General features: G+C 38.5%; 4 protein-coding genes across 5 annotated transcripts in view; 2 read left to right on the top strand and 2 right to left on the bottom strand.

Moving 5' to 3' along the window:
- LOC145992738 (tectonic-2-like) overlaps positions 1 to 2,398 on the bottom strand; it is a 619,016-nt gene extending 616,618 nt beyond the window's left edge. Inside the window, exon 1 of the mRNA XM_083129123.1 lies at positions 2,270 to 2,398. Within this exon, the coding sequence (XP_082985249.1) occupies positions 2,270 to 2,315 (46 nt within the window). The 5' untranslated portion in view covers positions 2,316 to 2,398. The remainder of the gene's footprint in view (positions 1 to 2,269) is intronic.
- A 7,571-nt stretch (positions 2,399 to 9,969) lies between these two features.
- Positions 9,970 to 45,763, top strand: LOC145992483 (multicopper oxidase 3-like). Its single transcript, XM_083128865.1, has 10 exons — positions 9,970 to 10,069; positions 14,317 to 14,485; positions 25,142 to 25,262; positions 27,735 to 27,942; positions 28,870 to 29,090; positions 35,413 to 35,626; positions 36,041 to 36,106; positions 41,332 to 41,559; positions 43,571 to 43,780; positions 45,600 to 45,763. Exons 1-10 carry the CDS (start codon positions 9,970 to 9,972, stop codon positions 45,761 to 45,763), a joined length of 1,701 nt encoding a protein of 566 aa, XP_082984991.1.
- A 25,599-nt stretch (positions 45,764 to 71,362) lies between these two features.
- Positions 71,363 to 112,921, top strand: LOC145992735 (multicopper oxidase 3-like). The gene is made up of 10 exons (XM_083129119.1): positions 71,363 to 71,485; positions 73,582 to 73,702; positions 74,019 to 74,229; positions 75,231 to 75,451; positions 81,060 to 81,264; positions 81,977 to 82,164; positions 83,920 to 84,118; positions 97,287 to 97,511; positions 102,908 to 103,117; positions 112,746 to 112,921. Exons 1-10 carry the CDS (start codon positions 71,460 to 71,462, stop codon positions 112,877 to 112,879), a joined length of 1,740 nt encoding a protein of 579 aa, XP_082985245.1. The 5' UTR covers positions 71,363 to 71,459; the 3' UTR covers positions 112,880 to 112,921.
- Positions 112,922 to 113,765: 844 nt separating this feature from the next.
- TpnC41C (Troponin C at 41C) lies at positions 113,766 to 142,359 on the bottom strand. Of its 2 annotated transcripts, none has more exons than XM_083128420.1 (6): positions 142,202 to 142,359; positions 135,766 to 135,793; positions 135,114 to 135,257; positions 131,827 to 131,946; positions 129,981 to 130,112; positions 113,766 to 114,225 (listed from the first exon to the last, which is right to left on the bottom strand). In XM_083128420.1, the coding sequence occupies exons 1-6, from the start codon at positions 142,202 to 142,204 to the stop codon at positions 114,197 to 114,199; spliced, it is 456 nt and encodes a 151-aa protein (XP_082984546.1). In that variant the 5' UTR covers positions 142,205 to 142,359; the 3' UTR covers positions 113,766 to 114,196. The 2 variants fall into 2 exon arrangements, with proteins under 2 accessions (XP_082984546.1, XP_082984545.1); XM_083128419.1 differs by lacking the exon at positions 113,766 to 114,225 and adding an exon at positions 122,977 to 123,347.
- Positions 142,360 to 144,179: the final 1,820 nt, after the last annotated feature.

The following is a 144,179-nucleotide window of genomic DNA, read 5'->3' as shown; positions in this document are numbered from 1 at the left end:
AAATTATAAATTAATTTAAGTGTGAAAAATAAAATAGTAGACATTGCATTCATAAGATACAAATGTCAGAAATTTTTGTAAAAAGTCACTAAAAATCTAGCTAATATTATGTGGGCAAATGTAAGATTTTTTGCTACTCGAATAATATTCATCTAAAGTTTACGCCAACGTAGGAACAATATCAATATTTCATATTAGACTAATCTGTCGTCCACTTACATTACAAATAACTTCAATTTAACAACTGCTAATGTGTTTGTGTTACAACTACAAATAATCCTACTCTCTCCTAATGCATGCTACATTGAATATAGAACATGCCTATTACTTTAACAAGTCACAAGTAGACTTTAAGAAAATGTTGGATTTTTTCAGTCTGATGAATATGATAGGCAGAATGGTTCTTAAACTTTTCAGCAATCTTACACTAATGAAAATGCACAATCCAGTATATTTATAGAATTTATAAATATATCTTTACTATTTTTAATGAGAGCATATAGTTTTATGGAAGCACAACAATGCAAAGAACAATTACGTTTTGTGTATGCTTAATGAAGATAACCATTGTAAACTTTCCATGAAGCAGACCTCTTCTGGTGTTCCTGAATAAAAAAGGAATGATTATACACATGTAATCATTTTTAAGATGGATAAAGGTTAAGGGTAAATGTCTGTTATACCGGAGACCCATTAAAATAGGATATTTTGTGTTTTGGATGGTTCGCACTTACCAATTGTGTATTGCGGAACATAGTTGAAGGTGCCATTATGCTTTTTACATGAAAATAACTTCGATTTTTCACATTATGAGTAATTCTTTTGGTTCCTTTCTTCCGTTGCGGAACATACAATATGGCACACACAGCTGTGGATCATCGCACATCATGCTTGTGTATTGTCGATATGGAGTGGGTATGCAGTGTTTCCAAACTTCTTAAGCGAAAAATACCTACTTTTGTGTTCATTGTCATCACAAACCATTGACGGATAGCCACAAAAAACATTCACGATAGCCCCACAAACCATTGACGGATAGCCCCAAAAACCATTCACGATAGCTCCCCGGATGGCCCAAGTTCCTTTTGTTTTATTGCGATTTCATCATGCTACGAATGCAATTTTTACATGGTTCGATTTCGATGTACATCTGTTAACACATACTGCAGAGTTTTAGCGATTACTTAAGGTTTTGTTCAAAATATGCTTTCGTGCTTAGGTTAGGCAGGTTAGGTTTGGTTCCCTTAGCATTAAAATAAAGTCCCTAAATGCTTTCTACTAAGGTTCCGATTTACTTCTACATTCATTCTCACGCTTCTACGATATTTGCTGTCCCTTGTCGATGGAGAGTATCCTGTCCATGAGAAGTGCGTAAGGTTATTTTCAAGTTGTTTTTTTTCAATATAAACAACTTTTTTCGAGTCCAAACAGTGCTCATTACTTTAAGGAAGGTTCAAATTTCGTGTTACAATGATTTCCAAAATTCTACGATAATTAGTCTTTGTTCTAGGAGAAATCATAAAACAATTGGAATCGTTACTCCACAGACCATTTCCGACAAGGTTAGGTTAGGTAAGCATAGTTAAAAAGAAATTCTCGTAAAAAAAAGGCACGTTTGGAAACACTGACGAGACCGCGTGATTTCCGACGCTCGCGCCATCTGCAGGTACATAATGGAAACAATGGCATAATGTTGTAGCTTTGCACAAAATGTAAGTTTATTATATCAAAAGTGCTCATTTCTTGTTGTGCAGCATTCTACGGTGAGAAAATACCTCCACGAACTTTCAAAATGCTACAGGAACTCATTTCCGTAAGTAGTTTCTTTTGTAAAAATGAAGAAATGTGCCTCTGATATAACATTTACCAGGTTAAGTACCGGTATGCTCACATCATGTGTGCAATACGGAGTATCGCTCAACTGCAAATTATTACTTTAAACATTAAAAAAAATCATGGAGGGAAAAGTCTGAAATAATTCCAATGGAACTGAATTGTAATTTTATCGAAAATAATCTATGACGTAATGCGCAATGGATCTGAATTACTTGCCAATCAGTATCAAAATAACTCTAGAAAGTGAAATTAACAACGTAACTTCTCTAACCTAAAATTCAAACAAATTGGAGAAATTCCCTGTATTGTTAAATTATACCATAAGAGCATTTACACATATGTAGATCTAAAACTGGAACTAGTTTCTTTCTTTCAGATACTTATTATTTCTGCCTTATTACATTGTCGCATCACTTCTACAAATTTCACTTACCTACGAAAACAGCAGTTATTGTAATTTCAAGCAATAACTGGAACATAGTTTTTTGTTTTAAGAAATACAATAAAATTACACAAATGTGCGTCTTTCGAAAGGTGTCCGCGACCGCGAATCCATCCAAAAATGTTTGTAAACAACGTGAAACAGATGAATCGGTGAAAGCGCATTCAAGTGTTGCCAGTACATTATCTAAATATCCACGATATTCTAAACAATTCACTGCAATACAAAACTAAAAGAGACGTACATAAAGATATTTATGTACAATCAAAAGAGTTCTATAATGTTTCATGTCCTAAAAATCCAAACTTGTAGAAATTCTATTTGAGACAACTAATAGATTACACATACGGCGTTGGAACCTTAGTATTTTGTCTATGGTTGGAACTGGAGCGACAGAAAACACATTACCGATAACATTCTAAAAAAGTAGTTCCATATATTCTGTAACTGTGCCCAATTTCACATGATGCGAATTAACGGATTCTGCATCCTGCACCCTGGGTTGTGTCGGATTAATATGTTGGAGAATGTCGGGTCAGCCCGTGAGCTATGTGGGCCATCTTTATTGCACAACGCGAGGCGAACTTCGTGTTAAATTCATCTGTGTTTGTGTTCTGACGTCATATGAAGTTAGGGTGTGCCCACAAGGGGGTTTCATGACGCGCTTACGTCATGGGAAATTTGGGGGTGGGGGCAAAATTTTATACCAATTCTATATACGATTCTGTATTCTCGTATCTTCACACAAAAATGGGGGGGGGGTCGTATCGTTTGATTGACTTGTTATTGATTTTATTTTTGGTTATTATGTATAGTTTTTCTACCTACCTGTGGGCGATCGCGGCGATAGGGTTGAAATGAAACACCACCTCTTATGCCTTTAGAATCGGTTTGGATGTATGGGAGGGGAATGCTATTCGCATTAATACAAGGTTAGTCGAGCAGACAAACTGTGCAGAATTAGGTTGACACTAACAATGGCAGAGAGCCTAAAGTACGTATCTAAAGTAAACATATATTGCTTAAATATGTCTGTATTATAGTGACGCAACCACAAGGGGGCAGGGGGTCATTGCCCCCCCCCCCAACCTTTGACGGAAGTAAATTCTAGGGGGCAAATGGGGACAAGACATTCATGGCCAAGGGCACCTGCAGTGGGCACAGAAAAGCAATTATTCACATCGATTTAAAATTTTATGCAAATAAAAATGAGTTTTTTTAAAATTTTCTTGCTTCCTTCGCTCGCATTATCTGCTTTTCTCGTTTTCGTCAAGTTCAGAGCTGTAGCTATGGGCGCCGAACGATCTAAAAAAAAGTTGTAAAAGAGAGAATGCCATGGCGTCCAGTGAAATTATTTGCGCCTTATTAAATCAATATTTGTTTCATTTGCAAAAATTGGTTCTAAAAATTTTCTTGCGAGCGAAATGTATTTAAATAATATGTGTTGTATATTTGTAATGAATAAACTTTGAATAGGTACACAATTTAGTGTTAGCTTCTTGCATATGTATTTTTGTATTTTATGTCGCTCCATGTTGCATATGTGCAAAACATATGTTGTACATGAAAGTTACATACGTATGTATCTTCAGAATGTATTTATCATTCATTTTCTGCCATTCAAAAATACAGTTTGTGTGCTTGATTTCCAATATTAGCCAATGTGAAATTGACAGTGTTGAAACAATATTTCAAATAGTTTGCTCCAAACAAATGCTTTAGCACAGACTGCTACCCCCTTTTTGCGTAATTTATGAGGATAATAAGGTCTTTGATAGTAGTAGTAGTAGTAGTAGTAGTAATAATAATAATAATAATAATAATAATAATAATAAAATCATTATTAATGTTATTATTATTATTATTGGTACGTTTATCCTAGTACTTGCCCCCGCAGACAAAAATTCGTGGTTGCACCTCTGGTATTATATTTTTCTCCAAATTTTGTCCAACAAAAATAATTTGAGTGATTAATTCGGCATAAACGGGTGGATGTTCTATCTCTTGGGGGGGAGCGCGTCATGGGCCTTAAGGGGGGGATGGGCACCCCTGGTTGTTAGGTTTGATTCTCTTAGCATAAATACACAGCAAGTATATTATTTATGTTAAGAGAACAAAACCTAACAAGCCTAATCTAACAATTTAGCGTAACAATGACGGCATTTCAATGTGACGTCAGAACGCAAGGTTGCTCTCACGTTGTGCTATAACACAGACAGAGCTATACCTCCACTCTACATTGGTCGAGTGCGCGGTAGAGTTACTGGGACGAGTTACTGGCCTGTCTACTCGACTCGACCCTTCTATGGCGAGTAGCTGTTTACACACTTTCTACTCGCCTCCAGCAAAGTGGGATAGTAGCTGCAGCTGTTTGGTGCTCTTTTCACAGAATAAACCAATCGACGTCGTTGTCGATTTAAAAAAAAAAAAACGTTCTGAAACGGTTTACATACTTTTTTATTCACGAGAAATGAATAATGCACAAGGACATGTCTGGTAAAAAAAAACTAATTTCTTTGATTTTCTTTCGGTCATTCTTGGTTGAACGTAAATTCCTTATTTTTAATATTATTTATCCTACGTCAAATACAATCAAGTCTCATCTCTTCTACTTCATACACCCGTAGTTTATTTTGTTTGTTCCTATAATCGACACAAATTCCATGGACACTCACAGACACAACACAACACAGACTCTATACTGTCCTCAGAAAGCGTTTACTCGGTCGAGTCGCTGTCCTCCGTGAACAACCACTCGAGTGTTCTGACTACTGGAGCGAGTACTGGCTCCAGTGCTCTCCGCAGTTGTTTACACGGGGAGAGTAGCTCGCTTTACCCTACTTGCTCCAGCTACTCTCCCGTCTACCCAACCAATGTAAACCAGGCTTTACGCGTACTGCGTAGTGTTATGAAGGTAGGAAGGTGACTGAGGAGAGTAATCCGTAATGTCTGCAAGGTGAAGTGCCTCAAAATATAAATGTAAGATCTGAGAAATGCGTGTATAATGTTTTAAAATCCCTTGAAAACAATGGCAATGATGATAACAAAGCACGTTGATGAGATATTTTGTTAATTAATTGATTTGGTTTATTTTACTTTGCTTTTCTGCCACTTTTGGCTAATCGCGAAGATAAAATGATAAAATTTATGAATGTAGGGACACTCGCAAAGAACATACATTCCTGGATTCGAACCCTGGACCTCTGGCGTCGTAGCACGCGTAGTGATAACCATTAAACACTAGCCATGGAGACCGAGTAGATATTTGAAGTAACAATACCGATGATGTTCGAGAATATACTACGCTACGCATGTTTTATTCTAGGGCTATCTGAATTGGAATTGTTTATTTTGAGAATCTCCCACACATAATGCAACTTGCCACCACAATCGCAACTCCAGGATATGGAGTAACGAATTAGGCAACACCCTGCTCCTTCCTCCGGCTGGTCAGTTGGAAGCACGAGTTCTCACCCAGGGATCGCATCCACATTCCTCCCGAAAGGTATCCACCGAATTGCGACATGTGACAGAAAATAAAATCAAATAATTTTAAATTTAAAACGTCCAGAAACTTTAATTCCGAATCGCGCGCATTACATACTTATTCGCACAAATAAAACAAGTTGGGTCCTGCTCGCTCGAAGGCAGTGATAAGTAAAATTTGTCACGACAGAGTCCGCGCACCGTCTTTACCGTTAACAGCAAGACCTCAACTGCTTAGAGTCTGATTATTTTCAAAACAACTCCAGCTGATAGCGCGATTCCAGTTAGTGAGCCTACCAACAGTCCAGAGCGCGTGCAACAGGGATAGCGATAGGTGCTGGGTAGAGATGACGCCAGCGGCTCGTTTGTTGATTGGCTGCTCCGGGACTTATGACTCGCTCCAAAGCTGCAAATGCAAAACAGCCAGAGATGTTACGAAAGTAATCTCACTCTACCTCATGCGCGAAGCACATCATAACAGTTTGTTCTTTCTTACAATGCTACGAACCCATACCATAAAAATAACACAAGAAAAGCTGATAATGTATATGTCAGATTAATGCAAATTAGCGATAGTAAGCTTTGGTTAAGGTTGGCAACAACTAAAAATGTCAACGTGGAACTTTTGACGTCGCAATTTACACGTAGCATCATTCCCCACTCCTAAAATAAACAACCAATAGGAAATCGTTATATTATTGAAAGCAAGGGAGAAATGCTGTGCTTTAACGTTATAATATTTAACTAGGAAAACAAATAACGAAATTGATTTTATAAAATAATTCATATTTGCCCTTGCTCAAAAATGATTCAATAAAGATTTAGCTTACGTACTTTTACCGAAGACTAAATTACTTCAATCTTGTTCATTGTTGAACAAAAATCTATATTATTTAGGATAATTGTTAGCCTATAAAATCTGAATTAGATGTTGCAAAAATATGCGAATAATATATAATAAAACAAATATATATATATATATATATATAAATTATTAAAACAATTAAGTATAAATAATTTAAATGCAAATCATTAACTTGAATGTATACGAATAACATAAATTCAAAGGTATCACTGAAATTTGGATAACATGGCGGTCGTTACAACAATATAGCGATACAAGTACAGACTTTTACGAGAAATAAGTTTAGTTTCTATCTTCCATAACTTGTTTGAGTTTGAGTTTTAAGTCCACTTTATGCACAGAAAGGCCAATCGGGACATAACCTACAGTTTAAAGTGGGATATGAACGACGGGCGGCGCCAGAAAATTTCGACTGGATGTATATTGATAAGTTAGGGTGGGCAGTATTAATGTAAGACCCCATGTGAGTTTTACATATTATGCAAAAAATACAAGGCACGTACTCCATTTTATATATTCGGCCAAGACGGAATGTGTGATTGGTAGGCAATGGTGAAGAAGTTAATTAGTTTTTCATAATTAAACTGAGCATGGCGTTTTCATCACATTAATTTTTAACTGAAAGAAGCGTAGCTTTCTCGTTGGGAGTTAATGATCACTTTCTTGGCTTACAAGGTTTTTTACAACTGGCAAATGCATATGAATGTTTGGATTAAAAATAATTTCTTATTAGGAAGTTTTAAAACACACGGAAAAACAAATTCTTCGATCATTCTTTCTAAAGTTTTCCTAGGCTAAAGAAAGTCATTATCACAAAATAGCACTGAAAATACAAATAGCATTGAAAATCTGTTCAGAATTGAAGAGATTATTTCCTAAGCTGTTATTTGATTTCTGAAGTCAGTCTTGGTCTCTTTGATGCGGGAGAAGGAATAAACGTACAGTTAGATGAACACATTCATTTCGGTAACAGTTTTCTGTTGTGGAAATCGATTTTGGCAACAAGGAATTTATCAAAGTTGATCATCGCATCCCGTAATTCATCTCTTTTTTACAGATTTCCTGGGCTTCAAGAGATGACTCTTTCAAACTCAAATGTCATAATATACCCTGCAAACTTAATTTATGTACAGAAAGGCTAATCAGGAGTGGACTTAGATTAAAGTGGGATCCGAACCACTAGGTGCCCCCACAGGGTATGGAACCCGGGACGTTATCACTAAAACAACGAGGAGGCCCCGTTTATGAGTTTTGCTTTGTGTGCCTGTGTGTGTGCTTGTGTTCGCCCCTTCATCACTTTTATCTAATCATCATTCAACCTCTCGTCGTCATGAGCTACAACTAACAGAAAAGTGGCTTAAAATAAAACAATCAGTCGAATGAGCCACAGCATACTCTTCCACAAATGAAGATTTATTAGTTCTCAGCTCTTCGAAAGCTGAGTTAGGGGTTTCAATTCCACAGTGACAACAAGACTGTAAACAAATGGAAAAAAAAAGTATCTTATATGTTTCTTTTCAGCACCGTAGCAAAGTAATGTCGGTCCACAGCCGGCATCCACTTCATCATATAAGTGAGATCTGACACTTTTCTTTACTTTATTGCTTCCTCTCTACGTTGGAGGTTCCAATAGATGGATCATAGGAGATGAACGTTGTGCCAGTTGGACATCAGTGTGCAATGCAACAATACGCTATGCACTGAACACAAAGACCGGAAACAAAGCAGATAGAACTTTTTTTACCACAACTTAAAACCTCAATTGCAGATAGTACTTTTTTGCCCCGTTGATTTCTTCGAAACTAATATACTTCGAAACATGATTTTTACGGAGTACATAGAATGTAAACCAATGGTCTGCTTAAGGTCACAAACTCATTTTCGCACAATAGTACAGATAGAACCTTTTTACTTTAAGGTCGCGATATGGCTATTTGAAGATGACAAGTATATAAAAATTGCGATGAAATAAGGAAAGGGACACATCAAATTGTCCATGTCTTTTCTGGTATTTCAATGTAGACCTAATTAAAAAGACGAAATTATTTGTGTGTTGCTGGAGGAAGCAACGCGAAGAAGAGGGTTTTATTTGTGTATTTATAGATTACTTTCATACCCAGGTCGGAATTTATATATGTGTAGGTCCGGACCTGTCATCAAGAACTCCCACTCCTCTACGCAGTTTCAATTAGAACTTTTTAGTTAAGTTATGTCAGATAGTTAGTTATATTTCTATATTTTTACCACATTCAAAGTATCTATTTTTTTCATTATGTTGCACTTTTCAAAGCAATTTTTACCCCAGTGCAGGTGCGGAGCTCAGACCTCACACCCCCTCCCCCAGAATCCTGATCTAATCTTTATTATACCTCGCATAATTTTGTGCCTCCCACAAATATCCTCGTAAGCCTACTGGCTGCTTCTAATCATATAAGTGTTCATTGGACCACAATTTTTGTTTCAAGAGCTCTGGTAATTCGTTTCGATTTACAATGACAAAATTAAGTTGAAAGAAAATTTAATTAACTTCATTGAACTTCCTAAACTTATTCAATAGATCAATGTTTCCACAAAAGGCAGTAAAGCTTTTCTGGGGTGATAATATGTGAACATTTCTAGTGCATATAATATTCACAAGTAAAATATACATGGAATGATCATCAGAATATACTGCTATATCGAACATCATTCATATTTCCCATATTTGTTGAATTTGATTAGTTGGCCAGTCGGGTGGGCGCTTTCCCACCCGTGCCCACCCTGTCGCCGTCCCTGAGTGCCTGCACCGACCGGGTATCAAATCCGGGACCCCTTGATTACAAGGCGACGACGTTACACTACGCCTGTATCAAATAAGAGAAAACAAAGAAAGGAGGTGTTCCATCTACTGACGGGAAGGAAGCGTGATCATTGACATTGACTTTTCTTTTGTTTTTTTTTATTTTCTCGAAAGTGGTACGAAACCCCAGTATATTTTATTTCCCTTGTGCTAGAACTTTTTTTCAAAATAGACCTGACAAATATAATTCAGAGGGGTTGGCGTCCCCGACCCCTCATTCCATTCGAATTGTTCAGACTTTTACAAATAGTATAAACAATTATAATAGAAGATCAACGTTACTTGTATGCACTACTTTTCTTTGCCACTGTGCAAATTAATTACGTTCGTCTAGATTCTTGCTGGTGTACGCTCTATGAAAATTATGTCACATGCCTCGAGAATGATACATTGTGAAATGCTTAAACACTTCGATATGCAATCTTCGCATACTCATACTCCAAGATCACAGATGTACGCTGTTTTTTGGTTCATTAATAGTAAAGTGGTGATTGTACGAACATGGGGCGTTCTCTGTGTACTATTTTATTGTTTCTTATACATGATCAGTGGCTGAAACAGTGTGATGCAGTGGTAAGCCCCCAGTGTGGTGCTTCAACAGGTAAGATTACATAAACTCTATACTTGGCATTTTTCGGATTGTTTTACGTCGCTGTTGTGCTACTTATAGCTGATCGCGACGATGAGGATGAATAATGATTAGATAAATAAATCAATAAATAAATAAATGAAGCGACAATCATGGACGAACACACAGCATAACCTTCCACAGAGTGCCAGAGTCCACTCTAAATACATGCAGGTGAGCAAAAACTCAATATGCTGACCAAGGCAGAAATTTATTTTATTCTAAAACATAAACTAATAATAATAATAATAATAATAATAATAATAATAATAATAATAATAAATTTTCTTTATTCAGCGGGCGAGGTTCAGCCAAGGGCTGCTCTGCCACCTAACCCTTGTCAATATGATAATACATATGAGATGATATAAACTTATGGAGCAGTAAGCTAAACGTAAAAAAAAGAATAATAATAATAATAATAATAATAATATTAATAATACAAATTTAAAAAAAAATTAAAAAAAAAATAAAGAAAGAAAAAAATACATAGGAATTAGTTGCTTACAACAAAAAAAAAGTGTAACTAGAAATACAAAAGACAATAGTAATAATAATACAATAATACAATTCCTTTTAGTGAGTGACTTGACTCGTTACGTTTCAACCTTCTAGCAAGGTCTTCTTCAGACTCTGTACCAAATACAGAGGGTTTTTTATATTTATTTATTTGGTACAGCGTCTGAAGAAGGCCTTGGTAGAAAGTTGAAACGTAACGTTTAGTTTTGGTCAGCATATTGAGTTTTTGGTTATCATGTAAACAAGACTTAATGGTGTTATCAATGCAGGTAAGTTGCCACCAAATGTGTAACACTCTAATTGGTGTAACACAACACCTAATGGGGTGTTAAAGGCCTCCATACTAGGTGTGGTCTGTTAGCAAATGGTGTAACCACACACCAGAGATGGTGCTAAACAATTCTACATTAACACTGTGTCCTGTTTCCACCACATTTTCCTAGAGTGCACGCTTGTCTGGTGTAATATAGTTTTCAGAGTAAAACAACAGTAAAACAATAAAATGCTGACAAGGCAAAATTTGTGTGAATTTATTGTGAATCTTTTGTCTGAGGAAGACCCTGTTAGAGGGTGGAAACGTTACGATTAAGTGTCTTATTTTACAATAAATATTGCCTTGGTCAGCATTTCAGTATTTTATTAAACATGGAAACAATGCTTAATATCAGTGTATATCAGATATACATATATATACTATATCGTGGGAGAAATGCAGTGGCGGATCCAGAAGTTTTAGTTGAGAGGGGCGAATTTCACTATGGTACCGCACCTCACCGAGAATCAATACTAACACACACTTACATTGTTAAATATAAACAATGTAGTACTTCAAACGGGAACCAAGCTGACTTCTATGTTCTTCTTTTGCAAAAATAGGCGATTAGGGGGGCCATTGACCCCACTTTTTGATCCCATACTATGGCCTCTTAATGCCAAGCGTTGCCTACCATGAAAAAGTAAACTGTCCTCCCCCTCCTCCAACACCCAAAATGTCTATTTTTGCATATCGTTATCATAATTCTGATACGGTCAACTGAATGATGAGATGAGGAGTGAACTGAATAAACAGATATGCAAATCAAATTTCAAGGGTTTCGTGTTTGATCCCCTTTTGAGGCTTATTTCAAAGTGGTTCGGATCCAAATTTAAACTGTAGGCACAATTCCGATCAACTTGTCATGAAGATAAAATGAACTTTAATCAAACTTAAAAAAAATATTTATTCTCGAGTCTGTTAAACTTGTTGATAAAGACAACATTTTGAGTCTTCAAAAATATTAGTAATAATAATATATCCAAAAACGTGGCAGTTGGGAGGGGCGATCGACTCTATTGCCCTCCCCGTGGATCCTGGAGGGATGTTGATATCTTAGTGTCTTTTGAAAGGTCACCCCCTTATACAGCTTTCTTCTTGTATTACTTTCCATTTTGGAGCAGCTTTGGTTTGTCTCTCCAAATACTTTATGGAAAATTAATCCCCTTTAGAAAAACGGCTATAGCAGTCCTGAAAAATTCCTTCTAGAGCATTCAAGTGGCGTGGTTCGCTGTTGTCTGGATATCTGCAACAGTTTCGTTACACAGCAAACCTATTTTCTATCACGAACGTCTAGACAACAGCAAGAGCAAACGACATATATATTAACTTTAATGCTCTAGAATCTAGAGTCTAGAGAGAAGGAAATCTAAACAAATGTAAATTTTTCATAATACTGTCGAAACGAGATAAATTTTCGAAAAAGCGTTTTGAGAGACAGACCAAAATTGTAGTGCACTGTAACGGTTTTATAGTTAACCCATGAGGACAATTGTGATTAGAGAATCGTTCTACAAATTTCACCTGATTTTAAAATCTCTGTAATCGTTTCTTTTTCAATTTTTCGTCAAATTGTGTTTAAATCTGGCTCTTCCCTTGTAAGTTCCAGTGCTAAAGACTCTCTCTTTATCTCAAAGAGATAATGCCGACCCCTGTGGCGGAGTGGTTAGCACATCGCGCTACGACGCTAGGGGTCCCGGGTTCGAATCCTGGCCTGGGCATGGATGTTTCTGAGTGTCCATTCATCAATTTCAACATATTATCCCTCATTCTCATCTTCGCAAATTAGCCAAAAGTGGCACAAAAAGCGAAGTAAAATAAAGCAAATAATAATAAAGAAAGAGATAATATTGCGATTCTGTTGGTCAACCTTGAAAAGGTTGACTCACGAAGCCAACGAACCAATTACTAAGAATCGAAGGAAACCAGAGCTCGAAATGGATTGGAGCGGACAAGAAAGATGTTCCGGTTCGTGAATATTATTTTCTTTATTATTTATATCATTCAAGTTTTTTCAATGATCTGAATCTCCTTACCAAAATATCAGGCGACACCAGGCGTTGCCTGGGTATTTATTTATCTCACTCTTCTATTAGCTAGGAAAATAATGAATTCTAACTATAGTGTAAAATGTAACTAATTTTATTTCATCGTGAATGTCACCAATTAGCTTAGAGACTCCGAAAACTATGGATTCGACACTAATGTAGGTCATTTATGGCATTTTATTTTTCACCCCCTCTCAGCCCCCCCCCCCCCCCATGCCGATAGGTGATGAACTTTGAGTTGAACCGCATTGGGAGTGTCACGAAAACTATGGATTCCATTCTCAACACAGGCTGAATGTTAGACAACCCGAGAAACACTATCGTTGTGCGGACTGCATAGAGTCACGGATGTCTGTTTGTGCGGAATTTAATATCGGTCGATCTCGATTATTTTTGCACGTCACCCCTTCCCACCCCACCCCTAGGAGTGTCAGGGGTGTCTTATCCCAATTTTTTCCCCCAGATTGCAAGTGATACGTGTACAAAGTTTGGTTAAAATTGCTCCAGGCGTTCGAGAGTTATGCCGGAACAAACAAATATACGTTCAATCACGGATGATCACATGCAGAAATAAATGCCACTGAATAACACAACACATCACCAAATTAGCAATCATCTGGCGAAGGTATAGAGTGTCTGACATTAACAATAGTATGCACTATGCCCTCCTCAAGCAGATATGCCGATTACTGACTGATATATCCAGAACAAGATTGTTGAGTAGTCTGCAGCTGAGCTCCCCATTCCTCCTTGTGGTCTTTGGATCTCAGTAATTGCCCCTGGTGGCGCATACCTTTGAGTTAGATCTCTTCCCAAAGAATGCTCAAATGGATTTGGAAAGTATCGGTTTTTACCGATACCGGCGGATATTGGTTTTTCACGAGCTCCGAAAAAATGCCGTGCGACACTTGCGCAGCGTCTAACTATACTGGAAATTACGCAAAATTCGAACTTCATTTTTCTTTTGCACCAGTTTTGCGTGAAAAAAAAAAAACAACAGAAATTGTGATAACATAACATGTAACTAATGTAATTCTTGAATACTTGTAAAGCAAAAATCTTGATAAATTGATGCATATATTAATTACACTAATCATCTCTAATTAATCAATATTTTTTATAACTTTTAACTATTACGATTATCAAGCATCGGTATCGTTGAGAATCGGTGAGACTCTCTCCTCAGTCCTAGTTCTAATGCAAATGTTGGTGTTGGTTAATATTGATTAAATTATTATTATTTATAAATGAGCGAAACACATTAAAGACAGTCCAAGGAGCCGAAAGTTTGTTCGTTGAATATTGAATTCGCTCGGTATTACGATAAATTCTCTTTCCAGGAAGCTGTTCTGCTTTTGGGGTGACGAATACCAATGAATGCGTCAACCTTATGACCTGCAACTCCAACTTACCGACAGTTCCAGGGGCTGAATGCAAGAGGCCTTGCACTGGGGGCCCCAGGAATTGCTACTTCGAGTTCTTCATTGAGAATTACGCAACATACACTGGGTAAGAACAGCAACTTATATGTTTTTCTTATCTTTGTTTTGTTTATTATTAACAAGATATTATTTTATGAATAGAACTTTCACGAGCGAATATCATTGTCTTCTACTACCACTTAGCTGAAGCGAGCAACAGGTTACGCTAGATTTTAAAAACCAAGCAGGGGCTCCAGTTACGATATCACGAGAATGATAATTACAAGCTTCTATGATATCAATTAGTCCGTTTTTAAGACGATCCCCAAAGAGCCTACATGCTACGTGCCAGTACAAGGTTTGTAACATTTTGGCTAAATCGGCTCCGTATTGGACACAGCCGTCTCACCCATGGTCTCTTGCTGCAAGGGCTGGACCATTCAATGTGTCACGTCCTTTGTGTTGTATTAAGTGTTCGGCATATCCTTATTCAATGTGTTGATTTTGCTTTCATCGCACAAACTTTTAGTCTTCCCAACTGTTTATGATGGAAAATAATGACAAGGGTTTAACCAGGTGCGTCGCCTGATAATGTTCGCATGAGCACATGAACACTCATGTACGTATATGTCTTAAATTCGTACATATTAAATGCACACACACATAGGCCTACGTATATTTATTCGAAAAAAAATACTGTTTGATGTACGAGTATATACCCACAATTTCTCTAGATAGTTGGTAACACTGACTCCCACGGTGTTCCACGGAGGGCGTTGAACACAATTGCTGTGCGTGTTGCATAGAGCTTACAGCTAAGGGTCTGTTGGCCACTATACCCAGAAGATGTTCACTTCGCTGTGCGAGCACTGATGCAAGCGGAAATACTTCTTACATTCGGCACCAGAGTGCAGCATATACAAGGCATGTCTAGGGGGACTCGAAAAGGTCTGTGCTACATTGGTCGATTTCGTTCAAATGCAAAACCTCTGAGATATCTTCACTGCTGTGGCGTTTTTATCTGAAGAAAAAAATATTAGGTCTCCTATCTCAATTTCGACTAGTTCAGCTTTCGTCAAATCAGGTCATACGGTTGTTTTCTAATTTATCTGCAGTACGTATTCGTTAGGCCCGAATTTATCATTTAGTGACCTATTCCACTATTTAAGACCTTGCCTTGTGTTATCTGTTTACTTGTTATCATATCGTAGGTCTAATAGTGCTTAATTAATTGCTAATAAATAATATTTCTACAACGCACGAAAATCTAGATTGCAGTCTGCCACTTTCCTTGTATCTAAAAGCATTAAAAACAATTTTTGAAAAAGACTAAATATACATATGTGAATCCATTCTACTGTACATTATTTTCTACTGTACTGTGCATTATTTTCCATTATTCTGAAAGTATTTTACCTTCTATGCTATTTTTTTCATTTTTTTAAAAATTATTTTTGCCGTTCAATACTATATAAAGGCTATGTTCTGAACTATGAATATATTTGTATATGGTTGGATATATGTCCTGTAGTACTTTACTTATTATCTTGTCTGTATAAATGCGTTTGTGTGTGTATGTGTTTATATGTAATCTACACTCTTATATGTTTATTATTTGAATTTATGTAAGCTTTCCTGTAATTGGAGATTCTCTCTGTAGGAAGCAAACGAATAAATAAATTAGAATTATTGCCACACTTCAATCCAAGGCCTTAAAAACGTTCAAATACCCTAGTTCCCAGCATATTAGATTCCTTGACATCAAAAAACATTCATTTAGAATGTTACATACTTCTATCATAAATGCTTCATTATATATCAATTGTAACTCATAATCCTGAACCATTAAATATATAAAAGGATATCGTAATTAACTGGGAGCCTCCCCGATGGCGTAGTGGTAACGTCGTCGCTTTGTAATCAAAGGGTCCCGGGTTCGAAACCCGGTGGAGGCACATAGTGGTTCGGATTCCACTAAAAACTGCAAGTCCATTCCCGATTAGCCTTTCTGTGCATAAATGGACTTAAAACAACAATTCAATTTAATTCAATTCGTGATTAACTGTACGATGTGCTCAAGAATAACTGCTACAACATCATATCCTCACCTCTGGCCTAACTTGATAATATCCCAATGCTTGATAATATTTACAATGCCCATACCTTCCACTTTCGTTTAATTTTTTAAATTAATGTAATTTGACCATTGCTCCACTGAGCTTATTACGGTCGAATACTTCTGGTTTCACGTGATCGGGAACATAATGTTGCGAATTCACACCAATTGATCAGTTTAAGCCTTAGATATATGTGAAGATGTGGCTGAAAAACCACCATGTTGCAAATGACGATAATTAAAGTGTTGTGCAAACGTTGTTGTAGTTACAAATGTGGCGACGTATCAAAAGTGGTACTTCGGAGTGTTTTTGTGTATGCTCGTAGAAATAGTCCAGATATAGACTTTATTGAACAATGTAAACTTCTAAGTATTATTTTTTCAAGTTTTCATTTCTGGAGTTATTAGAAGAATTAAATTTAGTTATTAACAGTATACCAACTGATTATTTACAAAAGCAATATCAACAAGAACATAAAATATAATAACATGCTGTGCTGTAGCACAGATAAAGGAAGATCTGCTTATATATATATATGTTTATCTGTGGCTGTAGCCTATAAAAGCACTATATTTAGCTACTTTCATTAAGATACACATTTCATATTTGTTTTTATTATTAAAATGCCTTTCCCATTGTGTCAATTGTTGGAATATCATCATTATCAGTATTCTACCAAAAATTAAATTTCCTGAAGAAGTTAAATGAATTCAGCAATACATTAAATGGAAAGGTACATCAAATCCAAAGTTAGTGGAAGCATGGTCACCCACCACTAAACATTTCACGAAACTTGGGGTATAGCCTCTGAAAACTATACGAGTACAGTAACCTACTGCCTATCTGCCTTTGATGTTCGGATAGTTTCTGATATAAGGTAGGTGAACAAAAAATGGCCTTAGTTAAGCTTCTAGGGCAATTTACAAATCCCTAATGAGAGATTAATTTCTGAAATTAAAAGAGATAACTCTTATAACTAACTAGCTGGTTACCCGGCGTTAGGAAAATAATGAATTCTAACTATACTGTAAAATGTAACTAATTTTAAATGTGATCGTTAATGTCACCAATTAGCTTAGCGACTCCGAAAACTATGGATTCGACGCTAATGTAGGCCATTTGTGGCATTTTATTTTTCACCCCTCTCACCCCCCATGCCGATAGGTGATGAACTTGATGTCGAACCACATTGGGAGTGTCAGGAAAACTATGGATTCCACTCACAACACAGCCTGAATGTTAGACAAGCCGAGAAACACTATCGTTGTGCGGATTTCATAGAGTCACGGATGTCTGTTCGTGCGGAATTTAATATCGGTCGTTCGCGATTCATTTTACATGTCACCCCTTCCCATCCCACCCCTAATAGTGCCAGGGGTGTCTTGACCCCAAAAATATTATTTCCAGATTGCAAGTGATACGTGTACCAAGTTTGGTTGAAATTGCTCCAGACGTTCGAGAGTTATGCCGGAACAAACATATATACACACCCACACACACATATACATCCATTTTTATATACGAGAGATAGAGATTAACAACGTGTAAGAAATGGATATTTTTTGTAACTTTTTAAAAAGAAAGAGAATTACAAAACCGTTACATCTGTTCCCAAGGTGATCCATGGGTCGCAAAGGTGGCTCATGGCTTATAGTTGTCTTAGAAATGATGCTTGTGCTCAAGAAAACCCATTTATTCATGTATATTGACGTTTATACATATTATTAGAGAAAATTGTTGGTGTCAAACTTTCTATTGTTCATATTCATTATATACAGTACCGAAGAATAGCTGACCTCCGTGGAGGAGTGGTCTGCACAGTCATGGCCGTATTTAGAGGGGGGTTTCTATGGTTCAAACCCCCCCGAAACTTCTGACATGTTGGATTAATGGAAGTTCAGAAACCAAAATCTGTAAGTCATTTTCAAAATTTTTTTTCGAAGTATCACAAAAATACAAGGAGACAATGTTGAAACGATCGAGCTAGAATTTCCATACATTTGGAATTCTGTAACTTGAGTGAAACAGGATTTAATCTCGGAATCTCAGCCCACCCGCGACCCCTCCATTTTCACTTGATCACTTCTGATGTCCTCTTTCCAGTGTTGTTCCTGCGTCACAAGGAATATACACTGAAAATTCGCTTATGATTGTTCCAAAATTCTCTTTCCAACTTTTAAATTCCCTGTCCAATAAAGTTAAAAATCCCCCTTGATAGGAGTTTAAACCTAGGATCTCCAGTTTCGTAGCGCATTACGTTCGTGATTGAGGTTACAATCCATGCACCAGACTAAGTTCTTAAGAAAAATAACTGGTTCCACACTTTTCAAAATTCCAAAATATAAGTTTTAAGATCAAACAAGAAAAACGTTACGACTAAAATTTTCATCTAACTTTTAAAGCTTTTCCTTGAAGGTATCTAAAATTTAATAACGAAGTACAATAATTGTGCACACTGTATGAAACGTAAAAGAAAAAAAACCTTGTACTGGATATTCACTCATCTGCTGAATTCAGTAAGCTCCTTCAAGGATATAATAATAATAATAATAATAATAATAATTATTATTATTATTATTATTATTATTATTATTATGGAATAACTTTTTTATTATGAAATTTTAATTATCATTGTATAATTATTGTTATTATTATTATTAATTCAATTATTATTACTATTAATTCAATTATGATTAACCCCCCCCCGAAAAAATTTCCTGCCTACGGCCATGTGCACAGTCCCTACGATGCCAGGGGGTCCACAATAACTTAAACAAAATGGCTGCTGGCAGCTCGAGACAGTTTGTTTTCTGCATGGTGCACCTGAAGGGGACTGGGTATATTAATGTAGTGCCATTTGTTAGCTGTGTTAGATACTAATATGATTTTCGTAATGTGGGCCACCTTGGGAACACGGGCTGCCATTGGTTCACCTACCTTACAGATACTTGTCACGGGCAGGAGAGACAGACGGATACGATCATTGTCTATTTGTAGTTTTTCTCAACTTTGCTAAGTTTAACCAGAATTTAAAACGAATTTGCGAAATTTCATAACTTGCTTTGATTGATTTGGTTAATTTTACTTCGCTCTTCTCCCACTTTTGGTTGACCGCGAAGACGGGTTGATTGATGATGTCATGAAATTGATGAAGGGACACTCACAAAGAATGCTCAGGCTGGGATTCGAACGCGGGACCCCTGGTACAGTAGCGCAACATAAACTTTCATTTTCGTAGCTGTCACAAATATTCGGCTAGAATCACACAATACCACTCTTTCTTTCAATTTGAAGATCAACTCAGAAGGCAGAGAATACTTCCTGAAATTTCTCACGACTCAGCTCAACTCCACGACCTGTTGTTATAACAGTCAAGAATGTGCAAACGCAACTCCTTCCTGATGAACACTCCTACATGTGCCAAACGAAGTGGATTACTAGGTCATGAAACATCTTGAATATTTACATGACGGGCTGTTTACACTGGAAATTCTGTTACCGATTTGTTATGACTGGATAAGGAATTTAGAGCAAATGTCCACATTGTTTCTTTACGAGGAAGTGAAAATGAGTTTTAGATGTTCATAAGTTCATATTGGGAGGATTTTTATGGTGCCCGAAATCTGCGGAACAAGGCCGCCCGCGGCAGAGGAGGAGGCGAGTGAGCAGAGCGAAGCAGTAGATGCAGCTGCGTTTGCTGGTAGCTGTAGTAGCTTTCTCCCTCATTTCCCTGTTTCTGCGTGGCTCTGAGGGCCACCCAGCATCATACATGTGGGGTAACGGCGTAATGCTAATCACATCATCTCAACTATGGCCGAGATCAAGAATATGTGTGGAGCTCTGTGCCTACACATCACCCCAAATGTCTTCATGGCATGTGTGCACACGCACGATACCACCTTTACCTTATCTTTTTACGATTAATTGAAAAGCGATTAACTTTAATTCAGTTTAGAGTGCAGGGAAAACTTTCTACCTCCTCCGACAGGGATGTGTGAAAGCCAACCCCTTGTTGAGTATTATGGGCGTATTTAAGTGGGGTTTAACGGGTCCTACCCCCCCCCCTTTAGGTTAAGTAAAATTACCAGATTACCTGTTCTATCCGCTATGCGCAGAGACTTGTTCGTAAAAATTTCTTCAGACTTTTTGTTCTCATAAATTAAAAGCGTATAGAACGGTATACGGATGGGAAAGAAATTAATTCCACACACCAGATGGGACTGTAAAGCAAATGTCTGCAATTTCCTGAAAGTTTCGGAATTTCTCTGGAAAATAATCAGAAAGCTCCTGATATTTTCACATTCTATAATGCCACATGTAATTTCTGCCCGAAGCAGCTACTTGTGAACTTATAGCACAAATAATATAATTTCATTAGAAGTTCCCAATATGGTTTGTTACCATTCAAGATTTTAGTAGTCCTGAGGTTCTAATTTTTTGATAATTTGAAATTTTCCAACTGTTTGATGGAAAATTTCAAATTTGATAATCCCGAAAGTCGATAAACAATTTTCCAAACTCTAGATCGGAATGGGAAACATGTCCCTATTGGAGATTGTAACTGCATCTGGGTTAGCTTCATCTATTAGTACTTCTACTCTCTCTGGGTTGAGTGGGTGTGGATTTAGAAACAAAATAGTTGGTGAAGAATATGAAGGTGCTGATGTAATGAGTGGTAGAATTAAGGGGCCGAGATAGATAGATAATTTCAGAGAAGTGACCAAAAGCAATTTTTGTACATTTTTCAGCACATATTTTAACCCTGGCTATTGCCCATTTCTGTGGATTTTCTGCGATATTGAGACTCTCAAATCAGTTATAATTTTTCCCCTGGAGTCTTCTCAAAGAAGTAGCCCCCTGTGGTTAGCACATCGTGGGTCCCGGGTTCGAAACCCGGAATGATGGGCGTTTGTGGGTGTCTATTCATCAATTTCATCAATTTCATCATGTCATCACTCATCTTTGGAAATTAGCCACAAGTGGCACAAAAAGCGAAGTAAAATAATGCAAATAAATCAATCAATCTTCTCAAAGTAATTTTGTTGTAAGAACTGCAGTGCAAGATAGCTTGGGAAGTACTGTAACGTTTTCAGGTTGTTCGACACATGATGGACAGAGAGGTATCAATACTCAGTAGGGTGGCTTGCGAAATCGTATACACTAATAGTAGAAACTTTACTGTTGTCCATTTTTGGACCATTTTGTAGTAGAAATGAACCCGAGTTTCTCTGATCCCAGTCAATACATTGAAAAATTGCAACAACTTATTCCAATATGAAATGCCTATTCCTCATTCATTGGAACAGTGTGTCAAAATGTTGGATGGCCTGGTTGATATTTTTTACATTTTCAAATCTGAATGAAAAATGTGCCAAATAGTAATTGAAAAGACATGGCCAGGGTCTGCATTGTAGGCAGTAGAAAATTGTGACAAGCTCTTGTACTCAAAATGCACAAATTGTTGGTGATCTTGGCTACACTGCCAGTTTCATCTTCAACGCGCGAGAGAATGTGTTTAACATTAAGGAGGTTGCAATAATGTCCTCGCAATTCAACGGGAGATCCTCGACTAATGGACTCTGCACTCTTAAGTGTACATACATACGAATATTAAAATAACACCGATGACGTTATTTTCAATTTTGTAGCAAGGAGGAAAATACTAATTCTAACATTGTAATTCTTTTTTAAAGAGAAGCTGGGATTAGCTTTTTCAAACCATTTTCTGCTCATTTTATGTAGAAAAGTTAGAAGTTTGTAGATAGACTTAATTTAATAATTGTGTAACCTTTCATTTGGTGGCAGAGTGGATTTTGATAGCCAGATCATACCTAGGGACGACATACGTCCCGGATTTCCAGGGACAATCCTGGAAGGGTATCATTTGTCACGGTGTCCTGAATAGTTTCTTCGGGGTGCACAAATGTTCTGGATTCGGGTGGGAAAGAAGACATGATTAAGACTATACTTTTCCGAACTTTATTTATATTTTAAAATTTTACGTAAAAATGGACGTAATTTTAAAATGCTCATTTTACAAAACAATCTAACTCTACATTGAACCATTCCCTCTCCATAATACAAGAGTTAACGAGATACAGACTGTACTGCAAACATCTTTGACTTCACGATGGCGCCGTCGTCTGCTAGCAGTGCTGAATTTCAGTTACCATTCTCTTCCATTGCTTATTATAAAGAGTCAGTGCTTGGGTGCCTATCTGTTCTGTCCGCAGTTTTCAAATAACGTTCCTGCAAAATGTGGATGTATATTGTCCATACATACAACTTTATCGCCCCCCCCCCCCCGCTCCCTAACAAGCTACCGGTCGGTAGTCTTCCGGATTTTCACTTATGAAATAGTATAGAAACCCTAATTGAACCAAAAGTTGAACCCTCTCCCTCTTACGTGAGCTATATATGAGTCATTCCATGCCAAATCAACACAGATAAGCGCAATTTCCAACCTGACCATCTCAGATTTTCATGAAATTTGGGGAGTTGAAACTATGCATGGAACTTAGTAACCATGAAAATTTTTAGTCTCGTGCGTCTTGTAATTGTTAAATTATTCAAGGTCAAAGTTAGCAGAAATTGCCCTTTTTGAGCCCGCTTAGCTATACTAAATGTGCTGTAACTCCGCCACTATTTCGCCTATGACGAGTCAAAAGTCCTTTAACACCCCCTACAAAATGTAAAGGAGTTATCCTGGTCATGAAAGAAATAGGTTAGGCACAGGGAGATCTCTAGCTGTGTGTGTCACGCGCAGGTCCGGCATATTGTTGACCGCCATATTGAATTCAACGCAAACATTTCAAAGAAAAGTGGGTGATATGAAATATCAAATCAGGTTAGAATTCCAAGAGAAATGAAGCGGCGAAGGTTTTTCCAAAGTATATTTAACCAGCAAAAAATTATTACTGCATGCTTGTAATCATTTTCTCTTTTCGAGGTGTTAAAAACAAAGTATTAAGAATGCTCCTAACGTGTCAGGAACTCGGCAAGATCACGCTGACATCTTGGGACAGAAAGAAGTATACGCACCATTGCATATGATTTTAATCAGAAACATTCACCAAATACTTGAACAGTGGAGAATATTGGGAAAAGTATCTCAAACAATTACGTGACACTTCCTTTGGAATGAAAAATTCTTCAGTGACGATGCTAATTTTTATGTTCCTGGTAAAGTTAATAAAAATTATACGCAATACCTGTGATTTGTTATTCTACAGAAGACAGATCCCAGCCGAATGGATATTGCTGGTAAGCTAATGATGTGGTATAGTGTATGGAGAACTGAAATGGTTGGTCCATATTCAACAACGGAACCTTAAATGGTGAGGGCTTCTTAGATGTGTTATGTTAAGTGAACAGGTTTTTCATCCTTGCTTACGGGGTATGGCACTTTTCCAGAGTTTTGAAACAGGACAGTGTGTGACAACACTATGTGAACATTCTTCATGGTAAATTTCTAGGTAGATTGATGGGCAGATGGGGATCTATTAAAAGGCCTGCACATTCCCCAGATCTAACATCTTAGGAGGACTTTTACCTTCAGAAACATTTGAAGAGAATGGTGCATGCACTAAAAGTCCCTGATATTGACCATCTGAGAGAAGGCATAGTTGCTGGTTGCGATGTTGTTGCACCTGCTACATTGCCAAATGTTGTACGTGAGTGTGAGAGTCGTCAACAAGTGTGCTCACAGGAATATTGACAACACTATAATGTGCATATATCGTAAGTGAAAGATATGCGTATAACGTTTTGCTGCTTGGGAAATCCTTCGCTGCTTCATTTCTCGTGAAATTCTTGCCTGATTTGATATTTCACATCACCCACTTTCCTTTGAAATGTTTGCGTTGAATTCAATATGGCGGTCAACAATATGCCGGACCTGCGCTTGACACACACAGCTAGAGATCTCCCTGTGCCTAACCTATTTCTTTCATGACCAGGATAACTCCTTTACATTTTGTAGGGGGTGTTAAAGGACTTTTGACTCGTCGTAGTTCATGTAATGAGGCTTTTATCAGTCACACAGTTACACATATTATTTTGTATCTTCTGGCCCCATGGCAGTCCCAGAATGATTTTTTGATATGTTTTATAGTATGGCATGAGGGACAAAATACATTTTTTTGACGATTTTTGGTGATGACATGTTTTGAGATATTCAAGGTCAAAAGTCAAGGTCACGTGACAAAATTATATTTTTATCGAAAGGTGGGCTTGTTATAAATCACTGGAAAGCTTGTTCAATTCCCTGTACAATAAGCTTTATTTGAGCTTTCTAGGTTAAATAGTGGCGGAGTTACAGCACATTTAGTATAGCTAAGCGGGCTCAAAAAGGGCAATTTCTGCTAACTTTGACCTTGAATAATTTAACAATTACAAGACGCACGAGACTAAAACTTTTCATAGTTACTAAGTTCCATGCATAGTTTCAACTCCCCAAATTTCATGAAAATCTGAGATGGTCAGGTTGGAGGCTGTGTTGATTTCGCATGGAATGACTCATATACGCCCATGAGTAGATTACAACTTTTTATGACGTAATCAGTTATTTAGTGCGTACACTGTCCAAAACTATTACTTATCCAATTGTTTACTATTATTTTTTCCAGTGCCTGCCAAAACTGTTCCTTTGTACCCGAAGACTGTTTTTCCCCTCAGTGCATAACGGCAGATGGATTCGAGAGATCTTTGAAGAGCGTGAACAGGATGATGCCAGGGCCGGACATACAAGTACGTTGCACACACACACACACACACTTGGAGACAAGACCCTGCTTACCCTTTTAATTGTTATATTTTCAAAGATAGACGACCTCCGTGGTGTAGTGGTTAACAGAGTGTTCTACAATGCCAGGGTTCCCAGGTACGAATCCTTATCTGGGCATGGGTTCTCTTATTGAGTGTTCCTTCATCAATTTTTTCATATCATCACTCATCCTTCTCGTCGCGATTAGTCAAAAATGGAAGGAAAGCGACGATAAATAACAAAAAGTCAATAAACTATTCTTTTATGTTATATATATATTATTATATTCTTGAGGAGCGACTTCTGCTCTATACACCAGAACCAGTGAGATGTTACGGAGGGCTGGGCCCTCTGAAACTTTCACATGCCCAATCAAAATTATTCGTACCTTACAGGAAATTTTACTTAAACATTAATCAAACCAACCAAATTGTTTACAAAACTTACATGCACATCACACATTTTAATTTTTTAAGCTGCTGTGCTTATGGGGATATACAATATGTAATATATACAGGGTTTGTCCGGAAAGACTGTACAGCGCCGAGCGGTGTACCGGTGAAAACGAGTGGGAGGGACATAAAGCTTTCCAGCGGTACCGGGGTTAGTCGCCTCAGTGCTCTCGGCGAGTCAGGACGTGCTGCGGTGTGAACCTCTGTGCAGTGACCTCGTCGTACTTACGATGGAGAAAACGTTAGAGCAACGTTACGCGTTGAAATTTTGTGTCAGGCTGAACGAGACGCCAAAGGAATCGTACGACATGCTGAAGGAAGCCTTTGGGGATGACTGCATGTCCTATTCGCAGGCAAAGAAGTGGCACAAGGCGTTCCGAGAAGGTCGGGAAGACGTCAACGACGAGGCACGTTCCGGACGCCCCTCAACATCGCTAACGGAGGAAAATGTCACCCGTGTGCGCGAATTGCTCAACACAGATCTTCCAATGAGTGTTCGTATGATGGCTGAACAGTTAAACCTGCCGAAAACCGTTGTCCATGAGATTGTATCGGAAAAATTGGGCATGCGGAAAATTTGTGCTAAACTTGTGCCGAAAGTGTTGACCGACGCGCAAAAAGCGAATCGCGGGGAAACGTGTCAGGAACTGAAACAACTTTGTGAGGATGATCCTAGTTTCCTGGACAACGTTATCACTGGTGATGAATCATGGATTTTTGAATACAGTCCCGACCTAGCCCACTTCTTTTTGTTTCCTCGATTGAAACGGGTGCTTAAAGGACATCATCTGGCCACTGTGGAGAACGTCCAAGCAACCACGACGGCTCTTCTCAAGGACATCCCCCCCGAGGAGTTTCAAAAGGCCTATAGAGCATGGACATCGCGCTGGCAAAAGTGTATTGATGCACAAGGAATGTACTTTGAGGAATATTAACTTTTTGTATGTGTACGATCAATAAATTGTGTTAAAAAATATGAGGCTCGTTACTTTCCGGACAAACCCTGTATATATAGCTCACATAATTGTATATTATTTGTCCCCAGACAAACACGGCACTGACTACAACGATTTTCTTTTCTCTTTATTCATTTGCATTTCATATAGTTAATGCACTGAAATACAGAGTTATTCTGTTTTGTAAATTTTTACACAGTTCATTCAAAACTTTAAAGCTTGCTGGAAAATTTCAGACATTAAGTAAATTTGTGTGACTTCTAAAATCTGAAAAATAATTTATTTTTTTGAATTTTGAAATCTCGTGGTAACCATTTTGTATTGAATGCTACTTTCTCTTATCCTGTCTTTCGCTCTATTTATATCCCTATGTTTGTTCGTGATTCTTGCTTTACTATAAATTATTGAAAATTTCTTATGGAGGCTATTTCTGGTGGCAAAAAGGTGATGTAGAACTATTTTCAACTGGAACTATTATAGGCTTAATATTCAATCATACTTAGGATATGTCCGAATCGGTAGCTACTGTCACCGAAAGCACATATGCACCATTGCAATCCCCCAACCGTTATATAACGCTTAATTTCAACATGCATACAATTGAAAATAAATATTTCATGCTTGTGAGTGTAGATTACAGTCACGGTGTTTCTGGCGATTTCGCTAAATAAAGGAACACATACATCATATTTTATGATGAGTAGGATGTAAATACAAGTAGGTAGATCTCCTAATTGGCATTATTTGTCAATTTAGCTTAATTTCAGTGCCAAGTTATCGATTATCCTTGTAATTTTTGTTACAAGGTGCATAGTGATTCTTGTAGCTAACTAACTAACTCTCTAGCCTTCTTAAACCCGAATGTTTATGGCTGCAGCAACACAAGCTTTCCATCTGTCCCTATCCTGGTCAAGATCACTCCAATCTTTTCCATCCTTAACGATTTCCATTAGGTACATCTCAACTTTATCCTCCCCCCAATCTTCGTCTTGGCCTTCTTGCAGAAGGATTTTTGTAGCATGTAATTGTTATTACACATTATTTTCAGGTTTGCAATGGCGACACCATCATTGTTGAAGTCCACAACATGATGTTTGGGGAATCAACAGCCATCCATTGGCACGGTATGCTCCATAAGGGGACGCAGTGGATGGACGGAGTTTCCAGTGTGACGCAGTGCGAGATCCAGGAGGGGCAGTCCTTCAGATACGTGTTCACCCCTCGGCCAGGAACTCACTACTGGCACTCGCACACAGGTAAGATAAGCCGATGTCCAAAATGTAAGCACCGCCAAGGGTTGATTTTAAGCCTACTTTATGGATAGTTGGGGGACCTACAGTTTAAAGTGGGATCGGAACCACTGTGTGCCTCTGACGAGTATTTCATACACACTTTAAGGGCATGTAGGAAGGGTTTCCGCGAGGTTCTTCCCTCCGCGGCGGCTGCGAAGCACGGTTGCCAACGTAGCTCTTTTAGAGCCGGGTCTGGCTCTTTGGTGCACTCGTCTGGATATGAACTGGAGCGCTCGCCCTCGTGCCCCCCCTATGGTGCCATCACTGGCTCAGGTCCATATAGACCAACTTTGCCATGAGCATACATTTTGAATGTGATATTGTTATATTTGCTGCGTCGAAGCACATAAAGTGTTCCTCGGTTTCCTCTGTACGAAGAGGAAATGTCTCCCCAAACCAACCCAACCATTCTCTATTGGGTTCAGATCAGGCAAGCTTGCTGGCCAATACTTTCTTTCGCAAGGAAGTCAGACATAGCCACTGAACGATGGGATACCAGCTTGCAATGTTAATTGAACATTACCCTTCTTTTAACTATCATTACGTTTTGAGAGACCACAACTTCTTTCGTCTTCAGGTGAACACATTAATTTTTGCTGCTGGTTCGGTTGAAATTTATTTTTGTATACTGTTTATCTACGACATTCTCTGTATAGGAGAGTCAAAATTGAATTTTATTTTTGAATTTTGTGGTTCCTTTGCTACGATTTTTAAATTTTTTAGTTGTATTGCGACTCCAAGAAAGAGTGATGAACTATGAAAGAGATCATGGGAAGTTAACGATGCGCTACATGACAAATATTGTCATGGACTTCTTGCAAGGCACAATCGCAATTGTATCCCGAGGACAATATGAACAATTTTAATGACAAATTTCTGCTCTTTTTCCAGAATATCAGAAACTTGACGGCGTTACTGGTGCACTGATCGTCAGAGAATGTAAGTGCGACGATCCTTCTGGGGATTTGTACGACTACGACCTTTGCGAACACTACATCTTAATTCAAGATTGGATGCACGTTCCCGCTGCGAATGCTATCCCAAGTACGCACCCTCCAGAGGATGGATATTACCCCAGAACCTTCCTTATCAATGGATACGGGAGGTATCTGGTGAGTATGCTGTAAACATTTACGCACGGGCGTGGGAGTCCAAGGGATCATGCATTCATGCATATATATACAGGGTGTCCTGAAAGTCCGGTCTCATAAGGAAAGTCGGAAAAATTGAAAAATTTAAGTAATGATAATTTCTTACAGGTAAGCGAATAGAGATAAAATGGATGCCAGGGATGGAACGTACACTATGCAAGAGCAAGCCGAAATTGTGATTCTGCATGCCTCCCAACGGCAAGGGAATGGCCCCCATGGTTCCCAGATCTCCCACCCCTAGATTTTTTCTATGGGGACACCTTTAAACTGTTGTGTACAACCCATTCCATGTTCAATTGATGCTGCATGCCACGGTATCACACCAACAATGTTAAGCAATATACAAAGAGCTTACCATTCTCCAATCCAAACCTAAAGGGCTCAAAAAGGGTATCACTTTGAACATTTGTTGCCATATATATATATATATATATAATATATATATATATATATATATATATATATATATATATATATATATATATATATATATATATATATATGTGTGTGTGTGTGTGTGTGTGTATGTGTATCGGCTTACAAGATATGATGTGTGCCCCCTCCCATTTTTTCTAGATCCCCACCCGAAAGAGTAACTAAAAGTAAAGTTCTCCCCTGGTTTGCACCACGCCATGACTGTGGAGTTAGGTTCCACACTTTCTTGATCACGGCCGAAGGTGGGGGGATGATGGGATCAGGACCGCGCCCCTGGCTGCCTATACCCCAGAGAGTTTCCTCCAGGTACCCACTTTATACGACGCTGGGTGGGATTGAACAGGTGGGAAAAAATCCCGCCAGGGATCGAACCCATGTCCCTCGCATGGTAGTCAGACGCCCGAAAGACTAACCTAGTTAAAAATTTTATAAAGCAAGATAATTGTTCATGTTTAATACGAAGTTCATTTATTTCTGCAGAACATACAGAGGCAAGCATTAGTTTGTGAATATCAAAAAGTTTTAATTATCCCCATGAAATAATTGAGACAGAAAGTTGAGTTTTATATCCTTTTATTGTGACTTCTCTACATAGTCACCATGCAGAGTTACACATTTCTCCCAGCGTTTTTTGATCTGTCGAAGATCATCATTGTAGAACTCTGCAGATTGCATGGCAAACCAGCGCTCCACCTCCAATATGACATCGTTAGTGTTGTCAAAATGGCGACCCTGAAGTGGATTCTTCATATGTGGGAAAAGAAAAAAGTCACTTGGTGCTAGATTGGGAGAATAGGGCGGGTGCGGTAATATTTCATAGCCACAACGGTGAGCTTCAAGAACCGCTGCTTGCGATGAATGAGCGGGTGCATTGTCCGCAAGGAGACGGATCCCTTTGGAGAGCATGCCGCGACGTTTTTCCTTCACAGCATCTCGTAACTTCCTCAGAAGTGAGCAGTAATAGTTTCTCCCTTCCGAAGGTAGTCTGTAAGGATGACCCCATGACAATCCCAAAACACTGAGAGCATGACCTTCCCAGCAGACTTTTGCACCTTTGCTTTTTGGGGGGAAGGGACGAGGGGTGCTTCCATTGTTTGCTCATCTCTTTTGTCTCAGGATCATATAGGTAGATCCAATATTCATCCATAGTTATCATACGGGCAAAAAAATCTTCCTCGTTTTGTTCCAAAATGTTCAACATCTGACTCGACATGTCACGCCGTGTTTGTCTCTGAAGAGGAGTGAGCAAACGCGGAACCCAGCGGGCCGACACCTTAGACATATGCAATTCCTTATGAATAATATTCCAAACACTACCATAACTGAGTCCACTTTGTCGCATGATGTTTTGGATAGTATGCGTCGATCTTCCAGTATCAGATCCTCGATTTTCTTCACTGTGGCGGAGTCATCCGTGGATGATGGGCGTCCAGATCTAGGTTCATCTGTAACAGACATGTGACCTGTTTGGAAATGTCTCTTCCACCTCACAATAGTGTCATAGGATGGGCAATCACCACCATACACAACTTTCATTTCTTCATGAATTTGGCGGGCGTTGTGACCCTTCAAATGCAGAAACTTAATAACGCTGCGAGCTTCAATCTTCTCCATTTTGCACTTTACTGACAACTAGCGCCACCTATAAAGAACAGAAATAACACACATTAATAATTTTCACTACAGAACACATAGAAGGTCTAATGACTACAGAAGCAAAGTTTCTTCGAAATCACTCAATAAATTCTGGGGGATAATTAAAACTTTTTGATATCCCCTAGTATAGCTTTACGTTAACGGCCCCTGTGAAAATGTATTCGTACCACTACTACTACTAATAATAAACATAGCTAATAATAATGATCAGTGAATTTGCTTTTCATCAGCTGGGACTAGTGGCGGCGATAAAGGGGGGTGGGGGAGCAACTGCCCCAACAAATTTTCGCCACTTTTGCCCCCACACTATGTTAAACTTTATATGGGCGTGTTAAAGTTACAATGGTGTAAGTCACTTTTTTTAAAAAAAATAAAAAGAAGACTTAGACACAGAACCAGATCGAGATAAGTCAATCTGTTAACAGAAAACGTGAAGTAAATCAGAGATTCATTCAACTGCTGTGTTGATCAGCAAAGTGCTGTAAATCTGACTTTTGCACTTTGCGCCCCCACCCCCACCCCCACCCACCGGGTTTGGAACCCAACCGCCGCCACTGCCTGGGGCTGATGATTGATGCTCGTGTTTCCATCTTTGAAACGTTTTACCCATCTTCTAACACTGGTGGCACCCATGCACGCATCTTTTAACCCGGCTTTAAACGAAAGCATTTCCTTTAACATTTTTGCTAGCATAAATGTTATGTAAATACTTCCAAAAGTCATATAGCAGATTGCACTTTACACGAAAGCATTTTATGGAACATTTCGGTTAGCCGTTGAGATTACATTGTATGATACATACAGCACGATAGGCACATCGAGTTACACCGTATATGGCGAGTGCACGGTGTTCACAATTGAAAAACTAAAATATTCTTCCATACGTATACAGTAAATGTTGTAAATATATATATTTAATCAGCGCCATGCTTCTCTACCATTTAACACGAAGCGAAATTCCTCTCGGTTGAATAATTATCTTGTTTTAAAAATGTGATTGACTTCGTTTGCATATTGATGGATTGTGATTTTTTTAAAATTGTTGCTCATTACTTTTAGTATGTCCCTCGTAGATTATGCATAAAATAAACTGGAGGAAAAATGTATCTGTAATTGATGCTGTTCTGCATAGCGGCAAACAGTGGCCGTGTCCGAAAGGTGCAAGACCGTAATTGAAGCGACCTTAGGCCTACTCCGAGAATGGTCTCGCAGTTCGGTCTTGAAGTTGTCGACTGCAGCCCCAAATACGATCAGTAGATATAACCCAGGATACGTTGGTTTTCCACGTTTTAAACACTTGTAATTCACCACAGAAATCACATAGCATTTGCAAATGTCCTTATACATATGTACATTTCAACACATTAGAAGAACTACAACAAACAACTTGCTGGCTTTCTACCTCCGCGATTTCAAACAAATGAACAACAAGACCACTTGTCACGTGACCGAGCCTGTAACCTTGGCGTGCCCTGCAATGTGAACTTGACGCTTTCGAACTGTACTAGGTGACGTCACTTTCGCCAAGACCATACTCCAAGTATGTACTTTGTAGCTTTCGGACAGAGTCAGTGTCTCGCACTGCGAGTGTACAGGGATTCGGGGCGAATAGAAGTCGATCAAGAACCAGAAGAGAATGACGGCGATCTTAGGGCATCTCTTCGCTTTCGAAGTAGGACTGATTCCGCGTTAACTTGTAGTGCCAGAAATGCTCAATACGTAAGGCCTAGAATACAGTATGAAATAATTGAAGCGCACAACGACGTGATTGTTCGAGACAACGAGAAATTATGCAAAATTCGAAGTTCCCATTTATTTTGCACCAATACTGTGGGAAGAAACTGTATTTTGTGATTATATAACAGGTATTTTAAAATTATGATGCAATTCTTGAAGCAATACCCTGATAAATTTAGGCTTATAGTTGAAATGCAACACTCATTAATAATAATCAATAGGGAAAGGATTTTAAGGTACAAAATTATGCTCGGGAATGTGAAAAAAAGTTATGAAAATGTTTTCAAAAATGTGCTGATAAAATGTCTTTGTTCAATGCTCTCTTTCTCTGCACCTTCTGTATATAATGCGCGCGGACCGCATAGAGCGCGGACCGTACAGAGCGCGGACCGCATAGAGAACAGTGGATCTGCCGAATAGATTTTGTTGAAGTTTGTGTTTTCCCTCGCGGGTTTTGCTACATTATCTTGGGAACTATTGGGGCTGCAATTATTATATTACACCATTTTAAAGCTCTCGTTTTGCTCTACAAAATGAGACTACAGGATTTTATGTAGCTGCTCAAGAAGAATGAAAATCATTTACTTTTCTGTCAATTTTTTTTTTAACAAAACATGAAAGAAAAGGAAGGGGAAAGGTGCTGAATCATCCAAGAGGGAGTAAAAAGGGGATACATGGACTAATCTCATGAAAAAGTGCAAAAATGTGTAACAAAGTGTGTTCATTTTACTTGATTTCATGTCCTACAACACATATTTCAAACGATCGATATGAAAACACCTATAATTTTTAAAGTTGCTGCACCTTAAAATTCGTTCCCTACCAACCAATATTTTGAACAACTTTTAATTATTACAATTTTCAAGTATCGGTATGGCTGGGTATCGGTGAGAGTATCGGCATCGGTATCGGTTCAAAGTGGTATCAACTCAGCCATAGTTATTATTAGGGCCTGTGACTTTATGTCCTACAAAACTGTAAAATATGTATGAAATTATGTCATGTAAATTGGAAAATATGTCATGAAAAATTACAAATATGTCAGAAAAATGCAGAAATATTCCCAGTAAAGTCAAAAATATGTACAACAGTGCTCTCGAATTTCTCCCATACCCGATAGAGTATGTAGAGTAGGGGTTGTAATGTACCGAATGTTATTTTTACTTTTGACTGATTTTTGTGAAAAGCGAAAAAGGCAAAGAAATGAGAACGAAACTTCTTCACTTCCCGTGCAACAACGAGAGAGAACATTTTTCCTCAATAATGATTGCATGGCTATCAATTGTCGGCGGGATAAAAAAAAAAAGTGGGGTATTATTGTTCTGTACTAAGAAAAGACGGCACTTTTCTTCCTCCGTAATTTCCAGATCCAGCCATCGACAATATGAACTATCCGTTGCATAGGCGTAGCTACGGGGTGTGCCGGGTGTGCCTAGGCACACCCTAATGGGGTGCTTTATGGAAGAGAATTAAAGACAGATATTTCAATATGAGAGAAAATAAGCGACAGTTTGTAAGAAGTTGAAAATATCATTGCTTGGTACAAACGTGTGCATTATCGCTGATGAAACTGGTGTCTATAGTTTTTCGATTTTTTGATGTCATTGGAGAAAGAAGATATTTACTGCATTCTACTCTGTACTACAGCGCTTTTCATCAATACCTGTCACAAGCTGCACGTGTGAGAGAGAGCTTTCTCCAAGCTTACACAAGTTAAAACTAAATTAAGAGCAACTCAGAAGCAGGATAGATTGGAAGCCCTGCTCTTGCTATTTGTGGAACAGGAAAAAGCTTAGTCTATTGATGTAAATGAAGTTATTGATGAGTTTAAGAACATTGTACATTTTGACAGACGTCTCTTGTTATAGATGACGTGTATTTTGATGTATTCGTTTGCATTTATGAACATTTTGTGTGTGTGTGTGTGTAATTTCTATGCAATTTGATTTTTTTCTACTCATATATTCAGAAATTTTCAACACTTTCATTTAGTGAATTTATATTCCTTTACAAACATCAGTGCAATTAAAGAGCCAAGTGATTGTGTTGCAAAATATGCTATTAAAAAGGTACAAGATATCATTGTTTTTCTTTGTGCACACCCAAATATAAAGTTCTAGCTACGCCTATGATCCGTTGTGCTAAAGCTACGACGAAAAAAATATGAAATGACCGATTATGTGCGAGAGAATTACGAAATTATACCGAAATATGTCTTATTACAACAAAATTGAAGAAATATGTTGTAAAAACGCGAAATTGGTGAAATATGTCAAAATATGCTTTGTCAAGTTTGTCTATTTCGGCTGATTTTCATCAGATATGTAAAGATCTCACCCCAATATTAGATCCGAAGCCAAATGAAAAATATGTTATAACGTAAAGTCCCGGGCCCTAGTCATCATGTATATTTTTAGCGACTTCGCCAACTCTAAATGTATAATTTGTCATTCAGGGCCCACGCGATGATGCGTGTGGAGAATATAACGAGTCTCCCTTGGCTGTGTTCAACGTGAAGAAGGACAGAAGATATCGCTTTCGAGTAATCAATGCGGGATCTCTCAGCTGCCCTCACCAGCTCGTGATCCAGCAGCACCAGATGACAATTATCGCTGCAGACGGCGAACCCGTGAAACCGCTCACTGTGGTCTACATCCTAACACAACCAGGTAAGCTCTCGTTTACCATCTATAGATCTATCGCCAGCCTCTTGCTCAGGCTTTGCAATGTAGGTAGGCTCGTTAACCGGGCAACTTGGGACGTTCCGAAAATTCTCGGACTGCAGCACAGACAATTACAAAGAATTGTTGTCATTTCTCAGTTTGATGTGAGCTTATTGCACCAACAATAAGCTTCAGAAGAATCAGTTACTGTTTGCTTCAGAAGAATCAGATAACAATCAGTTTTGAGTTGAGTTTGAGTTGGTGTTTAAGCCAACTATATGCACAGTAAGGCTAATCGGGACTGGACCTACAGTTTAAAGTGGGATCCGAACCACTATGTGCCTCCACCGGGTATCGAACCCGAGACCCCTTGATTACAAGGCGAATAATCAGTTATTATTTACTTCTTTTATCATTCAGGTGAACGGTACGACTTCGTGCTAGATGCCGATCAACCACCAGGTATTTATTGGATCATGGTTGTTGGTACTGAAGAATGTGGGGAAGTGCCTCCGTACCAATTGGCTTTGCTGGTATACAATGGTGTAGACTTCCAAGAACCACCATTACCCAATTTTAACATTCCGGACGGAGTGGTGAGTATGGCTAAGAGCATTTTAGAAAGAAAATTAATTGTCGCATTGTTAATACGCATAATGAAGACCTCAATACATTATTTTTTTTTGTATGTACGCATTGCTTGCATTGTAGAATTATTTTCCTGTAGTTTACGGTTACAAGTCAAAATGAAAATAAATGTCTGGTGAACGGAGCGTATGTTCTCCTGAAACGTCACACCGAAAAACTGTTTTCTTATGCTTGTAATAACCCTAAACTACAGGAAAATAATTATTTTTTGATAAGTATATATATTATTTATCACATGTACAGTGGGATGCACAAGTATTGCTTGGCAAATTGTCCATGACTATCTTCATTTATTTTTTTCTCTTCCATCCTACATGTTTTTAGAACTGGCTCTTTACATATGCTACTGAAGAAGTTGTCAGCAACTTGTTTGCCGTTTTGTTTCAATGCTTGAAGCTCTCAGTGCCTCAAACAAAGAAAATAAACACCGTCGTGGACAATTTGCTTCGGAATAATTATGCATCCCAATGTACTCAATTTTTATTATGTAGTGAGCATAATATCTCTTAGGCTTGCTTTTAAACTGGCCACCTCTGCTGCATCTGGAATTTTCTCAATAAATAAATAGACGGTAACATTTTTGCTAGCATAGACGCTACGTTGCATTTTTTTTATAGCAGAGAGTACTTTCCACGGAACATACCGTTTAGCATTTATGATTGCGGCCCGATGCGTGCAGAAAAAATTAAATAATATATACAGCACGAAAGGCTTTCAAAGTTACGCGCTTTTCATTTAATAAGTAATAAATTTATAGAGGAAGATATAGCAATTTAATATAGAATGGTTACTTAATTAATGGTCTGTAAAATTTTATTTTTTGGTCTGTAAAACGTAAAAAAAATCAATAAATTTTGTTTTTACAAATTTGTGGACACTCTGTTCATCGTGTTACCATAAAACATGGATATTTTTATTCTTTCTAGTCACTGAACGGAGCTGGAGCCCAATGCACTGGCGGTGATAATTTCTGCACCACAGATCTAAGGTATGCAGGGACATGTTACCCAGATCTAGGGTGCAGAAAACCTGATGTGAAGCTGGTTATTCCCATCGGAATTCATTTTTACCAAAATGAGGAGTTATTTCAAGAAGGAAAATACATACGTTACGTTCGTAAGTACTATATGTTTACATCCCGTTTTCTTGTCTCGACATATTTTCACAAATAATGTAACGAACCTGAGAGTTTAAGATTTTATATTTGTAAGAAGTTAAGATTTTTAAAATGTTTGTTACTTCAAATAATGTGCAAGTTGTCACAGATAATTATAGTTAGACTGATACAGTTGTAGTTGGAACTTTTATATATGTTTATAATTACGTCAAAATCTGTTCGTGTTGACGTCACTTTCTAATCTCAGCCGAGGAAGTGAACCCACCTAAATGTTCCTCACCTGACGACAGTCGGTGTTTGAAAAAACAGGTGAAGGTGAGGAATCAACAAGAACTTGGTAACAGTTAATGGAATGCCGGAATGATGTAATTGGTAACTATTTTAGTTTCATTCTGGCTATACTCGAAATAATAATTAAGTACAGAAACTTTCGTGTATTTATGTTTGTCTCGTCCAACGTTAATTCTATATTAAGAAAGTGTCTTTAGTGATTGTGATGTGATTTAATATGATATAGAATTGTTCCTCTTCAGGCAGAAACGTAAGCAAATCTGTGCCTTGCTTGTAAGTACACATACGATAGAAAATATAAGTGCTTATAAAAACTACGTTTAACTTTGAAAACTGTGTTGTGTTTCTTTTCTACTCAGCAAGCCCTGATGATTTGCAGATTCTCATGTTCCCGACTAAAGTAGTAGCGGACTAACTTTGTGATGACTGGTGAACAACCGGGGGATGTTGCAATAATAATTTCTTTTTTCCCGATATAATGAATGACTTCTTTGCATTTTGCAACTAAATTTAAAAAGAAAAATCACTTGTATGCAGTGTCGTGTTTTAAAACTTTCTTGTGGGAGAAAATTCCATTGGTACTATGTTCAAACAGGACTAAAAATTATAACCAGAAGGGGAATGTATGTAGAATCCAGAGGACAGACATGCCCCTCATCATCTATCAAAATACCAACCTTTGTTTTTATGTGGAGTCTGTGCCCTGGTAATATACATAATACAGGGTGTCCCACGAACGGAGCAACTGGGAATTAAGAGTGGCGTTACTTTGTAACAGAAACCTGTACATACATAAGTCATACACCAAATGTTAGCCCTGTCCAAGTAGATATTTTTAAACATAGAAACAACAAACGGGGTGCAGTGTTGTTCAAGCAGTGTTGCCAAATGTAAGTGAAAGTGTAAATTTATTTTTCCACAAAGCATGGAAAATTGCATGTCAAACATTCGTACGGAAATTTGGACGTCAATTTCCACCTTGGGTAGGTGGACTATTTCGCCATCTATAGTTCAGAGAAGAAAACCGATCGTTTTCGCGTATAGCCAATCCTGAAATGCCTCGTAAAGGCGTTCCGGTCCAAATGGGTGTTTTAAAAAAAAAAGAGTTACAGTGGCAACACTGTTGATGTTTGAAGGCAACAAAAGGTGTGTTTAGTGATGGTCTATGACATGGAAATACTGGAAACAGGAAAAAAAGAAAATAAAAATTATGGTGAAAAAAGTGTTACTTACCTACTCCTGGCAACCATGCAATGCGATAAGAGCGCCCACCGAACGAGAACAAAAGAATCAGTTAGTTGTGTTCAGAACTGTTTGAGCCGTGCATTTCGCATTGATCGTAGGGGAAGATTAGAATTGTTCTGTGAAATGAAGTACTCTTTGGAAGAGAGGGTGTTCATTGTGGAACATTATTTTTGTTCAAAATCGTACGCTAGTGTAAAAACTGTGTTTCGCGAGAAATATCCGAATAACAGTCTTCCAGAAAATTCGACGATATATCGACTTGTTTCCAGATTTCGTGAAACAGGATCAGTTAATGACAAACCCTAGCACAGACAACCACCAGTTTTGACACAAGGTGTGCTGCAGGATGTGGAGCAGAGAATGTCACAATCTCCCAGGAAATCTGTTCGTAAACTTACTGCACAGTCAGGTGTATCAAAAACAACAACTCACCGAGCGTTAAAACAATTGCACCTACGTGCATATAAGGTACAGGATGTGCAAGAACTGAAGGAAGCAGACAAAGGTGCACGTGTAAGATACTGCCAGTGGTTTAGAAATTTTATTAGAGACAATGGTGTGAATATTTTGGATAAGGTTTTTTTCACGGATGAAGCATGGTTCCACTTAAATGGATATGTCAACAGTCAAAATTCTCGACATTGGTCAAGTAACAATCCCCATTTGTTACATGAACAAACACTTCATCCACAAAAGATCGGTGTGTGGTGCGCGATTTCGCGGAGAAAAATAATCGGTCCATTCTTTTTCAACACAACAGTTGACGGAATAGTTTATCGTGACCTTATCACACAGTTTATTTCTTTGTTGGAACGTGATGAACGTGATTGTTGGTTTCAACAAGACTCCGCAACATGTCACATGTCTAATGAAACTTTAGACATGTTGGCAGAGTTTTTTGGCGATCACATTATAAGCAAAAACTTATGGCCCAGTCGCTCCCCGGATCTGACGTCTCCAGATTTTTTTCTGTTGGGTTATTTGAAACAAACAGTTTACATTAATAACCCAAGAACACTTGATGATCTAAAAATAAACATTTGCACAGCCATTAACAATATAAACCAATCAACCTTGCATAAAGTTTCTTCCAACATGATAAAACGTGTTGATGAATGCCTCAGGGAAAATGGTTGTCATTTTCAACATCTTTTGTAAATCTACACTGCCTGTTACACGCATTGCATGGTTGCCAGGAGTAGGTAAGTAACACTTTTTTCACCATAATTTTCATTTTCTTTTTTTCCTGTTTCCAGTATTTCCATGTCATAGACCATCACTAAACACACCTTTTGTTGCCTTCAAACATCAACAGTGTTGCCACTGTACCTCATTTTTTTTAAAACACCCATTTGGACCGGTACGCCTTTACGAGGCATTTCAGGATTGGCTATACGCGAAAACGATCGGTTTTCTTCTCTGAACTATAGATGGCGAAATAGTCCACCTACCCAAGGTGGAAATTGACGTCCAAATTTCCGTACGAATGTTTGACATGCAATTTTCCATGCTTTGTGGAAAAATAAATTTACACTTTCACTTACATTTGGCAAACTGCTTGAACAACACTGCACCCCGTTTGTTTAAAAATATCTACTTGGACAGGGCTAACATTTGGTGAATGACTTATGTATGTACACGTTTCTGTTACAAAGTAACGCCACTCTTAATTCCCAGTTGCGTCGTTCGTGGGACACCCTGTAGGTTCCGAGATGTCCCCGTACCCCTGCTTGCATGCATCCTGTTTCGACAGTGTTGAACATTGGCCGGTATTTTGTTGCGTGGGAATGATTTCGGTTTTCGTGGCTGGCATCCCTGAACAACCTGTGAAAGTTTGTCGGTAGAGTTCGGTATGATTCTAGATACGTGCCTAATATGGGATATTCCAGCGTTACGTGTGTGACATTTTACATACAAAATGTAAGGTTCTAGACATGAGATTGGATGAAAATATTCATAATGAGATGATTTCATAGAATTATGAAGTATGCTAGCAAATGAAAAAAAACTTGAGTATGATGATATAGGCTGAATGCATGAAAAGTATTAACAAAAGTGCGTTACGTGCGTGACTTTAAAAATGTAGCAAATTTTGACATCATTTGTCTGTGAAGCATGTGGGCTGCAGATGCTAGTAACTTTTATTGGTCAAATGTGCAAATTATATGCATTCACAAACATCTAAAGCTTAATGTTAAAAAAACATTAATAATTTTTATATTAATTCATTTTGTTATTAACATTGAGTACGACTACTTTTCGTGGAATGACGCATAGGTATATGTTTGTATTTTTGGACAGTTTAACCCGGATACCCTGTATAATCTGCTAAAACTGCATTATGGAGCTTGAGGCAATTGCCTCCGTTGTCCCTCCGTCTCTAAGGCAACCATTTTTTTTCTCTTTACAGAAGCCAGTTCGGAATCTAGACCGTATGTGGCGTACATGGGACGCAAATTGGTTTTCTCGAGGAGTTCGTCTCCTCTTTTGACGCAGTGCGAAGACATTGACCCGGCGATGTTGTGCGACCTGGAGAACAGACCAGCGATATGCAGAGACGATGACGAACCTTGCTTCTGCACCCACATAGAAACTGTCCCATTGAACGCAGTCGTTGAGATTTTGCTGATAAACGACTGTAAGTTTGTAAACGTTAAGAACATATTATTCTCTCGCCACTCTTTGTATACTCAATTCGAATTAGCATTATACACCTTGCCACATACGATGGCCGATGGCAGTGCAGGCAGAGATGTAAACACTGCCAGAGAATGGCCAATGATGTTTGCCAGAATTTCTGGTGGCCTTGAAGAAGCTTCAATATAACGGACGCGGATTGGCTGTCGAAGTCACATGACTCTCTACCATGTACCGTGCATGCGGATCCGTCGTCCATTGTGAATGGCGAGCTGTTTTCTTTGTTTTATGTTTTTACGCGCCTTCTTAAGGTGGCACTGTTTTGAGAAACTGCTATGATATTCAAAGTTATGAAAAATAACATCTTCCTTGCAATTCCGTTTAGGATATTCAAGTGAATTGTCGTGTGGTTGGTGTTCACTCTTACAAATATGAGAAAAGGTTGGTATCGAGGCAACCTTGTAAAAATCGTGACTTGGACAAGAAAAGTTTCTTTGACACTTGTATAGATTTCCATTCTTTGAGGGTTCGTGGAGTATGGACAAGCAGGAAACATATTAGGAGAAGTTGTTTGCCTTAATGACCTCTACACTATATATATATGCGGGGTGACATGAGGTGAGATTGGAACTTACTTTTTAAGTTCGAGACGACAATTAGACGAATATTTATAAATGAAGACAAGAACGAGAACAACATTGACATTTACAATTCGAGAGATGTTACTGTGAACTTTGGTCTCGCTACTATCCCCTAAGTTTATTTTCCATCAGATATATCTAGACAACAGAATACCCTAGACTTTGGAATACCATTAGTTTTCGAAAATTGATTTGCTGGAACATAATAAAGTCCAATGCCATCTTGGATAAACTGGATAAATGCTTCATTGTTTTGCATTTACACTTTCTGCATGTTCTGTATCTTGCAGTGTTTAATTTTCCAGCTGGAAATTATTAGGACTTCCACGTTCAGAAAGTAGTACCCGTTTGGTAATAAAGAAAGAACGAAATAATGCCTGAATCACACGAGACTAGATTTTCTACTGGATTTTCCAGCTGGACTTGGGCCGCGTCCGAATAGGCAGCAGATGTCGCCTAGAGCACCGCCCCACCCTACCGACATTGCCCGAATGGATCATATTAGTGGTGACGTCACAGCAGACGACGAACCAGAATTTGAGTCTAAACAACGGGCCAACGCGTTTCTCTCCTATCCAAATCAATGGAATTTTCCATCGGAAGGGATAGCTTAAATTATTGTGACATCAGTTATGATGTCGTAGATTTCCCCTATCTCACGTGTTCCTTGCAATTGTTGATATTGCATGATACACGAAACACTCCGTGGTGATGTGGATAGCACAGCTCGCTACGGCGCCAGGTGTCTGGGGTTTAAATCCTGGTCTACACATTGGTGTCATTTGTTATTTCATCATATCATCCTCATCTTCGCGATTAACCAATTGTGGCAGGAAAGCGAAATAAAATAAACCAAATCAATCAATTATGGAGATATTTTAGAATGAGTAATCTTGAATTTCAGTCTGCCCATTTTTGTCTTGGTCAGTTTATAAATACTGTCAATGCTTCTTACAACATCGCAAGGATCATTAATGTTTTGGATTTTGCTCAGGCAAGACTCCCAAGTTGTTGTTTTCAAGTCGTCTCTTAACGAGGAACGCTAGTGGCAACCCTGCCACGCGCCCCTGGTAGCTATGTGAGAGCAAGCGTTTGCTGTGTTGGGTTGCATACGGACAGGATAGATTTTAAGCGCTTATAACGCGGAAACTAAGCGCTTTCGAGGTAAACTTTAAAGGGAAAAGTTACTTGTTTTTATGATATCTACCAGCACCCAAGCCTTGTTAAAAGAGTTTTGCGACACCCTGTATATATATTGTATATATAGTGTGTGTGTGTGTGTGTGTGTGTGTGTGTGTGTGTGTGTATATATATATATATATATATATATATATATATATATATATATATATAAAATTTCTTTTTTTTCAGTTGAGAACATTGCATTACTTCACCCGTTCCATCTTCACGGTTATGTGTTCCAAGTCGTGGAAATAGGCCCCGCGAACACAACTATGGAAGAAGATAGTTCTCCGTGCGAGGATTTTGTCTGCATAAGGAACGGGTGTCGTCCCTATAAGGACACGGTGATACTTCCCGCACGGGGCTTTGTGAGATTACGATTCCTAACAGACAACACAGGTTAGTGGACATAATAAACGGGGAAGGCTGAACGATCAAGCTCCTTCCTCCCCTGAAGTGAATAAAGCATATCGCCCACTGAGACGCGAGGACACGCGGCAACAGAACTTCTGTTGTCTGCTTCTATTGAGATCAAATGGTGTAACGCCCTCTACAGGGAAACACGCGGAACCGAAGCGCTGAATTTCCATGCTAGATTTCTGCAGGTTTCTAGGGTGGAAATTTTCCGTTGGCCGTGTCTTCAAATGCCCTCTCGTGTAATTTCGCGTCTCTTCGTTTAGTTCCGGCAAGCGTCATGGTCGGCCCGGCATTAGCCGAGCTTGGAAAATGTTCCGCTCGGTAGCGTGGCGGCGCGTTTCCGCCATCTCAGTGGGCGTTAAGTTTAAGGGAGGTTTCAGACGGGTATCACTGATCGCACAATTCTCCACCACCTTTCTTGGTCAAACCCCGCCCTTTGTTTTCTGACGTCGGGTTAAAGGCATTCGTTGTTAGGTTAGCCATGTTAAGTTTAGGGCTCAGCATCACACTGCAATTTTTTTGACGTCACAATTCGAAAGGTGGGAATTGACCAAGAAGGTGACTGAGAATTGTGCTATAAGTGAGACCCGTTTCAGACCGAAGCGACGAGTGAAAGGCAACATGAGGGTTCCCTTCCTCGGGAACCTCTGAAACAAGCGAACGAAAACAAGACCTCTGCGCAAGTAGTGACTTGAGGTGAAAACGCGGCTGGAGCTACCAGACGTTTGCAGCAGCTCGCACTGCTTCGGTCCGCCCACTCGCTTTTTCCATTTCTTTACCGTTATGCGCGGCCTTGATAGACAGATTTCCGTGACAGTCTGTAAAAGAAAGCATTCACCGCGCATACGAGGCCAACAGACCGAAGCGACACAATGTACGCTATTCAGAACCGGGGAAAAGTCTCGAAAATACGAAAATTAATACAGAATATTGTATATGATGATAATTATGCCATTGTAAACTGATACTTAGCGTCTCAAACTATATATACTTATGAATCTATACTGTGGTCCACCTACTAAACCGCAGTAAAATTTTTCAAGATATTTTCAAGCAATGTCGTGTTTTGACTAATTGTAGTATATTGTTTGTTTAGAAATAGAAACATGTTTATTTAAGTGTTTTGAACAGTTAATCCTTTATACAACAATTCAACTTGCATTTAAGATTATAAAATATGCAATATTAATTAAAACTATAAAACGCCACATGAAATCAAAACTGCAAAATAATTTGACATAAGAGAATATTTTCAATATTTACCTTGAGTAAAATACGATATCAGTTCTTAATTAAACTTTTTACGATTATAATACGGAACAACTTACTGAGTAGAGGCGAGAAATGTTTAGCAGGACGTACAGTGGGATCTAAGAGTATTACCGTGCAAATTGTCCATCACCATGTTCGTGCACTTTATTTGACCCAATAAGAACTTCAATCATTGAAACAAACTCAAAACAAGCTGTTGACAACTTCTGCACCAGCATATATAAGAATTCACGCTTAAAAACACATACGATGCAAGTGAAAAATTAATGAAAATAGTCATGGGACAACTTTCACGGTAATACGCATGGATCACACTGTACAGTGATATAGCTGTGGATCCTACTATTGTATTTGGTATTTGGTGATATAATTTGCTAAATATATACGTATCCATGGAAAGGGCTTAAACCTGTTAAACTCCTATCTTTACATGTGAATATTCCATAAAATTTGTTTCAAAATATGGTACTCATTAAGTGAGCTCGAGGATATAGTTTTCAATGCAACTAATATATCTTACTGTTTGCAGGATTCTGGCTATTCCATTGCCACATAACAGCTCATTTAGCTGTTGGTATGGCGATGGTGATTCATGTCCAAGGGGAGACTCCTCCACCACCATGCAACTTTCCCCAGTGTGGTGACTTCCTTCCGCCGATTTGTTCACGACCAGGAGTTATTCCCTTCAATTAATGTAACACTATTTTCAAGGACTGTAGTTTATGTAGAACACTCCTTACTTCTTTGTTGTGACATTAGTATGGTTCTAATTCTGTCTTTGTGGGGAAGGAAGGTGTTCATTATCAGTTTCATTTAAATTTATTTAGAAGTTTTTAACGATTTTCTCAATAATATTTTGGTTGTGTAGATAAAATATTGAACACTTTTACTTTAAATAAGCAAAATAATATTATTTTATTTTTGAAGGAACTATGTCTATATGTAAAATGATTTTGATATGCATTAAACACTTTATGTTGCACAATTATTTCAGTTATTCTTTTGCATCTAGCAGTTGAGTGTTGCAAATTGCATCGTTACACTTTGTGTTTTAACAAAGCATTTTGTTAGAATTGCCAGGAAGTTGGTCAATATTTCTTTCCTAAGGAAATTAAAGTATAAGTCCTAGAAGCACCAAATTAACCACAACATCCGACCACGCCCATTCCCATGTATACCTGCTTTACGACATGTACAGACAGTAAGTGTCTACACAAAATATAAATACGTATTTCAGAACATAAGTACAGTGGGATCCATGAGAATTACCGTGCGAATTGTCCATGACTATTACAAGCGTGAATAACAGTGTAAATTTAACGTGCAAATAAATGAAATGTACTATGTCAAGACACGAAATATAACATAACAAATTGCATATGAAATTCCCTCAGAAAAGTGGATACTCCACGTACCCCTAGTTTTTTAAAAAATATATTTTGGGTGTCCCCGACGACGTATTGCTGACTTCTAAACAAGAGGCCATGGTTTCGGTACCCGGCGGAGGAATATAGTGCTTTGGAAACCACTGTAGGTCAAGTCCCCATTAGCCTACCTGTGCATGAAGTAAATTTCCTACATGAAATAAATAATAAATCTCAAAAAAAGATTTTGATTATCACTGTATAATGACATTATTATTACCATATACAATATGCTACATTAAGTTTTGAACTTATGAAAATTGCTGTGTACTCCAACCTCCCTCAAGCTCTTGACGGAGGTTGGAGTTGCAACTTAACTGTAAAAAAGGCCCATTTACTCATACTCGACACACTCAACCTCAACTGATTAAAGCAGGATCTACCATACAGAGGGACAGTGAAAGCAAGCTGTTATCAGAGTCCATTATTCTAGGAAATTAGTTACGAATTCAAAACCAGAAACTTAGATCTTTTCCTTTTTATTTTAACAGTGTAAGAGTACTTTTATAGAATGGCAACAATCAACAAGTAAATATATTCCCTTTCTTTATATATACTTAATCAGACAACTGTATGATATGCAACTTAAATTGATAAATAATTAATTAGGGGTCAATGCTTGTATAGTGAATGCGGCCATACGACCGAGATTTCTAAGAATAGGTTCCTCAATACCCAAACTAATATTAATTTAATTAGAAGTTAGAATAACAAAAACCTAATATAGGACAAATAAATGAACAAATAAACTATAGAATTTAAAGGAACCACAATCTACGTAAATTCCCATTCAAAATGTCTTATCCTTATGATTACTACACAGGCCGGTTAAAGAAGGGCAAGGTCTATCATTTTTAACTATTTCTTGTTTTTCCGAGAAAGAGCGAAAGTTGAATGGTTTTTTAATTAGGTCCTGTATCACACACCCTCTGATTCATTTTCCGTCAATGTTTTTAAATATTTCGGGAAAATACAGCACTAAGTCACGTGGAACTTTGAAAGAAGCCCAGAAATATAAATAACCCAAACTTTAAACTAAATGTGCATTGCACTGAACCTCCAAGGAGAAAAATCAATCGCTGCCACTGTTCTTTGTTTAACGAAACAACAAGCACACTCTTCTCTGTAGCTGTCACCTCACCGCAAGCAGCCAACGCGAAATTCATGCATTGTGAGGGGGAAGAAGCGGAGAGGGGAGGGAAGAAGTAACGCGAGCAGGGCTTGCTCACGTTAAAATCTTCCTTCGCTGATGCAGTCCATCCGACAGCTTGCTCTGCGACGACATTAATGAGCATTCCTACATTCTAATTTCTTCATATAGGAGAAGTATTCATTTTGCACGAGAGCTCTCAACTAAACTTATATTACATTTCTTGGATCTGAAGTGAAAGAAAGTAATAATTATTTTCTCACAATTGACGCATGCGCCCAGAATCGCCTCTGGGCAAGAGATAATGGAGTCAAGAGTTCATTGACGAAGCTAAATGTGGTTATTTCAAAATTAAGCGAATGTTAAAAAACAACCAAGTTGGGAACACTGGACTCGTACATAAGTGTCTTTCAACCTTGTAATTGGGCCTTTATCTCTTTTGGAATGGAAAACGTGTTTACGTGCCCGTCATAAGCAGAACGTGCCCGATTTCGGAGAATCGAGGTTACTCCACTTTAGTGCTAGGGGTATGGTCTCTGCAACATGTATATCTGTGTTTCTTGTACTGTTGCTTGGAATATGCGAAGAAGTTTTCTCGGAAGAGAATGTAGGTAAGTACGCTTATTTTGTTGGGGATGAATGTGGTTACCATGCAATGTTAATTGGACATTATCCATTGTCTAGTGCAGTGGTATTCAAACTGTGCGGCGCCGAAGATTTCCAGGGGAGGTGCGAGAACTTCTGAAACTTTAAAATGACTGAAACTTTAAAATGCATTAATAAAAATGTATCAATATATTTTTCTGTGTTATGGCAACTCAGGATGATTGTCCATCGGCAATGTCATATCCCGGGTTTTTTTAAACTGAGATGGGAATTGCACTGATTTATTGTAGAAGAAGACCATGCTAATGCTGATAACTTCATTGATGGTGCTTTTGTACAGAAATTGACATACCTTTCTGGTGGTTCCCACAAACTGAATGTTCTGAATATTCAGACAACGTGTTAACCTTCAAAAGGAAATTGCCGCTTTGTAAGAGAAAGATCAAAGATAAAAAACATTCATGAATGCTTTCGTACATTGAACAAGTTGTTGGAAGAAACAGGACACAATTGCTGTATGCCTGTTTTTATCATTAGCTGATTAGCCGGCGTTGCCCGGGGATTTATTTATGCCAATCTTCTATTAGACAGGAAAATAATGAATTCTAACTATAGTGTAAAATGTAATTAATTTTATTTACATGTATTTAAAAGTATAAGTACAGTATACAAATAATAAAGTAAAATCTTTTTTACAAATTCACTATAATATTAATTTAACACAAAAATTGATTATAAGCAACATTTTTAGTTTCACCTTCAGGAGCATGAATAAATAAATTGAACGGCATTGGGAGTGTCACTGTTCGTCTTAGCGACCTCGAAAGCTATGGATTTCACACTAATATTGGTCGTTTTCTATTATTTGTACATGTCACCCCATTCCCACCCCCACGATAGGGGTGCCAGGGGTGTCTTACCCCACATTATTTCTTTCCAGATTGTAAGTCATATATGTACCAAGTTTGGTTGAAATTGCTTCAGGCGTTCGAGAGTTATGCCGTAACAAACATACATCCATTTTTATATATATAGATTATCCAGCTTTTCTTAGTCTTTTTTATCCTTTTTATATCACGATATCGTATCGTTGAATGAATTGACACCAGTTTATATACATTAAAAAAGCGTACATCTCCTGTATTAATGACACATAGTAAATAAACACATAAAGTGATTTTGTGTTGATCTTTCATGGTCACGTCGCATGTATTAATCTATTATTATGAAGGGAGGCACGATAGCAAAAAGTTTGAAAAGTCCTCGTCTAGCGCTTTTAACTGCAGACTTAACACTGCGTATGTAGAGAACATCTCTTCTCTCGTTCTCAAATGACGACATTTGTTTTTGCCGGTGATGGGACCAGAACTAGAAGAGTATAACACGTATACCTTACCTCCCTTGTTCTTTAGTAAAACAATTCAACAACGTTAAATATTACGTCTCTGCTTTCGATTGGAATGAATAAAGGAGACGACTATGCATTGCCACTTTTTGGCAACGCTGGGGCAGGAGTACATGGAAAATACCTGATTGCAGCACCCTTCACTGGCTTAGTGTTGATTTGATTGATTGATTTCTTGTTTTAAGTCCACTTTATGCACAGTAAGGTTAATTGGGACTGGACCTACAGTTTAAAGTGGGATCCAAACCACTATGTGCCTCCACCGGGTATTGATTACAAAGCAACTACGCTACCACTGCGCCATCTGGGAGGCCCGCTTAGGGTTGAAAATTCGACAATAGCACCGGAGGGTTTTTCTCTTCTTGGTCGAGCAGTGAACATGAAATCAAAATGAAATAAACACTATTTTTTTTATTTTAACTCTCCCCTTTTCCCTCCGAATAATTTACCGTGGGATTGTTTTCTAGAACTATTGCATTTGAACTCATATAGCGATGAAGTTAATTGGCAATATGCATTGTATAAATATATAAAAATAAATATATTGCAATTAATAATAGATAATATTAAAATACAGAGTGTCCCAAAATAGTGTTTGAACGTCAATAACAGGAACACGAAATTTTTTTGGTGTCACATACCTTAAAGGTAAAGATGTTAAAAATGACACCCGTTGACAGTAATACATTATGCGTAATCTGAACAGATCGATAAACAGCAGAATAGGTTTCTGCGGGATGGCAAGGGTAGGTTGTCTCAATTATATGTCCGACAGTCGCTCAATGTCACTGGCTTTGTGGCCTACACGTCATTCATCATAGTCCCCCACAGGTAGTAATTTAACTGTGTTAAATCAGGAGATCTGGATGGATATTAGACTCTTCTTACGTTTCTCGAAAGAAAAATTCCTCACCTCTGCCATTTTGTGCTGTGACGGGACTAAAAACAAAAGAAGGCCTATTTGCTGTCACACATGCTCAACATAGACAGTGCAGCTTCAAATGCAAAAAGTCCAGTCAAGTCATCTTTAATAGTTTCTCTGTTATTAAAGTTCAAAGAGTGTAAACATTATTTTAGGGCACTCTTATTTATATAACCATCAAATAGTATCAAATATAATTGACACGAGTCTTCTGGAATTATCTTCTTACAATTAAAACAGATAGAAATCGCGGATGGTAGTCATCTCTTCAACTGGGGGAAAATAATTGAATTAATGGTACCTAAGTACATATCCTCAGTACTCTATCCAAGTGCAAGTGAAATAGGGTATATTTCCATATTGTTATTTTGCGGGTGATCAGAGATTGTTTTTATTGTTTGACTGCCTTGAAATCTGACTGTTAATATGTCAGAACAATCATATATACAAGACACGACCCGACAAATAATGATAATTAACACAATATAAAAGTGAAATCAAGGAGGCAGAAAAAGATGAAGTAAACATAGACGTCATCATACACTGCTAAGTTCCCTCGCTGCAACAACGCATCTCCACGTAGAGGGGAAACTTATATGAATCCTATAATATATACTATTAAAGAATATTAACAATTTAGTTCACACTGAAAAGAAAAATGTTGCGAAATATCTTTAAAAAATTATACGTACCGGAACGGTCCTTCGCCGTGTCTGACGAGACGGGACGGGAAGGTCCCAGATATTCACGAACCGGGATGCCGTTCCGGTCCATTTCGAGCCCTTACCAGCGTAAGTGGCACTGTTTATTTTACTTCGCTTTTCTGCTACTTTTGGCTAATCGCGAATAAGAGGATGAGTAATGATATGAGAAAATTGATGAAGGGTTACACTCACAAAGAACACGCATGCACAGGTCGGGATTCGAACCTTGGAGCCCTGGCATCGTAGCGCACTGTGCTAACCCTTCCGCCACGGTGGTGGTATGAATGGGTTAGTTTGCTTATTTAGTTTTCAAGACAAGGCCACAGAAGCAACTATCTGCATGCGTATGTGAAACACCTTTGAGCCTAGACATGCTGAGTCAAGATTTTTACATACACAGATAAGTAGCTATTTATCTGGAAGTCCAAGTTTGTCTGCAAAACACACATTGCTACACGGCGACACACAACTGTCATAGGGAATGTTATATAGCTGAACGACCAACAGTGTTACGAAGTTTTATCTTTACGTTCGTTTATCGGTACACTTAAGTTACACTTAAAAAGCAGATATACTTTTTTTAACAACACTGTTTTCTTAATGTGGGTGGAAATGTTGGAGCTATGTGAATAGTTACAATTTGATTCATATGTGCTGCTGATGGCCTTATCTTGTGAATAGAAGTCTTACTCTTGTTGCTTTGATTTGGTTTATTTTACTTCCATTTTCTTCCACTTTTGGCTAATTCTGAAGATATGTGATGATATGATGAAATTGATGAAGGAACAGTCACAAAGATCATCCATGTAAAGGCAGGGGTCTGAACCCGGATCCCCTGGCGCCGCAGCAAAGTGTGATCACCACTCCATCACGGAGGTTGACTTGACGGATGTTAGCTGATGAATTTTATGCATGTTTTATCTAGATTCAACCTAAACGCACTCATTACGGAAATCGGGCTTAAACAGAAATACCAGGTGGGCAAGAAAGTCTATTCCTTGATTTTAAATATTTATTACACAAAAAGAACGTTAGATAGGGACATTTTTTCCTTTTTGGAAATGGCACCGAAACTGAAAGAAAGTCTTGTTATATTAGGCACAGACATGTTGTGTTTTCAAAATTTTCCTCAAAATCACAAGTTTGTTTATTTATTAAAAAACTTGGACATATGTGCCCTTTGTTGTACAGAGAATGTCTAAACAATGAGGTAGGTGAACCAAAGGTGACCCTACTTAAGCTTCTAGGGCAATTTACAAATCTCTAATGAGAGATACATTTCTGAAATTGAAATAAATCTATAACTAATTATCGACGTGTATCAAATTATAACGATCAAATCTTGCTAACTATCAGGTAAATAGGTTAATAACCGTAATAAGCAATAAAAAGCATTGGATTGTGGCTTTTCACCGAGAGTTGCACTGTGGAATACGGAGGACAAGCCGGTTTCCCGAGAAAAGAGGCCGATCCTCGGGTAAGAAAAACAACATAAAATTACAACTTTGGAACCAATGAACGGATTCCATCGAAATTTAAGACAGCCCAGTATCAGATTCTGATCGGCAAAATCCCAAAAGTACAACATGATAGGAGATGAATTAAGGGAAATATTAAAGGTTAAAGAGCGAGAGTTGATGACAATAGGTACAGACTCCCCGGCGCTCTCTACGAAGCGACCGTGCAGGGCAATGGGTCCGGCGGAAGGGTAGCCTCACTTCGAGGAGTCGCTGGAGATATGTCAAGGAACTCAAATTACACGGGCAAAGATAGAAGGGTAGGATGCCACGGTTTGAGTACGAGTTAACGAGGCTTAGACAGAGAGGGTATGATAACGAACATTTTGAATAACACATAAATAGACAAGCGGAGAAGCGGAAAACACAGTTTATCTTTGACAACCTCTCGGGAACGATCCGCGTATAAAAGTACTCGCCTCGTGTGTCTTACCGATCAGTGTTGTGTTTAGTTCGCCCGGGATTGTTTACAAACACGATGGAGTAGAGACCGGGAAAGGCCCCAACTGGGGGGCGTTGAACCCCTTGCCTTTCTCGAAGATGCTGAGATGCAGAAGTGTGAAGCCTTACCGTCTAGAAGCCATCTCATTCATCACGCCGCCAGCAGTATCCACATCTCCAAGGGGATTACGTCAAACATATCCGGCAAAGGTAAGGCGTGTGTGAAGTGAAAATGGAAAAGCTTATTTTGCCCCGTCGTAACTATAAACGCCCAATGAACTCGCATAATTACGTATAAATTACTCATTGACATTGCTTATTACGGTGATTGGATCGTACCAGCGATAATTTCACCATGTAAATCAGAGTACAAATTTTAGTTATTCAATTAGGAAATGTACTTACCCTTCAGATTATACGACACTATAAATTGGCGATGTAATTATATAACGGTGATGAAATTTAACCTCAAAAGTAACAATATAAAGATTGACCTAATAACATTCAATTATACATGCGTAACGGAGTAGTGTTTTCGTCCATGTTTAAGCTCCTACATGAACATAAGATACCCGGAAACGGAAACGGAAATGTAAAAATAAGAAAAGATTTAATCAATGCTACTGTCTTTAAACTTCACCGGACCTAAATTTGTATTAATTAATGTCTTTTGAAATGCCGAAGTATGCGTGAGAGAGTGAATGTAGGAATGTAAGGGGCACTAATGTAAGTGTTTTATGCATGTGCTCTTATCTAGCAATTATATCATATAAAGTAAACTAACCTTGTGGTTTGTAATTTGTTCTACCCTATGCATTCTCTTGGGCTCCAACTGATGGCACTTAGCCTGGCACAAAAGGAAAATATGGTATTAATGATTGCTTCTTGTTTATTTGTTTCTTATTGGTTTACATTAGCCAGAGCGTCGTCAGGCACACAAATAAAGTAGACGTCGTTACATAAAAGATGGCGCCCGAACATCGTGTCTAGAGTAGGCAAGTAGAAAAAATCGACAAGTAGGCCCGAACATGTAACAAGTAGGCCCGAGGTTTAAATACGTGTCGATAGAACGAAGTAAGTTATTAACAGTTTCAAATATGAGTTCATTGTGCCATAATTATTCAGTCATAGATCTATAGGCCTACATGCCTTCGACAGGAACCAAGAGATTAACAGAGGTAGAAAAACATAAATATTAAACGCTTCTTGCAGTTAAAAAAGATCATACAGGACGCCTAGAATAGGAAGCATTTAGTTCCTTGTGTTGCAATAATCATTAATTTTCTATGTTAGAGGTATTTATGGGTAATTACGCATAGTTAGCAAGTGAATAGAGTATTTAATTGTTTTTGTCATATATAGTGGGTGTGAAGTAATAATAGTTAAAGTAATTTACGTAGCGAAAAAAAAAATATGCGGCGGAAAAGATTAAGCATCGAGGATTGGCAAGCCCCAGGGGCTCTACTTTGTAAACAAGGAAAGGAATTTTAGTTTCTGTTTCCTTCGGCGACAGGAAGTTACAAGCAAAGAAAAGGAAGAGCAGAGAAGATTTCGGCACGTTGAATGCATCGTGTGACTAGGTTTCTTAAAAGATTGGAGGGATACAGTACCAGAATGGGATTAGAAACGACTCGTCTGTCACAACACGGTGAAAGAAAAGGAGAAAGGGAAGACCGATTAACGGATAATACCATTAGGCCATAGTCCACCCAGCCAGCAACAGTGTTGCCAATACTATAGAAGTGATGGATACCCAAGCGATCTTCGCGCAACTAAAAGCATTAATAGAAAAAAAGGACCGAAAGCGGAGGCAGGAAGAGGAAGAAAAAGAACGAAAGCGGAAGCAGGAAGAAGAAGAATTACGAAGGCAAGAAAAGGAAGAGAAGGAACAAAGAAGGAGACGGAAGGAACAAAGAAAGAAAAAGGAAGAAGAGGAAAAGGAACGGCAAAGACAGCAAAGGAACAACAACGACAGGAAGAAGCAAAGAAGAGAGAAGAAAAATTAGACCAACTGCTGCAAGGACTTCTGGGAGAGCATATTGCGATACGCGAAAGAATAGAACAATCCATGGAGGAATGCCAAACGAGACACCAAACGATGACTATTGACCTTGCAACGTTGGAAAAGGATATGAACGCAGAATTACACCAAATCCATGAAACAATGACGAATATGGAAGAGAGAGTAGATGAGAATAACTCTACAGCAGAGGGCCGAATGTAACGAATAGAAGGAAGAGTAGATGACAATCAAACTGCGGTAGCGAATCAATTCCAGCAATTAGAATATACGTTTAATGGTAGACAATCCACTTTATCAAATCAAGTACAAAGGATAAAGAGAGCGACTTTAGATCTTCGACAAGACGTGGCCCGGCTACAGGAGAACACGCGAAGAGAGTTTCCCCATTCGCCGCTCCACAGATTTTTCTTTATTATTTATTTATTCGTTTGCTTCCTACAGAGAGAATCTCCAATTACAGGAAAGCTTACATAATTCAAATAATAAACATATGAGTGTAGATTACATATAAACACACACACAAACGCATTTATACACACAAGATTATAAGTGAAGTACTACAGGAAAGAAACATATATACATCCAACCATATACATAAATATTCATTGTTCAGAACATAGCCTTTACATAGTATTGAACGGAAAATAACAATAATAATAAAAATAGCACAGGAGAATGGATTCACAGATGTATATCTAGACTTTTTCAAAAATTGGTTTTAGTGTTTTTAGATACAAGGAAAGTGGCAGACTAAAATTCAGATTTTCATGCTTTGTGGAAATATTATTATATGCAGAACAAAGTCTGAATATAGGTGATGATTTGTATTTTTCTGTTCTCAGGATATCGCAGAGGAAAAGGTGTCGCATCCGAAGATTGGATTTTCTAGTATTAAATTTAAACTGATGAAGAAAGTTACTATTATCCTGAATTCCATTTACTGTTTTGTAAAGAAACATTTGTTGTGCTAATCATCTAAGCAGATACTTGATTCTTCTTGTAGTATAAGTACCCTAGAAATCTTTTTTGAATCTGTTCTATTCTATTTTTATAAGATATAAACCCAGGAGACCATACAACCGACGCACATTCGAGTTTACTTCTTATCATACTGTTATACAATAGCATGATAACATTTAAATTATTTAGGCTCTTTGAGCTTCTTAAGAGAAATCCTAGTCTTCTATATGCATCCTTAACAATATTCGAAATATGTTCCTCAAAGGATAAATTACAATCAACAACAACACCAAGATCTTTGACAGAGTAAACCTTTTCCAGCTTTTCATTACTAATTCTGTATGAATACTCATATGGGTGTTTATTCATCGAAAATACCATAAAGCTACATCTTTTAATATTAAACCTTAGATCGTTATCCATACTCCAATCATAGAGTACATTTATATCATTCTGAAGATCTAACATATCTTGAGTACAATTAATTTCTTTATACAGTTTAACATCGTCTGCGTACATGAGAAGTTTGGAGTGCTGAAGTTTATGTGGCAAATCGTTTATAAATATAATAAACAGAAGTGGACCAAGGTTCGAACCTTGGGGGACTCCAGAATTTACAACGTATTGATGTGAATCTGATTGATTGTAAGTCACATATTGTTTCCTATTGTGAAGATACGAAATAATGAGAGATAACATGTCACTCGTAAAACCAAAGTTTGCAAGTTTACATAGTAATACATCGTGATTTAATTTATCAAAAGCTTTGGAGAAATCCATGTAAATAGTGTGAACACTTGACCGATTATGAATTGCATTATAAACATCTTGAATGAAATTTACTAAATTTGTTACAGTGCATCTATGAGGAAAGAATCCATGTTGGTTACTATTTATGTAACTTTTTACATGATTAAAAATTCTAGTATATAGAATTTGTTCTAGTACTTTGACTGGAGCACTGAGGATTGCAACTGGTCTATAATTTTTCATGTTACTACTATCTCCAGATTTCAGAATTGGGCACATTCGTGTTAATTTCCACATATTTGGAAAGGTATGTAATTCCAATATTAAATTAAATAACACCAGTAAAGGTTTTTTCAAGACTTCGGCACATCCCTTTAATACGTAAGGCGGTATGCCATCTGGACCAGCTGCTTTTTTAGGTTTCAATTTCTTGATAGCTTTATTAAACTCGCATTCAGTAATTTTTTCAATACATAATGAATGTGGAACTCGGAACTCATCATTTCCTGATACTCTATATGAACTAGGGGAATCCGCATAAACAGATTTAAAGTAGTGTGTAAAGGTATCTGCAATATCCTGACTAGTATCGAAAACTTTCCCATTGAAAACCATAGCACTCTTACTATTACCTCACGAAGACGAGATGAGAAGAACCACGTGCCAACCGACCAACAGCTTTTCACCCGTTTCGCTAGGCCAGCCAGCCTCACCAATCCTGACGTCAGTCAGCGGGAAAACAGCTGTCTATGGATACCGGCCGAACAACTCGTTCCTTGGTGATTTAAGGAGGGATTGTTTGTTGTATGGAATCGACCAATCCGACTACCTTAGGCTGATCCAGAAACTACTAAAAGGGAGTTCCCGGATATGGTTAGGACAACAGTGACCGAAGTTTAACAACTACGAGGAATTCGAGAGAGCATTCTTGCAGCAGTTCCAAAGCAGGCAGCTTGTGGAAAGAAGAATAACACAACTACGAAATAAACGCTTCGAAGCTAATTCTCGAGACACGTATAAGCGGTTCTTCTGGGAAAGAGTCAGCGAGTTTCGCACTCTGAAACCCGGGATCAACAAAGTGGAGATCCTGACTGCAATACGAGCGATGTATCCATGCTTCGTTCAGCGACAGCTTACAGGCGATACGCAGGAAGATTTAAATAAGATGTCACTAATATTAGAAGATCTGGACATGTTAAAGGAAACGGAGAGACCGCCGTGGGAAAACAAAAAACCCCGAGGGAAATATGGGAATTTCGAACAGAAAAGGCAAGAATAATTGTTAATACGCAACATTTAATTTCAAAATATATTATTTTCTAAACATAGAATTATCATGACTTTTCAATGGCGCTCGCATAAGAAAATTGAAGGAAATTTTAAAATATTGTTAATTTGCGGAACACAGAACTATTTGAACTATTTTGTAATATATACAGCGTGAGCAGAAAAACACTCCCTGGTTTCAAGATGTCATAAAATTAATAGTTACTTGAATATTTTGATAAAATTGATATCCAAAGCTCAGTTAACTCAAAATATTTTAATATATTACTTTCCAGAATCGCTAGTTGTGAATTCGGTAGCTAGAGGGAAGTAACATCGAAAATGGCGTTCACTCCGAAGCAAAGAAGCTGGTGCGTGTTAGAATTTGCCAAAAGAAGCAGTGTTGTGAGAGTGCAGCGTGCATTTAAACGGAAGTTTAATGTTGATCCACCTACACACAAATCCATTCTGCAGTGGCATAAAACATTTGTTGAGAGAGGATGCATTTGTGATCAAAAAAAGGAACATTCTGGCCGACCGTCCATCTCTGAGGAAATTGTGGAGCGTGTGCGAGAAGTCTTTGTACGCAGTCCCAGAAAATCAACACTTCAAGCCAGCAGGGAGTTGCAGGTGCCACAAACTACCGCAAGCAAAATTTTACGGAAGCGTTTGCGTTTTCACCCGTACCGGCTGCAATTGGTTCAAAAGTGATATCCACAAGACAAGGTAAAGCGACGTGAGTTTTGCGAGACTGTCCACACTTTAATGGAGGACAATGAAAAATATCATTTTTAGTGATGAGGCGACCTTCCACTTGAGTTGAAAAGTGATCAGGCATAACGTTAGGATCTGGGGAAGCGAGCATCCGCATGCCACTCTTGATGTGAAATGTGACTCGCCCAAGGTGAATGTTTTTTGTGCAGTGTCAGAGCGTCGAGTGTACGGTCCGTTCTTCTTTGAGGGGCCAACAATCACAGGTGAAAGCTACTTAACAATGCTACGTGACTGGTTAATTCCTCAACTTGCTGCAGAGAGAGGTGACTTCTTTCTACAACAAGATGAAGCGCCCCCACACTGGCATCAATCTGTTCGCAGCTTTCATTCACTGGATCCAATGATCAAAATCTATGCAAGTGGCCCCCACGATCACCGGACATAACAGTTTGTGACTTTTTCCTTTGGGGGTTCGTGAAGGACCAGGTGTATGTACAGTGGTGGAAAAAAGTTCTTCCCCATAAGACTTTAATGGCAGTAAATAATGCCGGAAAGGTAGGCAACACACATTGCACCTTTAGGTGATCGGGTGATTCAGTCTGTCTCAAGGAGCAACTCGTCTTTCATGCAATAGCCAACAGACACAGGAAATGTAGAAAAGTCACGTGACTTGTCAGGTGGAATGTTGTTCGTCATAAAATCGCCTTTTCTCAAGCCAGGTCGCAGAACCGACAAGAGTTATAGCCTATGTCCGAAAATCATTCCCCTAAAACCGTCGAACGAAACGCTAAAATAATTCTTGCCTTAATTTTATAAGGCTACTATACTATATGTGCCGCAGTAGCTCGGTCGTTAGGGAGTTTGATTACCATGCGAGAGATCTGAGTTCGATCCCCGACTGGGGAGAATTGGAATTTTGTCCACCTGTTCAAGTGGCTCCGGCGCCCACCCAGCGTCGTATAAAATGGGTACCTGTAGGAAGCTTGGGGGGGAGGAGGTAAAGGCGGCCAGGGGCGTGGTGCTGCTCACATTATCCCCACCTTCGGCCGTAACAAGAAAGTGTGGGACCCTAACTCCGCACCTCCTACACGCCTTCATGGCTTGGTTCAAAGCACAAGGTAGCACTTTGCTTTTTCATTTACTATACGTCCCGATTTTATCGGAACAGAACTTTCTAATTTCTACGTGGACATTCTTCCAAGTTCCGTAGGGATGTGAATAGGCTCCAGTTTTTCTTGACACAATTCATCCATGTTATATTTCATTATAAAAACCACGGCCGATATCCTGTGTGTGTGTGTGTGTGTGTGTGGAGGGGGGGCGCTAAAATTCAAACATGTGAGGTGATACTTTTCTCACTACTCCATTCTCAGATTCTTCGTATCAGAAATAAATCTTAATTCCACACACTGAAAATGTATCACTTCCTACATCTTAGCACGCAAATATCTAGCAGCAGGTAGGCAAACTGTAGGTGCATTCGCGATTAGTCTTACTGTGCATAAAGTGGACTTAGACACCATATCAACCAACCAACACAATCCCGTTATTGTCCAGATTATTGAAATAAGAAGCTTCGTCGCGAATAACATAAGCAGGAAGACAATGTGAAATTACCGAACAGAAACAGAACCTAAAACCTAGAACGGCTAGATTGGATTAAATCGACGATACAGCACGCGTTCTGAAATGAAGAAGAATACGAAAGTTGAATGACCTCGATATACACACACACTTTTCCTCCCCTCAATGGTAAGATATCTTTCTTTCAGAGAAGGCTTAACGTAGGCCTTGAAGGCCACGACGAGAAAGCGTTTTACATGCAATGGCGGAACCCAAACACAGGTCTAGTTTGATATGAAAGCTGTGTTCCTCCTTATTTCGTACGTCATTGATAACAGGAACACGGGCCTCGCCTGCTCACCCTAGTTTCGTAGAGCAGACGCCTGTTTGCCACCCTTTGGTTCAGTGACCTTCGCTCGTAGTTAGTTAGTTTAGCAAGAGTAAATGACTCACCAGATACCTGTTGCCTGTGAGCTTATACAAGAAGAGATATTTCGTTAGCGTCTGTAAGTATTGTTTCATCTTCAGTTATTATCAGTTAACGTTCGAATTGTTTCCTAATTGTTACGTTATTTATAAATTAGTTCTCGAGACTGAGCTTTCTATCTATTTGCACGGGGGGGGGGGGGTATACAGCCTGCATGTATTATTTTTTCCTGAAACAAGAAGAAATTCAAAGACAAAAAAAAAGAGTCGTAGAAGAGTAGTTAACAAAAAAAAGAAGAAAACGAAAATGTAAATGTTTAAATAAATTATTGTATAGATCGAGTGAATAATATTTTCTCACGGGGCCTCCTCGATGGCGTAATGATAACGTCGTCACCTTATAATCAAGGGATCCCGGGTTCGATACACGGTGGATGCACGTAGTAGTTCGTATGCCATTTTAAACTGAAGGTCCAGTCCAGATTAGCTTATCTGTGCAGAAAAAATAAAAAAGAAATTGTCACAGTGTAAGAAAATTTAATGTTCAACCACATACAAAAGGGAATTATTTATTCCATGTTGGAGTTCACATTTATAGCCAACACAATTATGGATCGCAACGTATTTTCTAAGATCCATTTTAATTATACGTGCATGATAAAATAACAGAAGTTGAGGAAAGAGAAAGTCAAGTGAAACACAGATGTCTTCTCCAGAATTTCAAATCTCGTTACGTAAGGTTCTGGGTTGAAGTCCCGGGCAGGCATGACTTTCTTGTTCTTGCCGTTTTATCTGCTTTATTTCATCATAAATCGTCGTTATGGTTTACCTACAGGGGAAGAATAATGACAATTGCCAATACAAAGCCAATAACGAAGAGAACAACACAGTAGCGTACGCAGGATTTCATCAAGGGGGTGTTATATATAAAACTTGTTCGAAATTCACATTACCATTGTTTTATGATACTTTAATTAAATATTAATTCTCATAATTAAATAATAATACTTATAATTAATTAATTGAATTACTACTAATAATACTACTAATACCACTACTACTATTAAGTAGTAGAGATCTACATAAATATAGTATTTATGAAAGCAATAAAACGAAATTAATTTCTAGTAATTCGATTTTTAACAAATTCTAGAGCATTTTTTCTTTCTTACGAAATAATTGTCTACTCAACGAGATGAGACATTTTAAGTGTGAAGAAAATCCATCAAAACAAGAAAATATATTAAAATAAATTGAAATAATCAAAGTACGGAACTCATCCAAGAAGCTGCGGGGGTCTGGTCAGTAGGGCATCTGACAACCATGCGGGATATCCGGATTCGATTCCCGGAATTGGTTGGAATTTTTCCGGCTTTGTCGCCGCATAAATATCCCCGATAATTCAAATTTGGATTGTCTCACTGTTGTTACCAACATAACATTTTACAATAGTTAAGCTTATTGTCGTTCGAATTCAGAAATTCAAACGTGCCGCGGGAAGGCGGACTGGTGACTGAGTTATTCTTGTCGGCCTAGCCATTGTCTATACATTAGCCAAGTTCAACGAACCAAGAACTTTCTTTAGTTAATGCTCATTGTTCACACACAAAAATACATGATCATTGAACATTGTTGCAGCCGAGATACAAAACAACTTTTTTGCTCTTTAAAATCATAGTTGCCCTTAAATATTATTTTCAAGAATTCGTGTTTATTTTCAAGGCATTCACTCTTAAAGACGCGTGTTTGGAATGCTGTGCTTTTCTCCGTGCCGCATGGGAATAATAATTCAAATTATTATTATATTATTAGTAGTAGTAGTAGTACTGCCGCAGGTCCTTGACAGTGATAAATTGGTCATTTTTATTTTTTCCACAGCATTTTTCATAATATTTCAAAAGCTCAAGGGGGGTTTAAACCCCGTAACCCCCCTTGCGTACGCCACTGGCACTCAATTAGGCAGATGTCAAGAAAGAAACAAGACTTTACAGTGTCTCCGTCTCTCGGTTTCTCGAATTGAAAATTGGTCTCCCGTTCTCGGTCTCGGCTAGTTAAATAGAGAAATCGAAAAAAGTATGTGAAGATACATATATTTCATATATCCCGGTTTTATAGGAGATTTCGTGAGAGATGAAATAAGTACTCTTCGATCATGTTTATTTTTATTAGTTTTGTTACGTAACATCACTTTTCTTCCTAGTCGCGGACGAGTGACCATTACATGAAATTAATGACGAAATACTCAAACACCTGTGACAAGGACGGTACTCAAATCCGGGAACTTTGGTGACGAGATCGAAGGTTGACCACTTAATGAGCTTGCCCACCGAGTCTGCTTAATGTTGCTTGTGTCAGGTAATTCGAAATAACTGTCAATATCCCACATTCATTATCATTTGTTTCATAATTTATCTTATTGATGTTATTAACCCGAAGTCGAAGAAATAGTTGAAAGGCAATAATGGAAGATGGAATGTCTCTGATGTTACTTCGTGTCGAATAATATGACGTGATATTATGATATGAATATATTAATAATATAATATGTCTAGTCATTCCATTGATTGATCCCAATTACGCACACAAAATATAGTATAATGTCCACTCCTAACCAACCTCCGTGGCGGAGTGGTTAGCACAGCGCGCTACGACAGCATGGGTCCCTGGTTCGAATCTCGGCTTTGCCATGGGTGTTCTTGGTGAGTGTCCGTTAGTCAATGTCATCATATCATCACTCATTACTCATCTTCATCGTCGCTATTTGCAAAAAGTGAAAGAATAGCAACACTAAATAACAAAAATCCAATCAGATTGAACATCTTCACCGATTTAATTCTATACCGTACCAAATTCCCAGTTTATTACTGCATCTTGCTTCATTTTACAGCATCTGAATTGTTTTCCGATTCGAAAAAAACTGGAATGTTGATCAGTTGATTGTGCATTGTTTCGTTGTTTCGATTGTTTAATTAACGTCGCATTGATTAGTTTTAGACCAATCGTGACAGAGGGAATCGAGAGCACAAAGGAAGGGGAAAAGACAAGTTAGAGACCACGCCTCTCTTTAAAGGTAGCATTCCGTGAATACGACTGAAGTGACTGCAGAATATTGTGGATAAAATTTGTTTCGCTTTTTTCTTTTATTTCTGTTTCAGTTATTTTACTTCGCTTTTCTTCTACCACTCGTGTTAAATGTGTCTGTGAGTAAAGTCGTGAAATGGACGATGGGACAAAAAAATCTATGCCTCTCCCACGGTTCGAAACTGTGACCACAAAATATTGTCTTATTTTTAAAATTTACGCTAAATATGGTTTCACTCGTGTCTTTCTCAAGGCGTTCCATTACCTCTCCGATGGCGTAGTGGTAACGTCTTCGACATGCAATCAAAGGCTTCCGAATTCAATACCAGATAGAGAAACAATTAGCGTGTGGCAGATCTTGTTAAGAAAACAGTTGCTAAAATGTTCTTCTTGAGGCCACGTAACACCCAGCTGTTGTTTGTTGTTGCTGGGGCATGAGTCATGTGACTCATGCTATCAATGCTCAATCCTTCCCGAGAACTCAGATCCACCAGACAAACTTAAGCGAATAATTTGTTATTTGGGTTGCATAAACAACAGGCTTTAAGACGTTACGTAATTCTAGGTCCCGTGGCCCAGGTAATTCTTTCTCCGACTGTACAGTCATGGAAAAAAGTTCTTCCCCATAAGGCTTTAATAGGAGCAAGTAATGCAGGAGGGTAGGCAACACATATTGCACCCTTCGATGATCGGGTGATTTTGCCTGTCTTAACACCGAGAAATGTGTTCCACGCGAAGGTCAACATGACAGGAAAGCAAAGAGGGGTCACGTGACTATTGGTTACGTGGAGTGTTGTGCTTCTCCACGTCCCCAGTTCTTGATCAACATTGCAGAAAAAGTAGAGCTGCATGCAATATATGAAAAGAGGTTGTTTTCAACTACACGCTTAATTATGATTTTCCCAATTGTAAATCTATCAGACGTGTCTCCCGATTTAGTCGGGACAGTCTTTTACTTTGAATTCCTGTTTGTCATAGGCGTAACTTGACGGGAGCAGAAAGGGCATTTGTAACCCCCCCCCAAAAATCAGGTTTCTTAAAGCTGCTAAAGCAGGAATTAAATACTATGATATGACGCGTCCAAAAAAAGTATTATATTGAAAGATTTTTCCCAAATACGTAGATAGCAATTTAATACTTTGAAAGTGTCTCAGATTTGTTTATTGTCACAACTTAGTGTGGCACAGGTCTACTACAAAAGTGGAATTTCGTAACAGAAATATGAACCCACTCCTTTTATTTCGTAGCCGATTTCATCTTGAAACTGAAATTAAGAATATTAGTTAACAATGTCATTGGTAAACAATAAAAACATGTGTTAGACCCAATTCTTTAATACCTTATCATAATCTTTATCGCAAGTTTAAATTTTGTTGTAAGTCCACTTTATGCAACAAAAAAAAGGTAAAGTTCTCACCTGTGCTTGGCGCTACGCCATGAAGGCGTATAGGGGGTGTGGGGGTAACGCCCCACACTTTCTTGATTCGTTCGTGAGTGGGAGTGATGTGATCAGCATCACACCCCTGACCGCCTTTACCCCCAGGGTTTCCCCCAGGTACCCATGTCATTCGACGCTGGGTGGGCGCTGGGGCCGCTTCCAACGTTAGAAAAGTTCCCGGGCTTGAACCGGCCGGGAATCGAACCCGGGGCCTATAGCATGGTAGTCAGACGCGTTACCGACTGAGTCACCGGCACAGATAGACTAATCTGAAGTGCATACAGTTTAAAGTGGGATCCGAACCACTATGTGCGATCACCTGGTATCGTACCCCAGACCCCTTGATTACAAGGCCTTACCACTACGCCATCAGTGAGGCGCACACAATCTTTGTATTTCGACCTTTTTAAACCTATATGTATCATATAAGAGGTTGTTTAACGTTGCTATGCCTCTATGGATTATATTTAGCCAGTATTCGAGCACATAGCGTCAGGTTTCATAGAATATAAGCTTCTCTTCCATGTTTATGGTTTCCTGTCTGCAGTAGAAAAACTGGCAGGTTCCCATAGCTTTTCTTTCAATAGTCTTCCAATGGTTGCATATCATATCACTCAAATTTGATTCATTCGTTTCGAACACAATCCCCGATGGCGCAGTGGGATCGTGGGCGCCTTGTAATTAAGGGATCCCGGGTTCGATACTCGGTGGAGGAACATAGTGGTTCGGATCCCCCCTTTAAACTATAGGTCCATTCACGATTAGCCTAACAGGACATAAAGTGAACTTAAGACACCAATCAACCAACCAAGACAATCCCGTTATTGCACAGATTATCGAATCCAGAACCTTCGTCGCGAATAACATAAGCAGGAAGACAACGTGAAATAACCGAACAGAAACAGAACCTAAAACCTACATCGGATAGATTGGATTAAGTCGACGATACAGCACGGGTTCTGAAATGAAAAATAATACGAAAGTTGAAGGACCTCTATACGCAACCACTTTTCTTCCACTCAATGGGGAATATATCCTTCTAGCTGAGAAGCCTTTACGTAGGAGTGCCCTGAGGGAACTTCAAGGCCACGACGATAAAGTGTTCTAGGTGCAATGACGGGACCAAAACATACGTCAGATAGCTGTGTTCCTCCTTATTTCGTACGCCATTGATAACTGGAACACGTGATCTCGTCTTTGGTAGAGCAGAAGCCTGCTTGCTTGCCACCACCCTTTAGTTCAGTGACCTTCGCCCGTAGTCAGCAAGAGTGAATGACTCACCATATACTTGTTGTCTGTGAGGCTACACAAGAATAGATATTTCGTTAGTGGCTGTAAGTATTGTTTCATCTGCAGTTATATCAGTTAACATTTCAATAGTTTCCTTCCTAATGGTTACGTTAGTGATAAACATGTAAATTAGTTCTCGAGAGTGAACGTTTTATCTATTTGAACGGAGGATTTTTATACAGCCTGCATGTATTATTTTTTTCCTGAAACAAGAAGAAATTCGAAGACGCAAAAAAGAGTTGTATAAGAGTAGTTAACAAAAGGAAAAAAGAAGAAGAAAACGAAAATGTAAATCCTGAAATAAATTATGGTAGAGATCGAGTGAATAACATTTTGCCATGGGGCCTCCTCGATGGCGTAGTGATAACGTCGTCGCCTTGTAATCAGTGGATCCCGGGTTTGATACACGGTGGATGCACATAGTGGTTAGTATCCCACTTTAAACTGAAGGTCGAGTCCAGATTAGCATATCTGTGCACCAAACCAAAACTAAGAAAGAAATTGTCACAGTGTAAGAAAATTTCATGTTCAACCAGATACGAAACAAAAGGGAATAATATATTGCAGGTTGGAGTTCACATCTGTAGCATCTAACCAGCACAATTATGAATCGCAACATATCGTATCAGATCCATTTTTATTATACATGTATGATAATATAAGAGAAGTAGAGGAAAGAGAAAACCAAGCGAAACACGGACGCCTTCTCCAGAATTTCAAAACTCGTTACATAAGGTTCTGGGTTGGAGTCCCGAACAGGCATGACTTTCTTGTTCTTGCCCTTTTATCTGCTTCATTTCATCATAATTCATCGTTATGGTTTACCTGCAGGGGAAGAATAATGACAATAATTACCAATACAAAGCCAATGACAAACAGAACAACTCGATTACGGAGGTGCCAAGAAGAAACGAGACTTGACAGTTTCTTCGTCTCTCGGTTTGTCGAATTGAAAATTGCTCTCCCGTTCTCGGTCTCGATTAGTTAAATATATAAATCGAAAATGTATGTGAATGAATATACATGTATTTTATATATTCCGGTTTTGTAGGAGATTTCGTGAGAGATGAAATAAGTACTCTTCCATCGTATTTATTTTTATAATTTTTATTCCCTGTTCGATGATCGCGACGATAAGGACGAGTGACCATTACATGAAATTGATGACGAAATAGTCAAACACCCCCGACAAGGACGGTACTCAAACCCGGGAACTTTGGCGACGATATCGAATGTCAATCACTTAATGAGCTTGACCACCGAGCCTGCTTAATGTTGTTTCTGTCAGGTAATTCGTAATAATATCCCACATTCACTATCATTTGCTTCATAATTTATCTCATTGTTGTGATTAACCTGAATTCAAAGAATTAGTTGAAAGGCAAAATTGCAAGATTGAATGTCTCTGATGTTACTTCGTGCCGAATAATATGACGTGGTATTATGATATGAATTTATTAATCATATAATATGCCTATTCATTCCATTGATTGATCCCAATTGAGCACACAAAATATGGTATAATGTCCACTCCATGGAGGAGTGGTTAGCACAGCGCCCTACGATGCCATGAGTCCCTGGTTAGAATCTCGACTTGGGCGTGGGTGTCCTTGGTAAGTGTCCCTTCATCAATTTCATCATAGCATCACTCATCTTCATCGTCGCTATTTGCCAAAAGTGAAAGAATAGCAAATCTAAATAACAAACATCCAATCAAATCGAACATCTCTACCGATTTAATTCTATACGGTACCGAATTCCCACTTTATTACTGCATCTTAAGTCATTTTACAGCATCTCAATTGTTTTCCGATTCGAAAACATTTGGAATGTTGTTTTGTGCAGTTGATTGTGCATTGTTTCGTTGTTTGGATTGTTTAATTAACGTCGCATTAATTAGTTTTAGACCAATCGTGACGGGGGAAGCAAGAGCACAAAGAAAGCGAAAAAGACAAGGAAGAGACCACGGCTTTCTTTAAAGATAGCATCCCGTGAATACAACTCAAGTAACTGCAGAATATTATGAATAAAATTTATTTCGCTTTTTCCTTTTATTTCTGTTTCAGTTATTTTACTTCGCTTTTCTTCTACCACTCGCGTTACTCGTGTCGGTGAGGAAGAATTATAAACTCGTGAAATGGACGATGGTACAAAAAAATATATGCCTCTCCCACGGTTCGAAACTGTCAGTACAAAATATTGTCTTATTTTTAAAATTTACGGGCAAATATGGTTTGTCACGTAGCAATTTTCGCTTATCTCTTTCTCAAGGGGTTCCATTGCCTCTCTGATGTCGTAGTGGTAACGTCTTCGCCATGTAATGAAAGGCTTCCAAATTCAATACCAAATAGAGAGGCATTTGGTTCGGATCCCATTTTAATCTGTAGGTTCAGTGCATGAACTGGACTTAAACAATTAACGTGTGGCATGTGGTCTGTGATGAGAACCATCATTTCAGCGAACCTTCTTGACAATGACTCTAATATCACTTGAAAGAATAGTATTTCCTTACGAGTAGCTCTTGTCAAGAAACCAGTTCCTGAAACTTTCTTCTGGAGGCATCGTAGCACCCAGCTGTTTGTTGTGGCTGGGGCACGAGTCATGTGACTCATGCTATCAAAGCTCAATCCTTCCCGAGAACTCAGAATCACCAGGCAAACTGAAGCGAATATTCTGTTATTTGGGTTGCATAAACAACAGGCTTTAAGACGTTACGAAATTCTACGTCCCGTGGCCCAGGTATTTTTTTCTAAGACTGTACCTCCACTACCCACAACCTTGAATCATCTTCAGGAACGCATCAGTACAGCTGTCAACTTCATCACACCGGATACGCTTGAGAAGGTGCGGTTGGAGCTGGATTATCGTCTTGATATTTCCCACGTAACAGGTGGCGCGCACATTGAGCATTTGTAATTCCAATGAACACCACGAAAACTTCATGAGTTTTTACAACTACTGTGAACATTTCTGTAGAATACTACTTTTGGTATTAAAGTTATACCCTTTCAAAACCAGGGAGTGTTTTTGTGCACACGCTGTATATATATATATATATATATATCCTCCACCCTCTCTCTCCCTCTCCCTTTATATATATATATATATATATATATATATATATATATATATATATATATATATATACAGGGTGACTGGTAATTAGATGTATTCCCTGAAAGGGGTTAAAGTAGAGACAATTTGCAATAAATTTGACCATATGATACCCCGTCCGAAAATTAGTAGTTTTCGAGATAATCGAATTTCAATTGTTTTTTTTTAAAAAATGACAATTTTCCACATAAAAAGATGAATTGAGAAAAAACTGCTTATTGTATGGAACTTATTTCAGCGTTTTCTGATAGCTAACAAATAAGTGGTTCGTTTTAAAAAAAGTTTTTCCCAAATAACAATCACATGTAAGTAACGGGTGGGTCTAAACTTACAAGTGATGATAAAAAAATACACTCTTAGTTTACTTGGCAACGTATTAATAACAAACATGGTATGACACGAAGCGTACAAATTACTGAAATTACTTCCTTGTGACATCTGCTATCCAGCAAGGTACAAATGTTGCTAACATTCACATTTGTGTACAAGAAATAATACTTCATTCATCTTCATGTGAATGGAATCAATGAACAATACAATTAAAGAACATTACACTTCTTGATCAAAGTGGGCACCTCCATTACGAATGCAGGCACACAGGGTTTTAGGAACATTTGGTCTCTTAACTTGTGATGTGATGGTGTCTTTGATGTGTTGACCAGCTGTTGAGATCCTCTCCCTGAGCTTTTCTTGCGAGTTTACCGGTGTCTTGTCATGTGGCTCCAAATGTAAAAGTCGCAAGGGCTCAAATCGGGGGATTGAGCCGGCCAGGGAATCGGGCCGCCTCGGCCAATCCATTTATTTGGGTAATATTCACCCAGCCACTGTCGCACACCCAGGCAGAAGTATGGATGGGCGCAATCAACAATCATTTGATCGAGCCATTTTTCCTGCCCCAAATCTTAAATGGTATCACTTATGAACATTTTTTGAGGAACGGGATAGCAATGTTGTTGGAGGATGTGCCTCTAGCTACAAGACGTGACATGATTTATCAGCATGATGACTGCCCAGCTCGATCCCCCGATCGATTTCAAGCCTTGCGACTTTTACATTTGAAGCCACATGACAAGACACGGTAATCAAATGGTAGACATATGTCGCGTTACACATGGTTCCCATATCGAGGCATTGTGAACTCATACATTAAAAAAAAAACATTTGAGATACTCTTTCATACGACATATACACGAAAGCTATATCACTTGTAGTTTTTGTATAATGAATTAATAAAAGTGTTACTGGACTTTTGGGACACGGTGTGTGTGTGTGTGTGTGTGTGTGTGTGTGTGTGTGTGTGTGTGTGTGTGTGTGTGTGTGTGTGTGTGTGTGTGTGTATATATATATCGGGTCTGGCCCCTTCCTCAAAAAATCCTAGTTACGGGCCTGTCTTACAACTATAGTCTTTCCTCTTTCCAGATGAAGCCAATGATGTAACACCAAAAGAGGGACGGCTAGACTGGGCGGGAATAGGTAGCAACAATGCAAACATCAACATTATTGGCAACAACAATGGCAAGCACGAAGTCGTTCCGGGTGGGAAATGTGTCAGGCCGTGCACTGGCCAGACTCTTACTTGCTACTACGAATTTATCATGGAGGATTACGCCACAATGACAGAGTAAGGGAATGCGTTGTTAATGTGTTTGTTTCGTTAATTTCCATCGTCTTTTCATGTTTTTTTCGAATTGATGAATCGGTGCTCAGGGGCGCGCCTAGGGTGGTCACATTGGGCATTGCACACCCGAAATCAGCTTGGCTTACCTTTTTATAATGTAATTGGCTAATTTAGTGGTAAAAATTAAATGTATGGTAAGTATATTTACATAATTTTGAACTACATAAGTTGTATTCCTGTCTAGATATTATTAGAATAATTAAATCAAGAAGACATAGGTCGGCAGGCCATGTGACAGGGATGAGAGAGGAAAGAAGACTTTACAGGATTCTTGTTTGGAAACCTGATGGTAAGAGGCCTGTAGGAAGGCCAAGACAAAGATGGAGAGGGATAACGTTGAGATGGACCTTAAGGAAATCGGTAGGGATAGACTTGCGTTGCTGTAGCCATGAACCTTCGGGTTTAAGAATGCTAGAGAGTTAGTTAGTATAATGACGAATGAAACCTGTGGTCTCTGGTTTCGGACGTGTGAACATAAAATCTAACACATTGGATTAGTATATTTTTCTCCGATATTTAATCTTTCTGTTATTATATAATAATTGGCGCAGCAATTGCATAGGATCATTGGGTGCAACATTAACTGTACAATCATTATTACATATGTCGGATGGCATACTTTCAGCCATGGGTGCACTGTAAAAAAAAATACACTTTCTGCACACTTTTGGAACACTTCCTAGAAACTACTTTTGATCACTTCTTGTACACATTAAATGTGCACAAGAAGTGTACAGGAAGTGCTTCAATAGTGTACACGAAGTGCTAAAAAGTGTACAGGAAGTGTACAAAAAGTGCAGCAAAAGAAGTGTACAGGAAGTGTGCAAGAAGTGCTTCCAATATAAAGGTATCCCAAAAGTGTGTAAGAAGTGTGCTGCAGAAACGACTTTTGATCACTTCTGGTACACTTTACACATTTGGAACACTTCTTGCACACATGAGATATATCGCAATTCAGTACTCATACTTAGTTTCTGGAATAAAAATACAGTTCACTTACATTTAACTTGACAATTGAAGGAGGAAAAAGCAACAACTTTCAACTGTGAACCTTAAATTTTGTGAGATGCGCGTTTGTCTTTCTACTTATATAGTCCAGAATCAAAAAGGTTGCTCATGGGAGATTCACTTTTATTCACTGCAGTACATTTTCTTCTTTAATTTGTATCTTAGATGTTCACATATTTTTCGAAGAGTGTTAAAGCACAATTTTTCACTATGATTACAATCAAACGTATCATTATTTGTTGTACAAAAACTTATGTTTCTTGTACATATTTTGACAGAACCATCTAGCGGCCGGTGTAGGAACAACCAGCCCCCCGAAGTTAACGATCTGTTTTGGTGTGCTTTAAAGATGAATAGTTCGATTTAAGAAAATCTATTAATTTCCTCGGAACATTCAACTTGCTCCTTCTTCAATTTTAATGAGATTTATCCGATTATCAAATTGGTACATTAAACAAAAAAGTATTGATAGTTTCATGATGCAATGCGATTTCCATGTGTTCCAGGAAAAAAATAGTTATATTTTGTTATTGTTTAATGTTGCTTGCTTTCAAGTGTGTTACTGCTTTATATAATGAAATTGATTTATGTTCATAACATATTCATTTGTCAAAAAAAGTATAAAATAACAATCGATATGACCAACAACACAAAATGAAATCATGTGCTACAAAAGTGTACAAGAAGTGTACAGACTTACTTTAAACAAAAGTGTACAGAAAGCGTTGAAGAAGTGCACACAACTTTGAATGTGTCCCCAAAGTGTGCAACAAGTGTACAAAATTTCGTCATTTCGGGTCGCACACATCTAGAACACTTTAAGTCCACTTTTGCAACACCTTCAGTACACATCTTGTGCATATTATATGCAAGAAAGTGTACCAAAAGTGTACAAGAAGTGTATTTTTTTTTACAGTGTGCCCGAAGGGAGTTGTGTCATTGTGGTTGGGTGGATCTACTAATAAAGATACTGAATGCTGGTTTTCTTGCCGAAACTGCAACTAATACTCTTTTTTTTTAATAACTTTCAGTGCCTGTGGAAATTGCTCGACGAACACCAAGGAATGTTTTCGCCCGCAATGCATTTCGGGAGATGGATACGAGACTGCAGTGAACAGTGTCAACAGGATGATGCCAGGCCCCCCTGTTCATGTAAGTCCCTTAAAGGAACGTGGGATCAAATTGTAAATCTGGTTCTACCATAGGAGTAATTGATTCGATTCATTTGGTTTACTTTACTTCACCCACAATATATATATATATATATTTGCTTCTCTCCTACAGAGAAAAATCTGTCAGTGGCAACCTGAATCTGTGAGGTGGTGTTGCATATATAGAGAAGACAACATGCCGTTTTCCGATTCTGGTGACACTGAAACGAGGTTTTAACGAGAAAAAAGAAAACGCTGTGAACTTTTATCGGGGTTGTGACGCGACACTTACATATGCTTGTGTATTTATTTCGCAGGTGTGCAGGGGTGACACCATTGTGGTAGATGTTGAGAACAGGTTCAAGGGGAGGGCCACGACAGTCCACTGGCACGGCATACTGCAACGAGGAACCCCTTACATGGACGGAGTTCCCATGGTCACGCAGTGCGAGATCCTTGAAGGCAACACATTCAGATACAAATTTGAAGTTCCTCTTTCGGGAACCTACTTCTGGCACGCTCATTCAGGTAATCATAGGAGAAGATGATCATCACTCTCTATTTCTGTGAAGTAAATTTCAGGTGTATTTTGTATCGAGTAGCACAGGCTTGAGTAACTACCTTACTTTTCTCGAACTTACATATGATGATTCGCAAAGATTTTATCTTCATATCAGTGGCGCATTCTAACAAATTGAACTAAACCGCAACAACTGTTATTTACACACACACACGCCATCTACATTAATTTAATGTAATTGAAACAAAAACAGAAGTCCCTTAATTTCAAATTTTCCTGCAATTTGTATATATTTATGAATTCTCCCTTTTTACCGAAAACTGGACCTAAATTTTCCTGCACCAAGGTAAATTTCATGTCATGTAGCAACACTGCCTCTACCAAGCGCGGCACAGAAAGCAGGAAGGAACAAGTAGTTTTCTCCTGCCAACGCTGTTTGCAGCTGTGGAACTGATCCCTGGTTTTGAAATATCCACTCGCTTCGTCTCCCTCGCCCCCCCGCTCCGTCCAATCGGGGAGGAAACCCGGTCATCAGAAGGGTGCGGTGGAGAAGGATCAGTGGCGTACACAAACCACTCTTTAAGATCTTTAAATAGTTTACATAAATCTATAAATCTGGTTTAGAAGCTTCTTTTAATAGTTTGCATTATATATAATGTATAATGAGAAATCATCCATATTTTAAAGCTAAATAGGCTACATAAAAGAAAGTTATTTTACTGGCGGTAAATGCTATAATATGAAGAATACACCACTGATGTCTAATTACGTGTAAATTATTTTCCTGCTATATCTTGTTTTGTACCAAATATCGCATTTTATGCAAAAATACGTACTCTACTAAGGAAATATGTAACATGCCTCAGAATATGGAACATTAAATTAATGTATATGGTTCCCAAGAATAAAATTTGGCGGGATTTGCCGTTTTGGCTTATGTAATTAACAGGCCCTAATCATAATACATGCTCTTAGCCATGGATATGAATAATTATATTCCCTTTTTCAGGTTTCCAAAGACTCGATGGAGCTGCCGGGGCGCTGGTAGTGAGGGAACCTCAGTCCGACGATCCGTCTGGCGGTCTGTATGACTACGACCTTCCAGAGCACTACATCTTCATCCAGGACTGGATGCACGAACTGGCAGCCAACAACTTCCCCGGGAGGAGAATCCGGGACATCAACCAGCTGCCCCGCAGCTTTCTGATCAACGGGAAGGGGAGATACGTTGTACTACCACCTTTATTATTATTATTATTATTATTATTACTATGAGCGGTAGAATACACCATATACAGAGCATTCCGTGACATTCGCTACGAGACTCGGCGGCAAGCTGCCCGGCGGTCAGCGCCGGGCCGCTTGCGGCCGAGTCTCGTAGCGAATGTAACAGAATGCTCTGTATTTATCACTGAAGTTTAGCCAGCCTGCGTGGTTCGATGGTTATTGTAATGAAATAGGAGTCGTAGGTAGCGTTACCACAATCTCAGGGCACAATATACCTATACACGGGACAAAATTTAAAATTTTCACCATTTTGTTCCCTTCGTCTAAAGCATGGATTACCAACCTTTTTACGTTCGCGGCACCCTTGGGAATGAGATTATAAACTTGGGGCACTCTTGTTAGATTTCTTTCCAATCTTTAATCTTAAATCGAAGTGCAATATGTTAACAGGAACAAGTTAAATTTATTGTCAAATAAATACCTACCCCAGTACTAATGTTATTCAATTATAGAAAAAAATAATTTAAGAAACTAATATCCGAAAGTAATACAGTTGTTCCCTAGAACGGAAATCACTGAAAATAGTTTTGTTTTGTTTATAAGAGACTTACGATTGATGCTTAGAGCATAAATGTTTGATATCAAGCCTTACAGTTGACAAAGAAGGTTATTCAGTCTATTTCTTGCTTTGGATTTTATTGTTGCCATAGAAGTGAAGACCTGCTCGCACAATTATGAAGTTGAAAAGGATCCATCCCCCGGAACGACTACATTGATCAGTGTCACCATCTGTTGGAAATGAAAGTAATTAAAAGGGGCGTAAAATAAACGAAACTACTCCAAGCTGCAAATATGAGCGGGTGGAGCTTCTTTGAATTAGATTGATTGATTGATTTGCTTTAGTTTACTTCGCTTTCTGTGCCACTTTTGGCTAATTTGCGAAGGTGGGGATGAGTGATGATATGATGAAATTGATAAATGGACAATGAAAAACATCCATGCCCAGGTCAGGATTCGAACCCAGGACCCCTGGCGTCGTAGTGCGATGTGCTAACCACTCTTTTTTTTTATTGTCTCATTCTGATATACAAGTTATGGAATTACATTGTTTTTGACATAAGTGTATTACTGCTATTACAATTTGTATTTCTATCTGGTTTACCTTTACATTTTTGTTTGACCTACATTAAGTATAAAGCACTAATAAGAAATTTGCATACCATTTCTTCCTTGCTTGGAGAGGAATTTTTTCGTATTGTTCTTGCAAGAAGATACTGAATTGTTTCTGAAAACTGCTCTCGTCATTGTGAAATATATATACGTAATAAGTATTCTGTTATCAACCATTGTACTGCTCGTTGTTTTGTTGGTGGAAAAAAATTGAAATCAGGAAAAACTATATCGGTATCCGTAAACTTTGTTAATGAGGTGCGGCATATACGACTGAGCATTGTTCGCAATTGGTTCCATGCCGTGGAGGAGTTTCGACATTTCGTTATCCTGTGGGCTAAAGAGTCAGGCACGTTGCATGATATACAGTTAGGCGAGTCACTGATTCCATATTGGTATGTCCTATCTCTTGTCACTATAACACGATGAACCACTTTGTACCATATTGATTGGCCAGCTTTTGAAAGGTGTTTGGCGGAGACATTTTCCCATATTTGTGGCCAATTATGTGTATTGAAATCCCTGACTATTCGTGGTACTGTGTGCTTGAAACTATTGATTTCACTATATAACTTTTTAACAGATGGTGTAATTGTCTCATGTCGTAATAACTGGTAGCATACCTGCAAATCGATGTCCTTATAAAACCAAAACCTTTTGGGGATACTTTGGATATCGATGGGAGCTTCTAATGGAATGTTCCGTATTATCGTCTGTATACATTCTTGGGTCGTTGACTCGTGCAGTGAGAAAGCTGTTTTAAGGCCAGTCTGTACAAACAATGCTCTTGCCTGTGTGTTTACGTGTATTAGTGCCAACCCACCTGTCTTCTCTGATAACGTGACCTCATTTATTGCCACCCGGAAAATTGTATCGTGCCACAAAAAGCAGCCAACAGCTTTGTTGACCTTGGCTAAGTGCTGTGGTTTGAAGGGCAGGATTTTCCCTACATACCAAAGTTTAGAGAGAGCAAAAACGTTGATAAATCTTACTCGTGCTTTTAAACTCAGAGAGCGCATCTTGTTCACTCTGAGGACGTAGATTGCCCTCTCGCACGTAAGTTTACTATTAGCTCCGATCGTTTCATCGATATTTGCATAGAAGTTTATACCTAAAACTTTTATTTTCTTGTCTACAGGGATCTCCGTATTGTTTGTGAAAGGATTCTCCTTGCCAAGTGGCATCAGGAATGACTTTCGATTGTTTAGTTTTGCTCCTGATGTGAGCTCAAAAGTATGTATTTGGCTTTTAACACTGAACAGATCTCTTTCATCCTTGAGAAAAATCGTGACGTTGTCCATGAAACTGCCAACTTGTATTGTGGTGGAAGCCGTAGAAATACCCTGTAAATGATGCTGGATACTAAACAAAAAGGGGGCTATTGTGAGGACGTACAATGTGCTACTCAAGGGACTACCTCGTCGCATTTTAAAACTTGTTGTCAAGAAACCATTTATTTTGAGTTTGAGTAGCATATGATTATATAATGTTTTTATCCAATTAATAAAAGTGTCTCCGAAGCCATATGCTTCTAAGACTGTGTACAGATATTCGTGGCTCACTCTGTCATATGCTTGAGAAAAGTCTAAAGATAGAATCGCCTCTGTTGCATTCTTATTTTGTTTGGTAATAATTACGTCTCTTATCGTTTGCAGCAAGTGATGTATACTTTGAGACGTATTACAAGCGAACTGTAAATTGCCAATAAGTTTAACCATATATTTTTTTAGACGCTGATTTATGCACCTACTTATAAGTTTGATGTCACTACTCAATATTAAAATTGGCCTAAAATCTGTGACGAACTTTGGATTTGCCTTTTTGGGTACTAACACTATAACTCCCGTACTACTGGTCTTCCCTATTGTCCCTGTTTTCAACACTTCGTTGACCCATTCCGTTAATTCGTCTCCTATTAGATCACAGAAACATTGATAGAATTCTGATGGTAATCCATCTTCGGCTGTAGTTTTATTCCTCGGAGCTTTGAATACTGCATCATGAACCTCCTTTTTACTAAACGGTTGTGTGAGCTCAGTTCTTTCATTTTCTGTCAGTGATGCAGGGAGGTAGTTCAAAAAATTACATTGCGTTTCTGTTGGATTAAAGGCTTGACCAAGAAGATGTTTATAGTATTGTAAAAACCTGTCATGTATACTATGAGGGCTGGTGACAACTTCACCGGAATCTAAAGTTAATTTATGAATAACGTGACTCCTGGCGTGTTTATGTTCTTGAAGAATGTGACTTATTGTGGCTTGCTCGTCAGGGTCTATAGGAAAAATCTTGCTCTTTATTATTGCTGCAGATTTTCGTTTCCTATGTATAGCAAGTAATTGCGCTTTTATTTCATTTGCATAGGGACGATCAAAATTACCTTGCAGTGCTAGTCGATGGAGATCATGCAAGACTGCATACAAAAAATTATATTTGTTTCTTTGATCTCTACTAACCTCTGCACTGAAGAATTTACTGACCTGACGAAATGTAGGCTTAACTCGAGTTTCCCACCACTCGATTAGGGTCCTTTGCACTGGCCGAGAGGCCTTGAGTTCGTTCCACGTTTCCCTGATTAGCTGGACATAACTACCATTGTGTAATAATGTGCTATTTAAAAGCCAGTATCCGCTACCTTGTCGGGGTTTGATCAAATCTAAATTTATTTTAAGAATTGGGACACTATGGTCACTAAAGCATACTGGAAAATTTTGAACACTAATTATATATTCCTTAAATCTTGGTGCGACATAAAACCTATCGATCCTTGACGCACTATTGGAGGTGATATGTGTGTAACCTTGACTTTCGCCATTGGCGTGTATCCAAGCGTCACGCAGTTGTAACCCCTGCGTTAATTCATAGAGCGCACGTGAGAAGTTGTATCCTGGATTTTGATCTTGTGAACGAATTACGCAGTTAAAATCTCCCACTAGTATAGTGTCTAGTGTGTGGGATGTCAACTCGGGCCCTACAACTGTTGAAAAAAAATCTTCTCTTTCCCGTCTGTTTTGGCTTCCTATATTTGTTCTAACACCACGTTTTGTGCAAGCGCTACACTCGTCTTCAGGTGAACAAAGTTATTTTCGTTTTTGGTGGGGAATGAACCTACAACAGATCTGTGATTTCGCTTCAACTCTGCTGCGCTAACCAACCACTCCACGGAATCCTTTTTTTTTATACTAATTTTTGATCCACTTATGCTGGTATTTCTTTTTTGGGGGAAAAAGGGACCATATTTTCAGCACATAGGCTATTTTTGTTCATTATACAATACTAGGATACGCCCCTTTAACTAAAACAAAATTGAGGACACGCCCAATTTTTAAAACCAGTCATTCATTACTAAAAGGAACTAAAACTACAGTAATGTCTAAGGACTAAAATATCCTTACCTATTAAAAAAATATGTAAAGGACACTCAGTACACATAAGGAGAAACACAGCACAGCACAACTGCACAGATGACTATCCTGGTCGTGGGTCCAGGCGCCAGAGAATCGTTAGCCTGAAAGAAGCTGTTACCTGGATGTACGACGGGAAAATGACGTTAACTTTCGGTGCCATACCAGAAGGTCACTCCTTACACCCCAAATTCTACACTGGGATGACTTATAATCTTTTGGGCCATTGCTATGAAGGTGCTTGTTTGATTTTTCTGTTTCCAATTTGGTTCTCTGGTTACTTCTCTTATATGGTTAAACTAATATTGTCCGAGGAACCTCCTTGCCACTGCCTACTATCACAGATAAAGATATACGGTATAAGTTTTTGACCTAGACAGCGGTGAAATTCAGCAGCGCCATCTCTTATTCTGTTTGGTAGAAGAAGTGGAAGCAAAAGTGCGAGTGGTGCTCTCAGCGCCTCTTAGCGGATTATTACAAAATGTCTTGCGAATGGCAATTCCCAGTGGAAGGTTCGTGTGTCTGAGATGAAGATCTGCTTATATATATCTTTATCTGTGCTACTACTGTGTTTTTTATGCCGTGCACTATACATTATAATATAAAACGAGCATGCATTTTTAAAGCAATTAGATTCAACAGTTACGTTCACTTGAATCGCAGTCAATAAGTAAATACGTTTGACTGCCACCAAATCAAATCATAGTAACTACTGTTCAACAATAGACATTTCGCACCCTGTTCCAACAGTGTCTGAATTTCAGGAACTGTCACTTCTTTTTACACAAAAGTTTTAAGTCGTTGATGAGATATAGTTACTAATATCCACGTTCGTTATTGAGAATGTCTGTTATTTAGAAGTAAATTCACCCATATACCTGCATGTATTTCTGCCGGCCAATTAAGAAATGTCCGTTATTTATAGGTGTCCATAAGCGTCAGTTAGGAGGCGTTTTACTGTACTCTTTTTAAAATTTGTTCTTGAACAATGCTTTTGTGATAACTTGTACTTGTATATCTTATGTAGCCTTGTTTTCTAGGATCGTGAAACTGGGAAATCAACGACTACGCCATATCACATCTACCATGTGAAACCAGGGAGAAAATACCTCTTCCGTCTAATAAACGCTGGCGCCCTCTCGTGTCCCCAACAGATCCAGATCCAGAACCACCGGATGCTGCTCGTAGCAACGGACTCGAATGCAATTCAACCCGTCTATGTCGACACTCTCGTCTCGATGTCAGGTACGGATGAATAAAGTTTCCCTACTAACAGCACTCTGGGGTCCGTTTCAAGCATCGGAGTGCAGTGAAACTCTGTGTAAAGGCTATTCAGACCATGCGGAAGCGAAGGATGACGAAAAAAGTTCAAATTTTCACCACCAGGTGTAAACGTTGCGCTGAAATTTAATGCACAGAGAACAACATCCATCGATCACTCTGTCATTCATGTTGACGGCGCGTGTATTGAACACTTCCGTACTGACAAACTAAAAATAAAGTTTTGTATGTCTGACTTCTGGTTGATTCCAGTGCCACATTTCCACCTGGTGGTGAAAACGTTAACTATTTTTCGGCAGCGTTCGCTTTCCCATGGACTTCATAGCCTCTATACGACTTCACCCCAACCCAATGCTTCGGAAGAGCTCTACAGGGTTCTGAGTAGGGAAAATTTAATTCTAAGCGTCATATTTCAACCTGGTGGTGAAAATGTGAACTATTTTTTCCCCGTCACATTCGCTTTCCAATGATCTTAGTAACATCTATACCAAGTTTCACACAACCAGATCCTTCGAAAGGACTCCAGATGGCTCTGAGTAGGGAAAATTTAATTAGGACCACCCGGCATTACACTTACAGGAGGTTGTAAAAAGCAATGGTCACTTTTGTATCACCCTGTACTTCAACGCTTAAGAAAGAACTGCCAACGATGCATTCATGTTTTTTACTTTCCCAGGGGAGAGATATGATTTTGTTCTGGAGACAAGGAATGAACCAGGAAGCTACTGGATCCAGCTAAAAGGTGTGGAACAGTGTACAACAGACAATTTGCCTAACCAGCTCGCCATCTTGCGCTACGAAGGCGCAGATCTTGATCAGTTATCCGATCCACCAGATTATCACAATAATTTTCATCAAGGAGTGGTAAGTTGCATCCATACTACCATAGACAATTTTCAGTGTTCAAATAGACATATAGTCCATAGTTTATACAGGGAATTGTAGTTTGAAGTTGAAAGAACTAAAGTCAAAACACAACCTCTTTTGAATATTAGCTTATTGCTGGGAGGTGAGTGCCCAGCACAACTTCTTTTGTCATCATCTTTTAGATCTTCCTTGGTTTTAGTCGTTCTCCTTCGTATCTTACTTTCAGTCTGCTTGATCGTTTCCTCTTCTTTGCTTTCGTCTTCTTCTTTCTCCTCTCTTTGTGTCTCGCTCTATATTTTTTCCTTTCCTTCTCCCTCTCTCTCTCTTTCTGCCGACCCAGTTTCTACCTTATCTCCCTTCCTCCTTCTTCCAATATCGTTTCTATACTTCTGTCTCTCTCTCTCAATGCGATTTATCTCTGTGTCTTGTATTTCTCTTCTCACTCCTTCCTTTCTCTCCCTCTCTTCGTCTTTTCTTTCACATAATTGTGATAGTGGTGAAATAAATGGTAATTATGCAAAGCTATGTTTTCTCCTTTCTTCTCTTTCTCGCTGCCCAGTTTCTATATTTCTCTATCTTTCTTTACTTCTCTTCCCCACCCCCCTCTCTCTCTCTCTCTGTGCCTCGTTTAATCATCTTCCTTTTTCTCATTCTCTGCGATTACTTTCATATTTTTTTCTCTTCTCTCGGCCTTAAAATGTTTCTCCCAATGGCACGTAACATACCATCTAAATGAAAGATGCCATTCCTTTCCCGTTGGAAAGTATTCTGTTATTTTCTTTCTACTTCTTTCTTTCTCCTTCCCTTCTCTACTTTCCTTCTTTCTCTCTTTTCTTTTCCTTCTTTCATCCCTCTTTTTCTTTCTCCCTCTCACTCTCTAAAGAAGGAGAGAGAGAGAGAGAGAAAGAAGGAAAGAAAGAGAGAGGGGGAGAGAGAGAAAGAAGAGAAGAGGGAATATTTTTCTCCTTCTCTCTCTCTCTCTCTCTAAGAAAGAAGAAAGGCAAGATAGAAAGAGTCTCTCTCTCTCATTCTCTCTCACACTGTTTCTTCCTATCTCTCTCTCCCTCTTCTTCCTCTCTCTCTCACTGTTTCTTCCTCTCTCTCTCTCTCTCTCTCGGGGAGCCAATCAAATTATCGAATTTATACACGTGTACTGTCCTAAGTGAACAATAAGTTCCAATTGAACTATTGATATTTCAGCCTGCATTGACTTCATGAAGAATTCACAGTCTTCTATCTCTCCTGTGTGTGGGAGTGAATACAAATTTTCCCAGCAAAAGTTTGTTTTAAGTCAACTAGACCTGCCGAGACTGGTTATTTAATTTAAAATAGGATCCTAACCACTTAAAAGAGTCATCTTGGATAATGTAACACGGGAGACTATGATTATAACCACTACGCTATCATGCCAAACACAATCGATAACAAGTATCTTAACGATATCTAAAGAACTGAAAAAGCTTTAGCGATTCTTGATGGTAGATGTCGAAACAATACAAGTCAGAATGCCAAAACAGGTTATAATGATGTTTTTGATTGGTACTCAGCAGTCCTCACCTACGTGGCTTAGTGGTTATCCCGAGTTCGAATCCTGGCCTGGGCGTGTGTGTTCTTTGTGAGTGTCCAAAAGTGGCAGAAAAGCGACGCTAGATAACAAATTTCGAATCGAATTGAATGGTACTCACGATCAGAGCTTGGAACGATACTTTTGAATCACCCTGTAACTATAACTAATTGGACAACCGTTTGCAGGTGATGAACGACTTGGGCGTGGACTGCAGTGACTCACACAGGGGAGCTGATGCTCTCTGTCTCACTGATCTCAAGTACGCAGGAAAGCACTCAGGACTTCTGGGAAGGAAACCGGGTGCAAGGCTCCACTTGCCGATTGGGTTTTACGCGTTTCAACCTGGCGAGCTGAATGTTCCAGGAGAGTACAATAACTACATGAGTAAGTAGTGACATTTTCTTCGTGTAGAAGGCATAGGCGTGCGCACGGGGGGCAAGGTGGGGTAATTGCCCCCCCCCGTAATCATGGACGTCCACGGAGGGACAAGCAAGGTATTTATCCAAGAGGCATATTGCCCCGATAATAGTGTTGACCCCCTCAAGAAACACCATTTGAATTTGAAATTACCTCATTAATGTAAATTACTATGACTGAAATCAAATTATACGTGTGAAATACACTTTTAGGTTGACATTTGATTTCTGAGGGGCAGGTGTGGCCATCCTTGTCTCCCCCCCTTTCCAGACGTCCATGTTTCTACATTCACCTAGAAATTTAGCGTAGATGAATCTTATCTCCGTTATTAAACGATATTATACTCTTAAAGAAAATTAAGTATTTTCAATCCGATTAAAGTTCAAAGCAACTACGGGGGAAGGAGTTGCAGTGGTCCAACCACAGGGAGCAATGGGCATTGTCCCTCCCCAACCATGGATGGAAACCAATTCTAGGGGGGGGGGCAAACTTTGAAGTAAAAGAAAGCAAGAATCTAAGAGTAGAAGGACAAAAGGATACTCAAGATGGAATTAATTTTCGTCTTTCTTACATTATTTCTACCAGACGGCCAAGAGCACCTGCAGGGAAGCACAGAGGGGCAATTTCCCCCCTCGATATCAAATTTTATACAAATAAAAACACATTTCGTAAAATTTTGTTGCTCGCTTAATTTTACGACTGTCCATGTTTCTGGAAAAACAAATTCCTGAAACTTGCTCTATGTGTTCATGCTTTGAAATATTTACTGGTTCGCACTTAACCTATTCAAAAATCTCATTTTATCTACACTCTGAATTTTTAGTTAATTTTTAGAAAGCACTTTTGGTCTTGTAGCAACGAAACTTAACAATGCGTTTCTAGGACATACTCTATGTTATTTTTATGTAAGGAGAAACACACAAGTAGATGGCCAACCTCTGTGGCGGACTGGTTAGAGTAACCGCTAGGAAGCCAAGTGTCCCTAGATTGAATTTAATTGACTTGAATTTGTTTTTAAATCAACGTGATGCACATCAAGCCTAAACGGGATTGGACCTACAGTTTAGAGTGCTATCAGAAGCACTGTGTGCCTCCTCCGGTTATCGAACACTGGTTCCCTTGATTACAAGCCGACGACGGTCTCTAGACTCGATTCTGGGGTAACGTACGGCTGTGATTTTGTGCTTTTTTCCATTATTTACTTTATCTGAAAATCATTCATACTCATCAGTAAAAATACAGGGTGAGGGCAATGTCTCGTTACAAGGGTGAATGGCCACCACGGTTGCCAGACCTAAAACCCCTCGATTTTACTTGTGGGGACACATAAAGACAATCGTTTATGGTAAGAAAATTAAAAGCCTTGATCATCTCAAAGAAATGATAGCATCTCCCAATCACCCCCACAATACTAGCAGGCGTCCTACGCAACTGGAAGCGTCGAATTAAAGAATACATACAAGCAGATGGTGTACATATTGAACATGTACAGCGGGATCCATACGTGTTGCTCAGCAAATTGTCCACGACTATTTTCGTTGGCTTTTATCTTCATCCTACGTGTTCTAAGGGCTGTATTTTTATGTATACTGCTTCAGAGGTTGTAAGCAGATTGTTTGGTATTTTGTGTCAGTTCTTGAGCTCTCATTTCACGAAAAAAAGGAAGTGAACGTGGTGATGGACAATTTGCTTGGTAATACTTACGGATCCCACTGTACAGCGACTGTAACCATTGCATATGAATCATGTATGTTTGTATGCACGTATTTGTTGTCCTACGTAACCTGACTTTTGTCTCACTTTGTACAGAGGTGATAAAGAGAAGTATATAGAGAAATATAATTACATTAAGGTGTGGTTTCACTTCCACCTGTGACGACACTGCTGCTACCACTGTATTGTAAATTGCAAAGTCCTCAAGGTGGACACCAGTCGTCACAAAGTTAGCTCGCTACTCCTTTTGTCGGGAGGGCTTGCTGGGTAACAAGTATAACAACGCCAATTGAATTGAATTGAATTGAAAAGTCTTTTTATTTGCTACAGAGCGAGATTCAGCCTTGGGCTGCTCTACCACCTAACTCTGGTGAATATAAGTTACAATACATACATTTATAATACTGAATAATACTGAAATCAAATAACATAACATGAATGAATATGACATAAATGAAAAATAATAAAATTATAAGAGAATACAATGACAGATACATTAACACACACACACACACACACGTGTACATACGCAATATCCAGATCGATACTAAAATAGCATGCACACAGGTTGAAATATTCGTTGTGTCAGATAAGTGTTTGCAAAATACATGGTTTTACTTTACTTGATTCCTGTTGCTTAGCCGTAGGAACTAATGCTCAATTGTTGTCTTTGCAATAAAAATAATACGACTTATTCTTTGAAGTTTTTGGGTGTTGTAGCAAAAGAAACATAATCGGGAAGAGCATTCCAAACCTTTGGAGACCAGAGGGAGAAGGAGCCTTCGAAACTGACAGCAGAGTGGCGGGGAATGTCGATTTTTCGCCGACCTCTAGTATTGTATGGATGTATGGAATTTCTAAATGCCAGTTTCTCGTGGAGATAGCTAGGTGTTTGCAATTTTAATACTTTATATATTGTAGAACACTGATGCATGAGGCGTCGCCTAGACATGTTAAGGATTTTGTATGTATTGAGCAAGGGTAGGATGTGCTGATTTCTCCTGATCGAGAGAACGTAACGAATGCAAGAATTCTGTATTTTTTGTATTCTGTTCGATATTTTACGTTGTAAATTCGTGCCGTACACCACATCACAGTAATCGAAAATAGGATATATTAGAGTTTCGATGAGATATAATTTCGTTTCTCTAGTGAAAAAGTCTCTCCTCCTGTAGAGTGATCTCATTATTGTTAGTGCTTTTGTGCATTGCGCTGAGATATGTCCTGCCCAGGAAAATTTGGGATCAAAAGTAAGGCCTAGATTTTTAACGGTTGGTGCATAAATTATGTTTTGGTTTTTAATTTTGATGTTACTTGTATCATAATTTACTTTTTCAAGATAATACTTAGAGCCTAAAATTGTGTATACGCATTTATTCTGGTTAATTGCGAGCCCATTTGCAGTGAGCCACTTGTTAAGGGCATGTAGATCATTGTTTAGATTATCTATCTTGTTTAACAAATCCGATAGTGATGACGATATCATCAACTGCGTATCATCCGCGTAACAATGTATATTACAATGGCTGATGGTCTTTGATATATCAGCGACGTATAAGGTGTATAAAAGGGGGGCCAGAATGGAACCTTGCGGTACTCCTCCGTTTAATGTTATCGGTGATGATCCGATGTCGGCAGGGTAAAGAACCCTTTGTCTTCTTTCGTGTAGATATGATTGGAACCAGTTTATTACAGGCTTCGAAAAACTGTAGTATTTCATTTTTGCTAGGAGAAGGTTATGATTGACAAGATCGAAAGCTTTAGAAAGGTCTAATAATACTAGTATAGTTAGTTTTTTATCGTTAATCGAACGTAAAATATTGTCCGTGACAGATAATAATGCCGTGGTTGTACTATGAGAAGTACGGAAGCCTGATTGAGAATCAGGTAAGATTTTATATTTTGCAATGTACTCTTTTAATTGTATAGATACTATCTTTTCTGTGACTTTTGAAAATATTGATAGAATGCTGATTGGTCTTAAATCGCTTAGAGATGTTACCGTCTGCTTTTTGGGGAGCGGAATAACTCGAGCTTCTTTCAATGCATTTGGAAATTGGCTGGTTTTCAGAGAAAAATTTATGGTATGCGTGAGTGCCGTAAGTATGAAGGGAAGGGCCAGTTTAAGCATTTTGCACGTAATGTTGTCCACTCCTGCAGCATTTGATCGAATGCTGTACACTGCCTTTTCAACCTCAGAATCTTGAACCTGGCGAAAGGATAATTCTTTTGCATCGTTTTGAAAGCAGTTCTCTAAGAAATACTTGCACTCCTTTGCAATAATGGCGTTGTCTCGAAGAACACTGTCGTAGACATTTGCAAAATGTTTATTAATTTCAAAGGGACTGCTCAGGTGAGGCGGAAGTTCTCCCGCGTTCCGTTTGCTACCGATACCAATTGTTTTCAGGCTATTCCACATATTCTTTGAATTTCTCTTATTGTTATTTACAATAAAAGAAAAATAAGCTTTTTTCTCTTGCCTCGTAACAGAGGTGGTAAAATTTCTTAATCTTTTATATTCGTTCCAATGTAAAATTAATTTGCTTCGCTTGTATTTACGCAGCGCACCATCCCTCAGTTTCATGATTAGCTTAAGATTATCCGTTAGCCACGGCGCTGGCTCTTTCGTCACCCTAACCGTTCGTAATGGGGCCTGAACGTTAAACAGGTCGACGAGATTTTTCTCAAGAAATTCTATTTTAGAATCGATGTTTCCAAGTTTAAACGTTTCATTCCAATTGATGTTTACAGCATCTAGACAAAAATTTTCATATTCAAATTTCTTAAAATCTCGGTACGTAACGTACTTGGCTTTATACCTGGGTTTTGCGCTATGCAGTGACACGCTCGTCAAGCAGTGGTCTGAAGTTCCGATTGGACTCGCGATTTCGAAAGAAGATACAATGTTGGGGTTGTCAACAATTATTAAATCTAACAATGTTTCGGAAGATTCTGTTATTCTAGTGGGTTTATCAATCAATTGTGTTAAACTATACGATTTTATAATATCTTTAAGAAACAGGGTCTCCGCTTTTTGTGTGCTGAGCATGTCGCAATTAAAATCGCCTAGCATAATGAAAGCGTCTACACTGGCATAGTTATCTGAAATAATTTCTTCCATGATGTCGAGATTTGTATAGGGTACATTTGGTGGACGGTAAAACGCGCAAATGCCAAGTTTTAAGTCACTTACACTAACTATCATGCTAATATATTCAATATCATTGGCTTCGGATGGTCGGAAGTCTACGAATTTTACTGCCAGCGCCGAGCGGATAAATATGGCAATGCCCCCGCCTTCTTTCTTGTTTCTGTCGTTACGGAACACCGAGTAACCGGGGATGTTGATTTCGTTCGTCCCGTCTGCGCTACAGAGCCACGTTTCCGTTATTATTACGATATCGTAAGCACGTTGGCGTACCACGAACCTCAGTTCGTCTATTTTCGGGATTAAAGAACGAACGTTTGCGTGTGCTATGCTGAGGTCGGATAAATTTGGCAACCTCTGCTTCCGAACCAGGGTGTCGTGGGTCTTTGACCGAGTAACGGGGGTTGAGACTGTTTGATGGTCAGGCGGGTAGGGGTCGCTCTCTCTCATGACGTTTTCACCCATTCTTGAAAGAAAAAGGCGCTACTGTTTCTCCTTCCCTCCCCTCTCTCTGCGGCCGATCGGAATACGTAGCTGTGGGGACATTCTTTGATCAAAAAAAGCGAACAATATATCAAGGCAAGCACTTACCTGACTTACACGAAAATTTCTAAGACACACATCCAGATTATTTCTTCTCTTCATCGGGTGGAAACGAGTACACAAACAACGACACACAATCACACACACATTTGCACACACTATTGCTTGAGACGAAGACACAAACACATAATATTTTAATGGCAAAATAGAATTAAACATATTTAGATTATTAGTTTCCATGGCTCTTGTTGAATACACTTCCCACGAGCGACATAGGAGGCACTTGCTGCTATCCCAGAGTTTTTTTTTCTTGTTTTTTTGTTTTCGCGTATTACGGCTAGATTGTTTTACAGGTTTGATAGTTGTCTACATGATGTGACATAGTGTTTCGTGTTACCTTTCCTGATCACTATTTTCCCATCTTCCGTGTACACCTGTTTGAGACCGAACTTCTCGATGGCCTTCCTGAGAAGCTGCAGCCGTGCACTGCAGAGATCTTCTCTTATGGAGATTCCAGAGTTTTTTTAGTTTTCTTTTGTTCCTGAAAACTAGCGACCTTGCCCTGTCAATATCTGAAATTATACACTGTTGTAGGTTCACACCTGCATATGCATTTTTCTTGTAAGGTTACAAACTGTTTCTCATAAAACTAACAATTAAATCAATAGAACTTTCAAACTAACGTTGTGCAATTCACTCACAAGTCGCGAAAGCCTAATTACATTATTAGTTCCTTACTTTCAACTTATCGGCAAGAAGAAAACTCGAAAACCGAAAACTATTCTTGAATTCACCGTTTCCAAGTTCATATTGATTTCTCACTCTCGTCTTGTTTTGCAACTCAGTCCCACGTCGTCAAGTGAAAACATTCAGGCGGGTTCACTTCCTCTGACGAGATGGAAAAGTGTGACGTCAACACGAACAGATTACGACGTATTTCAAAACATATGTAAAGTTTCAACAACAACTTTACCAATCTAACTATAGTTGCCTGTGATAATCTGAATATTATTTGCAAACTAACAACATTTAAAAATCTTAAACAATTTACAAATATAAAACCTTAAGGCGATCTCCTACCCCGGCGAAGGTTTGAGCAATTTTCCATGTAAGCTTATGGGCGTAACTTTAGTCACGATTATCTCGAGAACCAGTAGACAGATAATTTTCAAATTTTAACTGAACGCTGAGAAAGGATGTTTCTAGAGAACCACTGATCGATATTTTCATTTTCTGTATCAACGTCCCCATAATTAATTAATTCATTTTGTGAAATATCAGACTTTTTTTCACTTTTCTTGACAGGGCAACCCTGTTGCCGGCCGGCAGGTTCACTGCAGCTGCTCGCGGTCGCCTAATGACCTTGTAGAAAGAGGGTTTGGAACACGGCGGGTGGTTTCGCCCCAACACACAACAGGTTTAGAAGATGAAAAGAAAGCAACATGTCTTTTGGCTTTTAACTGGGTAGCTTTTAAATCATGGACTGGAAGTGGTGGCATGAAATTGGTGAAGTGTGTTCCGGACCAAGAAAAATATGAAGTTGGAATTTGGTCCGAGAGTTTAAGTCTGAGAGACAAATATGTTTCTAAAGCAGTGGCGTTTCCGTAACAGGGCTGGTTACTACATTATTTTTATTATTGTAAAACACACTATTCTTACATTATAAATGTAGATAACGGACATTACTATATATGCATAAATAAATGTAGAGTTTGTTTTTAAATTTGTTTTATGCACAGAAAGGCTAGCCAGGGCTGGACCTACAGTTTAAAGTGGAGTCCGAACCACAATGTGCCTGCACCGGGTATCGACCTCGGGATTCCTTGATTACAAGACGACGACGTAACCACTACGGCATCGGGAAGATCCGCGTATAAATAATACATGATTACATATGTATATACTAGAGATGGCAAACAATATAAAGTTCGGATTAACCGGAACCGGGTACCTGGATCTGATCCTAGAACCGAGTGTCCGTTGATTGACTGATTAATTTTGTTATTATTCGTCGCTTTCTGATACTTGGATAATTGCAACAATAATGAAGAATGCGTATTAGATGAAATTGTTGAACGGCAATTCAAAAAAAAAAAAATCTACGCCGTGGCCGGGTTTCGAACCCAGGACACCCGGCGTTTTAGCACGCTATGCTAATCACTTCGCACGCAGGTCGGCCCGACTGTCCGGATTTCGGGTTGTGGATGTATGAATTTTACATAATGGCTACATTAGAACCAATTAACTATTAAATCAATCATTTCGAAAGCTCTTATCACTAATGCAATGAAACATTTCATGCACAAAATACAAGTAGCCTATTTATGCCAGTATAATATTTTAATATTTCAATTCCATTGCAAACACTATCAAAAGATAAAGTTACCTGTGCGTACCACTGTGGCATGAAGGCACATTTAGAGGATGTGGGGATAGGGCCCCACACATTCTCGAACTGGACCATTTTGGAGGTGGTGATCAGCCCCATACTACTGCAGCTTTTAGCCCCCCCCCCAGGTATCCATTGATTTGAGGCTGGGGCAGCCCCAGAGCCGCTTTATACGGGTACAAGGCCGGAAAAACTCCAACCTTAGATCACCTACCCGGAAATCAAACCCGGGTCTTTCGCATGGCAGTCAGATCTTTTTTATTTTCTTTTTATTAAAGTGAAGCCCCTAAGGGGCAGCTTTCCTCACACAAAACTCATCTCAATTGATGTCAAATCTCGAATTGTTCATTGAGGACAAACAATCACAAACATCCATGTCTGAACTGGGATTTGAACCCGGGACTCTGGCGTCACAGCGCGCTGCATTCACAGGTTCGCGACGGGGGTAGACAAAATAGACCACTTCGGCTCTTGCAAGACTGTAAAACATCAGAAATCCTTTTTCTCAACCTCAATCTGTTTTCTGCAGCTATTATTGTTTACTTCTGGCATTTTCCCTCCTACCACCAGATCGCCGGTTTCCAGCGGTGGAGAAACTGGAAGGGTCTGCCAGCTGGGGTCAAATTCCGAGAATCACCACCGAAGTATCATGTTTCTCCCGCCGAGTGCTTTCCAAAGGTTTGGAAGATGAATAAACGTAATCCGACACACACACAGAAACTAAAACTACAGACATATGTAAACTCGATGGTGCGACAGCTATGGGCCAGGGCCTGCCACATTGCCTTTTTAATTGGGTGACGCATGATCAACCAGACCATCAAATTCATCGCCTCTGTTTTCTGGTTCCGACACCCATAAATATGTGTGTGTGTCACAGCCTACATGACATAGTTCGGTTGGAATTGAACAGTATGTAATGATGCGATCATTACTGGATCCTTTTTATGTTATAAATTGTGTATGGCTATGTATTCCTGTACTTTTGGGTTCTTGGCCGTTGGGGGAGCGGTAAGTTTCCAGTAACGGTTTAGGTCATTAGCGGGGCCTATAAATAGGAAGGGCAGAGGAGCAGTCGGCCTCAGATGTTTGGCGGAGTACAGCAATGTAAGAGGTATCTTTTTCTCTGAGGGGAGCGGCTGGGCGAGCTTTCTTTCCTTATTATGTGAACCGACGGCGGGGATGTTAACTTTCTTTCTTTTAATACACACACTTGCTCTTTTCACATTATTCTAATAGTTTATTTCATGGGGGAAACCGGGTACACAACACACATACCTTCAGCCACCTTTTTTGGTACTGAGGGTTATATTTTTTTTTTTTTACTCGTGGAGCCAGTGGCTACGCGAGTCTACACACTCTCTTCGGGAAGGGGGGACAGGGTACACCGAAACGTAATTTTGCGAATGACGGCCAAGAATTAACTTCTGTAAATATATTATGAATAAACCTATATATATCTAAAAGGAAATGGGCGTTAAGTTGTAATTTGAAGAGGTACGTGTCTATTGCCTAAACTAGCATCCACAGAACTTCAGGTACTGCAAGTTTTGAACCTCGGGACAAGGATTCAAAAATGTATGGTTGTGTATATTGTGTATGTTGCTGAGAATCAGCTTAAAAGCACAAAATATACCGATACATACTGGGGGCCTGTCCGGGATATTGGAACCCCGTCGAGAGCAGAAGAACCGGCGAGGAGAAGGGGGTATGATGGTCCGCAGAAGGGCGCCACCTGTGCCGTCTCTAAAGATACCGTTAGACCAGAACAGATAACTCCGGTTCTTGCACACGTAAAAGGAAAGCAAAACAGGGGGAGGAATAGGGAAATACGTAACTGCAGAAATTTCACTTCTGGCGACAAAAAACCGTTAGTCACCTGTAAGGTTCAGGGAAAAGACTTCACGCTATATTTGGATTCTGGTGCGTCTGTGAGCACCGTGTCTGTTGAGATCGCAAGAGAACTGGAAAAACAAGGAAATAAGATTAACAATAAACGTATTAATATTTCTTTGGCAGTAGGCTCTGTACAATCATGTGGGGAAATGTATCTTACTGTACATTTGAATGGGATGAAATTTAAGCATAAATTCGTCGTTCTGCGCAATTGTTTCACGGGATTTATCGCAGGTCGTGGGTTCATAAGGAAGGCCGGCATATCGCTACATTTGAAGCAGGGAGGCTACAGTTTTGAGGACAGTAACGTCATTCATTTATTTTCTGCGGAGAAGAGGGAAGTGGGAAAGAGGCTTCCGTTCTCGCAGCAGGGGAGGACGTCGACTGTGGAAGCTGGAGCTGGGCTAACCGCGACGATGACTGCGACGATGGAAAGAAATGAAACTGTAGCTGAAGCAACCGCGACGATGGGAAATTGCAAACCACACCCCGAAACTGAGGACATGATTGACCGTGTGGAATGTTCGACTGACACTGTGCAGAAATCAGTTGCAGATTTCAGCGCTTTGTGTACTGAGGAAAGTGCGAAGCAAATGAGGAAGCAACAGAGGGAAAATTTGCTTCGGAGCACAAAACTGCCCATGGTTCGTCTCTCTGGAACTAAAGATATGGAAAATTCTTCATTGTTGCCATTCTCTGCCACTGAGGGAAATGAAGAATACAATTCTGAGGAGCCACGTAGGTTTCTGGACACAGCCTCCCTCATTTCCGAGCAAATGAAAGACAAGTTTCTTGCTGACGTAGCGAGGGTTACAAGGAATGAGGAGGTGGAAGGAACGAAGAAGTACAAGGAAAAGGTGAAGACCCAGGCCAAATCTTCGTATTTCGACAACGAGGGAATTCTTAGGAGAAATTTGCCTACGGAAAAGTACAAAGAGAAGGGAAAAGGGAAAATATGGGCACCTACTTCACTACGTTCGCAAATTCTCGTGTCGTTGCATGATAATGCATTCGCTTGTCATCCTGGGAGATTGAAAACGTTAGCGAAGGTTAGGGAACAATACACTTGGATAGGCCTAACTAAAGACGTTATCCAGTATTGTAAGTCGTGCCAGCCATGCTGCGTATTAAAAGATGACAGGAATAAGAAGCAAGATTTCATGTCAAGTAAGGAGGAAACGAAATTCAGGATGGAAGACGCCAAGAACAAAGCTTGTGATAAGAAACGCCGCAAATGCACGTTTGAAGTGGGGGATAAAGCTTGGCTTAAGGGACATCCTATCACTGGTAAAGCCCGCAGAGTAAGCAGTAAATTCTCGGGGAAGTCCTCTGGATCACACGCAATTGTGGAGCAAACTTCGGCAAATACTTTCAAAATGAAACACAGCGGAGACGGAAGAATATTGAGAGCCAACAGTGACCAGTTGAAGCCTTATTCTTCGCCACCTGACTTTGCAAGGAAAGTAGCCGAACCCAATTCAGCAAAGAGAACGCACGTAACTTCGGCAGGAGGAGCAAGACGAAGATATATCCCGGATGCGTTACAAGCTGAGAAACAGATTATAGTCTAGTTTCAAAGGGGGATTTTTTGTAAATATTGTACATAGGGACTTATCTATCTTTTCTTTATTCTATCTTTCACTTATTTTCTCTACCTCATACCTCATACAGTACTCATACAAAAGTGTCGTTCCGCAGTCAATCTCATCGCGAAAGTAACGCAAAGTTAGTGCGTATTCTTTTACCGTGTAATTTCGTCGAGAAGTCGCAGTTCGGTGGCGAGTGAACGCAGTTCTAGCGCCGAGCATAGCAGTGACATCTTCGGATGTAGAGCCACTTCGATCCATTCATGTGGAAACCGGTAGAAGCGGTGTCTTCCGATCTCGGCAGGAGCGCAGAGCAGTGGCGTTGCCGGGAGTCGAACCAGCAGCCTTGGTGACTTGGATGGATTTCCAGGAGACTGTCTCTCATTGGTCCAGGAGGAAGGATGGAAGAGATGCTGAGTGGGTAAGAATCGACGTGTGTTAACCAGCTCCAGTGCTGAGGGAAGATCACGGATCTCGAAGTACACTTGTGGACAAAATTAGAGTGAACATTGACTGTCAGTGTCGTGTTATCTAATGAAAGTGTGTTTGTAGTGAACAGAAACTGCGGACAAGTGTTTTGTGTATATTATTATTATTTTTTCTAGGTTACAGAACTTTGATTTTCCTCTCTTCAGGAAGGGGGGACTATGTAATGATGCGATCATTACTGGATCCTTTTTATGTTATAAATTGTGTATGGCTATGTATTCCTGTACTTTTGGGTTCTTGGCCGTTGGGGGAGCGGTAAGTTTCCAGTAACGGTTTAGGTCATTAGCGGGGCCTATAAATAGGAAGGGCAGAGGAGCAGTCGGCCTCAGATGTTTGGCGGAGTACAGCAATGTAAGAGGTATCTTTTTCTCTGAGGGGAGCGGCTGGGCGAGCTTTCTTTCCTTATTATGTGAACCGACGGCGGGGATGTTAACTTTCTTTCTTTTAATACACACACTTGCTCTTTTCACATTATTCTAATAGTTTATTTCATGGGGGAAACCGGGTACACAACACACATACCTTCAGCCACCTTTTTTGGTACTGAGGGTTATATTTTTTTTTTTTTACTCGTGGAGCCAGTGGCTACGCGAGTCTACACACTCTCTTCGGGAAGGGGGGACAGGGTACACCGAAACGTAATTTTGCGAATGACGGCCAAGAATTAACTTCTGTAAATATATTATGAATAAACCTATATATATCTAAAAGGAAATGGGCGTTAAGTTGTAATTTGAAGAGGTACGTGTCTATTGCCTAAACTAGCATCCACAGAACTTCAGGTACTGCAAGTTTTGAACCTCGGGACAAGGATTCAAAAATATATGGTTGTGTATATTGTGTATGTTGCTGAGAATCAGCTTAAAAGCACAAAATATACCGATACAAGTTTGTGTAATCTATAAAATTCATTTTCAATTATTTACTTCATATAAATGTTCGTAAAATGGCAAAGGACAGTTTCATGGCTCTTTCCATACAATTCATTACACACTATAATACACAAATAAACACAAACAAACACAATATACATATTGCAGACTACATGTCATAGTTCTGAGGGAACGAGTTTGTGTAGTCTATAGAATTAATTTAATTCAGATAAAGGTTCGTAAAATGGCAAGAGTCAGTTTCAGGGCTCTTTTTGAATAATTCATTACATACTATAACACAAATAAACACAAGCAAACACAAATATACATATTGCAGACTACATGTCATAGTTCTGATGGAATTTAACAGTTTGTATAATCTATAAAATTCATTTTAAATTATTTAAAAGCTTACATAGAAAATGCTCAGACCTTCGCCGGGGTAGGAGATCGCCTTAAACACTCACGTTCGTTACAGAATACATCCATCTCATTACAGAAGCGAGCGTCCAATTCCTGCCATCGGCGTCGTATATGGGGAGAAACATATCTTTCTCCACCCCGTCGGCCCCCTTATTGACTCAGCCACAAGACGTTGACCCTAAGACAATCTGCAACACGAGGAATCTGCCAAGTGGATGCGTTGAGGACAAGATATGCTACTGCACCCACGTGGAAAGTTTCAGACACAACTCTGTAGTGGAAATCGTTCTGATAAATACATGTAAGTAAGTGTTTGGGGAGAGTAAGCATTTCAAAGGCTAGGCCAGTTCAGGACATCACCATCCTTGTTTTCCATATGGTGTCGTATAAAGCGTTTCTAGCTTTTAGTTTATCCTTATACCAGAGGCGTCTCGTGAACGCATGCGGTGCATGATGCGCATGCGTCAATTGTGGGAAAAGGACAGCTTGCTCTGCGACGACATTCATGAGCATTTCTACATTCTAATTTCTTCATATAGGAAAAGTATTTATTTTACACGAGAGCGCTGAACTAAGCTTGTATTACATTTCTTGGATCTGAAGTGACGCATGTATCAATTGTGGGAAAAGAATTATTACTTTCTTTCACTTCAGATCCAAGAAATGTAATATAAGCTTAGTTGAGCACCCTCGTGTAAAATAAATACTTCTCCTATATGAAGAAATTAGAATGTAGAAATGCTTATGAATGTCGTCGCATAGCAAGCTGTCCCTTTTCCCCACAATGGACATTTCCACTCAATTTTTTTTACAACAATTTTAAAAACTACACCCTGGAAAAATGAACCCTGCAAGTTCTCGCGTTTCTCTGCGTCCAGTTTAAGGCAGAAACGAGTCTTCCAAAGTTGCGAGGCTAGCGTTGCGCTGGAAACTCGCCGCCGACATGTTACTACGTCACTCCTTAGGGAGAGCTCGTTTGTCGTCTGCTTCGAGCGTCCAGTTCCAGATGGGTAGCCCACGGTGAGCGAACACGTGCAGCAGTTTTACAAATCTGTACCGATTTCAATAATGGAAGAAGGAGCGATAGGAGAAAGGAAAGCTATGCTTTGTAATGATCATTCTTCTATGAAATATCCGTGCTGCTCACGTGCAAGATAAATGAAAGGGTTCAGCTGCGTGTGTGTTCTCAGGCCATGCGAGAAATATTGCTTATAAAATTGGTTGCTGACCAGACACTCAAAAATATTTTTTAAACTTATATTTATCGATATTTACCGTAACCTATGTAGTGCAAAATAGGAATTTTCACATTCTTCACTTTATTTATAAAGCCTATTTTACTTTATTTTCCATAAAGCAATTTCAGTTTGTGTTTCATTTCTGTTGCGCAAATTATGATCAAATATTTTTGTGCAGATAAGAGAAAATACACGGAGAAGATTACATTAGTTGCACTGTACATATCTATACTTAGTTTATGTATAATTATTACAAGGAAATAATGTGTATAACCATGAGCGTATTTAAGGGGGATTCAAGGGGTCCAACCCCCTCTTTTTTTGGTTCACTAAAATTACCAGTTTCCTTGTTCTATCCGCTTGTTCATAAAAAATTCCTTCGGACTTATTTCATTCTCTTAAATTAGAGACGTATAGGACGGGATACGGATGGGAAGGACATTTCGTAATTCCACACACCAGATGGGACTGCAGACCAATATCTGCAATTTCCTGATAGTTTCGGAATTTCTGCGATAAGAAACTGCATTGAGACTGTCAAATCAGTTATTTTTCCCCCTCGAATCATATTAAAGAAATTTGGTTCTTAAAAACGTAGTGACACAAGATGAACAGAAAAGTATCAATACTAAGTAGCGTGACAACAAACACACAACTTTGTCGGGTCCAACATCCCCTCCCCCCATGCTCCCCAACAAGCCAGCAGTGTCCTGAATTTTCACTTACGAAATAAAGCAACCCTAATCATACCAAAAGTTGATCCAACCCTCCCCCCCCCCCGTCAACTATATATACTCCCATGTGTATAACAATATCCCATACTGAAATGGTACGATATAATTATTTTGAATTTTGTACTGCGAAAAAAGTATTATCTTAAAATTTGTGAAGAAAATATTATGACGAAAATAACTGTAATTCCAGAAAAGGCATTCATATAACATTAAGTTCTTGCCAGTCAGAACTAACCTATGTATTCGCAATGAACAAGGCTGTTCACGTGTTCAGCCATTGACTGTTACAAGGTTTGCTTTGTTACCCTAATGGGAAAACCCTCTACCGAGTGGCTGAATTATAGTAAATACTACTATACTGCTAGGGCATAATTCATCTCCAAGAAATGGAGCACAGATTTTTGCACTGGAAGTTGTAAGATACTTGTTTTACACAGTAACAAGTGAATTTTCTGTCGCTTCCGCGGCTCATGCTAAGTTGACGGGACGAGCAGAAGCCCCGCCTGCATGCATTTCTAAGTGATGACGTCAGAGGACCTCCTGTCTGTGGAGAGGACGTTTTCAAATCCGTGACGTAGTAGGTGAATTTCAGCGGTGTTTGAAGGCGCGTTTCTCGAGAACCGAAACAAATATCGCCGAGATATTTTGCACATCTCATGTTTGTGTCATTATCTGTAAAATGAATGGATTTAAAACGTTTTTCATGTCAAAGTGGAAATGTCCATTGACGCATGCGCAGCATGCACCGCATGCGTTCACGAGACGCCTCTGTATTAGTAGCACTGTATATATTAGTAGCATAGTAGCATAAGGATAGGGTGACCATATATCAAGTTTTGACCGGAACACCCCCATTATAGAGGCGTGTCCCGGTCGTCTCGTCCATATTATTGTCTCGTTTTATAAAAGTGTAGGAGTTATCTTGAAAACCAAGTCTAAATTTGAGAGACATTTCATGTTAAAAAAGATGTATTGTTTTGTGTGTATTCCGTCATTTGTAGAACAGTGAACGAGCATGCTGTTTCTTCACGGAATTGCAACAAAAATTTGAGGTTCTCTTGCCATAAATTCAAAAGAAAATCTTGAGTTTTGTGTTTGATATATGGGGTAAGGTGTTTGGGGAGATTTATAGAAGGGTTGATGAAGAATAAAGCTGCTCTGATCAGAAAGGACTAAAAACGAACGCTATATAAGTCACAGCGAGATGATATTAATAAATTTGGACAAAGGGAGATCATATTTTATTTATTGTTTACGATGTGCCATTCATGTGATTCATCCTTTAGTAAATTAAGATAATACGCTGTAAATAACAATAATTTTATAATTGGGCCAAACCGATTTTTCATGAGGGCTGATCTTCTTTGGATATCCCGTTTTTGAATCAAAGTATTATGGTCAGCTTTTTGATGTAACTTATTCTCTCCTTGTTTAGTGTGAAGGGCGTATTGCAACTATATGAGTTGACGCACCCATTGATTTTGATTCATTCATTTGTTGATTCTTGTGTTGTGAGGGTGGCCGGAGAAGATACCCAAAAGTCAACATAGCTTTCCCCCTCACACCCCGTAACGGCGATTAATCAAACCAACGAAACTCAACCAAAATTTACTCATTCAAATACGGAGTTCCAGAAATATTAATCTCACTCAAAAATATTAAACGTAAAGATCTAAAATTTTCTAAAGTGATAGACATTGCAAATGCAAGTTTAACGCGACACATACAGGGTGACTGGTAATTAGATGTATTCCCTGAAAGGGGTTAAAGTAGAAACAATTTGCAATAAATCACCCCGTCCGAAAATTAGTAGTTTTCGAAATAATTGAATTTCAATTGGTTTTTTAAAAAATGATCGGGGATCGAGCTGGACAGTCATCATGCTGATAAATCAAGTCACGTCTTGTAGCTAGAGGCACATCCTCCAACAACATTGCCCTCCTGTTCCTCAAAAAATGTTCGTAAGTGATGCCATTTAAGATTTGGGGAAGGAAAAATGGCCCGATCAAATCATTGTTGATTACGCCCATCCATACTTCTGCCTGGGCGTGTGACAGTGGCTGGATGAAAATTACCCAAAGAAATGGATTGGCGCCGAGGCGACCCGATTCCCTGGCCGGCTTGATCCCCCGATTTGAAGCCTTGCGACTTTTACATTTGGAGCCACATGAAAGACTTAGTTTACAAGACACCAGTAAATTCGAAAGAAGATCTCAGGGAGAGGATCTTAACAGCTGGTAAACACATCAAAGACACCATCACATCACGAGTTAAGAGACCAAATGTCCGTAAAAACCTGCGTGCCTGCATTCGTAATGGAGGTGTCCACTTTGAGCAAGACGTGTAATGTTCTTTAATTGTATTTTTCATTGTTTCCATTCACATGAAGATGAATGAAGTATTATTTCTTGTACACAAATGTGTATGTTAGCAACATTTGTACCTTGTTGGATAGCAGATGTCACAAGGAAGTAATTTAAGTAATTTGTACGCTTCGTGTCATACCATTTTTGTTATTAATACGTTGCCAAGTAAACTAAGAGTGCATTTTTTTATCATCACTTGTAAGTTTAGACCCACCCGCTACTTACATGTGATTGTTATTTGGGAAAAACTTTTTTTAAAAACAAACCACTTATTTGTTAGCTATCAGAAAACGCTGAAATAAGTTCCATACAATGAGCAGTTTTTTCTCAATTTATCTTTTTATGTGGAAAATTGTCATTTTTTAAAAAAAAACAATTGAAATTCGATTATCTCGAAAACTACTAATTTTCTGACGGGGTATCATATGGTCAAATTTATTGCAAATTGTCTCTACTTTAACCCCTTTCAGGGAATACATCTAATTACCAGTCACCCTGTATATCTTACTTCTCCGACCGCCTGTCTTTAAAGAAGAAAAATGTTATTACATCTTTAAGTTTTTATAAGTCAAGAACTTATTTAAAGATATCCAATCCATCTTTGATAGCTTGCCATTAATTTTGAAATGTGGGAACTAAGACCATCTATCGTGGAGTTTGACAATTTCTAACATAGACAAGACAGATTATCCACCATAATACACATTGGCTTGACACAAACGTAACAATATTAAGCGAACTGTAAATGCATTTTTTTACCCGTTGAACAATTGTCGAGATAGTTTCCACAATTAAAAAGAATCAAGGAAAAAGTGCCAATTCCAGCCAAACAACCGAGACCTTTCGAAAAACCACAACTGATCCCAGGATAAAAGTCACCTTTCTGACACAGGCGAACCGTTGGAACCCCTCTTTTGGACTTAATTTTTTTAAAGAAAATAAGGCTACATATTTATTTCGCTTCATTTTCCTACGCATAATAGAATTCAAAACGTTTTCAGTTTTTGAACCCCCCCCCCACCCCTTTCCCTTTAAAAACTTTCTGGCTGTGCTTATTTGTTATGTTTGCAAATACTGTGGCTTTGGTAGATCCAAAATTATTTTATACAAAGTACAGCAACAATTAAAATATCAAATATCAGAAAAATCTACATGAATCTCACATGTAGATTTGCTATAATCTTCCAAGAGCGGGGTTGCCAGCGAACATATATTTTGGTGTTTTTCGAAGAGCAGGGTTGCCAGCGAACATATATTTTTAGTTTCTTCAGAATATCAGGGTTGCCAGTTAACTTACATTTTCTCGCTTCATTCCAAGAACAGGGTTGCCAGCAAACATATAATTTCCGCTTCTTCCAGTCCGAGAAGCCAATCTCAGCCACCCTTTCCACCTCCACGGCTACAAGTTCCAGGTACTAGCCCAGGGGCTAACGAGGGCGGGGGAGATAGCTTTGGAGGAAGCTAACAACGGATACATGTATCGAAGACTCGATATGCCCCCATTCAAAGACACAGTGCATGTCTACAGCCAGGGATACGCAGTGATAAGGTTCAAAGCCGATAATCCAGGTATGGTAGTATCTTCCTTAATCTACGGTATGATCAAAGTTTTTGGTCCCTTTTAGTTTGAAATCAAATCGCCCTTTCTTAATTACTCAACTAAAGGGTGTTTCATAAAGTGAGCAGGTTTTAAATCGCTTGTAATTTTTTGTTTGAAGCTTGGCAACACTGTTTTGAAAACACATTACAGAAATTAGGAGTGGCCTGCGCTGGATGAACTGGATACCGTTAATATGTGATTTCCCGTACTTTTCTATTGTTGTCGGGGTGCCAGGAATAAATATCCGTTACAAACAATGCATAGCTACCACATAGTCGACAATTTACGAACTGTCTATGCATAGCATTCCCCGTTTCTGTAATGTGTTTTGCAAAATAACGACGCGTTGCTCGATAGTGAACCGCTCCATGACAACTCAACTGAACATCTGAAAAAAATAATAATTGCTCAATTAATAATCGGAATGATAAGAGATAACGAAAATTATAAGAACAGTGTTACCAACCTTCAAACAAAAAAAAATGAAAAGCACCCTTTATGTGCTTATTAGAACCTTGTATTTAGAGATTGTAATACTCTTACTCTATAACTGCATATAATATATACAGTGCGTCCATTTCGATCTGCAGCCGAGAGATCGGGAGAAACGTGGCGGGTGGCGCTGACGGAGATGCCGACATTTGAGGCCTGTAATGCCCGCTTATTTTTGTGGACATCTTGCAAAATGAGCACTAACCTGTGTTATAACACGCAAAAGTTCTTCTGTAATTCTTCCAAGTTCCACCCTTATATACACAAATAAATACGCTTTAGAAATTATATTAAGAGCCACAGATAATACTCTGTAAAACATTTTAATCATAGTTTTGACCAGTAACGTCCTGCTTAAGTTTATATCCTTGAAAGAGTTTTGTGTCGATGGGGATCGTTTGGAGGTTTCGAATGTGCAACACTGTATCAAGATTACGCTGCAGACGAACCGTTAAAAGCTAATGGTGTTCGTGAGCTTCCTTGCAATCCGAAATCTCCTAGCTCAAGTTTTTTGTTCCTTCGCGACTACAGAGCTGTGAATATAATGGCAGGCAGATGTAAACCAAGAGCGTGTTAATTTCGTACTGTGCGTAAGAGTGTTATTCTTGGTTACTTGCCGTTACTTGTTTGTGTTATTGCAGTGTGTATGTGTGTTGTGTCAGTCAGACGATTGGAATGCCAACCGCAAGGTTCACGTTAGAACAAAGAATTTTTATGTATGACACTTACGTGAAAACAGACTCGTGTCGAGACGTGTGTAGGCAATTTGTACAGAAATTCCCAGGCGTGTAGGTGGACATCACTTTGAACAACTCTTATAACACAGGTTAGTGCTAGTTTTGCAATATTTATATAAATGTCTGCATATGTCCATAAAAATATGCGGGCATTACAGGCCGCAAATGTCGGCACCTCCGTCAGCGCCGCCCGCCACGTTTCTCCCGATCTCTCGGCTGCAGATCGAAATGGACGCACAGTATTTAGATTGGGGGGGGTCCGGGGATAGCTGAGATATATATATATAAGGAGAGACCGTAATTTAGGACGTATGGTTAGCGACAGCACCTTGGAAATGCATGCTAACAGCACCAAATCTGACCTGCCTAAACTATCCACGTATGCATATACAGTAAAACCTGTCTATCCCGGAACATGATGGTTCCGAGCAAAATTTTCCGTCTTAACAGTTTCCCTTCTTATACAGGGTTGACTTTGAATACAGTATAGAGCGCTGCAGGAAATAATGGAAAGACAGATTTACATTTCGTATTACTTATAATGTAGAGTACTAATGCACGTACGTACATGAATAAAAATGTGATACAGTCGCAATAAGCATAGCAGAGATTACAATTATGTAACTACAAAACATGTTGGTACACTTTTTACAGTATTGTAAGAACGTACAGTACGTACTTATGTATCTTTTCGAACCCGGGACCCCTGGCGTCGTAGCGCGATGTGCATAGAGGGAAAGAGAAAGATTGAAAGATGGAATAAGAGAGGTGAAGAAAGATTGAGATAAAAGTGAATAAACAAAGAGAAAACAAGAGAAATGGAAAGATGACGAAAGAACAGAGGAGAAATAGACAAAGAAAGGTGGAGAAAGAGGGTAAGAGATGAAAGAAAGAAACGGAATCGTAACAGCTTTGAGTATTGTAGAGCATTCTTTCATATCGACAATGTTACCGATAAACGAGTGGCAACAGAGGCGTGTTCCACTTACAGTATTACATTGTTTTCTTGCGAGCGAAAAAAATAAAGGAAGAAATTTCCGTCTTACTGAGAATAAAAACATCTCGTTGGTCTTTAAATGGTGTTCCGTTTCCGCGTTAAGGAGGTTTCCGCCTTAAAGCTCGGCTGGGCCTTAAACTTCTTGGATATTTCAAAATATGAAACAATACATCAGCTTAGAATTCCTTCTAGAGCATTGACGTGAATTTTCGTGTTGTTTTCTTTCACTGTTGTCTAGATAGTATCAATAGTTTTGTGATGACATAAGTCTATTAAACTATTGATAATATCTAGACAACAATGAAAGAAAACTACATGAAAATTCACGTCAATGCTCTAGAAGAAATTCTAAGCTGATGTAATGTTTCATATTTTGAAATATCCAAGAAGTTTTTCGAATGGAAAGGAAAATTTGAAAAAATTCGCCCATTTGCATGCTAAAGGTCCAGCCGAGCATAAAATCGGCCCGTTCTGGGGACTTTTTTTTCTTTCGTATATACAGGTTTCCTTCTTATAGAGGTTCCGGGATATGCAGTTTTTACTGTATTATGTGCTTACATGGATAGGTTAGGCATGTCAGGTTTGGTGCTGTTAACATACATCTCCCAAGGTGCTAAGGCTGTCGCTAGCCGCTCGTAATTTAGGAGCCTGGGGTTTGAAATAGCAATTCTTAGAGAAATAGGATTTTCCACATGTCGCTTGTAAAAGAGATTTATTATTTAATTATTTCACCTGGTGAAGATATGCACAAATGGTGATATGATGAAATGGATGAAGGGACAGTCACAAACACAAGCAAACAGAACACAATTCACACAGAAGATTCTATTGGCTGTTAGTCCAGACACCAGAGTCTCGTTAGTCTGCAAATGCAGTCCAGGGTGTACCTGTACTACATGGAAGGGGGGTTCACATTTTGGCCTTTTCACAAATGTGCTCCTTTACATCCCGAGGAGTGGCCGTTCCTGTGTCTGTTCATTGATTTGATTCATCATTTCACTATTCATCCATATGCTAGTCAGCGTTCCAAGCGGAAATCCCTAGGTGGGTGGAAATGCTTGGTCGAGTCTGGGAATATGTGGAGGATGCTTGTGTGACCCGACACGGATGCAATAAAGCAGGTGGGAGGCAGGGTGCGAAATCATTGAAGACTGGTGGGGGGAAGAAGATCTTAATCTACACCCCCATATACACATATGTGTGTTGTGTGTGTGTGTGTTGTGGAACGATTCAAGGGAGACTCTGTAAAAAAGGTAAAATCTCTCGCCAGACATCTGTGCTTGGTCAAGCGACAATTTACAACACAAGGTAACATTCCACAAATAGGGGAAACACATGACGTCAGGAGACACGGCATTCTTCGATACTACCGGGTTCAAGCCCGTCATCGGCTGGCAAATACGGAAGTGCTGTCCAAGCAGATAGGAAGTATTTGCCAGCAGCTTAAAAGACCTAAGCACCAGAATTCGGGTCTCAGTGAAGGCTCAGTCAAGTCTCAGAATTCAAGGACCTCCAGAAGGATACCAACTACCAGGCGAAGACCTCGACACCTTTCAGGTCTCAGCCCGGCTCGGGAAACCGAGACGAAGCTTTCGCCTAAAGAGAACCGCAGTACATTCGTGAGTTGACTATCTTCAGCACCACGGGCTACAACTTGTAGCCGTCGGACAGACCATCGCCCCGGCGCCTTTCCTAGGGCCGATACTCCAAGACCAACGTGTGCTTCGTCGCCAGCCACGGGGAAGAAGACCGTGGGCCGACGAACTCAAGACTCCGTGCTCTGTCGCCTGACGTCCACACTCAACCGCTTGTCCGAGAGGTAAGATGTACGTCGTCTACATCCCTTGAAATCATTCCACTCCCTGCCAGAAGCCTGTCAGCGAGATTGTATGGGGACCATAAACGTAACCTAGCTCTACCATCTGACCCCTAAAGCGTTCACAGTAACGATCCCCGTAGTTTTAGTAATTGAAACCAGTGAACGCATCAATATATATATATACACACCATATATATATATATATATATATATATATATATATATATATATATATATATTTATATACCCACACACATATACATAAATTATTATGATATGGATATTTATAATGTTATTAAATATAAAAGTCAATTAATTATTAAATATTTTAAAAAAACATTATTATTAAATACACATATAGTAATTAGTTACTTTTATATACAGGGTGTTTCTTAAGGTCGTTTACAACGCTTGGGAGGTGATTCCTCACACGAAAACAAGCAAAAAGTGTTAGTTCCTTTTTTACGACTGAGGCTTCGTTTTCGAGATAGCAGCCTCGCAAGAGGTGACAAAGTGAACGTCACACCTAACTGGGACGAATACTATCACAGATAGAGAGGCGGTTCTAAGGGAATCATAAAGGAATCGTATGTGCTCAGTCCGGAAGTCACTATGAAAAGTTCACTGCACGCATGCGCAATGGAGTCCTCAAAGGAATTAAGGGATTTCCAGCAAGAACAATGCATGGAAAGGCTATGTAACGCAGCAAGAAGGACCTTGACAATGAGAAATGCGTTAAAGACAACACATCCCGACCTCAAATATCAAAACATGAGCACGGAACACAAAATCCGAAAAGTTGAGCACGGTTGCATACTCCAGTTACACGCGAGGAATGAACGCATCATGTCATGTGGCATACGAGAGACACATTACTCCACAAGGAGGAGGGAAAGAATGCGACAACGTGTTTTTTTACACGCGACAACTGCGTAATATCTCCCCACCCCCACACACAACAAACAACAAATGCTACAATGTCTTACGCACAGACAGTGCGTGTCACTGTACAGCAACTGAAGATGTCACTTTCACCACAGAAAGGGGATGGGGAGCAATACCAAGAGTGTTCTCACTGAGATTTGTCGATGGCGATAATCACAGACGGTTTTCAAAATGTCTGCCGATCACTTCTACGCAGAGATGACAGAGACGAATCAAGGATTGTCGAGTACGAGCAAACAAAGCCAGGTGTATCTGCTACCGTCGGGGCTGCGACGTTGGTGCGAGCAACGAGGTCCTCAGCTGATGTGACAGGTGTGTCGTATACGAGGGTTTTCATTTCTCTCCAGAAGAAATAATCGAGAGGGTTGAGATCTGGCGACCTCGGTGGCCAAGGCACAGGCTCATCCCTACCAATGAACCTATTGCGAAGCACGTCATGCAGGAAATGTACATTACGATTGAAATGAGCTGGTGCCCCATCCTGTTGGTACTACATTTCTTGCCGCAGTGCCAAAGGTACGGTCCCCAACAGTTCAGGCAGAGCCTCACTAAGAAATGCATGATACGTGCAACCAGTCACGCGAACAGGGAGAATGTATAGTCCAATTAAATGATCATGTACTATCCCGCACCACACATTCACTGAGAACCTGTGCTGGTGATGGGCCACAAAAAGTGCATGTGGGTTGTCAAAGTCCCAGACATGACTGTTTCTACTATTGAAGACATCCATCCTGGTGAAAATGGCTTCATCTGTCCACAATACCATTGCCCCGAAGTGAGGGTTTGTGTCCAGCTGATGCAACAACCATTGGAAAAACTCAATACGAGGGCGAAAGTCACAAGGTAACAGTTCTTGTACAGAGTGTCCGAAAAGTCACGCAACCCGGTGTTTACGACCGTATAACGGAATAGCGAAACGGAATGAGAAGAAACGCTTTCTGCCAAGAGAATGTCCTGTATATTAGGAAAATTTAGAGAGACAAACATATGTAAGAACATGCATATTTTAATAACAAATAAGCAAAGTGTTGCCAAAGGCGGAAAAAAAATATTTGCAAATCGTGTATATTGATGCACAGAACTCACTGAGGTAAATTATTGCAACATTTCACAATACCAACGAACAATTTGGATGGCCATCTAATGAATTTGACAGAAAAAGAACTTTGACGAAGTTTCAAAAACATTGCAGAAGGGAATAAATGGGCTGTTCCAAAAATCGATGTTTTCACAATATTACGCAGGACACTGGCAACACTGTTGCTGTCACGTGTCACTAACAGATGTGTTTCACCTCAGGCTATCACACTAGGGCACTTTTAAAGACAAAGGAGAAAGTTGGTTATTCTCGAACATATGCAATAAATTACATACACCTTGCAACCCTGAAATGTGGGTATCCCTAAATGCTTCTCTTACGCAAGAATATGACGATGTTCGGATATATTCTTTAACAATAAACACTCTTTCCTGTGTAGAATATGGCATTTTAAAAACACACACACGACGTCAGCATAAGTAGACACAATCTGGAATGCCGTTCGCTGCAAACAGCAACCACCTAAGGCACAGAAAACATAACAATTGATACACGTTCTTCTGTACCCACTCACCAAACATTCACATGAGACGTGTTTCGTGCCCGAGCGAGCACGCGCGTACTGGTGCCAGGATGTTCTGCGACCGCTGTTAACACATCTTCTGCAATCTGATGTGTGCGTACACTTCGGGGTCTTCCAACTTCTTGCCGCGCCGGTAACACTGACCCTGTTTCACGCAGTCGACTGTCCACTACCCGAAAGAAGGCGTGAGACGGTAAATGTCTATGTGGAAAGCGTTCTCCATAAAGACGCCTTGCCTCACGGCTATTACCACGTGCCTCCCCATACATGAGATGCATGTCTGCTAGCTGCTGGGTCGTATACGCAGCCATCTGTGTAATAGGGAGCTGGAACTGCAAAGTATCGTTTTTGTTTAACACTGGCACACTGCACAAATTGGCCGTATCACCGTACGAACACCACAGACCAATTGTTGCGATACTTGACTTGCCCAATCCACCATGTCAACTTCTTTCAATACGTATGACGACCTAGAGCGAACTGCTGATCATATCCCAGCACCTGCAACACGACTGGGACGACTGCCGGAGAGAACCAACCCTTCGAGCTCCTCTCGCTGGTACAGCAGTCATGAAGGTCAAACGTAGACTACGAGAGCCAGACTTGCCTTCGCAGCGCTTCCAAAACTGGTCTCTTTTACGTCACAGTGATCGCGTGCGAACACTCTTGGTATTGCTCCCCACCCCCTTTGTGTGGTGAAAGTGACATCTTCAGTTGGTGTACAGTGACACGCACTGTCTGTGCGTAAGACATTGTAGCATTTGTTGTTTGTTGTGTGTGTGTGGGGCGGGGGAGATATTACGTAGTTGTCGCGTGTAAAAATACACGTTGTCGCAATCATCTGATATTTTCTTTTTCTTTCCCTCCTCCTGGTGGAGTAATGTGTCTCTCGTATGCCACATGACATGATTCGTTCATTCCTCGCGTGTAACTGGGGTATGCAACCGTGCTCAACTTTTCGGATTTTGTGTTCCGTGCTCATGTTTTAATGTTTGAGGTCGGGATGTGTTGTCTTTAACGCATTTCTCATTGTCACGGTCCTTCTTGCCGCGTTACATAGCCTTTCCATGCATTGTTCTTGCTGGAAATCCCTTAATTCCTTTGAGGACTCCATTGCGCATGCGTGCAGTGAACTTTTCATAGTGACTTCCGGACTGAGCACATACGATTCCTTTATGATTCCCTTAGAACCGCCTCTCTATCTGTGATAGTATTCGTCCCAGTTAGGTGTGACGTTCACTTTGTCACCTCTTGCGAGGCTCCTATCTCGAAAACGAAGCCTCAGTCGTAAAAAAGGAATTAACACTTTTTGCTTATTTTCGTGTGAGGAATCACCTTCCAAGCGTTGTAAACGACCTTTAGAAACACTCTGTATATCAGATATGTGTAAAGTAGAAAATTAATTCCTTTACTAACTGGTTAAAGATGTCAATAAATTACGAAATAGTTTTGTTATGTACAAGCTTTGGTTTAGTTTTTGTATTAATACAAAACTATTATAATTTATAACTATGTTTGACTTGCATTCTTCTTTTGTTGCACGCATTACGTTATTGGTGTACACAGAGTAATAATCTCTTGAAAAAGAGAGAAAGCATTCTGCACTCACTCTTTTGTGTGTTTTCGATATTATCCTTAATAAAGTACATAAGAAGTATTAATTGCTTATGTTTTGTTGTTACAAGAAAAACTCTCCCCCCGGAAAATTTTTGGTGGTAGGATTTTTGTGGTCAAGATTGTTGGTGGGGGGGAAATCCCCCTTGTCCCCCCACGATTTCTCACTCTGGGGGAGGATGCTTAAGGGGGAACTAAAGCCGATTTTGCGGTAACTTTTCGATAACAGATAGCAGCACCTTTTGTCATGGCAACCGAGTGCCATGTTGCCAGATCTCCGCGTAAATATAACCAAATTATCCAAGTCTGACGGAGACTACGCAACTTTCTAACCTGTAGAGGGGAGATGGGAGCACCTCCCCATTTCGAGTGCACTGATCTTAGTGATTACGCTAGGTAAAAGTGGCAAAAAATCAAATCACCGTATGAGAATCAGAGGAACGTAACTCCAAACATGCAGTTTTAAGTTTTGTTTATATAAACTTCTCTGAAGAGTTCTATTGGGGTCAGATTGACACATCTCCACTTCTAATCCTTAGCAGTAAAATGGAGTCACGTATCTTCAATATATTGACTCTTTTAAGAGTCAGTCATATTCCTAAGAATACATTACAGAGTGTATAATAACGGAGTAAACAATTTATCAGGTTTATTGTTAAAAATGTATCTGAAACACAACAATGAGGTTTGTTGCTTAACAATGAGAAAATCTTCAAGTTTTGTTTTCATGCGCAAGACTTTTCTAAACACGGCCATTGTGGCGCTGGTGTAGTGTTAGAGGAAATGGTGACTTTCACAGGTCTGCAGACCTTACACCCTTATACTTCTGCACTTGGGGCTTCGTGGAAAACAAAGTCCATGTGCCACCTATGTCACAGATTGTGCAACAGCTAAATGAGAGAATAAGAATCGCCATTGCGTTGGTGGACGAGGAGTTCTTGGAAAAAGTGTTACAAGAACTAGAATTATGATGGAATGTGTGTTGCATAACCGGTGGAAGCCACATTGAACATTTGTAGACATTTGTAGCCATTGGTAACCATTTGTAGACATTCATAGAAACTTGAAGTGTTACTGATTGATACGCAACAAATAGCATTCTTGTATTTCATATACTTTAGTCGAAATAAATTAGTTTATTCTATTATGATGCACCCTGTATTAAAATGGCCATCTGTGCCGACGCACACACCAATTTTAAATCAATCAATCAATCTTCTCTCCTATAAATTTGATAAATTGAAGTTACGTCCCTCTGGATCTTAGCACGACAAAATACAATACCGGGTAATACATATTAAGCCTTTATCCTCAAGAATTATGTCTCAAAGGAAGGGTACGTTAATATCAGCATTGATTTCCTTTTAGGATACTGGCTATTTCACTGCCACCTGCAGCACCATCTTCTCACAGGAATGCAGATGGTGATCCATGTGGAGGGAAATATTCCTCCGCCACCGAAACACTTCCCGCACTGCGGAAACTTCAAACCACCCATCTAGGAGCTGGCACACTGCGACCAATCAACGAGAGAACAGGGATACGCTTATAGGACACATTTAGATATCCAAGAATGGAAAACAAGTTCATTATTACACGTGGAAAGAGTAAAAAGACACATGTAAGAAAGCAGAAAGGCAACAAAAAATAAAGAAAAGCATTAAAAGAATTCATTCAGAATATCTACTTATTTATAAACTTATAGAATTATATCAAGTTAGTAAATTTCTTCATACCAAATAAACATAAATATAATATCATTACATAAAATCCTAGGGATTACATTTTAAATTGTAGATCCAGTCCCGATTAGCTTAACTGTGCATAAAGATTTCGTCTTCAATACTGAGGCGAACTTCAATAGAATCCTATGGTTTACTCCAATAACTTGCGAGTTATTGCATTTAAAATGCTTAATTACGCCCCAGTGTTTCTTCCAAGTCACACCTATATTTTTCGTCAAATACAAATGAAATTTTCAAAATTTTCTATCTAAGTGCTTATTAGGTCAATCAGAGACAAAACAGTAGGAATATTTTGAATAATTGTTCAACTTGGACGATCTTATTCAAACTCATTAATTATTATTTGTTTTATTTGGGATTACCGCTATTTGCAGTTAATATTATATTTATATTATAACTCATAACTTGTACTGAGACCTTAGAAACTCAACAATGCTTTATTCACATCTATTACTGTCCTTCTTACAACTTCGTAAATAATAATTACTCCCTACAATTCTACCAAAATGCTAATCTGTCATTTCATGCTTGGATGTTCAACTGTTCGTTCACTTAACTTGTATTGGATTCAGAGTTGGTGGCGACATCTATTGATCTGGTTGTTGTTTACAAGATCTTAGGGTAAATACACAAAAATAAGCAGTTTTTGTTAAATATATTTATTTTGTTCTTATTTACCCGCGCACAGCACGGTGAGTGAGCACATCATTGATGCCAGAAATATTGGATTCCAAGTAACAACTGTCTTTTATACACAAGAGGATCAACAAAAAATAACAAGTACACCAAGGGTATAAGACAATCAATACTCTCATAGTAGGAATGTACTGGTGTTTACAACAGAACAATTCGCACCACCTAGTTGGACGCGTCAAGCATCTAGCATTTCCTAAGTCTATGCAAAGCTGAAGCCTCTATTACAAAGACATATACGCAGCAATCAGAGTTACAATTACAAAATTCTTGAGGTGATTCTTTGGGATAGTGCAAAGAGAATGCCTATTTTCTTGATCTGAGGATGTGCAACATGTTGTACTTCTTATATCCCGTGGTCCACTGGCGTGTTAAAGTCATTTATTCTCCAGTCATTACCTCCATGAATTCTGTAGAAGAGACAAAAACTTATGTATTTTTTTCAAAATTTTATCTCAAAGTATCAGGTATTACATTTGATCAGTCATGCTGAACGTACCTGAACTAGATATACATATATAAATATATTTAGACCAAAATATTTTCTGTAAAATAAGAGGTGAACATTTAAAGACGTACGTATTACAATTTCTACTGAACATTATACGAAAGTGGTCCCATGCAGTACTCTGGCATATATATTCTCCTTCTCTTTATAGGTTAGTGTTTATTTCGAATGCGCTTGCAAAAGTGATAATACTAATTCATTCCACATGATAAGAATGTAGTACAACAATATATGAATGCATGATTTAGTTATAAAAATGCCATATAGATAGCATACTTGTGTCGCTTCGGTCTTACACACTTATATTTTTGACCTTATGGAAAATGTCAGTACACACAGCACGAAATAACATGCTCTTATCGAGCGATAAAATTCAATATATGAACTTAATACAAACAAATGATTGTAGAAGGATGATTTATAATTTTGCACGAGCTTCATTGTACGTTATACGTGAACAAGATGCTTATCTTGGTTCAACAGTCTGTCATAATTTATGAAACTGGAGCAAATTTTCATTGAATTCAAAAGAAAACGTGGGAAAATTTGATTGTAATACAATAAGATTGTCACGTGCCAGTTTCGATGACACAATGAAAGTTGCAAGGAGGAATGGTTTCTCGGAAGCGACGATAGATGGCAGCACACCATATAAAGAAGAGCAGAGCTCATTGTACAAACTAGGAGCGGAGAACAGCGATTATATATATTATAGTAAATAAAAAATATATAAAGGAAGAGTATAAAAATTATAAAAGGAGTGAATAAAATGTTGTATATAGCAAATTAAGATAATTAAGAACATGCTCATATATGAAACGTTTAGGAAAGTTATTAGGTGAGCCATTGAATTCAGAAATGTATCTCTTTTAATTTCTCTGACGAGGAGAACATCGTCAGTGTTTTGGTTGTTTGTCCCCGGTGTCGCTGTGTCAAATTAGACGCCCCGAAGCACTTTTCGGTTGCGCTCTTTATTAGTCGCACTGGGCCATTGGTAGCGCTTGTTATTAGCGATCCTGGTTATTCCCCTTTGGTCGTTAAATAGGAGATGGCGCTATTGTCAGTTTAGTCGACCCTACTCTTTCTACAAGTATAGCTTGTATTGTTTGCCAAAGAAGCGGGGAAAGCGAGCGCATAAATAAGATTACGCTTTAAAAAAGAAAGATAATAAATTAAAAGAAGAATAAGCCTTTTCCATAATAAAAGAAGAAGAAGCCTTTTTCCATATTAAAAGAAGAAGAAGCCTTTTGATAATAAAAGAAGAAGAAGAAGCCTTTTCCATATTAAAAGAAGAAGCCTTTTTAATAATAAAAGAAGAAGAAGCCTTACGATAATCAAAGAAGAAGAAGCCTATTCGATTATACATACATATATATATATATATATAAATATATATTCTCTGTATTTTGTATAGTTATCAGAATATAGATCCGCATTTAACTATATCCTCTTGGCTATAACTATATCCTCTGCAACCCTTAATCGCTCTGTGGATGCTCAGATAGACCAGGGGAAGAGGAAGATGATAATGATGGTGATGTTGGCCCCAGTGTAAGAATTAGGACGGATGTTCCAACAGTAGGAGAGTTTAAACAGGCTCTGAGAGAGGTACGTAATTGTAAAGCAGCTGGTGTCGACAACATACCACCGGAAGTGCTGAAAAGTGATATAAACCCCACAGCAAATATGTTGCAGCCCTTATTTGAGAAGATATGGATAGAGGGAGTGATGCCTAAGGACTGGAGGAGTGGCCTGTTGGTGAAGCTACCGAAGAAAGGGGATACATCAAAGTGTGACAACTGGAGAGGTATAGCGCTTCTGTCCATTCCGAGTAAGATCTTCACTAGAGTTATCCTAAACAGAATTAAGGAGCATGTTAACTTGAGACTCAGAAGAGAACAGGCAGGGTTTCGACCAAATCGCTCCTGTATTGATCAAATTAACACCTTGCGGATAATTTTGGAACAATGTATAGAATGGTCATCTCGTCTCTATACAGTTTTCGTTGACTTCGAGAAAGCATTTGACTCGGTCAACAGAAATGCAATGTGGAAGGAAGTGAAACGATATGGAGTGCCCACAAAAATTCTTGATCTTATCCGAGAAACTTATCGTGATTATACATGTAGAGTTATACATGAAGGCCGTGTATCTGAACCAATAGATGTGTAGTCTGGAGTGAGGCAAGGTTGTATATTATCACCTACAATGTTCCTGATCGTGATCGATGCAGTGATGCGAAATGTAATAGGAGGGAAAAGACGTGGTATCCAATGGTGATTGAATAACAGACTAGAAGACCTTGATTTTGCAGACGATTTGTGCTTCTTATCTGAAGCACATGGTGATATGCAAACAAAACTAGCAGATCTGATAGAAAGTGCAAAAAAAGCAGGACTTGTGATTAACTCCAAGAAGACCAAGGCACTGAGGATTAACTCCACAAAAACAGACCCGTTTAATATTGGTGAAGAGATTATTGAAAATGTGGATAGCTTTACTTACCTGGGTAGTGTGGTGGCAAAAGACGGAGGGGCGGCACAGGATGTTTCTCAACGAATCCAAAAAGCAAATGGCACCTTTGTGAGGCTCTATCCAGTATGGAAAAACAAGAAGATATCTATGAAGACCAAACTTCGTATTTTTCGAAGTAATGTTAAGTCTGTACTGTTGTATGGGTCTGAGACATGGAAAGTAACAAAAACGATTACCTCTAAATTACAGACCTTCATCAATCGCTGCCTGAGAAAAATTTTGAATATCTTTTTGCCAGAAGTGATTCAAAACCAAGAACTTTGGAGAAAATCTGGAGAAACCGAGGTGTCCATACAAATAAAGCGGCGAAAATGGAATTGGATAGGGCATACGTTGAGGAAGGAAAATGAGGCTGTCGAGAGAGAGGCACTAGACTGGAACCCGCAGGGAAGAAGGAAAAGAGGGAGGCCTAGACAGACGTGGCGAAGATCTGTTCACGCTGAGGCCTTGGACGAAGGAAAGAGCTGGAATGCAGTGAAGAGAATTGCCGTCAGTAGGACCAGGTGGAGATGCTTTGTTGATGCCCTATGTTCCACAGGGAACAACAGGAATTAAGTCAAGTAAGTCAAGTCTTGGCTATAAAACGCTTTCTTATTTGGAATTCTCAAATAAAGAACCTATCCCCTGAGATTAAGATATTTCTGTAGCCGTGGTAAATAACATTTAAGTACGTACCCCCAAAGGACGTAGCAAGATTTGGAAATCTTATTCAATTCAATATTTTTTCAATTATTATCATCATTCCCATTAATCCTAAATTTCAGAATGCTAATAGTTATCTATTTTAATTGTTACTCATATCGCGTGCCAGGTGCATGCCTAAAACATATTGTTGCAATTTTTCAAAAATAATTTGGTGCTGGATAGGATTACGAATGAATACCCTGCTTCATTAAGTTTCTTATATTTCCATGAAAAAGTTAGCATGGAGGCATATTTTTAATTACAACTATATTGCTTTGATGATATTCAGAGAACAACTGCTCCCACAATTCATTGCGCGAAATCACGCTCCATCGCCATATTTCGGGCACATATCAAATCCTGTGTTGAAAACATGCCGGGCAAGCATTGTACGTATGATCTTTGCCAAAGTGATTATTATGATGAAATGAGGAATGTGTGCGGATAAAATATCATAAGTTTCTTGCTGTAAGAAAACTTCTCCTACGCTTTCCTGGCCCCGGTGGCTCAGTCGGTAACGCGTCTGATTACCATGCTAAAGGTCCCGGGTTCGATCCCGGCCGGTTCAAATCCGGGAACTTTTCTAACGGCCCCAGCGCCCACCCAGCGTCGAATGACATGGGTACCTGGGGGAAACCTTGGGGTGTAAAGGCGGTCAGGGGCGTGATGCTGATCACATCACCCCCACTCATGACCGGATCAAGAAGGTGTGGGGCGTTACCCCCACACCCCCTATACACCCTCATGGCGTGGTGCTACGCACAGGGGAGAACTTTACTTTTTTTTACGCTTTCCTTAACACGTGTGAATTTGTTTGCCCGATTTCATGCTGTTTTTTCCCAAAGTGCACCATGATGACGTCAAGTTGAATATCATCCATTGTAATGTTTTCAAATAGTAATTATAACTTACATTGTGCACCTGCCTACACAGCAATGGTGCACATATAACTTATTAAATGTAAATTGGAATTGTTTACTTGAAAGTGTTATTTTAAGTGCACAAAAGATTACCTCTAAGAAACAGATATAATTCTCCACCAATATTTCTCTTCATTTTCTACTATATTTAATGTTGTTTCTTTTAATGTCTGGTTCAAATGTAGGTTATGATTCCCGTCACACCCATTTTGAGCACGATACTTCTGCTACTAGTCCGATTGCTACAACAATGTTTGTATCAGTGGGTAAGGTTTCCGTTAATAGTGAGCACGTACCGGGGTACGAATCATGAGTTGTTATCGTGCTCTGTATCTTGTATGACTACGATTGTGCCCGCTCTGATATTGCAAAAGTAGTTGTGACATACTTGACCCCAAAAAATATGCAAGTCATTTTACAACCACAATACTGCCCAGACTTGAAATTGTGCGACTATATATTCGAATCTAGACATTATTTGGGACGACAATCACTAATATCAGAATTACTGTACACAGGATATTTGCTTGCTGATGAAGTGAAGGTAAAAAAAAAAAAACACGGTGAGAAGCTTGAGTCTACATTAGGAAATTGTGAGCCATGTAAGGAACATAGACATGTTGAGGGTATTAACACATTCGTTTTCTTTTGCCTTTTATTAAAATTTATTTGAACAGCTCTTTCTTTTGGGTAACATTAGCACGAATTCCAATAACGATTGCGTTTGGTAGAACGTATGAATACTTTGAATTCATGCAGGCTGCTACGTTGTCGTTATGATCAAAGTGCACTCTTTATAACGTTATATTGTCTTAAATAAGGAGTACAACGTGGCAACAGTGGCTTTTCAAGGACTGTGCGTCTGGTTTTGATTTGCTGTCTGCTTTAGCAGGGAACTTTCTGGATTGGCTGAGGAACTCACGCGTATGAGCTCTGGCGGGAAAACTTGCAAGTTGGAAAAAACACCTGTCAATTATTTTCGACACTGGATCTTTACCACATAGTCACTGGGGAATAAAGTGCTTTGATCCTACCACATATTGATAATAAACTTACTGAAATTAATCACTCTTAGAGTGAAATTCTACCATTTTTTTTAAAAAAAAAGAGTTTAGAATGCACTCATCTAAATCTATTAATGAGTTATATACATGGTATCAATAATAAAGCAACGCACAACATTCATATGGGCACAAATGGTCAGAAATGCATTCTCATCTGTAGCATATTAAGTAATTTCCTGAAGAAGAGGCCGGGGATGTGAGAAAATAATGACTTATTTGTATAGTACTGAAAGCTGTGTTTTACATGTCCTTGAAATAGTATAATGTGTCTGGCATTGATTTATTTTAATATAAGAAGCAAATGGGGCTTAGGGGAGGTTATGATCCTCATTAACCCTCTTGAATGCAAAACTGATTCTTATTAAATGTCACTGAGCATGTGGGAATAACGTTGATCATGACCACAGCTTACTTTCTTTTCTGTGTCAATTTTAATGACGAGGATGTATGATAACGGAATGAAACATGACCAATTTTGAATTCAAACCCAGTACCTTTAACTAAAGCCCTTTGCATAGCAGTCTCTTAAATGGCCTCCCGATGGCGCAGTGGTAGCATCGTCACCTTGTAATCAAGGGGTCCCGGGTTCGATACCAGGTGGGGGCCATAGTGGTTCGGATCCCACTTTAAACTGTAGGTCCAGTTCCAATTAGCCTTACTGTGCATAAAGTGGACAAATCAATCAGTCCCTTAAATCGAAACATCACCCTTTCAAACCTGCATGTAACATCAGTTTTCTTGCCTATATTCAGTGGCGTGCTCAGGAATTTCGAATGGGAGGTGGTGTTACGTGTAGCTTTTTAGTAGTCAGCCCTCGTTTAAACATATTTTCCTGCCTTTGACGTTATTATTATTATTATTTTTCAGGAATTCTGGGCTAAAGGGGGGTATGACACCTACTTTTTCTTGGGCACGCCACTGTATTTCATTGCCGTTAACCCAGAAAGTACATCTGTAGCTCGCTACACGTGTGTAAGTTTCTTTCCATCCCTTTAATTTCTAGATCTTTGACTATAATATTGAATGTGATGATATACTGTATTTGTAAATAAACTTGCGATTTATTTTGGAGCATTAATTTTTTTATGATGATCATATATTGAAGACAGCAGAAATGGTACCTCAAAATCCTAGAGGCTAATGCGTTGAATATTATTTTAAATCGCAAATTTCCCACGTTAAGTTCAAATCTAGAGAATACCTCTAGGTGAAACTAGATCCAAAGTAGTTAATTATTTTTATCCTTTACGATGAGACCAACTCCTACAATTATCTAAACAAAATATTAAATTCGGTTCTCAATTTTTGATTGCATATTTTTCGAGTGTCGTGTCGTTGCTTGATAAAGACAAGTTGTTTAGTAATACTTTATTCTTCACAGATACAAACTATACATAATGTATTGAATATCATACACATATATTTTGTCTTCTCGTACGTGGCAACTACTGATGAATTTATATCCTGCTCAATTACACTTTCTGTCAAAGTATACAACACCTTATGTAATACCTTACTTCTGTCTGTAAAGGCTCCGACAGTTAAAGAAACGTTCCAACATGTGTCTAGCATACACTTTTGTTGTGCGAAAGCAAGTAATCCTTCTGCACGACAACGTTCGACCTCACACAGAAAAGAAAACCTGGAATTCAGTATCCAACTGCGATCCTGACATGGTTTCTAATTATCAATCCATTCATTAGTTTGAAAAAGTACTTAAAACCCATGACATCAACTATGCTCTCTCTTCGTGCTAGTGAATTGTTGTGCAGAAGAAACAATTGCTTACGAAGTACCCTTTTAAATATGTACGGAAGGATGTACACCATTCGGACCGTGCAACAAATATCTTAAATACGTGTATTCATTATCTTTGAGTAAATGATCGAGCTCTTATACTACCAGGAATAACAATATTCACTCACAGCTTCAATTTTTGATGATGCACAACATAACAGAATTGTGTACAGTCACTAGTCACATAGCAAATATGCTATGTAAGTAGCCACAAGAAATTGATTTTCCTAGTAGATGAGCCTAGAAAATGTAAATAAGAATGCAAGGCATCCACAAAAGCATTTGTGCATTATTTAAACAATAAATAGCTCTCTGAAAGTATTTATACTATCATTTTATATTATACAGTCCATATTTATATATACTTAACATGGACTGCACTCTTTCTAGCATAGTCATAATTATATTTGTTCTATATTAGCTCATAATGACCATATATAAATGTATTCATATTCTTCAAGTCTACACTGATAATACCAATTTTACTCGATATTTCATTCCAATGACAGTACGGAATTGGAAATTTTATTTTGTGATTTTATATATATTAATTTTATTAATATTTTATGAAGATGGTGAAGGTAATATTTTAACTATGCTAATATATTGCATTCAACATTGCAATATCAGGGCAAAACAAACATCTTACGCATCCTAAATAAATGATCAGCGTAGAATAAAAACATTTCCAAAATTTAATGAAGAATTCCAATCATTTCAAGTAAATACTGCTGCAAATGAAATATTCTCTGCTGATGTCGCGGATTTTTAGGAGGGCAGCCAATATAGATATCGGCAATGTTTTAATAGTTTTGTTAGTGCTCGTTGCTAGGTAATATTTGGAGTATCATGTGTCATCTGAATGGCAATGAAAGTATGAAAAAGCTTGTATTTAGAGTGAGATGTTATATATTCTTGTTGCAGAACGTTTATGAATAATATTGATTTTTATTGTTACATATTACAATTGAAATTTCTGACAATGGCTTTCTGCATACTATAAATAATTTAATTTTATATCATATTGCATTTGAAGAGCCTTAAACTTGAGATATTCAACAAATGAATTTCAAATAAATAATGCTATTAAAGAACTTGTAAACGTAAATGCGTATGAAACTGATCAATTTCATGAGATGTGAAGAAATTGAACAACTTCGAGAACTCATATGAAGCTAGGAGACATTTTCTTCGAAATGGCAAGATACAAGAAATATTATCGTTTTCTGAATCTTAAGGCGAAAGCAATGTGACTACTTTATTATGGTTGATTTCCATATCTGCTGAAATGTATGTACACTTTGTTCTTTCCAGTCAAGAATTTGTAAATGAAATATGCCATTTAATTCTTGTTGACTCCAATTTCTGCTGAAATATGTAATATTCTTCGTTATCTCTTTTCAAGAATTTGTACACTTATCAGAAAATAAGTGTTCATTGTCACTAGCCTATTGTAATAACATCAATCAATAAGAAGCATAATGTCTCACTAATGATCATACAACAAACAACTGTGACAATGTATCAATAATAGTAAGCAAAATTGACATTGTCACATAATTAAACACAGTATGATCAATGTGATAAATTAATTCATCTCTCCAATAACTATAGAAACGGTAAGGACATAGTGTAATTAAATAATACAAACAATAACAGTTGTTAACAATTTTTATTATTTCTTGATGTTTTCGCTCTTCATTGTTGGCATCCGAAGAAAAGCGTATGACGAAAAATAGAATTGTACGTTTGTGCCTGGCATTACTTAGTCCCATTGGTCAACCAATGAAATAAGAATTCGAGGTAATGCACTTAGCTAAACTACGAACGAAGAATAATTACATAGCGTCCATGATTTTGGATTTTTTTCTTGTTGTCTTTCCTTAACGATCTATGTAAAACGTATATACACATTTGGAACTTCGACGAACAATTTTTACGCCGTGCAATACCATTGTGAGTCTTTTCATGTGATATTCAACGAACTGTTCACTCATCACCTCCCGTCATGACCTCCATGAATTCTGTGGATAAACGGAACATTATTCCTAACTTAACATTACAAATGCTTAAGCACTTAATTGTTTCAAGTTTGGTTCAGTCTGTGCCAGTTCCTTGGAAGACTGCTTACTGATAAATATGTTGAGTATATGGCGATTGGTAAGAATATTATATTGGAATCATTAGTATTTAATTGTACTCTGTTCCTTTCGAGTTTGTAAGTTCATAAATTTCTCGTACAGCAATCAGAATCTCTACAGTGTCCCTTATTTCTTGCAATGATGACTACTACTATACTTTGTCCTCGGAATCTCGGGAGAAAGGGAACGAGAACAAGTTATCTGAGCAAGTAGTGACTTGAGAGGGCTTGATCAATGTACCAATGTAGTACGTGTGAGAAGTAAAGCGATTTCATGGAGGGGGCAAGATAAATTGAAATAAATGTAGAGAAGTGTATTTTTACTTATAATGAAATGAGTCAAAATTAATCGTTAAGATAAAATTAGGTGGAAAATCTAAATGCCACATATTAGCAATTGTATTTCTAGATATTCATGGCTCTAAGATATTTTAGTGACACTTTCCCTCCATTTTTTTAGAACGTTAAATAACCGCAAAAGAATTGAAGATTTCTCAAGACTTCCCTGAAATGGTTCAAATAGATATTATGCACAATAAATGGGAAACAAAAGCGAAGACAACATGGGAGTATATAGTTCTCTAGGTTTCAGTAACAGATCTAATCATTATTAATAGAATGCTGTGAATTCTGAATGGGAATTCAGAGACTAATTTCCTATTTAAATGGGAACACTGAAAGACCAATTCTGATTGCAGTAATGTCAATCACATTTTACTTTAGAGATCTGTACGTACTTAAAATAGTAACAAATTGACGCATTAAAACGTATTTGATAATACTGATATTACAACAACAGGTAAACTCGAAAGAAACATGTTGAAGTAAATTATATAACGATATTACATATCAACTTAAACTTAACATCACAGTTGCGTATTAAAATAAATTAAAACTACCATAAGAGTACTGAAAAAGTGCTTACTGCCACAAAATGAAATGTTGACATTATATATATATATATAATGAGGAAATAAACTTGACATAACCTATTACTCTTACAATTAATCATGTCTATTAAATTCAGAAAGTACTTTTTGTAAATCATTTATACTTTTCACCATGCATTCAAATCTTAAGTATATTTAGGCAGCAAGCAATTTACCAACACTGAGATAAAACTAGTCCATACCTTCACTAACTTATCATTGCAATTCAATCAGTTCTACAAAACAATTTAACTTATATAATAACATTTCAACAAACCAATGGTAAAAGGTCATAGAAATACACACTTGATGTGCTTCATTCTCTTTGGTTAGGGTTATTTAGCAAGTGAGACAAATGTTTCTACTTGGCGTACCTCTGGCTTGTTCTCAATAATAATAATACTAATCTCTAAAATTATTTGACAATAAAAGGTTACTATTGTCCTATGGCTAAACGTTAGATCTATATTTTATATTGAGGAAATTTAAGTTTGCAAAATAATTCCCCAAATTTGCCAAATGCTCATTAAACCGGAAATACATTACTATAATGATAATTGCCTAATATCTTGCAAGTATAACAATCTTAATATTATATTTGATTGTAATGCTACAATCTAGTAACTACTAAATCCAGAAACAGTTTACGTACTGAATAGAACTAATCTAGCTATTATTATGTTTTATAAATGATGCTTCAAGTTTGAGACATGCAATCTCCTTCAGCTAGAAGAATTTATGAAAATAATCCATTGTTTCATTGTCACCCAGTTAATTAAAACTTATTAGAATCTCCCGCTTTTTTATCAAGGCTCAAGTATACATGCAATCTAATAATTTCCTTTCACGAGCTGTTCATTATCTCCCTAAATTAGAATTTTATAAATTTCTGGTAAGCTAATGGCTATAAAGTTATACAGTAGTAAGATATTTGTTACCTTAATATGTGTAATATAGGACCTGTAAAGTGCCTGTATTTTTAATAAATGCAAAGTGCCAGGTATTATGAAAGGTGGAAGAAGTTATATTAACTTTACATGTCAAATTAAAACAATCATAATATTATGTGGTTGTCTCTATTATTAATATTTACTACACGACTTAAGCTTCACATTATGCAAGCTTCAGACTGTACAGAACCTGGATTGCACTTGTTTGTTAAGTATGCATATGAACCTATTAAACTAGGATCAACTATGGAATAATAACTGTAGACGACACACTAATATTATCCTTAAGAACATAAGTATTGTCTATAATTTACAGATGTACTCACAGTGTGAGATTATGCTTTTCTGTATTCAAAATTTCATAATTTTGTTCAGTATGCTGAAAATAGCAAAGTAATGGAAAATTTATAGAACTACATTTTATTTAATAGAGATTAATATTGTAAGGGATTTTAGAAGTAATTTAGAATTACACTTTGAACCACACATTGAAGAATATAATAATATTAACTTCTGCTCCTGTTCTTGTTAAAGATTGAATTCCTGTAAGCCGTTAATGAGCATAGCTATTTTCACAGTTCCCTTTTAGAATCGATTTAAGTAACAAACTAGTGTTTTTAAGTACTGTTAAGTACATAAATCTGTTTTTAGAATGTAGATATACAATGGATAGTTTCCAATCAGTGGAGTGCCCAAGGGGGGGTTTGGTGGGCGTCGTAAACCTTCCTTTTGCCCAATATTTATAAAATAAGAACGCCAAAGGCAGGAAAAGATGGGAAAATGAGGGCTGACTACTAAAAATGTATATGTAAGCCCCTCCTTTCGAATATCCTGGGCAGGCCACTGTTTCAAATACGTCAATAAATTGGTTTGAGTTTTAATTCCACTTTATGCATAGAAAGGCTAATCGGAACTGGACCTACAGTTTAAAGTTGGATCCTAATTACTATGTGCCCCCACAGGGTATCGAACTCGGTACCCCTTGGATACAAGGTGACGACGTTATCACTGCGCCATCGGGGAGGCCCTCGAATGTAACATGAAAATGAAATGTATGTTATGTAAAATCAAGAGGACAGAGAGAGCTGGTCTACGTTACATTAGATCGGTTGTTATTTAATTTGTTGTTTTTATTGTTGAACGCTTGGCTTTGCACGCTTACTTTTCCGTAGCTAATGAGTAGTGATAGTTTTAAGGGTTAATGAAGGTTGATTAATTTCATCTAATAAATATAATAAACGTAGAGAGGGTAGTGCAATAAAAACTAGGGTAATTGCTGGCATAATTGTTCATATTGTTTCTCTGTGACTTTATGTCCTATAAAACTGTAAAATATGTATGTAATTATGTCATATAAATTGGAAAATATGTCATGAAAAATTACAAATATGTCAGAAAAATGCAGAAATATTCCCAGTAAAGCCAAAAATATGCACAACAGTACTCTCGAATTTCTCCCATACCCGATAGAGTAGAGTAGGGGCTGCAATGTACCAAATGTTATTTTTACTTTTGACTGATTTTTGTGAAAAGCGAAAAAGGCAAAGAAATGAGAACGAAACTTCTTTACTTCCCGTGCAACAATGAAAGAGAACATTTTTCCTCAATAATATTTGCATGGCTATCAATTGTCGGCGGGATAAAAAAAAGTGGGCAATTATTGTTCTGTACTAAGAAAAAATGGCACCTTTCTTTCTGCCTTTTCATATCCTGCCATCGACAATATGAACTATCCGTTGTGCTAAAGCTACGAAGAAAAAATTATGAAATAACCAATTATGTGCGAGAGAATTACGAAATTATACAGAAATATTTCTTATTACAACAAAATTGAAGAAATATGTTGTAAAAATGCGAAATTGGTGAAATATGTCAAAATATGCTTTGTCAAGTTCGGCTGATTTTCATCAGATATGTAAAGATCTCACCCCAATATTAGATCCGAAGCCAATATGTTATAACATAAAGTGCGGCCCTACTAATGAGTAATGACGCATGTAGGACATGTTATTGAAATTTTTCGAAAACTCGTCGCAAATGAGAGAAATTAATATTTACTGATACATACATCTAATCTAATTGAGTTTGAAACCTTTACGGTAGATTTATTTTGATTTTTGGGCTTTGCACTAATTTTAGAAATACAGTGATCAAGAAAATAAATTGAAGAAGCCAGTGAGATGATTAGTGTCTGAATCTATGAATTAATGCCATTGTGCATCTTTATGTGATGTTACTGTTGTAAGTGAAATATTCTTATTCACTATTATACATTATTTGTGTAAAATATGATACATTTATTGCATGTGTCCTTTTTAAGAATTATTTTGTAATGTTATATGTAGTAGCGTAAAGTACTGTCGTTGGAAGCTCTGTAATAGTAATATTAATTCATTATAATGCACATACAATTTTACAGATAAATGAATAATTAATTAAAATGCATATATATTTTTTCTGTAATTGATATTTTAGTTTCATTATTTTCTTTCATATGTCACTTAACCTAATGCTATTTAACCTCAATTATTTTTACATAATCATGTATTACTATTAAAATAGTCTAGGTTGTTTTCAGAAGTAGAATGTTTGAAAAATATAATGAATAGTATTGCTAATATTTACTAGATATAAATGTAAATATCTTAAATATAAAAACTATTCCATATCGATATCAGCATATGCTTACATAACACTAATAATTACTATATAGATATATCCTAGAACAATTAGTGATTATGAGCCTTAAAGTAAGTACTTAGTGCACTTAAATTAGAATACTTAAGAAGCGGAAGCTTAAATCTTAGTATTAATAGAAGATGCGATATAGAAAACGGGAGGTGGTGAATGTCCAGCTCAGTAGGACGTTCGTTTTAAATAGGCATAGTCATACGTACAAAGTGAATATTACATTTAAATAGGTAATGCGTGAGTGCGTGCGTGTACTATTACGCAGTAGAAACGCAGCACGTGAATTATACTGAAGACGTTCGTGAATATATCACGAAGTTGTTCAGCTATGGAAACCATTTACTTCTTGTAATGGTTACATGTGGGGGAGTACATAGTATTCAAATCCCAGAGAGTCTACATCGGGGAGTTGCTGGTTGTAATACTGGTGTTTATTAGATCCATAATAATACATGAAACATAACACATGCTTTGGTCATATATATTGGTGTACGGAAAACTACCAATTACCGGTAATGATATCAAGATATGTTCCATAGTTTGGCCATGCAGTGGTATACTACATCCATAACATCCATATATGTCGTTCTTACATATGGTAGGGCAAAATACTTAAGAATAAAAGATTCTACACATCAAGTTTATAATCGTTTCTTGTCGTAAGTAATTACAAAGCGTGCTTTGCTACGGCTATAAGAGCTGCAAACATACGTTGATGATATCCATTTTTCGCCCGTAATATAAGCAAATTCATTCAGTACGAAACACCTATCGAATAAAACCGATATGAGATTAAAATCTCAATAAAATAAAACACAATTCTCAAACGATTCACTGCAAAAAAAAAAAGTGAATTATAGAAATCAAATTCATCCACGTGCAATGCATACTTCGAAATGTATTTGTAAAAAGCAAGCTTCGGTAAAGTTACCTTAATGCAACGATTCGTATGTGCAATACATTATGAGAAAAGTAAATAGTAACTATTATATTAATTCGTATAAGTCTGAACGGTTATTTGTCACCATGAAAAAAAAATCGATGCAAATGAACCATGACATTTCCATTACGGTTGTACAATAATTTGTAAATCATATATGCACGGAATATTCATTCAATTGATAACAGACTTGGACAACACAGTTTTCTAAGATATTTTTTCTACGGACATTAAAACGGCACACGACAAAACTGGAAAAAAAGAAAAAAAATAGTACATACAACCTTCGTCTATATGTATAAACACAACACACTCGAAACACTATGTAACTCCGTTTCCCAATATATACTGTGCTTCAATATAGCTTGAGTTTCCAACATGATTTTTAACGAAAATAAATAAATTCACGATCGGTGAGATTTACGAATTCGCTACCAGTAGAAATAGCAATAGATAGAAAAAGCAATAGTTGCATCGCATAGATAAATACAACAAGAAAGATAGATCATTGTAATGTAGAGAACAGAAAATAGCGAACTTCCTGTACTTTGAAGTTGCTATATAAGCCATGCAAGGATTAGTGCTATTATTTCACACAACATATATATATTCCAAACATCAATTACTAGGTATTACTGGCTACAGTTTCTAATGTATCATGTAAAAATGGGTTTAATATATAGTATTAGTTTTCAGAACATATATGAGACTGTCCATATATAGGCCTATAAAGATTAGTGACACGAGAACTTATGTTTCTGTAGAAGGTGACGCTGTGGTAACCTATAACTTGTTACAACTCACAGGTCATATAATTGATAAGGAATAAAACTTTGCAGTTAATTCTTAAGTAAAGATAGTAACTGGCACTTAATCAAAAGTAGAACAGGTGAAATGAACTGAAAAAATGAAGAGAGATTCTTATAGGCCCATACATGCAACTCTAACTTCCACTAATATAACATCAACATTGGATAACGGGGTAAAATGGTTTCATAAATTCATACCATCGAAGTCAACGGTTCCAGAACCATCAGTGTCAATTTCCTCAATCATCATGTCCAACTCCTCTGCTGTGATCTTGTCGTCCAATTCCCTGAGGATCTCCCTCAACACGTCGGTGGTGATGTAACCGTTTCCTTTAGTAAAGAAGAATAAATAAATATATGGGCTATACGGATGAAATAGTTACACGCAGTTTGAATTCAGTACAGTACAACAAGCGGAAAGAAGTATAGGGCTTTGACTCTTAACTAGAATGGAATCGATTGCAACGAATATTAAATAAAGAATATGAGAACACCGGAATGGAATTGGTCTAAATGGAAGTAGGCATATACACTTGCGTGCAAAGAAATAGATCCACCTCACACTTTTGACATAAAATGTTTACTTGTTCTTGATTTTTCTTCCAACTGTTTCGAGGCACATAAAATGTTTATCCAAATGGAAGCGTCTAATCCTACTTATATGTAGATAAAGTTCAGTAATAAATACGTATGATGTTAATAAATTTAATAACATTTTATGTCAAAAGTGTGAGGTGGGTCTATTTCTTTGCACGCAAGTGTAGATTACTGTTTTAAATTTACTGCAATTCTTCAGTAAAAGAATTAAGTTGAAGAAATTACATGTATTTATTAGTTAAATAGGCTGGAGAATTAGCACTTTACACCTTTAGACAACACTGAAGGTTGTAAGGTAAATTTATATATTTAGAACGAAATCTGTACTAGAAATTTAAAAAACCCTGTAAGTAATGAAATACAGTAACATTTGGTAAATTCATTGTAGGTATAGAAAGAGTCAGCCAAAAATAAATCACGATACATACATAGGACACTCAACAAGAGATGAAAAAAGGACGCAAAAAATATCGCTCGGTAATAATAGAATTGAATGAGAAAAGTTTGAGTCTATACCAAATTGGAATTGAAACGAACTATTCTTTATTTTTGCATAATTCGCGAGCGCATTGCTTCATTAGCATATCTACGAAGTTTCAGACTGCTACTCTCATTACAGCCCATGCTGTACCACTCTGTACACCGTCACTTTAGTTATAACCACCTGGTACTTTCATTGTTCCTTAAACATTAAAAAGACACTCCTGAAAAAACATCAGTAATATTAAATGTAAAATAGACTAAATAATCCCGGGTTCGATCCCCGGCCGGTTCAAATCCAGGAACTTTTCTAACGGTGGAAGCGGCCCCGGCGCCCACCCAGCGTCGAATAACATGGGTACCTGGGGAAAACCCTGGGGGGTAAAGGCGGTCAGGGGCGTGATGCTGATCACATCACCCCCACTCACGACCGGATCAAGAAAGTGTGGGGCGTTACCCCCACACCCCCTTACGCCTTCATGGCGTGGTGCTATGCACAGGGGAACACTTTACCTTTTTTTATCTATATGGGACAGTATTACTTAGCGAAACAAGTGGTGAACTATTTATTTGAAGAAGGGTCAGAAAAATTTAAAAAGGTAACATGAAGACAAAAATTGAAAACAATACTTTAAGAATACATAGGGCAGACTTAGCACAACATGTTTTACAAACCAGGAGAATGAGCACTTTATAATCAAATGTTGAAAAAGTACATTAACAAATATATTTTCTACGAGATGTCAGTGTTCAAACAACTATGCAAGAGTACTGTAGTCACGTAAATACAAGAAGACCAAAGGTGCAAGGGGAATGTCGAACAACTTTACAGGTACTTCGAATTTATTTGAAGAAGGCAAATATTATTTCAAAAAATGTTAATCGAAACTGATGTAAATCGTCGCATCAAATTTCGTCAAGATTTGCAAATAAGAAATTTCCCATACAAGTGCAGTTGAATACTAACCTTCCCTGTCGTAGAGCCTAAAGGCTTCACGAAGTTCCTGTTGCATGGCTTCTGAATCCTCCTCTACCAGGAACCTGGCAGCCAATGTTACGAATTCATCGAACTCCAGCTCACCAGAACCTGGCAGAATACATAAGTGCAAATGTTGATCCAACAATAAACTTAGAAAAAGTAGGTGTTCAAGAAAGGAAGATAAACAAGTACGATATTGTTCATGGAGCAATTATAAGAATACTACATGTGCTTATCAACTTTAAAATGGCAAAGAATTGGAAAATATGTGCGTTTTAAAATAATTTAATGAAAAAATACATTTTAAATCTTCACATGGAAAGAACCTAAAATTTACAGTAATATTTATTGCAGGCCTTCTAACAATTAGAACGATTTACAAGTAAAAGTGTTTTGTGAAAACATAAAAAAATATTGGAACACAAAAATGTAATAACATTCACAAAATAATAGTAGAAGAATGAAATCTATAAGTACAGACAATATTATAAAGAAATTCCCGAAAACTTCACCAAAATATTATTTTATTTGGAGTAAATTTATTAAAAAGAAAATAATGTAAAATATATGTATTTGAATGTGATAAATTAAGATAAAGCAAACCAAACTTAGAAATTTACTTTAAAATAAATTTGCATTGAGAAAAATGTAGGAAAATAAGCCAGATATAGGAATTAACCTGTAGTATTTCTTTACTTATTTAATGGTAAACACACACAATCACACGTGGCCTTTTAACCGTAAGCTTGGAAACATGTGCAGTAACTGGGCACCAATTTACAGTGAACGTTCCAAAACCAACAACGGTTTCGTTTTGTTACCTTACAGACAGCCAGTAAGGAAGGTTGTGACGTCATACGACTTGATTCTCGGAACAGATGTTTCTATGGAAACAAAAATCTAAATATAACTACCTCGTTGTTAATAATTTGTTGCAAATTTATTGGAGTAATTCCAGGTGAAGTAACGGGTTTAGTTAATATGGTCTGAGAGAATTCGATTCAAGTATAATCCCCAAAATGTTTAATCACAAACTTAGCTATCAAATTAACTTGCAAACAATAAATCCCTACGCAAGTTTGTTGCTGCGGAAGCCACAGTTGGTTAATACATAATTAATTTCAACAAACAACAACGATAACTCTTAGGTAACAGAAATACATTTTTGCAAAGAAAGCTTGGCGCGATGCACAACAGAAGCGTTGTTCATTCTGCACATTACTCCCATTAAAATGTCGCCTCTCAAGGTTTCTGGGTTAAGTCATCAAACACATTTCACGACTAAACTACATGCTCCAGGTAATTGGGAACACGACTGCTGGCAATTTTTAACGTTTTACGTCCAGTATGGTTGTTGTTTATATTTGATCGCTTCTCGTTGTAGCTATTTTAAGATCAGGTCTACTATTTTCTTCTTTAAAAGATTTGTTTCACGCCCAATTCAAAACATAGGCGATACGACCGGTATTAGGTCATGCCAGATAAAACGTAACATGGTTTATGGTGGACGAGAATTGAATCAGAGGTTATTAGTATTTCTTTGGCAAGTTCATCGTGCAGTTCCTACATGTGTCCTTACTATTATTACGGCCAACGGTGTGGTCTATTCTTAACATCGGCTTCTCGAATTCGTACTTATGCACACCGAAAAATTGTACGAAGCTATTTTGAGATTGAAACAAATAAGGACTGAGCAAGGAAAGTGAGATCCCAACCTTTCATTAAACAGAGTATTTGAATTTTGAATTTGGATTAAAATTTTTGGGTGCGTCAGCACTTAGGCTATTTTGCACCCGTCACACTATACGGGGTCCAGCCCCTTATCATAACAAAATTAAAAGCGTGTCTGAAAGCTAAAATTTCCTTACCTTGGTTAAAAGCTGAGGCTAAAAAAACGCACTCAGCACAAATAAGGACAAACACAGGACACATACTGGTCATGGGGCCAGTCGCCAGAGCCTCGTTTGTCTGCATAATGCAGTCCAGGGTTTACTACGTGGAATTGAGGTTCACAATTGGGTGTACTACTTTGAAGAATCACCCCTTACACCCTATTAAACAGAGTAGAATTGCTGTTTGTAATATTCTACAATAATGTGACTTGCAACATATTATGGAACCTGCAGACTCTTAGCTACAAAGTATTGAACTTAATTCAAGTATAACTTCCAGTCCAATCTTTAACGAGAAACGTGAGACAGAAAGAAATACATTCAGTAGCGACATTACGGACATTTCGCGAAACAAGTTTTGTGTTTTCTTAACAAATCACTCAGGTCGTTATCACGTTATTGCTCTGTTGTTTTTCGTGGTTTCTATAATGAATATTAAATTCTACAAAGAATGAGTTTGCTCAGTTCAGTTCTTCCAATGCCTAGTATTTTGTTTTCAGAGTAGCACCTGTTCGAAGATACAAGTTACAAGTTACATGATGTGGCGGCGATTGGATCCAAAACCGGGGGGGGGGGGGGGGGGGGCAAGATGCCAAAACTGGGGGGGGGGGCAAAGACAGTTTATTTCCCTTTGTAGATACGTTTTAGCATAGTACGGGGGCAAATGTGGCGAAAAGTAGGGAAAAGTAGGAGGGCAACTGCCACCACTGCGATGATGTCATAGTATTCGTGCTGTTGGTTCTGTACGGAAAGAGAAAATCAACGATAAATCTCTTCTCATCCGGTGCGAAGGTTTTCAAATATATGACCAAGGTGTTTTGTGTGTTTGGACAGTTTATACATTTTATCATATTGGCAGAAATTCAACATCCACTTGCTGTTTATTATATGTTAATAATGAACAACTAATAAATAGGGAATACTGCAGCTGGCACGGTAAGTAATAAACATGAATATGATGATAAGATAATGATAATATGTAATGTATGTACAATCAAATGGTGAAATCTCTGTTCGTTGCTTTCTTTTGCAAGTCTAGACATCTTCTGATTGGAACAATACAAACAGGTAATGACCAATACTGGAATCAATATTGCAAGATGATAATAGGTTTTGATGTTATTTGTATTAATTTGAAATTGTTCCAAATCATGCTACACTTCAATTAGTGACAAAAGAATGTTTATGCCTAGGAATCTTGTCCATTTTATGCAAAATATCTCTCTGATTCACTTTGTTGCCTGCATATGTATGTTTGTGATTCATATAAACTTAAGCAGAAGTAAGTTTTATGATTGGAAAAAGGTGCAATGGCAAGATTGCACCTTGGGCTTGGTGCTTAAATTCCCTCCCGAACCAAAGTTGAGTAGTTCTAATTCTTACCGTCCTCGTCTACCTCAGCTATGATTTCGGCCAACATCTTGTCTGTGACGGAATGTCCCAGCATGGTCAAGATAGTGCCCACCATATCAGTGGAGATGCATCCCTTCTTCTCCCTGTCGAAAGCTTCAAAGGCCTTCCTCAGCACTGTGAAAAAGAGAACAAACAATGCGTCAGGCATTGCACACAGCACATAGACCTTGTAGAAACACTGGTTTTGATTTGGACGCTCCTATCTATACTGAAAATTACAGTTACTTTAGACTTTACATTTTCATGTAAATTAAAATGTTTGTTCGTCAGTGCATATAAAAATATTTTCAATTGTTATTTTTCTTTTAAAAATTAAGTTTATAATGAACAAAAAATTGCAACAGAGCTTTATTATAACTTGTATCATAAAAATTACTACTCGAATACTACAAAATTTGATTACATTCTATATTCTCTTCTGAATATATAATTTATCCCAGTTTTATGGTATCGATAGAACCATGTCTATTTCAGAGTAAAACTACGATTCAGATTCTCTAATGTAAAAAATTGTAGCCTAATTTTCCTCGTGTATAATGCAATGTGATGTTAAAAATAACACCTGTTGCAATGCACATTATTAACTTTAAAATGTTATACAAATCGAGAATATTATACTTACTGGCAATTGTGTCCTTGTCGAGTTCATCCTGTAAGCAGAAAGAAGTGTGTATGGTGTTAATTTGTGTCATTTAGTAAAGCCTTCATATAATTAACATGCAAGATTTTATTTCAATGAACAGTAATGAAACTTTTTCGAACATAAAGAAGAAATATATGAAGTTTTGTAGAAGTAATCGTCCTTTTCTTAATTGACAGATAAGACTATTTGAAATAATGTTGATTAACAAGTCAAACAATTAATAGGAATATCAAATTGATAATCCTATTAAAATATGATCATCACTATAATTTTAAAACGTAATTATTTGTACGGAATTAGGAATATTCTTTCAAAGGCAAACAGTTGAAACAAATCGAAATGTTAAATTAACTGTCCCTTTTAATACTTTTCACAGTATATTTTCTAATTTATCGTAAGTTCAAAGTAATACAGTGCGTCTATTTCGATCTGCAGCCGAGAGATCGGGAGAAACGTGGCGGGCGGCACTGACGGAGATGCCGACATTTGAGGCCTGTAATGCCCGCTTATTTTTGTGGACATCTTGCAAAACGAGCACTAACCTGTGTTATAACACGCAAAAGTTCTTCTGTAATTCTTCCAAGTTCCACCCTTATATACACAAATAAATACGCTTTAGAAATTATATTAAGAGCCACAGATAATACTCTGTAAAACATTTTAATCATAGTTTTGACCAGTAACGTCCTGCTTAAGTTTATATCCTTGAAAGAGTTTTGTGTCGATGGGGATCGTTTGGAGGTTTCGAATGTGCAACACTGTATCAAGATTACGCTGCAGACGAACCGTTAAAAGCTAATGGTGTTCGTGAGCTTCCTTGCAATCCGAAATCTCCTAGCTCAAGTTTTTTGTTCCTTCGCGACTAGAGAGCTGTGAATATAGTGGCAGGCAGATGTAAACCAAGAGCGTGTTAATTTCGTACTGTGCGTAAGAGTGTTATTCTTGGTTACTTGCCGTTACTTGTTTGTGTTATTGCAGTGTGTATGTGTGTTGTGTCAGTCAGACGATTGAAATGCCAGCCGCAAGGTTCACGTTAGAACAAAGAATTTTTATGTATGACACTTACGTGATAACAGACTTGTGTCGAGACGTGTGTAGGCAATTTGTACAGAAATTCCCAGGCGTGTAGGTGGACATCACTTTGAACAACTCTTATAACACAGGTTAGTGCTAGTTTTGCAATATTTATATAAATGTCTGCATATGTCCATAAAAATATGCGGGCATTACAGGCCGCAAATGTCGGCACCTCCGTCAGCGCCGCCCGCCACGTTTCTCCCGATCTCTCGGCTGCAGATCGAAATGGACGCACGTTATATGCGAAGTTATAAACAAAATATAACAATATCTGAGCAATATAACCAGATATAAGCAATAACTGGAAACAGCTTCATAATAGCAATAATAATAATAATAATCATACAATTAATGGTTTCAACACCCTACATTAGTACAACGTTACAAGAATGGTTATTAATATTGAGAGTTACATTTAATGGTGGTGTCATATACTGAATACTTCTCAACATATTTATTTAATAGCATATCAAGGGAACAGACGAAGCTTCTTTCGAGAACAACAGTCGGAACAAATGCCAGACATTCTAACCCAATTTAGATCCTATGAAACATTATACGTCGTACAAAACAACCTTCTGCCAGGTACACGTGAAATAGGGGACCACAAGAGCATAAAGTGTAGCACAGTTCATATTTATAGATTTCGCAGTCGACATCACATCTTCATATATCACGCAAAGAGATAGAAACGGGCTAGACTCCACTAACGCTGCCATCGACTTCAATTTAACAGCCGGGGAAGCCAGGGAGCACATGTATTAAGAAGGATTACCTTGACGGTAAATGTTTGTGGATATTGCTAGCCACAAACCAAAGAAATGTCACGCGCTCAAGAAGGAAAGAAAGAAGAAAAAACTTAGATTCGTTTTGTGCCAAGGTGTTTTTTTTTCTTTGTTTGCCAAGGCAGAGTTACACGTACATTAACAGTGCAGAAAGCTCCTGGGGTAGCTGCCAAGCGCATCTTTCCCGGCGGCACCTTTGGCTGGCTTCGGAGTTGAAGGGGAACGCGATATCCCATGCGTCTGACGCATTCTTTGGCGGTGTTGCTCCTTTCTGGTTCTGAATTACGTCACGCTTATTACGATTCTCTCCGGGACACAAGAGCAAACGGCAATATGCTGGATATATTTTTTTCGTTTCTTTCAGCGCCTTGTTTTCTCGTCTGGCTGTTGCCTAAGAGGGGAGCCTGGATGGCTTGAGTCGGAATAAGATCCGAAATTAGGCTCGACGTTTCTTCGTGTAATATTGTGAAGAGAGGGAGAGAGAAAGAGAAAGAAACGGAGTTTAAGAAATAGAGAAAGGGAGGCAGACAGAGAGAGGAGATTATATATATACGAGGGGGTATCAAAAGGTTTTGCCTGTTGAGGTATAATTTGTTTAATAATGGAAAAATTGAAACAATGAACATACATATAGTTTGCCTGTGGTATCCTCTACTCAGAGTTACCATTCCACACAGTTGCCATCACGTTCGATGCATTTGTGCCAGAGTTTTATCCAGCCCTCAAAACTAGTTTGGAAGAATTCCACAGAATACTCCCTGCCCCACTGTTCAGAGCTGTTTTAACCTCCTGTAGATCATCGAATCTCATGCCACGAAGCACAGACTTAGCTCAGACTTTATGGTATCCCAAACTCTCAATCATAATTGCATGTGCTGACCCATTGGACATGTGCACTGCATCAGAAATTTCCTGGATGGTGATGCGTCTATCCTCTCGAATCAGCTAATCATCCCTGTGGCGGTTGTCGTCAGTCAACGACGTGGATGGCCTGCTACTCCTTGTCATGTACACACTTACAGTTTCTCCCACTCTGAACTTAACTACTTAAGTCTGAGCTAAGTCTGTGCTTCGTGGCATGAGATTCGATGACCTACAGGTGGTTATTAAACAAGTTTTGAGTTGGGGTCATAACCGAATAACAACTTCCATTACAAAAAATGAACAGTAATAGTTAAAAGTTTTACAGTATTATTCTCCATTTCACTCACCAGGTGCTGTATCGCATACGATATTTCTTAATGTCGACAACTGGCGTTAGTCACCTTGTAATCACGCTGTTCCGATGTGGACTGTGATTCGGACACTACTCATCTGATCACAAAGGGTATATAATGAACAAAGTAAAAACAATCCTGTATTTTTTACGCTGCTTTTCTTTCACTATTGGTTAATTGCAACCAATGATAATTAGTTGAAATTGAAGTGGTAACTCGAAAAACAATCTAACCAACATATTTAGCGACAGAGATTTGACAACGGGAAAACAGGTTATAGTAGTTGCACCTTTCACGGGTAGATGGCAGTATTTTCCCGTCGTGAAACATTCACTCTGCTACTGCAATCTTTGTTATTTGCCTAGTTAGCAAGAAGAACTTTGTCGTAACCGTACGACCTTTCGAGGTCTTACGTCAGTCCCGTAAAATTCTTCGCAAGGAGGTAACGCAGAAGCGGAGGGAGGAAGAAGGTTTATTTTCCCTTCCCATTTTTCGAGACCAAATAAAGATCCCGTCGCTATTCCTGGACAACAGCGAAAATACACAGGAAAGATGGTGAGAACGTTACGCTGGAAACTATCTCCGGGGTCGTAACTGCGAACTTCTGGATATACTTGCGTGAAGACCCCACAGGAACAAAGGGCTCGCTAGTAATTTGATCACTTGCACCTTCAAAATAAATGCAGTGACCACATGCTTGGAGTCAGTAGAATTTTTTGGGGGAGGGGTCTGGAGTTGTATAAGTAGATATTACATAGAGGGGATACACAATGAAATATTTCGTAATTACCTTTTTTAAGCTTTGGTTTAAAGGTTGCCCAAAGACAAAAATGGTAATCGGGTTCTTTACTGCTTTCATTTGAAAGTTTTTATTTTCTCAATTTCTGGAGGGACTGTAGCCCCATCAGCTCTCCCCAGCGCACGCCAGAACTTGGAGTACCTTCTGCACTAATTGTTCTTGATGTTGAGGATTGCTTGGCAGTCACCCCATAAATGTACGTAATCAATGTAATTACTTAACGAAAGCTTCGTTAGAATTAAAGTAATATTTTCCTACTTCCATTTTGTATTTAGATTTAATTATGTTAAAGTACCTTCGAGTCTGGAAGACCTGGCGTCTTGGTAACGCTCTAACTTTGCAATCAAGAGGTTACGGGTTCGATATCCGATGGAAGCACATTGCACAGTTCTTCGATTCCATCTTTAATTGTAGATCCAGTCCCGATTAGCTTATCTAACATAAATCAAACTTGATCTTCAATTATTGACCCACAACTCTCCCAAAATAACTATCCAACTACTACAGGCGTTAGAAAACTAATCATGCTTCCCATGAAAGGTTTCCACGACTTCGATTCTTGGCTGCGTTACATTTTAATGGTTCGCATTCCACTGTACTGTCAGTACCTATTATTCTTGCTGAACGTTAATAGGGCTTAAAGTTGAGTGCAGACGCTGCCGTCTTGTCAAGAGCCGTTGGATTTATACCTTGTAGGCTGTTCATATCAATTTATCTAATTTCTCTTTAAATCCTGCGTCCAATAACAATAACTTGCTTTCACTTGCGCTTCAGCTGTAAAAAGGGGGGATGTAGAAGCCACAAGTAACAGGTGTTAGAATAATGGAAACCCTGATTGTGGTAGTTAGGTTAGCTTCGTTAGATTGGTTTTGCGGTTGTTCAGAATTCTCAGGGATGTATACAAGCTGCATTTGGTCTACCTAGCCCCCTGGAAGCAACCCTGAGGGATAAAGGAAGGCTGAAACTTGGTGCTGATCACACTACCATCATTTACATCCGATACGATTAATTTATAATGCGTGAAGCTTCTTTTTATATCTTGTTGCATACTGTATGTCGCAATATTGCTTGAGTTAAGTGTTAAACTGCAGGTACGTGTCAACCACAAGTTTTTCAGTAAGTATATGTTAGAATCGGCCTACCGTTATTTTATCTTTTTTTTTTTTTACTTTTTTATTCCTGTTACTTACTTTTGTAACAAGTGCATTTGTGGTCCAAGAGTCATGTAGCGTTCTACGCAACTAGTAGTTGTAAGTAATTGTCAGTTTGTCATCGTTACATAATGATGCTCCATCACAAGTATTCTTACTAACTTGTAGTATTAATATCAGATGTGGAAATGCCATACACAGCATGACACTTTGAAAGCTTTCATGTGGACATTTCTTTTAAATTGGATGTCTCTCTGAACATACACTGACTGATTACTCCATCCCTGATAGCTAAGTAGTTAACCCTACCACCTTGTACTCAAAAGCGGAGTCTTGGATTTGATTCCAGGTGTGCATATATTTCAATGAATCTGGTTCCTCTTTAAATGATAAATCCAATTTCGATTAGCCTATGTGCTTAATTGGATTTCAGCAGTCATTGACTTTCAAGCAAGGATTCCTGTCATTGTGATTTGATTTGCTTTATTTTGTGCCACTTTTTGGCTAATTGGGGATGAATGATGATATGATGAATGGACACTCACAAATATCCGTGACCAGGCCAGGATTCGAACCCGGGACCCCTGGCGTCGTGGCACGATGTGCTAACCACTCCGCCACAGGGACCGGCTACTCCTGTTATTGTGATTGTGTCAGTGTTTGCAGATCCTACTTTAGATTGTCTAACAATGAAAGTACGAATGTTTTAAGTCTACTTTAGGTGCAGAAATCCTAATCACAACTTGGCCCCCACACTTAAGACTCTCTTTCCTTCCCGTTCGGTTATTTTACGTCGCTTTTCTACCTCTTGAGTTAGTAGCGACGATGAGTAGTGTGAATTTGTAACCGGTGAAATATATGATTGGGTAAATACAATGATTAGTAGTGCGTTACGTTGTCTACACCACCACAGAGACCGACATAAAAATTGGGATCTGAACTGTGCATATGTGCCACAACTAAATTTGAACTTCGATTACAATTCATTGCTTGATTTTTGTTATTTATCGTCCTTTTTTTGCCACTTTTGACTAATCGCGACGATGAGAATGGGGGTGGTATGATGAAATTGATGAAGGGACACTCACAAAGAACACCCGCCATGACCAGTCCGAGATTCGAACCCGGGAACCCTGACGTCGTAGTGCGCTGTGGAGATCGTCACCTTTGAACACAGTGCAGTAGAACGGCATTGAAATTTGAGCTTCTCAATAATTTTAGAAGTAAAAATGAATTCGATTTGGACACGGGTTCCAGTAGGATGTAAGAATGATACACAGGGAAACCAGCACACGAACAGATGACACAACGAGCCTATCACAACGAATTGCAAGTAGACTTGAAGAATGTTACTCCATGCACAGGAAAAGCACCATCGGTACATACCATGGCTTACGGTGAGATGTGATGTGATCTTCTGAAGGGTGACGGTTCGGTTCCCGCTAGCAGCTCTGGCACCTTTGGTCTCCTGGCTACAACTGCCACTGAAGTTGGACGGTTCTTGCCAGCTCAACTAGCCCCGTTCTAAATAGAAATTAGATTTTTCCTAAACCACTACATGCGAACTAAGCTCCAAGAGGGGTGGGGTATACGCAACCATGTAGGAAACCTCTGGGGGAGGGGGATATGTCAATGCAATCCCCCAGAAACGTCCGATGAGGTCATCGTATACGCTTGGGGGCAAGTTTGTACATTATCTAACTCATTTCATTCCAGCTGCTTGCATTGTTACGACCGCAATTGTTGATAATCTCCCCTTCCCCGAGGTGTTTTGTTTGTGTTGTTGTTGTCGCCATGAAAACAATTGGCGAAAAACTAAAAATAGTGTGTGGGCTGTATTATACCTGGTTTCTCGAGATGTTACAAAGCCAGACGTTGGCAGAATCCCAAGTCGAGGGAATCTTGTGCTTGAAAGCACCATTGGTCGCCCGACGCCGGCGCGGACCAATCGTGGGCGTCATAATGGAATGGATCTTCAATGGCTTCCGTTACAGGTGCTCCAGTGATGAAAAGAAGGTGCCAGAGCGACAGTAGATTTCGTGTAACATGTCGATGAAACCTGCCTTCAGAAAGCTTGACAAGAGAGGCACGTTCTTGACTGATTGACGGCTCCTTGCTGCGTTTCAAGGCTTGCCCCGTGCGTCCTTCTTGATCATTTTGGAAAATAACAGCCAGAGGCGGAAAGTCGGTTACAAGACCGCCTTCATCATTCAACATACCGTAAAGATTTGATGTCATACGGTGAAATATGCTTATATCATTGGCGTCGGCAGAACTTTTTGCAGGGGGGTCGGGCAAACGATAAAGTTGAATAGTATAGGGTGACCAGACGTCCTGATTTTCGCAGGACAGTCCTTTTTTTTAGGGTCATGTCCTGCGGTCTGCGATGGTACTCCAAAAAAACAAATATGTCCTATTTTTCAATACAGTCCTGCAAAACATCCAGACGAATTGTTTACCTCTGTGATACTGTTAGTGCCTTTAAATTAATAGTATTGCTAGTTTGGAAAGAAATACTTGTAGATCTCAAAAATTTGCGATTTTTGGCTTGCGACCTCATTATTGCTGTAAAGCGTATATTTATTGCTTAGAAGCAGATATTGCATGCAGTCTGTTCATGATATATAGGGAGCGGAAGTTAAAATATAGGTATACATATGACCTATAGAATGTCCTAAAAAATGGGAAAAATGACGTAAAAATACAAAAAATGCCATTAAATTTGTTAGTTTCAGATTAAAAATTGAAATAAAAAGGAAATTAAACAAAATGTAATCTTGCTTTTAAAAAAATGCACCAATGATACCACATGCACATTGAATTAAAATATGCAACGAGGATTTCCCTCCCTCCGCTCGAAAATCGTGGAATTCTCCAGAGAAATTTCCCCGTGGGTTTCACCGTCTGGCCAGGGGATTTCCAGCCTCCTCTTATCTGATCTTAAATCTGAGTTTGCCCCCGACACAACAAAGATTGTCACCAGTTCAGCATTTCATTTGTTCGTAAATTGCAATCCTGCGAGATATATATAGGCCTTATGTTCACCTTGGTGAAAAGACTCAAGAATATTACCAAAATGAAAGAAGTGACAAAATATGACGAAACAATACACCGAATATTGCGAAAACTGACGGGAAAATGCCGAGAATCGGGGAAAATGACCTAAAACCTGAAAATTGGCAAAAAATGCAAAAAAAATGCACTTTAAGATTACCTTTTTTGGGATCTAGACGAAGTGTAATATTGTGTATATTTAATGGGCATCGTGTTCGAGATGTCAGATAAAAGATGACATTTCATCAACTTCCGCTCCCTAATGATATGATACGCAAGGTACCTAGTGATCAAAATATATGCAGGGGCG

This window comes from Lepisma saccharinum, chromosome 9, assembly GCF_977018435.1.
Source record: "Lepisma saccharinum chromosome 9, izLepSacc3.1, whole genome shotgun sequence".
Classification (NCBI taxonomy): Eukaryota; Metazoa; Arthropoda; class Insecta; order Zygentoma; family Lepismatidae; genus Lepisma; species Lepisma saccharinum.
The sequence above is the reverse complement of the archived record's forward strand: the minus strand, read 5'-3'. Positions and strand labels throughout refer to the sequence as shown.

Bases quoted from the DNA above. Each gene is read 5' to 3' on its own strand.
- TpnC41C (XM_083128419.1), bottom strand. The intron at 131,947-135,113 runs GTAAGAATTAGA...GTATTCTGCCAG, and splicing joins AGCTGAGGTAGACGAGGACG to GTTCTGGTGAGCTGGAGTTC. The intron at 130,113-131,826 runs GTTAGTATTCAA...TCTTTACTAAAG, and splicing joins TAGGCTCTACGACAGGGAAG to GAAACGGTTACATCACCACC.
- LOC145992735 (XM_083129119.1), top strand. From the start codon at position 71,460: ATGGAGGATTACGCCACAATGACAGA. The intron at 73,703-74,018 runs GTAAGTCCCTTA...TTTATTTCGCAG, and splicing joins TGCCAGGCCCCCCTGTTCAT to GTGTGCAGGGGTGACACCAT. The intron at 103,118-112,745 runs GTATGGTAGTAT...ATTTCCTTTTAG, and splicing joins GTTCAAAGCCGATAATCCAG to GATACTGGCTATTTCACTGC.
- LOC145992483 (XM_083128865.1), top strand. From the start codon at position 9,970: ATGGGGCGTTCTCTGTGTACTATTTTATTGTTTCTTATACATGATCAG. The intron at 10,070-14,316 runs GTAAGATTACAT...TTCTCTTTCCAG, and splicing joins CCAGTGTGGTGCTTCAACAG to GAAGCTGTTCTGCTTTTGGG. The intron at 43,781-45,599 runs GTTAGTGGACAT...TACTGTTTGCAG, and splicing joins ATTCCTAACAGACAACACAG to GATTCTGGCTATTCCATTGC.